This window comes from Callospermophilus lateralis, unplaced genomic scaffold (assembly GCF_048772815.1).
Source record: "Callospermophilus lateralis isolate mCalLat2 unplaced genomic scaffold, mCalLat2.hap1 Scaffold_103, whole genome shotgun sequence".
NCBI classification, from domain to species: domain Eukaryota; kingdom Metazoa; phylum Chordata; class Mammalia; order Rodentia; family Sciuridae; genus Callospermophilus; species Callospermophilus lateralis.
In genome coordinates, this window is record NW_027510486.1 from 10743 (window position 1) to 154921 (window position 144179).

General features: G+C 45.1%; 3 pseudogenes; 1 reads left to right on the top strand and 2 right to left on the bottom strand.

Moving 5' to 3' along the window:
* Positions 1-15527: 15527 nt before the first annotated feature.
* LOC143637795 (chromodomain-helicase-DNA-binding protein 1-like) lies at positions 15528-60844 on the bottom strand (annotated as a pseudogene).
* A 23879-nt stretch (positions 60845-84723) lies between these two features.
* On the top strand, positions 84724-98127 carry LOC143389311 (lysophosphatidic acid phosphatase type 6-like; annotated as a pseudogene).
* A 6418-nt stretch (positions 98128-104545) lies between these two features.
* On the bottom strand, positions 104546-117221 carry LOC143389304 (B-cell CLL/lymphoma 9 protein-like; annotated as a pseudogene).
* Between the last annotated feature and the right edge of the window lie 26958 nt (positions 117222-144179).

The following is a 144179-nucleotide window of genomic DNA, read 5'->3' on the forward strand; positions in this document are numbered from 1 at the left end:
CATAAAGGCATCTACATGTCTCTTCACAAGGGTTTTACTTAATGGGGGAGGTGGTGAGGTCTGGATATAACTGAACTGTCCATTAGTAGGTAGAACAATGTCATGGGAATCAGAGTGCACATTCCGGTTTGACCTCAATCTAGGTAACATGGATTCATCTCTGTGTAATAGGCCTGCTTCTGAAAAACACAATGTAGAGCTCCAAAAGCAGAAAGATACTTTCAGAATACCATGTTATGTTTGTAAATAGACAGACAGATAGATATACAGAAATCAAAAATCTGAAAACGGTCTGGAAGTGTACATTTCTATAACTTACAATGTCAGTAGTGGGGGATTAATAGCAGATCAAGAAGACTGTATCTGCATGAGAAATGGTTCAATGTTTGAAAGAGTTTTTTAAATGAAAATGGACAAAAAATTTAAAGGGTTACAGTAAGTGTTGAGGAGTGACTTGGCAAAAGGAGCACAGAGGTGAGAAAGAATTAAGTAGAGTTCAATAGAACCAGGTATAATTTCTGTACACATGACTCCATGAACAGGAGCAAAGGGGACACTTAAAGAAATCATAGGACTAAGGAGAGATCAGGATTAGGAGGGTTTGTACTAGTCTAGAAATGCTGACCTGAAAACCAACTAAAGTTTCAACTCCTTCTTTTGAGGAACATTAGCTGTGCCGTGCTTTTCAAAAATGACTTGTCATAACTGATTGATGCCCATGTTAGCAACTCTTCTGAAATTACGTTGAAAGTAGACTAATGTGAGAGTTTCCCTTTAGAGAGAATTCAAATTACTTGCATAGGAAGTGGCAGCAGGTCTGGGGATGTTGTAGCTCAGTGGCAGTGACCTTGCCTAGCTTGGGGCTGGCCTGCCATGGACTTTCACCCCAAACACTTGCAAGAAAAGAAAAGGGAGGGAAGGGAGAGAGAAAGTTGGAAGGGAGGAAGGCAAAGTTGGAGGGATGGATGGAGGTACAAAAGAAGGAAGAAGAAAAGGAGAAAAACCAGGAAGGGGGGAAGGAAGCAAGGAAGGTAGGAAATAGGGAGAGCACAAGGGCAGAAAAAGGACTGAGTCACTCAAACAAAAGGCAAGGGACACAAAGACCAATATAGGCCATAAAAGCTGTTTGAACGGTTTAGTCAGCTTTAGAATTTGAGTGACATCACACTGAATGTTATTATGACTGGATGGAATCTTCCTACTAACCCCGCCTTGGCCTGGCCTAAACCAAATCAAGGGGTGGGTGGCATGGAGAGGAATTCTCTCTGGCTGGAGTGGGAGGGACCTAAACACGTGGCACTTGAGGATGCACTGGGTAGGGAAGGGGACAAGACTCCCCTGATGGGCAGTTGAGACAACAAGGCTTCTGGGAGCCCCTGATCATGGCTCCCACCGCCATACGCACACCACCCACCATACGCTCAGCCCCTGAAGGGGCTCACAGTGGTCTGCTCCGTTGCCTGGTGCAGGATGGAGTTCCTGACCAAACACCTGAGTGTCCACAGCCTGTGTTGGCCTGCCTGGGCAGGCTGTGGTTGTGGTGGCAAGAGCCAAAGCTGTCTTGGCGTGATGGAGGAGCCAAGGGCTGCCTCTCAGCCATACTAGTGGATGGTTCAGGAAGAAGCACCCAGGGTTCTGGCAGCATTGTCCGAAGACATGAAGCCAGGCCATCTTCCTTCTGGCTTTCCTTGGGAGTTGATGATGTGTACAGCTCTGGGATTTTTTGCTGTTCTCTCACTTTTCTGGAGAGCTTTTCAGTCGGTTAGTAGCAGGCTTTACGTGGGAAGAGAAAAAAGGCTGGCTCTAAATCTTGCTGGACTTATTGAGGCAAAATGTGGACTTCTTGATAAAGTGAGCCTTGTTGAAAAAGAACATAAAGGCTTAGACTCATCTTTAAAGGATTGCAGGTTTGAGAAGGGTTCAAGGGAAGCACAACAGCTGGAGGCAACCTACGAAAAGCTGCATAGGTCCGAATCCAGCCATGGCGTTGAAATGCTCTTTCTAGAAGAAGAGCTCAAAGCACAGAAGGCTAAACATGGTCAACAGGATGAAACGATGGCGCATCTATCAAGAGGGATACAGTCCCTCCAAGGTGAATCTGAATCCCTCAGATCACAAATAGCTGAAGCCAAAACAAACTGGAGACTCTTTCAAGTGAATGAGGAAGAACTGAAGCTGGCAATCAAAGAGGTTTTGAATGAAGGAGCCCTACTTCCGCAAACGCAGAGACCAACAATACAAGGAGAAGCTGAAGCACAGAGGGAACAAGGAGGTGTCCAATATAAAGCAAAAATCATATTAGAGGACTCTAAAGTAGCTGGAGAACAAGTTCTAAGGGACACCGAAAATCACATGGAGTCTCTGAGTGAATGCTTGCTGAAGACGAAGGATAGATCTTCTCCAAGCCTGGGAGCCCAAAGGGATGATGGTCACCTGGAACTGGGAAAGACGAGTGAACCCGAAATTGGTGCTCACTTGGAGGATGAGTCCAAAGGAGCTTTGAGGAACCTGGTTTATGGTGATAAGCTAAAGGCCTCCTTAGAAATCTTGGAAGGAGGAAGAAATCAAAAATTTACTTTCTCATCTGAAGTGGAGAAAACCACGGAAGACCTTACAGAACACCTTAAAAGTCTGCAGACTGAACAGGCATCCTTGCAGTCAGAAAATGCACAGCTGCAAAGTGAGAATGAGACCCTACAGAAGAACTTGAAAGTCATGATGGAACGCTATCAAGAAAATACGATGAAACTGCACAGGAGATTAAGAGTGGAGGAAAACTACCGTGTGGAGCAAGAGGAGAAACTTTCCAAAGTCAAAGAAAAGATGAGCCATACAATAAAAGAGCTGGAGACCTACAGAAAGAGAGCCCAATATCTTGAAGAACAATTGCAGAGTACCATTCATTCCTGTCTGGGGAAGATTATTTCCTCTGAGAAAGAAGCACATGCCAGTGAGTTGGCAGCTCGGATTGCTGAAAGAAACCTCAGCTATTTCAGGAAACAAAATGCACGCAACAGACAAAAATTAACTGAGAAGGAGCTGAGATTTGAACTTGTAGGAAAAGATCCCTATGATGCACTGGATGTTTCCAACTCAGCAATGGGCAGAAAGCCTTCTCCAAATGGGCCCTCACCAATAGGTCACCCTTCATCTGAAAGGAGACCTCCTCATTTTGAAAAGAGTGGTCCACTCACACTCTCAACTTTCACTCCAGTGGGAGGAGGAAGAGGGTCAAGGGGCCCTGGAGAATCCTCTGGACCATGCGACTAGCAGTAAAAAAAAGAGAATCCAGCTGTCATAAGTTCACCGATTTTCAGAGAGCACCTTCTCAGACTGGGCCCCTCTCTCCTCCAGGGGAACAGGCCAGCAGGCTGATGATCCCTCCGCCAGGCCAACCATATTCTTCTGATGCACGTCTTCCTCTACAAAGGCAAGATAGGTTTTACTCAAATTGTGGTAGAGCATCGGGACCAGCAGAACACAGAATTCCTAATATGCCTCCTTTGGACTCTGATGTGCCTGATTCACCTCTCCATGCTGAAAACCAAGCAACTGGCTCTGGCTCTGTGTTGGCACCTTTCCCTCCAGTCAGAGGTGCCTTGTTTCCAGTTGACCCAAGGAGTCAGTTCCTGAGAAGTGGACCTTTTTTTTTCTTCCACCTCTCCCAGGAAACTTGTCTGGGAACCTGGAGATTATTTTCCACCTGACCCGCCACCCACTCCATTTCCAATGTGATGTGTCTATGCAGGGAGGGGGTTTTCCTCACAATCTTCCCCCAACAGCTGGAATTCAGCCCTCTACACCCCCATTCTGAAAGTACAAGTGAGTTCCCTGAAGGGTTCCTTCCACCTGCAAATGAGCCTGTTACTCAACATCCAGAACCAAACAAGAAACCTCATGCTGTTGCTCTCTCTTCAAATGTAATTTGACTTATCTCTCATTTTAATTTTTAAGTAACTGCTTTTACTTCAGTAATTGACTATACTTTGGCTCCAATTGAAGCTCAATGAAACAATAATTCTTAAGATAGTATTTTGTAAATAAAGATGGTTTACGTAGGAATCTTCTGAGTAAATTATTCCTATTTTATTTTATTCCAGAGAACAGCATTTAATCTGATGAAGCCACTCTTACATCAACAAGAATGGGAGTTCTAGGTACTTGTAATCTAGCTGATGGAAATATCTTTTAAACTCCCAAAAAAGAAGTGCATTTAGTATGACTGTAGCAAATGTAAAGTGACTTTAGGCTTAATGAAGAATTGTCACTGATTTACAGACTGGTTGGGCATTTCAGCCAGTTTTTCCATATCAGAATAACTAGAGCATGGGAGGACTAAAGGAGAGAACACAACTAAACATGTCAGGGAAACAGGAGATCTCAACTACAAAGAAAAATGAAGACCTCTTGTTTATATTGGTTGATTAAAACATTACATAGCTCTTGAGATACCATATTTCCTACATTAGATTCAAGTGAGTTATGAACTCCCATTTTCACCCCATATACAGATTGCACAATCACATTGTTTACACATCCACATTTTTACAAAATGCCATATTAGTAACTGTTGTATTCTGCTACCTTTTCTAGCCTCTACTATCCCCCCTCTCCTGCCCTCCCATCTTCTCTCTCTATCCCATCTGCTGTAATTTAACGCTTGGGAATTGGAAACCACACTTTAAACTCACTCTCCTCCCCTTTTTCCCTTCTGTCAAATTACTCATCATCTTCTTCTATTTCTCCTCCTCCTTATACCTTTAATTCATTCATCATACACTCATGCATTGGTTCATTCATTCCTTTCACATATGGTGTTGGGGATCCAACTCAGGACCTTTGAAAGTGTGAAGCCAGCACTCTAGTGCTGAGCCAAAACCCCAGCACCTGTCTTTTGGATTTTATGACTGTTTGTATGAAATTCAGAATCGCATTCTGCTATGGTTTACTGATATGTGGATTCACCTAGTCCTTGTTTTCTGGGAGACTTTTGGAAAATATACATGAATTATTAGGAGATTGAAATGAAGAAACAAAGAGGAAATTCCCCAATTTCTTATTCTTAGAGTCCATACTCTGACTCTGCCTACCTACTGAAAAAACTTTTAAACCCTTACTCCCCATTTCTATATCATTGCCAACAAGTGAACATTCACTGCCCAACAACAAACCAGAGAACTCACATTGAACAATGTTTCCCCAGTAGAGACCAAGACACAATACTTATTAAAAAAAATACCCTAGTTATGAGTTAGTAGGTAAAGCTTTATTTGAGTGTTAAATGTGCTCTAATTATGTGTTTGTGTGTTTGTTGATGTGTGTGGTGTGTGGGTGTGTGTGCTTGTGTGTGAAACAAGCACTGAGGTGTAAAATAAATGCAGGATTGCAACGGCCTTCTTAAAAATAAGAAGCAACTTTATCACATTTGAAGCCCAGTGAAGAATCTGCCTGATACTTAACCTACAATTAATAGAAATGTGAAAAATTCAGGCCTCAACAAACAAAGCCAACATACATACTGAATCTAATCAGTCTGTCTCACCTGTTTTCTAATCACTCCTTTCAATAAACCTAAATTGCCCGCAGAAAACATCAGTTGTTCTAAACGAGTGGACGGAAGTCCCCTGTCATGGGCTGTGTAAAACACATGGACGATCCGGCACTGATTGTTATCTAGAATGACTTCTGCCTGAACTACTATTGGAGAATTGTTGCTGATATACTGCGGTTCTTATACCAGTAAACTGGAATGAAGGTAATTTCAGGCTGCAAAGGAATAAATTGATTTTACTAACTGGTTTTTGGAAAACACTGCCATGAAAAATTATCAATATGTTCATAAAGGCATCTACATGTCTCTTCACAAGGGTTTTACTTAATGGGGGAGGTGGTGAGGTCTGGATATAACTGAACTGTCCATTAGTAGGTAGAACAATGTCATGGGAATCAGAGTGCACATTCCGGTTTGACCTCAATCTAGGTAACATGGATTCATCTCTGTGTAATAGGCCTGCTTCTGAAAAACACAATGTAGAGCTCCAAAAGCAGAAAGATACTTTCAGAATACCATGTTATGTTTGTAAATAGACAGACAGATAGATATACAGAAATCAAAAATCTGAAAACGGTCTGGAAGTGTACATTTCTATAACTTACAATGTCAGTAGTGGGGGATTAATAGCAGATCAAGAAGACTGTATCTGCATGAGAAATGGTTCAATGTTTGAAAGAGTTTTTTAAATGAAAATGGACAAAAAATTTAAAGGGTTACAGTAAGTGTTGAGGAGTGACTTGGCAAAAGGAGCACAGAGGTGAGAAAGAATTAAGTAGAGTTCAATAGAACCAGGTATAATTTCTGTACACATGACTCCATGAACAGGAGCAAAGGGGACACTTAAAGAAATCATAGGACTAAGGAGAGATCAGGATTAGGAGGGTTTGTACTAGTCTAGAAATGCTGACCTGAAAACCAACTAAAGTTTCAACTCCTTCTTTTGAGGAACATTAGCTGTGCCGTGCTTTTCAAAAATGACTTGTCATAACTGATTGATGCCCATGTTAGCAACTCTTCTGAAATTACGTTGAAAGTAGACTAATGTGAGAGTTTCCCTTTAGAGAGAATTCAAATTACTTGCATAGGAAGTGGCAGCAGGTCTGGGGATGTTGTAGCTCAGTGGCAGTGACCTTGCCTAGCTTGGGGCTGGCCTGCCATGGACTTTCACCCCAAACACTTGCAAGAAAAGAAAAGGGAGGGAAGGGAGAGAGAAAGTTGGAAGGGAGGAAGGCAAAGTTGGAGGGATGGATGGAGGTACAAAAGAAGGAAGAAGAAAAGGAGAAAAACCAGGAAGGGGGGAAGGAAGCAAGGAAGGTAGGAAATAGGGAGAGCACAAGGGCAGAAAAAGGACTGAGTCACTCAAACAAAAGGCAAGGGACACAAAGACCAATATAGGCCATAAAAGCTGTTTGAACGGTTTAGTCAGCTTTAGAATTTGAGTGACATCACACTGAATGTTATTATGACTGGATGGAATCTTCCTACTAACCCCGCCTTGGCCTGGCCTAAACCAAATCAAGGGGTGGGTGGCATGGAGAGGAATTCTCTCTGGCTGGAGTGGGAGGGACCTAAACACGTGGCACTTGAGGATGCACTGGGTAGGGAAGGGGACAAGACTCCCCTGATGGGCAGTTGAGACAACAAGGCTTCTGGGAGCCCCTGATCATGGCTCCCACCGCCATACGCACACCACCCACCATACGCTCAGCCCCTGAAGGGGCTCACAGTGGTCTGCTCCGTTGCCTGGTGCAGGATGGAGTTCCTGACCAAACACCTGAGTGTCCACAGCCTGTGTTGGCCTGCCTGGGCAGGCTGTGGTTGTGGTGGCAAGAGCCAAAGCTGTCTTGGCGTGATGGAGGAGCCAAGGGCTGCCTCTCAGCCATACTAGTGGATGGTTCAGGAAGAAGCACCCAGGGTTCTGGCAGCATTGTCCGAAGACATGAAGCCAGGCCATCTTCCTTCTGGCTTTCCTTGGGAGTTGATGATGTGTACAGCTCTGGGATTTTTTGCTGTTCTCTCACTTTTCTGGAGAGCTTTTCAGTCGGTTAGTAGCAGGCTTTACGTGGGAAGAGAAAAAAGGCTGGCTCTAAATCTTGCTGGACTTATTGAGGCAAAATGTGGACTTCTTGATAAAGTGAGCCTTGTTGAAAAAGAACATAAAGGCTTAGACTCATCTTTAAAGGATTGCAGGTTTGAGAAGGGTTCAAGGGAAGCACAACAGCTGGAGGCAACCTACGAAAAGCTGCATAGGTCCGAATCCAGCCATGGCGTTGAAATGCTCTTTCTAGAAGAAGAGCTCAAAGCACAGAAGGCTAAACATGGTCAACAGGATGAAACGATGGCGCATCTATCAAGAGGGATACAGTCCCTCCAAGGTGAATCTGAATCCCTCAGATCACAAATAGCTGAAGCCAAAACAAACTGGAGACTCTTTCAAGTGAATGAGGAAGAACTGAAGCTGGCAATCAAAGAGGTTTTGAATGAAGGAGCCCTACTTCCGCAAACGCAGAGACCAACAATACAAGGAGAAGCTGAAGCACAGAGGGAACAAGGAGGTGTCCAATATAAAGCAAAAATCATATTAGAGGACTCTAAAGTAGCTGGAGAACAAGTTCTAAGGGACACCGAAAATCACATGGAGTCTCTGAGTGAATGCTTGCTGAAGACGAAGGATAGATCTTCTCCAAGCCTGGGAGCCCAAAGGGATGATGGTCACCTGGAACTGGGAAAGACGAGTGAACCCGAAATTGGTGCTCACTTGGAGGATGAGTCCAAAGGAGCTTTGAGGAACCTGGTTTATGGTGATAAGCTAAAGGCCTCCTTAGAAATCTTGGAAGGAGGAAGAAATCAAAAATTTACTTTCTCATCTGAAGTGGAGAAAACCACGGAAGACCTTACAGAACACCTTAAAAGTCTGCAGACTGAACAGGCATCCTTGCAGTCAGAAAATGCACAGCTGCAAAGTGAGAATGAGACCCTACAGAAGAACTTGAAAGTCATGATGGAACGCTATCAAGAAAATACGATGAAACTGCACAGGAGATTAAGAGTGGAGGAAAACTACCGTGTGGAGCAAGAGGAGAAACTTTCCAAAGTCAAAGAAAAGATGAGCCATACAATAAAAGAGCTGGAGACCTACAGAAAGAGAGCCCAATATCTTGAAGAACAATTGCAGAGTACCATTCATTCCTGTCTGGGGAAGATTATTTCCTCTGAGAAAGAAGCACATGCCAGTGAGTTGGCAGCTCGGATTGCTGAAAGAAACCTCAGCTATTTCAGGAAACAAAATGCACGCAACAGACAAAAATTAACTGAGAAGGAGCTGAGATTTGAACTTGTAGGAAAAGATCCCTATGATGCACTGGATGTTTCCAACTCAGCAATGGGCAGAAAGCCTTCTCCAAATGGGCCCTCACCAATAGGTCACCCTTCATCTGAAAGGAGACCTCCTCATTTTGAAAAGAGTGGTCCACTCACACTCTCAACTTTCACTCCAGTGGGAGCAGGAAGAGGGTCAAGGGTCCCTGGAGAATCCTCTGGTCCATGCGACTATAAAGCCCCAACTCTGGTTACTTCTTTAAATTGAAGAATGAATTATTGAACTAGAACTAACTTCAATGAAGTTGCTTTTGGGTGATTATGAGGGTTACCTGGGGTAGGATTTTTGTTGTTGTTTGTTTGTTTGTTTGTTTTCCCCAGTGCTGAGTATCAAATCCTGGGCCTCACACATGCCAAGCAAGATCTCTACCACTGAGCCACATCCCCAAGCTCTTGCTTTTTTGTTGTTGTTGTTGTTGTTATAATAAAAAGACTTAAGACAGATTTAGAAACTATTGTTGGATATATAACCTTACTGAATCCAAGAGTCAGATTATTTGTTAACAAATCTTTGAAAAGACCATTTTAGAAAGCAATTCAGGGCTTTCCTGTAGCAGGGCAGACACTAGATAAAGAAAACTGCTGAACAAAACAAGTAAAAAAAAAAAGCTGGATTAGAAACATAAAATTGTCTATTTAAGTGCTTCACTGGACTGGGAGGGAAAGAAGGATTCCCCAGAGGCCAAGAACAGAAAAGCAAAGTTCCTGGGAAACATTCTTCTGAGACAAGAGTCCTTGAACTTGGGCACACAGCTGTTCAGAGTGCGCTCCTGAGCTGTAGGGGTGCAGAGGGTGCTCATTGGTCATCCCCACACAAAGTTGAGACTCTCTGTGCAAGAAGCAAGGAGAAATAAATCTAGAGTATTGACAGAAAGCAAACGAAAAGAGCTCTGGGCAAAGATAGGGAGTAAAAAACCTTCCCCTGAGCATTCGTAACAAGGCAACCTTCACCTTCCTGGGTGTGCAGTCTGCATTCTACCTGTAGGATCTTAAAATACTTTCAAAATAAGATTTAATATAAAGTAGGATGAGAGAGTTTAAGGTTGTGCCTTTTTACAAATTGAAATGCAATTCTTTAAAATCCTTTCTTTTCTTTATTATACTGGTACATTTAATTAAAAAATACATGAAAAAAAACAGAAAATGTAGAAAAGAAAAAAAAAACAGGAGATTTCAACAAACTCTACATATTCTGAATTAATAAGAAATTGAAGAGGAACTGCAGGCAAGGAGTGCCATGGTAGCAAAATGCTTAAAGTTCACACAATTTAAAGAGTGACTTGTTTTAATTATTGGCCTGTTTTTATTTTAAATATTTTTGGGGGGCTTTCATATGAGAAAAAGGAAATGAAGCTATAGGGGGATACTTGGGACCAGGTGATGGTATTAACCTCATTAGTTTACTAAATTAATAACAATCAATAGTTTTTTTAAACTGATATCAATATTCAAGCTCAGCGGGACTGATACTAGACTTTCCCTGGACTTAAGTCAAACACTGAACACTGGGGCCTGGCGCAGTGGCACACACTGGTAATCCCAGTGGCTCAGGAGGCTGAGGCAGGGGAAAATCAAGTTAAAAGCCAATCACAGCATAAGTGTGGTGGTAAGCAACTCAGTGAGACCCTGTCTCTAAATAAAATACAAAAAAGGGTTTGGGATATGGCTCTGTGGTTGAATGCCCCTGAGACCAATCCCTGGTACCCTGCCAGAAAAAACAAACTAAAAAAAAAAACACATTTGACATGGAAGATCTAAAAAGCTACTAGATAAATAGGCTAACGCATCAGATCCTGGTACACACTGAGGTCACTAGGGGAGAAGTAACATAAAGGGAACAATTATCTTGACATATCAGTGTTTTCCTCTGACAGTCAACCTCAGTCTTCCAGATGTTCAAATTTGCTTTATTTGTCCAAAGGGAACCAAGGAAGTCCACAAAGCACATTGTTTAAATAGGCTCCATATTTTATCCAAATTGATTTGTCCCCTATCCCATTCTTTGCCTGATCTATATTTCTTCTTGGAAACATCCCTCCTATATAGTATATCAAGTGATTCAAGCACTGCCATAAATTTAGCTATTGAGAGACAAGTAGATGAGACTGACACTTACCAATGCCTAAATAATTAGTATCTGGATGATGGGAACAGGGCTTGGTAGTGAGACTGGAACTATTTTAAGTCTCTAATAAAGATATCTCAGCATGACTCCTTTCAAACTATGAAAATAGGTCTCTATAGTATTTTATTAACCATAAAGGCACTTCTTCCACACGTCAAAATTAATCTTATTTTTTCTGAAGAATGACTTCAATAGAAAGAGTCAGAGCTCATCTTCTTATTTCTAAGCCAGCCTGTAATAAGTGGGAGGATGATTTTTCCTCTAACTCAAGGTACACTCACCAAAAACTGGTAAAAAATATATACTGCATTGAAATTTAAGAAATAACATAAAAAGGAGTATATCTTAAATTATAAACATTTTTGAGAGAATAGTTATTGGCTGCCTCCCCTGAATAAGTTCTCAACCTTGTTCCTTTTTAACAGGAACCCAAATTTCTAAGTCAAAAGGTCTGGCTGGAATTGAACTCTCCCAAGAATCCAAGGGTAGGATTATTATCAAGGATTATTAATCAACACTTATTGACATAAGCCTTGACTGGTTTATGTCAATACATCCTTCTCCCAGCCAGTGTGAATGGCCTTTTGGAGGAATTCTGGGGAAAAATGTATCTTATCTTTTCTGTGGAAGCTGCCAAAAGAATACAAAAGAATACATTCTCCAATCTCCAGCCTTTTTAAGTCATGAAGAATTCCAACCTTTAAATGGAAGATAAGATGGAGAAAAGCAAAAAGCACCCTAGTGACATGGGTAAACCACTAGATCAATCTATGCCTGAAGTCTTAACCTATCATGGAACTTCTTGGTTAAATAAACTGATGAGCTCCTCTTATTGTTGTAGTTAGTCTGAGCTGGGTTCTCTGTTATCTTGCAAACAAATGAATCCAGTCAATTATTAATGGAGGTTGAAACCTCCAAGGTAGGTAGGTTTCAAAAGTCCAGACTTGAATATAATTATCCAAGTATCTTAGAGATTCACAACTTAGACAGTGTAGGGCATCTTACTCAACTGTAGCTTGGTGTTTTGTAAAGTTGAATCTATTATGAAGAAAAGATTTCTAACAATAACATGTAGAAAAATCTATTACTGATTCCAGAGTGCCAGATTTTGTTAAAAAGAATTCACTGTGGGAAGAGTGAAGGCTCATACCTCTCCATCCATGATAATGAATAGGCAATGAAAAAAGAAAGAAAAAAGACCAAGTATATTATTTCCTTCATTATCTTCATGGTAGCTTTCAAAGTCTGTATCACAAAATGTTAAATCCAAGAGCACAGTTGGCTGGTTGACAGAAAGATTGGTTGGTTGATTGGAAGATTTGAAAAAGAAAGATAGGGATTCACAGAAATAGTTTTTGCACATCCAAGTTAAAGCAAAGAATTCTTTCCCACTTTTCCTTCTGAACGCCAGCAAAAAAGCAGCACATGTAGAGATTTCCTCCATGTACTATCCACTTCTCCATTGGTCCATGTAGTGTCTACCCCCTGGCTCAGTTCCCCTTTCTTTCATGCAGGTGGTAACACTGGATTCCCAACAGCCATGATTATTTCCAACTAGTCTGTACTTACTGGCTTCTATTTATTGCACAAGGAAAAAACTCCTAGTCCAATGAGTCAACCAATATATTTTCTAGAAATTTGGATTTGAAACGAAGAGGTTGTCAAATTACTATGCCTACTGAAGCTGAACTGGAACATACAAAATCTATAGGACTGAGCAGGTAGGCTAGGAAATTAAGAAGTCAAGTATTCAGTGGTATATTATAATAAGAAGAATTCAAAGAGCTATCAGTCACTCTGATAAGGCCTTTTTACATATGTAACCTGCTTAACACTCAGAATTACCAGTGAGGAGACTACTGTTATGTCTCCTTTACAGATAAGCAGATGGAGTGGTTAAGCAAATTATCTAAGGCCAGAGGGCTAATGTCAGAGGAAAGGTTTAAATTTGAACCATGTGACTTTAGACCATTTGTTTTGAATTTCTAAGTCCCATCCCTGGTGTCATTTTGTGTCTGAGTTTCAGATATAGCTCAGTCTTTCAATCCTAAAAAACCAACTAGGTTTTGCTTTTTGTTTTGTAGACCTGGGGATTGAACCCAGAGGTGCTTTACCAATGAGCTACATCTCCAACCCTTTTTATTTTTATTTTGAGACAGGATCTCAGTAGATGGCTGAGGCTGATCTAGAACTTCCGATCTTTCTTCCTCAGCCTCCCAAATTGCTGGGATTACAGGAGTAATAAAATTTCTCTTTTCGCATGAGTTGGTTTCTGCATGGGAAAAAAAAAGGTCTTAAGGAGAACATTACTAACAATCAGGGATCCACATTTATAGTTCCCAGGAACTCAATAAGCAGTGAGTATGGGTAATCGAACATCACAGAGCTCCCTCTGCAGTGGGCTTCTGGGCATCTTAATTCACGAGGAATCTGGACTCTGTGTTGCTGAGCAATGCATCCTGTTTGTGCTCTGTATGCAGCAGATGCTCCGACCCTGGGCATTTTGATGGTAGGTGGATAATTTCCTGGAACTGAAAGCACAGACAATACCCTCCTCTGTAGGCTTGGCATTTTGAACTACAGATGTAGGGCTCAGTCAATAGTTAGAATCCAGGGGGAAATTACATTGAGATTGAATTTTTGAAAAACAAAGCCATACTACTTATGGCAAGATTAAGTCAAGTCTGAGAATTGCGCTTTGATATCAAGCAAATCTGAATTCCAGCCCCGGCTAGTTCCACTCTGAACAGTTTTGTGACATTGCCCAAGCTTCTGAATATTTCTCTAAGTTTTAAGCATTTTTAAAATATTACCTTGGGAATTGAAAAAGTAACCCAAGAAAATTAAAACAAAACAAAACAAAAAAACTATATTTCCCCCAGAACTAATTGTCATTACATCTCAGCATATTTACCCCTCTGTGCCACTTTATTATTAGTATTAGTATTAGTATTGCTTATTAGACTACTTGGTTAAAAAAATCACACAAAGCTGTTTATAAAAATGATACATGTTCATTACAAGGAATTCAAACAATGCAAAAATTAAAAGGAAGACTTATTTTTATCACCAGAATTCTGCCATCCATAAATTACTATTATTTATATTAGAAAATTACAGAAAATTTTCTAGGTAGATATGCACTGATAGAGGGGTGACCACATACATAATTCATGTTTGATAAATAGATTTAGATAGATGGATAGAAATATTTTGCTAAAATCTGATCTGCTTTAGATGGTTTTAAAAATAAAGGGTTAAATTTAAAAATTTGGCTTTCATTTAAAAAGAATAATATATTTTAAACAGTTAACTGCAAGGATACTAAAAGCACTAGTACTTTTAACTTCTAATTTTCCTGTTTTTTTTTCTATTTTAAGTGCCCATATCCTGGCTGATGCTTATGCAAAATTTCTCACACTCCCCCTACAACTGGGTTGCTTCAATTTCAGAAAGAAGATCCAGAGATCATGCATGTTCTTAAAACTAATCAAATATGTAGAAAATAAAATTTTGTCATTTTAACCATTTTGAAGGATACAATTCAGTGGCACTTAGTATATTTATATATTGTGCAAACACCTTTATCTGAGTCCAAAACATTTCACTACCGCAAAAGAAGATTCTCTATAAGAATAATAAATTCCCTCCTCACTCTCTCCTTCCTCCTTTCTGACAACCATTAGTCGGCTTTCTAGATTTGTCTATTATGAGCATTTTCTATAAATTGAATTATGCAATATGTGAGTTTTTTGACTGTCTTTTACTTAGCATTCTTTCAAAGTTCATCCATACTGGAGCTCATATCATTATTTCATCTATTTTATGGATGCATAATATTCCACTGGCATTTGCAAAAAAAGATCATGATGTCTTCACTCATCAAAAATGGGTTGATGGGTATACGATAAACAGAGAAGAAAATGACTGTCCACACAAAATACACAAATACATTGTGAAAAATATGCTGATGAGGGGATTATAATAGGGAAAAATTAAGTTGTTCTGCTAAACATCAAGATCCACAGGCTCTTGAAAATAAGCAGGCACAATGGAAGTAGAATATGATTAATGGTGAAATCAAAGATTCCCCAATAATCCATGAAATTCAACAAACACCAAGACACACTAGGTTTAGAAACAAAATTAAATTTCTTTGGCAGAGAGTCATGGCATACTGTGACTCTCTAAGGGGAAGTATAATAAACGGCTTTTCCCAATTGCGTATGACCAAATTTCTTCATCTCTAATCTTCTGCTTCCCCACTGTAAAATCATGATAAAAATGAGATAACAAATATAAAACCAACCTGAAAAGGAAACGGGTCACACACAGACAAGATGAAGTGGTCAGCACTCTGTGCTCTACCTTTGCCATGCAAACCGAGTGTGGTCTGGACATTCCTCATCTCCCCCTCAAAACATGTCTGGAAAAGAAGGTCCTCTCCTGATATCAGATGGAAGAGCTTACTTTTTTTTTTCTTTGCTGCTAAAAATATCTTCTTGAGGCCCTCTTCTAGGGCTGCCATCTTAATGCCAGACAGGATATCAGAGCAATCATGGTGCTGAGCCACTACCAAGGCTAACTAGAAAGAACAACCATTAGATGGATGACATGAGACAGTTCCACTGTCAACTCAGTGACCTGCCATAGCCTTTTATGGACCACTTAGGCTTTGGCTCCATCCCCCCGGCCCCTTTTTTGGTTACAGAGATTGAACCCAGGGGTGCTTAACCACTAAGCCACATCTCCAGTCTTTATTTTTCATTTTGAGACAGGGTCTTGTTAAGTTGCTTAGGGCCTTACTAAATTGCCGAGGTTAGCTTTGAACTTGTGATCCTCCTGCCTCAGCCTCCTGAGCTGCTGGGATTACAGGTGTGTGTCACTGCACCGGGTGGCTCCATCTCTTTTGTATGCTCTGCTTGCACAGCAATGTGTGATTATGTACTCATCATAACTTGTATTTGTGGTAACGAGAATTTCTTCCTCTTTTCATGATATGTTAAAAACTGGAATCTAAAACTTGTACTTTCTAAATGTTCTCATAGGTAAAGAAAAATTACTCTTAGGAGTAGATAGGATTTTAGAGGTTCTCACGATCCAGTCCTCTGACACTAGAGTTAGGCTGCCTGCTTGTCCTGAGAACCATTTCTGTCTAGACAATCTCTATGAAAACAGATGCCAAAGATCCCCCACCTCCAACTAATGGGGGAAGCTGGAGAGTTCAGGGAGCTTCTGGAGCCAATGTGAGACACAACGTTCCACACCGTGAACAGTTTCCTGAGTAACTATATTCTGAAATTCTCATGCATGGACATTGTGTTGTACACCCTCTGCCTTTTGTTCTTATTTTAGAAATTCCTGAATGAACCAATAAACCGGAAACCACTTTGTTGCTAGTCACACACACCACCAATATGAAGAGAATGAACCTCTTTCAGCCTGGTTTCTAAATTTCTTAAGTGTAAGTTTTGGTTCAAAATTTGGATGTGGAGGGGCTGGGGATGTGGCTCAAGCGGTAGCGCGCTCGCCTGGCATGCGTGCAGCCCGGGTTTGATCCTCAGCACCACATAAAAACAAAGATGTTGTGTCCGCCGAAAACTAAAAAAATAAATATTAAAAAAATTCTCTCTCTTAAAAAAAAAAAAATTTGGATGTGGACTCAGGTCTTGGAGAAAACTATCGGTGTGGTAAATAAATTCACTACAGGTATTCCAAATGACAGACAAGCAAGCAAGAGATACTTAAGGTGCAAAAGGAGGATTCTGATGTAAGCAGAGAAGTGTTGTACTGGTTCCTTTCCTCTGCCTGTGGCTGGCCAGCAAACACAATCTTTTACAGAAACTTTCATGTAATAAATGATGAAACCCCCAGAGTTTTGAGACATATTTTCTTACTCTTCAGTAAATGTTTACTGAGCATTTCCTAGGAGCCGATACTATGTGGGATACTAAGGATAAAAAAGTCCCTACACACGAAGGGGCCTGGAGTCTAGGCCAGGGGATGATAAGGAAACAGGGGACAGCGCTTAGGGGCTGTGATACTCAGAAGGCTGGGGGATGGTGAAGTGGTGTGGGGGCCAACCTGCTTGTTATGGGATGGACCCTGCTCCCCCAAATCCATGTTTTGAATTTAGGGTACTCCCAGTACCCCAGAATGTAACTACACATGGACAAAAGCCTTAAAAAGATTTATACTGACAGTAGAATGAATTGCAGATAACTTTCCTATGTTCATACATGAACACATAACCAGTGTAACTCCACACCATGAACAACCACAAGAATGGGCAGTTACAGGGCTGGGGATGTGGCTCAAGCCGTAGCGTGCTCACCTGGCATGCGTGTGGCCCAGGTTCGATCCTCAGCACCACATACAAACAAAGATGTTGTGTCTGCCGAAAAACTAAAAAATAAACATTAAAATTCTCTCTCTCTCTCTCTCTCTCTCTCTCTCTCTCTCTCCCTCTTAAAAAAAAAGAGTGGGCAGTTACACTCCATGTATGTATGACATGTCAAAATACATTCTGTCACGTAAAATAAAAAGAAAGAATGGAGATTATTAAGTTAAAATGAGGTTATTATGGTGGGCCCTAATCGAAACTGGCTTGTGTCCTCTGAAGAACACAGTGAGAAGGTGGTCATCTGCAAGTCAAGGAGAGAAGCCTCAGGAGAAACCCACCTACCGACACTCTAATCCTGGACTGGTGGCACCCAGAGCTCTGAAAACATACGTATCTAGGGTTAAGCTGAGTGCCAATCTGAGGCACTGTTATGGCAGCCGTAGCAAACCACTCGCATACTAGAGATCTTGGCCAGCAGGGGCAGGAAAGGCTTTAAGAGAAATTATTGGGAGCCAAATGTTAGTTCTGATTAAAAGATGTGTTTTTGTTTTTAAACTTACCAGATCTTGCCCTGTGTTTCTTGACTCTTTATCATCAATAGGGAATAAAAGGACACCTCCCAAACTCAAGTTTGAGATTAAAAAAAGAAAAAAGAACAAGAGAAAGAACACTCAGTCTCACATGGACCACTGAAGGAGAATTACTCCGAACCCTACTGTGCCTGCTCTTCCAAATCCAGTTAGGTCTAGGACCTTACCTCTGCCAGTCATTCGTAGCCTTTTCTCACTCCCCTGTTCTCCTGACCTCGGTCACCGCCTTAGCCAGGTTCTCATCTGCTTCCCTCCTGAATTTTTCATGTTCTGCTAACTCAGTATTCCCCAAACGTCACCAGCCAAGTGCCCTACAGGCAACGGAGAGGGAAAGCAAGTGCTAGAGGCATCTCTGGGTAGGGAGGTGTGGAGGACTTCTATGAGCCTGAAATGCCTTTGGAAGTCTTAGTGTTTGTCTCACATCATTCAAATTCTGCATTCTACTACGGCTACCTATTTGCATGTTTTCCTACCCCATACAAATCAAATCAAACTGACATTCTAGGCAGATGTGCTCCTTTAATTCTGGGCTCTACATAACCCAGTTTAAACTATTTGTTTAAACTAAAAAGGTAGATATCTTGCACACCCAAATCTTTTAATTCTAAAATATTGGCTCTGCTACATCATTTTCTTTTTAATTTTTTTTTTCTAGGTGACAATGGACCTTTATTTATTTATATGCAGTGCTGAGAATCGAACCCAGTGCCTCACATATGCTAGACAAGTGCTCCACCACTGAGCCCCAGCCCCAGCCCTGCTATGCCATTCTTCTGATCAGGCTTCCTGTATGTCTAGCCGTGATCCACTGGATGTTGTCCTACTTAGAACGTATCCCCTAGACAAGCCATGTATGGTCTTCAATGATGTGGCCAACCTTCCCTTTACAAGTGAACTCTGCTGTTCCTTGGCCTATGCCTGGCCCATGCGTGGGGACTGTGCAATGATTTGGGAACAGTAAATACTATAGGGATACCAAAAAGAATGTGAAACTGTTAGGCATCTCTTGCCATTCTATCTACCTATTCAAATTCAACCCATCTTCCCAGACTCCAGATAACTCTTACCATTCCAGGAAGCCTTGTTCCAGTTCCACCTACTCTGATCTAGGCTATTTAAATCCTTCTTCATGGGGCTGGAGCTATAGCTCAGTGGTAGAGCTTGCCTAGCATGCATGAGGCACTGGGTTCAATCTTCAGCACCACATAAAAATAAAAAAAATAAAGTAAAGGCATTCTGTCCATCTACAACTACAAAAAAAGATTAAAAAATATAAATCCTTCTTCAGAAAAGAGTGTACACCTTCCAACTCCATTTTCTTACTGACCACTTTTACCTTAAATCTATACAACCAGGTGACAGTCCTCACATTCCTCAAAGTGCTCCAAGGTCATGTGACTGATCATGGGTTGAATCCAGTGGCCTTTTCCCAATTCTTTTTTTTTTTATTGGTTGTTCAAAACATTACAAATCTCTTGACATATCATACTTCACACATTAGATTAAAGTAAGTTATGAACTCCCATTTTTACCCTGTATACTAATTCAGAGTCTGACACTGTAAACCACTTTGCCTTCTTAATATTCTCTCTTCCCTTACAAAGGTTGAGCAGCATCCCTAATCCAGAAATCCCAAATCCTCCCAAATCCCAAATTTTTAACAGTGTTATGATGCCACAAGTGGAAAATTCCACATTAGACCTCATGTGATGCACAGTGCACTAAAAATAATGTATGAAACTACCTTCAGGCTATGTCCATTAGTTTTATGTGAAATATAAGTGAATTTTGTGTTTAGACCTGATCCCATTCCCAAGGTATCTCATTAAGGTATACAAAATATCCAGTTTTAAAAAAATCTGAAATACTTCAATTTAAATAAGCAAAACCTTTACTTCAAAATACTACATTCTCAAGGTTCTCTTATTTTTCTGAAAATTCTTACTGTCTTCTCTTCGCTCCAAAAGTTTTCCACATACTGTTCTCTGCCCTCTCATTTCTCCAACACGATTTCCAACAGGGACCTCAGTCGGCACCTCTGGCTCTGACTGCTCCTGGGTTCTCTGCACATTTCTGCTTTTGTTTTGAATCCTGCCAAGTCAAGATCTAGATCTGGGTTGGCTGTTTCAACACACACCAAACCCTTCTTTCAGCAATGTGTTTTACATCCTTATTTTTCTCTTTACTTTAGAGAACTGGGCAAAAGAATTAGGAAAACCAGTCTCTAAGATATCTGGAGGGCCCTTCTTTGTTGGACAAGGTCCCGAGACTGCTCAACCGCAGAAAATGACCTCAGTGATCATCTTACTCTTGCTGACATGTGGCAACCTTGCCACGTAAAGGTGGTGGCTTTTTCCCTTCTGTGTGACAAAGGACAATACTTCTTAGTCTTCTAAGTTCTCCTAGTCCCAAACAGCCTTATTTCTGTCTCCAAGGAGTGTTGTACCCAGGCTCTGCTGACCTCATAATCCGCCTAGCACAAACCTGACCCACCACCCACCAGTTTTAATAGTGTGTTGCATTTCTCTCCTATAGCTCTCTGACATTTTTATGGGATATTCCCTTATGAAGATGACATGAGTTGGATGAAACAATCTTTATTCTAATACTTGAAGATGCAGCAATTGACATTTTTCAAAATACCTACATTATCTTCACTGTAGTCCCACAGGGTAGGAGTGACAAAGTATGTACCTTACAGATGAGAAAACAGGCAGAGAGATGACAGAATTCCGATCCCAATTGGCTCTCCTAAGTCTTCTTGAGGGCTAGCTAACACCAATACCATCCTGAGTGTCTTTTCCTGTCTTATTCCATTGTTCTGTTTCTTACCTTTCATTTTTCCTGCCAGCTCATATTTTTTTCTTGGCTCAGCTGATCGTGCTTCCAGAGCCGTGACTAAGCCACCTCTGCCCCAGCGGCCAGAGTCATCTGGCGGAAGAAAGAAAATTTTCATCTGTAAGAGGCAAAGTCAAGCCCACAATTTAGAAAAACAAAATCACACAAGATAGGCTTGTAGAAGAATGATTTTTTCAAAGGGAAGGAACGATATATCTGATCTCCTAAGAGAATCATAGTTGGATTCCCAAATATGTTCAGGTTTTCTGAAAGATACACCTGGTCATCATAACAGAAAGGCAGCTCAAAAATGAGTGTTAAGAAGAAGCAGAAATCTCTGGTGGGTCTATAACTCTGGAGAGTGGAGAGTGGATGGAACACGGCAGTGACAAGCACTGTTAATACCACAGCATACAACTCCCGTTTTACAAGCAAGGAAGAGAAAATGTTGAATGACTCATTCAAGCTCACACTAATGGAGCTGGGTGGCACCTGATATTTATACTCATTCACACCACAACTACTCATGTACCTGTACCACACGTCAGACGACATTCTAGGTATGGGGTGATACAGTGAGCACACATGCACACACACAGTCCTCTTCCATTAAGCTTATATTCTAATGCAACGAAACGGTCAAAGACACACGTTAATACACCAGGAGGGAATAAAGGTTAAGTAGTGTAGAAATAGGACAGGGTAACAGAGGCAACATACAGACTGTTTTAAAAGCAGACATTTGAACAATGCTTGATGGAATTATTTGGGAAAGTAGGGTTCCTGGCAGAGGATACAGAACATGCAAACGTTGTCAGGGGAACACACAGGGAGTTTCTCAGAGAATACAGTTTTCTTCTAAAATGCAGCCTTATTTCACCCTCTTAAAAAATTTGTGCAGAGGATGAGACAGATATTGTCCCATTAACATAGATTAGGAGGCTGACACTCAGGGAGAGTGGGTAACTTAACCAGGTAAACCAAAGAGCTGATTCTATAAGCCATGCATTTCTGGCCACATGACAGTGCACTGGGACCAGCCCTTAAGCCATGACTGTGCCTCATCCTCTCCCTTTCTTGGCACCATGAAGACGAGGCACCCTCCCTGTCCCACACCACTTCTCGTACCTACACAATGCACAATGAAGGCGTCCTCAGCCTGGGCCTGAGGGTGTGTGATGTCACCGATGACGTACTTGATGGAGGCTGGGTCTGGGTCTTCGCAGCCTAGCTTGGCAGCACCCCTGTCTTCCTCATCCTCCAGGTCTTCAGGCTCACTCTCCTCAGAGGGCAGGCAGAAGGACTGGTAGTTGTTGGACTTCCACCAAGCCACCCTTCAATAGGCCAGAGAGAAGAGAAAAGTGACCTCTCCTTTGAGCACATTCTGCACTGCTATTCCAAATAGTAACTGCCAAGTGAGATGCAATCACAAACTCACCGACTGAAGTTTTCTGCTCAACTGTGAATAAACAAGTTTTAGTGATCAGCCCAACTGTCTCTTTATTACACTTCAATACTGAGCAGCCACCAAATGTCCCTGTTTTTAAGTACATGACTAAAAGGGACTGTTCAAATAAACAATTCCTTGTCAACTATAATAAAATTTTTAGAATTTCTTGTTTCTCTGCTTTAGGTACTCAAGACTTCTCACTAAAGTGGACTCAACGTTAAAGCTGAATCTTTGAAAAAGTGTTCTGTGGAGTCAGGCGTGGTGGTGCACACCTGCGATCCTAGCTACTCCGGAAGCTGAGGCAAGAGGATCACAAGTTAGAGGCCAGCTGGATAACTCAGTGAGAGCTGGCTCAAAATGAAAAATAAAAAGAACTGGGGAAGTAGATCGTGGTAGAGTGTCCCAGGTTCAATCCCTAATCCAAAAAAAAAAAAGTATTCTGTTACCAACAAGAACTACCAGGTTGATACTTTTTTGAATTTTTAAGTGATGTTCAATTGTGGAATCCTTTGCCAACTGTGATCCTCAGCTTGGTTAGTAACACAGACATACTTTTTTTCCATCAAAAATATATTAAGGGCTTGGGGATATGGCTCAAGCAGTAGCGCGCTTGCCTGGCATGCACAAGGCACTGGGCTCGATCCTCAGCACCACATAAAAATAAAGATGTTGTATCCACCAAAAACTAAAAAATAAATATTTAAAAATTCTCTCTCTCTCTTAAAAAAATATTAAATTTCCCATATGAATATCCTTCCCTTCTCCACAATCCAGCAGAGGAGACGAGACCTACGTAACTGGAAACCACAGTACTTTATGGACATACTTTTTCTTATGTTCAGCCTCTTCCTTTGCCCTCTTCTTTTCCTCTATTATCCCTTTCTCTTGGCTGCTGCTTCTTGTCTTCTTTTCTGTCTTTCCTCCAGTTCTTCTGGGCTCAGAATCTGCTTCCTTTTGGTGGAACCCTCCACTAGGCCTGGGATAAGAACCTGTGGGAAAGACAGGACCACAGCCCAGAAGGTCAGAGACGTCCTATCCTCTCACGTCTCCTTCACCCTGAAGCACACTCTACAGAGGTGACTCGCGTGGGATCTCACAGAGCACAGCATCCCTGTGTGGTGGGCACTGGCCGCCAGGTAATACAATTTAACATTCATATTTTGCATTGCACTGGCACGGCGCGCAAAGCACTAGCATGGCTGCTAGTCATTTTGATTCATCTCATTAGTAATAAGGTGCTTACTTTTTTCTTTGATTGAAAGCATACACCGTAGGATGGCATTTAAAGTTTAAATAATTTTAACACGAATCTTTCTACAAATGTACAATTCCTTTTAATACAGTATTTTAGCATGATTATCTTAATGATAGCTAACATTTAGAAAATACATTTTAAGCACAAAATACTGTGAACATTACATGTATCGGTTATGATTGCCATCATCTCTTAATGAAACAGGGTCATGATTATCAACAGCAGGATATGGTATTTTGATGTAACATGGTGATCCCTTTAGGGTGGCTAGAAGAGGGACAGGCCTACTTTTACCTGTATTAAATGGTATAATATACTCAGCTTGTTAATGTTTTTTATACTATATTTTTATGTAGGGTTCAGTTAATTTGCTATATTTTAACAGACACTTATTTCTTAACAAATCATCCTAAGATATAATTTTTTGGAATTATGATTTCACAAAAATTAACAGCTCTTACAATGCCTTTATTTCGGAGTAACCGGCCTTCTTGACTTGTTTTCTCCAAAAGGGTTTTCTGAAGATTCACCAGTTGTTCAAATGATTTTCTGTCTTCCTTACTGGCCTCTTTAGAATAATCTTTACCTTTGAATAAGTACATATGGCTTTCTAAGAACATAAAACACAAAGTGAGAAATGTTAAGACATTGAAAGACAGGTTAATGCTATTCAAAGCAATAACTAGGTGAATAAGAGAATAGCCCTTACTCTGAAGGGCAAAGACCAGCTTGTGATGAAGGCATTCCATTTCCTGTTGCACTACACTGATAAGTTTGGGTTCTACACATGTTCACTTTTCAAAGGACAGAGCATTGGCTTAAAACCCTTTCGGGTCTATCCAAGATGATATGGGAATCTCTGCTGGATCCCTCTACCCTGCTGAGTCTCAAATCACTCATTCATTCCACAACTATTCCCAGTGTAAATCTCACTGACTTTTAAGAACCGCTAATAAAATCTCTACTTTTTAATCCCAAACACACTTTTAATAATCTTTTTTCCCTTTTTCTATAATATTAAAAGGAACAAGTGGCAATTCTATGAAAAAATGAAAAAAAAAATCACAAAAAAATAATCCCTTGGATTTATAATATTCTTTACAGATCTCACAAAGCATCTTCATGTTTTTACATCAATCATGTTATAGCTAACCCCACTTATGAAAGGGGAAACTGAGACTCACACAGGGATTAAATGGTTCCAACTCTTTCTGCTACAAAATGAACATGGCAGGTTTTTCTAATTCTAAGATCAATATGTTCTTTTCAGTAGATTAGTGTGTATGGAAAAGTAGAAAAAAGCTTGCAAATAATCATGGCAAAAACAATAAGAACAGTAGTATAATCTTTTTTCTTTCTTTAATTTTTGCAGTGCTGGGGATCAAACCCAGGGACTCACAAATGCTAGGCAAGAGCTCTGACACTGAGCGGCACCCCCAGCCAATAGAATATTCTTAAGTAGCACTTTATGCTATCAGAGCAATTTCACATCTAGTATCACATTTGATTTTTGCAGCTGTGTAAAAGAGTAAAGCAGACATTAATAGCACCATTTTACAGATGAAGACACTAAGGCCCAATGAGGCTAGGTGGTCTGCCAAGATCATGAATCAAGTGATAACCAGGCAAGACTAGTAAACACAGACAGGTAGAATAATAAGTCAAAAGTAAAATGTATGTAATAGCACATGTTACCAAGTAATGTATTTTCACAGCATTATGAAATCAGCTACAAGTATGTTTTCCCCAGAGAGTATGAAAGCAAAACATTTTCATTCTCAAGAGATCAACTGCTTCACACTTGTACCCAAATCTAACCAGCCATAATTCTAATTGGCATTTGCTAATTAAATCAGCAAGGGGCTCTCAAAGAGGCACTCTATCAACAAGTAGAAAAAACATAAACGGCTGAGAAGTTTCAATTATGATCAACATTATGTAGTATCATACTGCATGAAATTCTCAGCTTACCATATAACTGTGCTTTTTAAAAAACTTGGCATTAAAGATAAAGCTACCTTACTTTATACTTAATTGTGAATGGGCTGCTCTAACTACTCCTCTTTCATATTCCTTTGTTATTTTTAACCATGCTTTATGTCTTCACTCTGTTTTGAAGAGGCAGCTGGAGCCCACAGGTCTAGACCCTCATGTGGGTCCTGCCAGAGGAACCATCTACCACAAAGAGAATCAAGACAGTCATCGAAGACAACATTCCAAATTTTAATCCAACTAGAGAATCCAACAGTTAAACTGTCTGCAAAAATGTAATTTTTTGTAGGTAGACTGAGATATATAATTATCTTTCTGAAAACACTGTAATTTTATTTTGTTCTAGTAAATAAAGTCAATCTAGATGAGTATAGAAAAGGGTGGAAACTTGGTACTAAGGTAATCAAATACAACTTAAAAATATGACCACACACATATCTATTTTTTCTCTCACCTGAAACAGCTAAAGGACAATACACAGATTTCTAAAAAGATATGAGGCAATGGTAGATGAAACAGTGCATGAATTCTTTGGAAGATAAAAAGTGGATAAGAAGAGAACAACAGATTCAGAAGAGCTGTGGAACCAAAACACTGGTATCTAGCTGGGGCTGACTGCAGGAACCCTTTCAGTCCTCCAAAAACTCAGACGCACAAGCACAGGCACCACAGTATGGAGGAACAGAGAGGATCCGCACACTAAACACCAGGAGCACCAGGAGCCCTCAGCTCCCTGTCTTTCCAATTTAAACCAACAATTTCACTGTAATGGTATAGGACTCGTCTTAGGATATGATGAGTTGTCCAGTGAAATCTTCAAATCTGGCTGTCTGAAAAGCTCCCCCAGTGCAAAAGCTGGCTTGCTAACCAGTGCTGTTGGCATGAGGCCCAAAGGCCACCCACCTGTTCACAACAGAGCTGCCTGTCAGCTTTGGGGCATTTCACCAGCACCCTGATCAGACAGGACACCAGATGTTTCAGGTAAACTGCTAACAAGAACAAGAGACTCCAAAACAAAATTTTTAAAAAGAAGAGGAAGAAGGAAAAGCAAATGGAGCTTTTATTTAGCTTTTAGAGATAATACAGTGGGCAGGGTAACACTTTTTGAAAAGATATAATAAATATCCTCCCTGAGATATATTTTAAAAAGCTACAATAAATGTCCTCGGGGAGGATATTATATCCTTGAAATGGGAATAGGATACGACTAAAACAACAAGCGGAAAACAAGAAAGAGTTCTTGAAGAATATAAATGTGATACTATCATAACAAATTTTTAAGATAAAACACAAGAAAAGTCCAAGAACTATGTTCTGTAAAATAATGCCAGTTGCCTAGATTTTTAATTCTCCATATATTCCATAAAAACCACACCAGTCAACAAGGATAATCAAACCTCCCCTAATCTAAGCCTACCAAAAAATTAGGAGTCGGGAACTACTATAAACTTCCACTTGAAGGTAAACAGAGAATGAACATCCCAAACCAGCTGAGCTCTGAAGCCCTCACTGGTCTGGGGAGGCAGACGGAATCTGCACAGGAGCAGGACAGTGGAGCTCTAGCAGTGCCAGACAGATAAAGTTCATCCTCCAGAATGAGGTCACCCCAGGAAGGGAGAGCAATGAGGACATCTGAGATTGGTAGTTCAGAGCAGTGGCTGCTTAGGAATTCAAAGGAAGGGCTGGAAGGAGATGCAGTCAGACATCTGGGGGCGCTCTGCTCTCGGGTGATAAAGAGGTAATGCAGACAGCCTTCGACAGTCTATGGCAGGGAGAAAGAGAGAAGCAATGGGAGAAAATTCAGAAGGACAAAACCAAAAGCCTCGCCCAGCCCCTTCCCTACCAGTAAAGGAAGCACCCTACTGAAGCCATTGTGCTTCTCTGTATTGATGGGAGAAAGAACTCTTTTTCTTGGGCGGGGTGGGGTGGGGTGGGGAGGGAGGTACTGGGGATTGAACTCAGGGGCATGAGCCACCGAGCCACACCCCAGCCCTATTTTGTATTTAATAGAGACAGGTTCCCACTGAGTGCCTCACTTTTGCTGAGGCTGGATTTGAACTCATGATCCTCAGCTTCTGGAGTCACCGGGATTACAGGTGTGCACCACTGTGCCAGGCTAGAAGGAACTCTTGAATTAAGAAGGTCAGTAAGGGTGAAAAATCTATATAATGAAAATTACAGAACCCTAAAGAAAGAAATCAAAAAAGACCTTAGAAGATAGAAAGATCTACCTTGCTCTTGGATAGGCAGAATTAATATTATCAAAATGACCATACTTCCAAAAGTGCTATACAGATTTAATACAATTCCAACCAAAATCCCAATGATATTCCTCATAGAAATAGAAAAAACAATCACAAAATTCATCTGGAAAAATAAGAGACCCAGAATAGCTAAAGCAATCCTTAGCAGGAAGAGTGAAGCAGGTGGCATCACTATACCAGACCTTAAACTATACTACAGAGCAATAGTAACAAAAACAGCATTGTATTGGCACCAAAACAGACTGGTAGACCAATGGTACAGAACAGAGGACACAGAGACTAACCCACAAAACTACAATTATCTTATATTAGAAAAAGGTACCAAAAACATGCACTAGAGAAAAGATAGCATCTTCAACAAATGGTGCTGGGAGAACTGGAAATCCATATGCAACAAAATGAAATTAAACCCCTATCTCTCACCATGCACAAAACTCAACTCAAAATGGATCAAGGACCTAGGAATAAAACCAGAGACTCTGCGTTTAATAGAAGAAAAAGTAGACCCTAATCTCCATCATGTGGGCTTAGGCTCCAACTTCCTTAATAAGACTCTTTTGGTGCCAGAATTAAAATCAAGAATCAATAAATGGGATGGACTCAAACTAAAAAGTTTCTTCTCAGCAAAAGAAACAAATCTGTGAGGTGAATAGAGAGCCTACATCTTGGGAGCAAATCTTTACCCCTCACACATCAGATAGAGCACTAATCTCTAGGGTATATAAAGAACCTCAAAAGCTAAACACCAAAAAAACAAATAACCCAATCAATAAATGGGCCAAGGACCTGAATAGACACTTCTCAGAAGATAATATACAATCAGTCAACAAATACATGAAAAAATGTTCATCATTACTAGCAATTAGAGAGATGCAAATCAAAACCACTCTAAGTGTTGCAGTCTGATAGGACTGCAAATTGGTGCAGCCAATATTGAAAGCAGTATGGAGATTACTTGGAAAATTGGGAATGGAACCACCATCTGACCCAGCTGTCCCTCTCCTCCATCTATACCCAAAGGACTTAAAAACAGCATACTACAGGACACAGCTGCATCAATATTTATAGCAGCACAATTCACAATAGCTAAACTGTGGAACCAACTTAGATGCCCTTCAATAGATGAATGGATTAAAAACTGTGGTGTATGTGTGCGTGTGTGTGTGTATGTATACACACACACACACACATAATGGAATATTACTCAGCAATAAAAGAAAATAAAATCATGGCATTTTCAGGTAAATGAATGGAGTTAGAAAAGATAATGCTAAGTTAGCCAATCCCCCAAAACCAAATGCCGAATATTTTCTTTGATATAAGGAGGTTGATTCATAGTGGGATAGAGAGTGGGAGATGGGAGTAACAACAAGCTCTAGATAGGGCAGAGGGGTTGGAGGGGAAGGGAGGAGGCATGAGATTATTAATGATGGTGGAATGTGATAATTATTATCCAAATTAAAGGTATTAATACACGAACTGGGTGTGAATATACTGTGTATACAATCAGAGATATGAAAAATTGTGCTCTATATGTATAATAAGAATTATAATGCATTCTGCTGTCATATATGAATAAAAAAATTTTAAAAAAGATCAGTAAAAACCCTCTCACACCATCCCATATTGACTCCCTGTTGCTGATACAGGAGAACAGACATTTTAAAAATGATCATGAGAAAAAGAAAAAACAAAACAAAACCCCTTTCAAGTCTGAAATTCAAATATTTCAGAACAAAAAATGGACAAAAAGATAAATATTGGGGCTAAGGCTGTAGTTCAGTGGCAGAGTGCTTGCTCAGCATGTGTGAGGCACTGGGCTCGATCCTTAACCACCACATTAAAAAAATAAAATAAGGGCATGCTATCTATCTACAACTTAAAAAAAAAATTCGGGAAAAAAGAAAAAGGAAGACAAAATGATCTCCTACACCTCATGGGTCTTTTTTTTTAATATTTATTTTTTTAGTTGAAGTTGGACACAATGCCTTTATTTTACTTCTGTTTTTATGTGGTGCTGAGGATCGAACCCAGGCCCTTGCACATGCGAGGTGAGTGCTCTACCGCTGAGCCACGACCCCAGCCCCCACCTCATGGGTCTTAAAAGACCTAAAGCACATGACATAGTAAGTACTGTTGATGAACACAATAAATGTCCATAAATATTAGTTGCAATTTAAAAAACATTCTACTATTGAGAAAAGGAATCACTGTGCAAAGCACCATCATAAAGATAGCAGGTTTCACCAAATAAACTCCAAAGAAGATGTCTGCGTCAAGGGAGAAAAGGTTCAAATTTAATCCTTGAGACTGACAGGACCATAAACATTAATATCATTCCTTGGATTCAAAGTCCAGCTTCAAGGGAACAACGATTACTCTGGCAGTTCTTGGACCAGGAAGCCTTAAGAATGTCACAGATGACTACAGGGCTGGGTAGGAAGAGAGGTCCCCGGGGCAGGACACAGGACTTCCCATGGGGACGCATCTCACTCACACCCTAGCTTGAGGTGACGGAGTCATTGGCTCACCTAAGCCCAACTCACTTCCTTCCTCCTGCTCTCTGATCCCTCCTCCAGCTGCAGGCAGGGCACCAGAGGCCCACTGGCCATTTTCTGTCTCTCCCAGGATGGACTCCAGGTCTACCTCCTCCAGGGTGCTCCCCTCAGAAGAGAGCAGTTTATCCAAGCCGAATTTCAGTATTTCACTCAACTTGAATGAAGAAAACGAGAGATCCAGTTAGTTCTCATAACACAGGTGAGGATGTGTGACTCGCTAAGTGTCTAAATGACCCCCTGACGGACTTTCTTCTCTTCCATCACAAATGACACCTGCCAGGCTGTTCTGGAGTTGGATGAGGAATAAGCAGAGAGGTGATGAATGATGATCAGAGATGTTGACTTTGACAATTATTTACGATACCAAAAAAACTTTTTGGCCTCCAATTTTTTTGAGGAGTCGGGGCAGATAAGATGATCCCCAGCATCTTCTCTAGCACTCTCACCAGCATTTTCTACAGGCACTTCCAGTAGTCGAGAGAAGTCAGAGACCCTGCTGGATACCTTCTTACCTCTCCCACTGCCAAACTAACCCTAAAGAGAAGGTGCCACTGAACACCTCATCTCACCATGAGCTGCCACCTGTCCTTGCCAAGCCACTTTGCTACTACAGTGCTTTACGGTACCCACTTTGGCAAAACCATGACCACCCTGATCACCAGACCCCAAGCCTTTCTCAATTTCAATCTCCCTGGACAGTCCTGGGGCACTCCCCATCCTGCCCTCTTGCTCCCCCTAGGGGACAGACTCAGCCTACTTCCTACGGCTGCAGGAACCAGACTCTTAGATATGTTACCTGGCTTCACTTGCTACCTGCAACTCTCCACCTCCCTAAGTACTCTCTCTTAGGAATTCTGAACCAATTGGGATCCACATCATGGGACTTCATTTTCATTCTGCCCTTTTAGATTTGGTTAGTTATCTCTAGATTGCCTATTCTGTAATTTGGAAACTTCAGCTTGAAAATACCTGAGATGAAAACTATGACAAAAACTAAGCAAAACCACACCTGATATATTTATATTTAACCTTGGTGTACCTATATTTATAACCAAGCCAAATGGCTTTGGCATTTAGTACCCAAAACAGAAGAAAGCCAAGTATTTATGATGAGGCTCAGTCCATACTGGGACCCTTCCCCCTTCCACTCCTTGGACTAAGTCTCCTGGCTTCCCTCGCTACTGCTCACTCACAAAGTGTCTTTAAGGAACTACCCATTTTTTAAATGAAAACCACTTTATTACAGCAACTAAGAGCATGTAGTTGGAAGTTAAAGAGTGCTCGGATTAGAGTCATGAACCTGATGTTTGGAAAATTTCTTAAGATGGAGATAAAGATGTCTATCTCATTTTTTTGTTATTCTTCTTCTGAAACAACTGGAAAAAGTGTGCGTCACACATGCTTAGCACACAGTAAGCATTCAATAAGTGCTCACCGCATCTTTATCTGCTCTCTGTTTCTGCTGTGTTCTCCTGGTAAGACAAGGAACCTGCTTTCCTTTTTCAGGCCTTCACTGCTCTATACTGCTTAGATCTATCAAACCAGAACCACGTCTTTTACTATTAGATTCTTTTAATAACTTAAAAAATGTCCTGCTGTATTTTGAGACAAGGCAGTGAGTTATCACCCTTGTTCTTGGCAACCATAAATAACTCACAGTCTGGTGGCGAGGAAAGAATCAAGACAGAACCAGAATGTGATTTCTTGCCATGGCCTGGGCAGGAAGTCCCACCAAGGTCCTCTCCCACAGCCAATAGTTTGTACCGGCCCAAGGATCTGGTCCCATGGCAAAGTTTGTGCCTGTGCATTTCACAATGATGTGCTAGCAGCCAATGTCACAGGGAAACCCCTGATTGAATGCCTGGAGCTCCCTTCACTGGGGAAGCGTCGAGCATCTGAGAATTCATCTCCTCTAACTCCTGATGCCTGTGCCTTCACAACAGCCCATGATGAGCTCCTCCCCCAAGGTCCTGTGAAGAAGTGTATTTAGACACCTACAGTGTACACGTACCTCTCTCTCAAGCCTTCACCTTCCATTTGAAATTGCCTCTTCAATAGTGTGAAAATAAAATGCACAGCCTGCCCGGCCACCATGACAGATGAGCATGCAGAAGACTCAAAACAGAAAAGGCCAAAGACTCCACAGTTACTCTCTAAGATAAACAAAAATCAAGCAAACAAACAAAACCTAGGGTTCTTCTTTCAGGTTCTAGTACCCCCAAATCTGTGACCCTTTCCTGCAGGTCAATGACTCCCTAACAAAAACAGCACCATCCCTGTCTCCAATGCTGATGTGTAAAGATACATATGTGAGAAAATTGACATTTTTAACTCATGCATGGGCTAGTTGTGAATTTGATAATTCTGCTTGTGATACTGTGTAATTTTTCCCCTTTCACATACCTCTTGAATTTTTTGTTTGATAAGCTGATCCTTTTAAGGCCTGGTTTTTCTTGCAAACTTTTCTAATTCCTTTCTCTTCTGAGTCTCCCTCTAACAATAATTTATATTGATTTTTAATGCAAACTCTGTTGACTAAAGCCTACATTATTTTCATCTTTCTAATTTCTATCCCTATCTTCCTACTTTCTACTCTCATCTTTCAGGCTTAAAGGCTTAAAGCCATCTTTGAACTTGCTCTCTCTCACTGCCTGCCTCAAAACAAGAGCCAACTCCTGTCATTTCTCTGCAGTTTCCTACAGCAGACCTTCCCACAGCTACTACCTTTTGTCAGACATTTATTACTCTCTTCATGCCTGAATCATGCTAGATACTAGGGGTTGATCTCTCTGCATCTAATCCCTCAAAAGGACCTGGGGTATATTATAATATAGGTTCAATTTTATCTCAAAGGCCTCCTACCAAAAGAGAGCTCTCTAGAATATTCTAAGCCAGCATTTGACTCCCATCTAATTTTTCCATCTTCAAGCAAATTAACTCTAGTGCTTTCACCCCTATGTCCTATGGCATAATTTTGAATTCCTAATCTTGTTCACTCATCTCTGAGTATGGAATGAGTACTGTAAGTCACTACTCAAAGGGTCTGGGATTAAGGAGGAGGTATGGAACTAATCATCACGGATTTAAAAAAAAAGGAAGAAGAAAAAAGAACTTAAAACAAATTCTCTCTGAGGTAACTCGTGGCACACTCATCTTTAGAAGCCATGAAAAGATTAAGCCATGATGTTCAGTTTCATGCTCAAAGTCATATATCCAATAAGGGATAAGATGTGAATTTCAATCAAAGTTAGATGGTTCAAAGCTCATTCTCTTTATTCTATTTTCTCTGCCTTTAAATGCCACCCTCAGTTTTAGCTAGTATGGCACCTTGCATGTAGTTAGGTACTAAGAAGGTGAGAATTAGGCCAATGAAAAAATGTGTAATTTGCAACAATGAGTGGTTAATGCTGGTCCTTTTTATTTGCATTCTCATCCACAGAGAGTGCTGGTTATAAATCATGAGACTCTAAAAAGAACACATTTTACCTGGAGGTCAGTATCAGCCAAAGGTTTCTGGGCTCCCAGAGTAAAATGGCCTCTTTCTATGTTCGTGTTGGTGAGCTGCAGTTTGGAGGCTGCTTTCCTATAAACTATTTCTTCCACGGTGTCTCGGCCAATCAGCCGGATCACTTCCACAGCCCTGTACGGGAGTCAAATGAGAGCAGTGTTATGAGTCTGCAAAGCTGGGGAAAAAAGCATGGCAGGAAGATACACCTAAAAGGAAGCAGAACCAAATGCCACACTCAGGGAACAATGAAAAGGACACTGCTCATTGGGACCTGAGCATTTGTTAGAGAAATCTGGCCTCAACTTCTTTCTGAACTTTTCCCCAAAAGAGTAAGAGGAAGGAAGATGAAGTGACCACTATTGGGCCTACATCTGTAGCCAGGATAACCCCTGGCAGGCATGTTACCTCAAGTCAAAGGGTAGCTGAACACAACTTTGTTTCCTCTTTGTGGTACTGGGAACCCAACCCAGGGGAGCTTTACCATGAAGTTATATCCTAGCCTTAAAAAAAAGTTTTGAGACAGGGTTTAGGTAAGTTGCAAGGTTGGCTTTAAACTTGATCTTCCAGCTTGAGTCTCCCATGCTGATAATGATTACAGGCATGTGCACCCACTGGCTTTAACTTCATTTTTAAACTGAATTAGGATCTATCATGAGAAACATGAACTAAATAAATTCTAAGTTTTTTCTAATCATTTTGGAATTTAACTGTGCAACAAAGTGAGTCTGAACTGATCATGTGACCACTGATCCCCCAACATGACTCTACAAGCCAGCAGCACAATGGGGTTCAAACCCAGTGGTCTCTCAACTCCAACGTGGCACTGTTGTCAGGACTACCCTGTCCACCTTTCTCCCCAATGCACAGCTGCAAGCCAACAGAGCAGAAAGGTGCCAATGTCTAACTCACTCACTTGTTCTGGCCAATTCAGTGAGCTCTGGCAGCTGCCTGCAAGTCATTTTGAGGATTAATATCACTGTCAAAAAAAATAATAGTATCTGCTACTGTTAAGTTCATGCCAACTCCACCTAAAAACCATACAAAAAAGGAGCATGATCAGCAACACACAAATAAGGAACTAGAAACACACAAGGGAGGACTGGGTCATCCTGAAAATCTGAAATCAGTCCAACTGACTGGCTTCATCCTTCAAACTGACATTTCTGCCCCCAAATTCAGGTTTTGACCACCCTACAGTGGTCAAAGTGCTACCTCACCTTTCATTGTGTGAACTGGGAAAATTTAATTATCAACTATAACAGAAAGAGAGGTAAGCAAAAGAAAAGAATGCTTAAGTTAATTGCGTGAAGCCATTTAATATTTGTTTGAAAACCTTGATTGGATTTTGCTTCAGTCTGTGAATAAGGACACAAGTTCTTTCAGAAAACAGCTCCAAAAATAAGAGGTCTGGGGGCTGCAGTTATAGCTCAGTGACAGAACACAAGTGATAGAACACGTGAGGCACTGGGTTCCTTCCTCATCACCACATAAAAATAAATGAAATAAAGGTATCATCTGTTATGGTTTAGATGTGGTGTCCTCCAAAAGCTCACATGTGAGACAATGCAAGAAGGTTTGGAGGAGAAATGACTGGAAAATTGCTTTAACCTAATCAGTGAATGAATGCCTAATGGGATTAACTGAGTGGTAACTGGGGCAGGTGGGTGTGGCTGGAGGAAGGGGTTCACCAGGCACATGGCTAAGGGGTATATATTTTGTATCTGGACAGTGGAGTCTCTCTCTCTGCTTTCTGATCACGATGTGAGCTGCTGCCCTCAGTCACACTCTCCTGCCATGATGCTGCCTCCCCTGGAGCTCCAAGGAATGGAGTCGGCCTTCTATGGACTAAGGCCTCTGAAACCATGAGCCCTCCAATAAACTTTCCTCCTCCACAGTTGGTTCTGGTCACAGAGGTGAAAAAGCTGACTAAAACAGTGCCCAAATGAGAGGTCTGCAGTGGGCAGTACGAAATGCACATGACCACACTTGCAGCTTCAACAAGGTAGGAGGACCTGACGCTAGCTATGAGAAGAGCAGATGATACCTGACTCTGACTGGAGAAAACCTGATAGTGTCTTCCTGTACTGGTTTCCACACTGATCAAAGAAGATGTCGTAAAATCAGTTCAAGACAAGAACACTCAATGCAACAACTCTCTGGTCTTTCTCCAATGGTGCAGGAAAAGGCCAAAAGAGCACTTTGGGTTCAGGAATTTTAAGAAGCAAACCAAAGGCTTCTCTTTGATTAATGTGGAAACTGTACAGAACACACTCCAGCTAGGGTCATTGGAGCTCATTGCTAAAACAAGCCTAAAAGGGCTTGTTCCAAGAACTGAATGAAGGGTTCCTTTCCACAAGGACTACTAACTCCCATCTGGATGTAAGACAAGCCAGGCAGGAACATTCTCATTGAAGTCTTCCTATAAAATCAAAGTTGGAATAAAGAAATACTAATGATTGAATACGGAGACAGGCTAAGTTATACCCAATAATAAGAGGTACACTTCTACTTTACTACTGCCAAGCACTGCTCACAGCACTTTACATGTGTTGACTCTTTTAACCCTCACAACAACCCTGTGCCCTTGCTAGCACTATTCTCATTTTGCAGATGCTGAAATGGAAACAGCTAGATTCAGGGATTTATTTGAAGTTGCACCACTAGAAGATGAAACAGTCAGGATTCCATCCCGTATTCCAGAATCTGAGGTCATTACTCCTGGGACACAGACAGGGTCTCACAGTGTTGCCCAGGCCAGCCTTGAATTCCTGGGCTCAAGTCATCCTCCTGCCTCAGCCTCCTGAGTAGCTGGGACTATAGGCATGCACTACTGTGCCAGGCTCCAGAACCTTTTTATCCACTGTATGCTAACTATCGAGGCAGTCATCTCATTCGAAAATCTATTTGTGTTCCATAAGAATTATCTTTCTCTTGAGTTAATAGTGGCTAGTGCAGCCCTTGTTCACCAAAGATGATATTTTAAGCTGCATTTAGTTGTTTGGGACATATTCCTAAGCTATCGCTGGCATCTGCCGGCAATATGTGGTAACAACCTCGTGGAAAGCTGGAAGGAAACACTGAATGAAAATGCGGCACATCTATAGCTGCAACATGACGGCACGTATGACAGTCAGTGTGTGGAAAAGGCTAATGTCCAGGATGGCTTCAGCTCCTAGATAATCTACTCTAAGGCCTCCAAGGAGATTAACTAATTTTAGATGTTTCCAACATTTGCTTTCTAAATATGAAAAATGAAATCTTAAACGCATAAATGGAATTCCTCTCCCAACACTGACCATGCCTTTGACCAGATCCTTTGAGCTTCCCCTAAGACTAATCATGAGACAATGGGACTGAATGACAGGGTGTGGTATATGACCTGGGAAGAGACTGGACCAAAGGAATCTGATTGTATCTTATTATTGGCTTTAAGAGAGAGGTAAGACACACACTGGAGAAATGATCTCCTGATACTCAAGGATCATATCTAACACTTCTTTTATAGACCCATATAGTACAAAGCACTTACTAAGTGCTTTCTACATAAGGGTGACCTTTTGTTCCATAAGGACATTAATCTTTCATCAAGGACACCATTCCTGTTTGTGTTCCTATATCTATTCCATCAGTATTACCATCAAAAAAATAAGATCATGAACTTAGATTATGAATTCAAAATTAATTTAGGGCTTTTTGATTCAGAATGTAAGAAAAATTCCAATTCCCCAAACTAATTTCAAATTATTTAATACTATATGAAAGCAACTGGCAAAACACCACAAGTGTCATTTATTTATGATTAAGTCATATGGACAATACCATAATAATCATAAATAGCTGTCAGTTTCACTCTAGTCACATTTTAAACAACAAATCTTTATTAAACTTTATAACACTCTTCCAGAGGTACTCCTGGAGGAAGGGGAAACTAGAAAAGAGATTATCTTATTTTCCAAATTCATGGTTGGGAAGGAGAATAAATGAATGTGAATAAAACTTTCCCTAAAATTAAAAACAAAACAAAACAGGACATTCCCGGTCAGTGGTCTAAGTGGATTAGAATTACTTTCCAACAGGCCCAGGTTTCAGCCTCACTTCTCATGATGACAGCTTTACAGGTTGAACAGAAAAGAGCTCCACACGAGAAGTCCAGTACTAGGCCACGTAAGTGCCTCGATTCTCTCCTTTTCAATACTCCTTGGTAAGAACCTCACCTTTCAGAGAATGAGGGGAAAACGTACCAGTGGTGGGATGCCTGTCTGCTTCCTCAACACCCCTGGGCTTACCTGCCCTGGTGCTCAGGAGAAAAATAAAGATGGGCTGCTGTCAAAAGTTCTTGATGGCCAGGTGTCTCTCTTCGCTTCTCACAGAACCGTCCACATGCTCATAGCTGTAGCCTTTACACAGAGAAGACAACAACCACACACAGGTCCTTACTCTTTGCAAGGACTCTTAGGAAATAAAATAATTGAGTCATTCCTAAGCCAATGCCTATTTGTCCTTTCCAACCCAAGCCTGCCCTACTTTCAATAAAGCCCAAGGGAAAGATCTCAACTGTTTGATAACTTGATCTTGTTTCTTATTTTATGTGGTACTGAGGATTCAAACCAGTGCCTCTCACATGCCAGGTAAGGGCTCTACCACTGAGCCACAACCCCAGTCTGAAAGATCTAAATTTAGGGAAACAATTCATCACTTCCCAAAAAAAAAAAAAAAATCACCATAACACACTAGCCTGGGTTTTAAAAACACAGGCAGCCAAAGTCTTTGGCATTTGCAGAGTTAATATTTGGTTTTGACTCTTCCCAGGCCACCCTAAATATCCACATGCTGGCAGTTGGTGCCTGCTGAGACACAATCCTGACTTAGGCAAGCAGTAAGACAAGCACTTGGGAGCCTGCCTGATGACCCAGCACCTGCTTTTCAGTGAAGCTCTAGGGCTCTCCACTTGTCACCACGCATCAGGTCAGGAAGGGAAATTGCAATCTCAAGTCATGTTTTGGCACTCGAGATTCCTCAATGTGCCAGTAGCTGAAGTGTCCAGTTACTGCAGTACTTGGGGGGCATCAAGTAGATCTGAGAGACCACTCTCAACTAAACTTTAAAACAGTTATTTCTGAGGCTGATAATCTCCCACAGGCTCAAAAATCAACCTCTGTTCAAGCTTTGTCCCATTATCCCACATCAATTTTATTATATATTAAGCAGAGTTCTCAAGTAACTGCCTACATTCCCTACTGTCACAGAAATAATTGCTCTTACCCTCCCCCTGCTTGATTTGTGGGATCTCCATACTATCAATCTTCATTTTCTTACTAATCCTGAATAAGTACATAACTGCTGAACTGTCGAGAGACGCTGCAAGTGTTTGTCACTGAAACTCGACTCACACATTTTTGAAGCCACTCAACATTTTCACGTCTGCTCCATACCCATCACCTGTATCACCTGGTGAGAATGTGGGTGTTACTTCTGCCCATGCGTCTCTACCCTGCTGTTGATCCTTGCTTCACACACCACTGTCCAGTCTCCTCAGCCTTTTCACCTTCTTGTCTTTAACCTTTTCCTCGGTAACCTTCCCACACCCCTTATGATTCTCAGATGATGTAGTGGCCAAGGGGAGTCACCTTTGTAGTCCATATAGTCCTGGAGAATATCCAACATCTGGGTCATCTGAGAGAAGAGTAAGATGCGATGGCCCCTGGCAAGAAGAAGAAAAGGAGAAACTGCCAACTCTAGTAGTGTTTAGGGGGAGTGACCCTCAGGCAAAATCTACCAAAGAGGACAACTTTACACATAAGGGAAATGCTAAAGTAAAAATATCAATGTCCTGTAACTTTCTCAGAAACTCTGAATACTTTATACAAGAAAACAAAGTGCCTCCACATGTAGCGGCATCCCTCAGAGCAGTCCCAGGGCACCTGTCAATTCACCAGGGAGTGTGGAAGCCCTGGCGTAACCAAGGAGCCTCTTTCTGGAATATTACACTTCGCTCAATGAAAACAGAAGTTTCATTTCAATAGAAAAATAAATACACATGTGAAGAGTAAAGGCAAAGTTCAAATATGTGTGCACCCGTTCCCCAAGATCCTGAAGAGCTACGGAAGGCTATCTACTGCTATTCCCACTTGGTGGTACAAGTCATTACCATCTAGAAAAAGTCGAGAAGCATGTTAGAGAAGCAATCCCCCATGGTACACAAGAAACTTACATATAGAGAGTGAAGAAAGGAAAGGAAAATTCAAAATAATGTAAAAGGAACAAAGTCAAGGTGACTGCCCTTCTTATCAGACATTGTTTTAAATTTGCCTGAACAAATAAGGACAATGCTGTTGAAACAACATTCTTTTTAAGAAACTAAACTTACCTTAAGGCTGCCAGGAGAGTAAGACCAAGAGTTGGGGAGAACATTGGCCAGACTCTAGCCCCAAATTGTTGGGAAAAGCACTGAGTTTGAAGGTGAGTACCTCAATTCTTATCTCTCTCTGCCACTTATTACCTATATGACATTGGGCATGACCTTTCGAGGCCATTAAAAACTTGGACGAAAGGTATCTATAGGTTCTTCTCCATCTCTAACACACACACTTATGGTAGATACGTCAAAGGCCATAAAATACAGTAAGACGTGTAATTATAATTTTTAACAATTTTTTATATTTACGTGTTAGTCATAGTTGAACACAATACCTTTATTTTATTTTTTCAATTTCTTTAGTTGTAGATGGACACAATAACTTTGTTTTATTTATTTATATTCTTGTATGTGGTGCTGAAGATCTAATCTTCTGCCTCACCGTGAGGCGAGTGCTTAGTCACTGAGCTATTTATTTATTTTTGTGTGGTGCTGAGGATTGGACCCAGGGCCTCGCATGTGCTAGCTAGGCAAGCATTCGACCACTGAGCCACAATGCCAGCCCCAAGACATGCAATTATTTAATTTGCAAAAGACTGGGCAATTTTGAAAAATCTGAAGTTTTAGATTAGTTCAGGCCACACCTGGGGCATTCATCCTAAAGGCACAATTCTGAAATTCTTGAGTCTCTGGTCTTTTCCTAGACTCCCCCTTTCCTGTGGTGATGAAGATGTACATGCTGGATACCAGGCTGTCTAACACTAACCAAATGTCATCTTCTGATACCCAACTTGCATTTCTGGGAAAGAGTATTCCCCAACTACGCCTTGAGTTTAAATCAAATCCCAAAGATTAACAAGACCCAATGTTTACTCAACCTTTATTATGTGTCAGTTCAACTCAAGGAAGCAGCAGGCAATTTTAATAGAAATGCTCCAGGAGTGCTCTCTACCACTGAGCTATGTCTAAACCTACTTATTATTATTTTGAGACAGGGACTGGCTAAATTGCTGAGGCTGGCCTCACACTTGGTGATCATTTTGCCTCATCCTTCAGAGTCAACTGGGACTACAGGTGTGAGTCACCTTGCTGTCTTACTTTTAGATGGAACCAGGGCCTCCTTAGTGTGTCTGTTCCACCACACAGCTATATCTCTAGACAGCCTGATTATGTTAACTTTTTTTCATTTAATTGAGATGTTTTCTGCCAGATTTCTCTGCTCTGTTTTTCTATATAATCGACATTCTATGGAAAGACACATTAAAACTATCTTATTCTTCAAAAAAGAAATGCTCAATGTTGACTCGTCCTTGTGGATGCAACCAACATAGTTGGACCGATGAGGTGAACACACACTGATCAACAAGGTAGCAGAGTAAGGCAGGGCTTGCCAAGTCCTGGACTGGGATCCTAAATGCTGTAGGAATTCAGGAAAGAAAGGATAAAGGTGGAGGAGTAGGGTTGGATGAGATGGAATGGGGGGTGGGTGTACAGTTGCAGAGAAAGTAGGCCTTGAATTCCAGGCTTCTAAAAAAAAGGGAACTTGAATCAGTCTCAAGAATCAGTAAGTTCCTCATTATTCAGGTTTGAACCAGTCACTCCCTAGAGCAGTACATGTCAACCTATTCCAACCTGGAATGCAGGAATGCCAGCAGCTTATCCAGCAGGTGAAATTTCCCTGCTAGCCTCAATCAGGTGGTCTCCACCTTCAAAAGGCTCTGGCTCCACACCTGGAAAGCAGAGAGCCCAATCCTAATTGTGTGCCCTGAGTCAGGGCAAAGTTCTTGAGTAGAAAACCCAATAGGTAGCCCACAGCAAGAGAGCCCAAGCTCTTTCTAATGCAGTAGGCCCTTCAGTCTCACCTATTCAAGGCATTTTGTAATTATTTGCTTAATACCACCTGCAGAGCCTGGCACATCCAAAAAGTCTAATAAATATTTATCTAAGAAACAAACTCACTCTTTAGGAAACTGAGGGAAAGGAAGATGCCAGAGATCAAGAAGATCCACAAAGGAAATTCTAAGGCTCTCACTCTAGATAAGGAATCAAGAAATAGGCTTAGGTGTGTATAAAAGCGATTCTCAAGATACAGGCAGCAGTCAGAATATTATGGAAGATGTCCTTCAAAATCTATGTTCCTAATGCCCCTCCTCCCTTAAAAAAAAGTTCTAATGTGCACTTGATTAAAGTTCTGTTAAACTTTAAAACAGCTCATAATGGTACTTGGCAAAGACTCCTTAAAACAAGTACAGCATGTAAGTGACATCGCGTTGTATTACATGAGTATTCACTAGGGTTACTAAATGCAATCTATCTGAGGAGTCAAAAATGTTATGACCTACATGGGGGAATTAACAGGAGTATCTCGGTAAACACATTCATTCAAAGAGTTAGAGAAGCCAGAGTTATTTATAGTATCAGGCCTCAATGCTACAAGCAAGCAGCAAGATTTACACTGACACAATGTCTGTTCATAAACTTTGCAATATATCTGAGTCAAGATATCAAAATTTCTAGATGTTTCTGGATAGTAAGCCATGGACAGTCCAATATAAAAAGGGATTCTGTAAATTTTTGAGAAACAGGGCTGGGAATGTGGGTCACCAGCAGAACGTTTGCCTAGCATGCATGAAGCCCTGGGTCAATCCCCAGCATTTCCAAAAGAAAAAGGAAAAACACTGAGAAACAGATAAGAACACGGAGGAGAAGAGACTAATGAAGGAAGAAAAACAGCGACAACAGATATCAGGCCAAGCAAGGTCAACCTCTGAGCTGACATTAACAAGAACTTACACCAGCAGAATTAAGTAATGTGGAAAAGTCACATCCTATGCATGTGTATTATTTTAAATATAGAGTACCAACTCTTGGGAAGGACTCATAATCAAGGGTCCCTAAAAAGAAGGCAAAGAGGACAGCAGAGATAGAGGATGCCCTACCAGGCAGGGGATAACAATATTTGAAACTAATAAAAATGATTATATCTTCAGTAAAAACTCTAAACACTGCAACTTTTAGGCCAATAAATATTAAATACATAATCCATGTCTAAGATTTTCCTCTAAATTTAAGTGATTTATTATAGGATGAGGACCAAATTTTGATTATCTCAGAAATTAACAAGTGTGGTCTCATGAATGAGCAAACTTTCAGGTCAACAAGGAGAAGGTACTTCACATTTCATTGGCTTCTCAGAACAAGGGCAGCTCCAGGCCACAATGATCTTTCTCATCTACTTTGCCAAATGATACAAGAGATCAAGAGAAGGGAATGCAATCAAGTGTATAATACTAAAAATACAACAGATGAGAGACTGAAGGCAATATGCTGTAAGAAATTGGTCTCTTCATGACTCCATGTGAACGGTAAGTTTCTAAATAGGTAAATTGGGGGAGGCGTAAGGTATATCCAATGCATCTGCAACTGCAGACAGGAGTATAAGATCTTTATTTGTAAAAAAAAAAAAGAGAGAAAAATTAAAAGCACTCAAAAGAGAGTTGAAACATCTCCAAAAATAAAATGCATTTTATTGGGGTAGGGTCTGACTCATTTGATAACAAGAGAAAGGAATAGTAATTAGCCATATTAAATACTACTTTTGTCATTGCCCTCCAAAACAGGTTTATTTGAAGTCTGACTACAAAAGTTTTAATTTATGAGATGGACATCATTATCCGAAGTACTCGTATGATGACACGAATGGTGTGACTCTACTTTGTGTACAACCAGAGATAGGAACAATTGTGCTCTATATGGGTAATGTGAATTGTAATGCATTCTGCTGTAATATATTACAAATTAGAACAAATAATAATAATCATAATGTTTCCATTTAGTTGGCTCTGTATAGACTAGTCTAAGTGGTTTTAAAGGGGAGTTAGAGGGGAGAAGGAATGGTGGACAGATGGGTATAGGATTTCTGAGCCAGGAAACCCGCTCTGCATGATACTATAGGGTGGAAACATGCCATCGCCTGTTGTTCCAACTCACAGGACACGCAACAGCGAGTGAATCCAGCATTACGGACTCTGGTGACACTGAGGTGCCAACGTAGGTTCATTAGTTTTAACATCTCTCTTCAGGGAGAGGCTGAGAATGGGGGAAGCTAGGCTTGTAAAGGGGCAGGGGATATATGGGAACTCTCTGTACCTTCTATTCAATTTTGTTGTAAACCTAACTTACTCTAAAAAATAAAGTCTATTAAAAAAGGAAGGGGTGTGTGTAAAAATGAAGACTATCCTTTGAGTTTACCTCTGAGAGTGTCTTATGCAGCAAAGAGCTTTGGCTTTTCAATATGTGGGCTTCATCCACAACAAGAAAACTCCAGGAGAAGCTATGAGAGAAAATACAAACTTTCAGTTTCGTGTAGCTCAAACATATTTCACAACCACATCTTACTATACAATTATGACGTGTTAGAAAGACTAACAGCCCACTCTGTTAGAAGCATACCTGGCATCGTGACCTTCCTATCTTGAAAGGTTACTACCATGTGCTTTGTTTTCCCCTCAGATGAGAAAGATCTATGCAGAAAGTAAGGAGCCAGAGACAGAAATGAAAGGATACATTTATCATATTGTACTATGTACCAGACATTGCACTTGTGGCTTTATGTGCAATTTAATCCAAAGAATAAGACAAGTAACCATAATTGTGCCAACAAGGACACTAAAACTCTGAAAGGCTAGGTAACTACGTCAAGATCATAAGGGCAGAGCAGATATTCAAACCCATAAGAAAAATCAAGAGACAGTGATGTCACAGCTAAAGGAGTAGGACTTTAAAATGGGAGAGTGGTGAACAGGATCACGGAGATGTCCACGATGATGTAGCCACTGGACTTGTTAACGTGGAGGTCACTGGAGGCTGCTGCCACAGCATGTTTATAGTATAATATGTCATGAGAGCAATTTCTCAAGAAGTTTCAGTCCTAGAATCATATTTTTAACAGATGCTACTGGTGGAAAGCTGTTAAAAAATCCAAAATATGGAAAAAGATTGGATGATATTCTAGATGCATTAACTTAAAATAGCAAAAAATGAAAATAAACTATCTAATAATAGGTGATAAAATGATAAATAGTAGCTGCAAAATACAATAATGAAAAAGGTATAAATATTGAATATCCTTTTAAAAATGTGAAAATCATGCAAAAGATAATAAAGTGGGTGTTTTAAGACTTTTAAGTTTTTAATTTTATTGGTAAACATTATGGAATCCCACTGCATTATTTTTGCACTTGTAAAACTAAGTGTGTCAAACAAAAAAGTGGGTAAGGAAGGATAATACTTGAAAAATTAAAACAAACGTCTGTGTAAAGGCTGGCCTACAAAAAGGAAGCCTTCTTTCCAATACCATGACAGACACTACAGACATACAGGAAGATAATCAGAAATGATGTTGAAAACTTGTACTCCAATAAAATAGAAAACCTCAAAGGCATCAACAAATTTCTAGAGTCATATGATTTGCCTAAATTGAGTCAGGATGAAATACACAATTTAAACAGATCAATTTCAAATGATGATGGGCTGGAGATGTGGCTCAAGTGGTATCGCGCTCGCCTGGCTTGCATGTGGCCCGGGTTCGATCCTCAGCACCATATACAAACAAAGATGTTGTGTCTGCCGAGAACTGAAAAATATTAAAATTCTCTCCCTCTCTCTTTAAAAAAAAAATTTCAAATGACGAAATAGAAGATACTATCAGAAGTCTACCAACCAAGAAAAGCCAAGGACTGGATGGATACACAGCCAAGTTCTACAAGACCTTTAAAGAAGAACTAATACCAATACTCTTAATTTATTTCAGGAAACAGAAAAAGAGGGAGCACTTCCAAACTCATTTTATGAGGCCAATATCACCCTGATTCCAAAACCAGGCAAAGACATATCAAAAAAAGAAAACTTCAGACGAGTATCTCTAATGAACAAGATACAAAAATTCTCATAAAATTCTGGCAAATGGAATACAAAAACATCAAAAAGATTGTGCACCATGATCAAGTGGGATTCATCCCAGGGATGCAAGGTTGGTTCAACATAACAGAAATCAATAAATGTAAGTCATCACATCAATAGACTTAAAGATAAGAATCATATGATCATCTCAATAGGTGCAGAAAAAGCATATGACAAAATACAGCACTCCTTCATGTTCAAAACACTAGAAAAACTAAAGATAACAGGAACATATCTCAAAATCATAAAGGCTCTCTACGCTAAGCCCCAGGCCAACATCATTCTAAATGAAGAAAAATTGAAGGCATTCCCTCTAAAAGCTGGAACAAGACAGGGATGCCCCCTTTTACCACTTCTATTTAACACAGTACATGAAACACTGGCCAGAGCAATTAGACGAAAAAAAAACAAAAGGGATACATATAGGAGAACAACTCAAATTGGCATTATTTGATGATGATACGATTCAACACCTAGAAGACCCTAAAAGTTCCACCAAAAAACTTCCAGAACTAGTAAATAAATGAATGTAGCAGGATACGAAATCAACACCCATAAGTCAAAAGCATTTCTGTATATCAGTGACAAAGCCTCTGGAAAGAAATGAGAAAAACTATCTCATTCACAATAACCTCAAAACCTGAACAACAAAAATAAAACAAAAGCAAAACAAAACAAAAACCCCAGAACACACACAAAAACAACTTGGGAATCCACTTAAGGAAAGAGGTAAAAGATCTGTATAAAGAAAATTATAGAACCCTAAAGAAAGAAATCAAAGAAAGCCTTAGAAGATGGAAAGATCTACCTTACTCTAGGATAGGCAGAATTAATATTTTATCAAAATGACCATACTACCAAAATCAGTATACAGATTTAATGCAATTCCAATCAAAATCCCAATGGCATTCCTCAAAGAAACAAAAAAGCAATCATGAAATTCATCTGCTAAGATAAGAGACCCAGAATAGCTAAAGCAATCCTTAGCAGGAAGAGTGAAGCAGGGGGCATCACTATACCAGACCTTAAACTATACTACAGAGCAATAGTAACAAAAACAACATGGTATTGGCACCAAAACAGACTGGTAGACCAGAATAGAGGGCACAGAGACTAAGCCACAAAATTGCAATTATCTGATATTAGACAAAGGTGCCAAAAACACACACTGGAGAAAAGATAAACTCTTCAACAAATGGTGCTGGTAAAACTGAAAATCCACGTGCAAAATGAAATAAACCCCTATCTCTCACCGTGCACAAAACTCGAGTCAAAATGGATCAAGGACCTGGGAATAAAACCAGAGACCCTGATCTAATAGAAGAAAAAGTAGGCCCTAACTTCCTTAATAAGACTCCTTTGGTGCCAGAATTAAAATCAAGAATCAATAAATGGGGCAGATTCAAACTAAAAAGTTTCTTCTCAGCAAAAGAAACAATTTGTGAGAGTGTACATCTTGGGGGCAAATCTTTACCCCTCACATATTAGACAGAGCACTAATCCTTAGGGTATATAAAGAACTCAAAAAGCTAAACACTAAAATAAATAAATAGATAACCAACCCAATCAATAAATAGGCCAAGGAACTGAACAGACACTTCTCAGAAGATGATATACAATCAGTCAACAAATATATGAAAAAAATGTTCATCATCGCTAGCAATTAGAGACATAAAAACCAAAAGTACTCTAAGATTTCATCTCACTCCAATCAGAATGGCAGCTATTATGGATACAAACAACAATAAGTGCTGGCGAGGATGTGGGGGAAAAGGTACACTGCTGGTGGGACTGCAATTGGTGTAGCCAATATGGAAAGCAGTATGGAGATTCCTTGGAAAGCTGGGAATGGAACTACCATCCGACCCAGCTATCCCACACTTCAGTCTATACTCAAAGGACTTAAAAACAGCATACTACAGGAACACAGCCACATCAATGTTTATAGCAGCACAATTCACAATAAACTGTGGAGCCAACCTAGATGTCCTTCAGTAGATGAATGGATTAAAAAATATGGCAAACATACACAATGAAATATTACTCAGCAATAAAAGAGAATAAAATCATGGCATTTGCAGATAAATGGATGGAGCTGGAGAATAATGCTAAGTGAAGTTAGCCAATCCCAAAAATCCAAATGCTGAATGTTTTCTTTGATATAAGGAGGCTGATTCTTAATGGGGTAGGAAGGGAAAGCATTGGAGGAATAGACGAACTCTAGATAGGGCAGAGGGATGGGAGGGGAAGGGAGGGGGCATGGGGTTAGAAATGATGATAGAATGTGATGAACACTATTATCCAAAGTACACATATGAAGACATGAATGGTGTGAATATACTGTGTAAACAACCAGAGATATGAAAAAAAAACATGCTCTATATATGTTATATAAATTGCAATGCATTCTGCTGTCATATATAAATAAAAAAACTAATATAAAGAAAGATAATTAACCCATAATGAATGTGTTGGTCAGCTTTCTGCTACTGTGACAAGTAGCTGAGATAATGAGTTTATAAAGAGAAAAGTTTTACTCTGGCTCACAAATTTGGAGGGTCAGTCCACCATCAGCTGGCCCCCTTGCTGTTAAGCACATCATGGCAGAAGGGCATGGCAGAGGAAGCCAGCTATCTCAAGGCTGGGACATAGAGAGCAAAGAAGAGGAAGAGGCTGGATCCCTGCTACCCATTCCAAGGACACACCCTCAATGAATGACCAGAAGACATCCCATGAGGGCTCACCTTTCAAAGGTTCCACACACTTTCACCAGTTTCATGCTGGGGACCAAGACTTTAACATATGAGCCTTTGGGAGATATATAGGATCCAAACTATAGCAGTGAATCTCAGTAAGTACTAGATGTTAATAATATCATCTTCTTCCTCACTTTTACTCAACTCTTTTTTAAGCATCTCTCATTTTTCCCTCTTATTTAAATCATTTAATAAATAAGTTTGCACAGTTCTTGTATCCCACAAGCAGTGTAAGAGGAATTTTTGATGGAAGGAATTAAATGTGGGAAATATGATCACAGAGGCTCACAGTATAGGCGGTGGGCAGGTTAATAAGCACACTGGCACTCTACCTACTGGTGAGTACATGCCACCCTTTGCCTTTGTTTCTGTTTGTCTGCATCTGCTACAAGACTACACACCCCTGAAAGTCAAGGTCAATGTCTTAATCTTCTCTATCCCTATGGCCTCATCTGGATCAATAACTATTCAATAAATATTTGCAGAAAAACAACAACAAAGGAAGCCTTCCTCCTTAGGCTACAGAGAAAATTGAGAGGGAGAGAGCCAGAGACAGACACTCAGCTAACGAGAGTGGAGTAGGAGAAGACTGAACTGGGGATCCAAAGAGAGGGCAGGAAGTGCAAGGAGAGCACTGGGCAGAATAAGCAGGGAATATATTTAGGATTATAAGGAGACAGGGTCCCCATGAGGTTGGACGGTGGTTATGACATAGGTGGTGAGCGTCCATAATATAGTTCCACTCAAAACAGACTAGGTCTGATTCCTTTGGAAGGACTAGACACAGATATGTATATACACAAACATCTAAAAATGCTTATTTAACGCAAAAGACTAAGTGAAGTGGATTTTGGTTCAATGAGTGAAAGTGGATGGAATCACTCATCAAAGGAAATTAAAGACTGTTTCCCAGAAACGAAAGTAGAGGGAATTCCAACACAAGAATGGAGAGTCCAACAAGGGAACTCCTGATCATCTCGATCCAAGATTTCACAAGCCTACTGCCTGTTGTCCAAAAGATTTCAATATTTCATGGTGATAACATACAACTTAAAAATGGCCTTCATAAACCTCTTGAGTGCAGATTTTATCACATTGCCTATTTTCAGAATGTAAAATATAGCAATGGAGAAATATAACATTAACAAACATACTAAAAGAAACAACTATGTTGTTGGGATTCTTGCTATGAGTCAATATTATAAATGTCCCTTTATTACTAAGGCTCTTAAATCCACCCAGAAATGCATTCAGACCAGACTGAAATATAAAAATGTGTTTCTGCTGAATAAGGTGACATTTCAGTGCTTCTACATACTTAGAGAAGCTTCTCTTAAAAACACGGTCCAGGGACTGGGGCTGTGGCTCATCAGTAGAGCACTCGCCTAGCATGTGCGAGGCCCTGGGTTTGATCCTCAACACTACATAAAACTAAATAAATAAAATAAAGGTATTGTGTCCAACTACAACTAAAAAAAATAAACATAAAAAAAAGAGGCCCAAAGCACCAAGTGCTGGGTTTGAATGTCTGCTCTGCCTTACTTGGATTCTTAATCTCTTAATATCCTTTTTTGTAAAATGCGAATAATAATCCCTGCCTACTAGGATTTTCATGAAACCAAAATGGGACAATTTACATAAAGTACCCAAGAACATTTATGTCCCAATCTTATTACCTTCTGAGACCAGCCAGATAGTACCGTGTTTCATGAATATCTTTGTACTCCTCATCCCTCTACTGTACAGACCATGGGGCAGCTCTATGATTTACTTTCCTGGTTATTACCAGTAACTCCCTTTCCATGGAGAGACTTCAAAACAAGACAAGTTGGATATTAAGAAGACAAAAAGAGCTGGGGTAAGGACTGAGTGGTAGAGCAGTTGGGAGGCCCTCAGCTCAATGCCCAGAACCATAAAATGAAATGACATGAAATAACGTGACACGACATAAAAATAATAAAGTAAAAAGAAAGAAAAAGAGGGAACACATCATATGCTCATTTAAATGTAAATTAAGTAAAACAAAATACTGGATGGAATCATAAAATCTTGGGCCCAGTCTTCAAAATAAGAGTAAAACAGAAACTCATTTACAACAATCTGGATGAGGAAAAAGTATTTAAAATATTGATAAGGCCCTTTGAGAACAAAACCTTCTGAGTATGAAAGATGCACACAGGGCACGATGGGGCACACCTACAATGACAACTACTTGGAAAGCTGGAGGATTGCAAATTTGAGTCCCATCCCAACGACCTGGTGAGACTATCTCAAAATAAACAATGAAAAGGGCTGGGCATGCAGCTCAGTGGTAAATGACCCTGAGTTCAATCCCCAGTACCAAGACATAGTTAAATGGACAAATTACAAGTATACTTCAAACTTCTTTTCCAAATAGTCAGTTCTATAGCACTGACTGCTACCTGGTAATTGCCAGGAAAAGGCTCCTATACTACAGTAAGATCTCAAGCAACAGTCCTCACAGGTGTCTGTGCAGTTACAGTGTAAAGAATCCAGTGTCCAGGCTGGATGCAGTGCCCCACCTGTGATCCTGGAGACTCTGGGAGCTGAGGCGGGAGGATCACAAATTCAAGGCCTTCCTTGGAAACTTAGAAAGACCCTGTCTCAAAATTCAAAAAAAATAATAAATAAAAAGGACTGGAGATGTTGCTCAGTGGTAGAGTACTCCTGGGTTCAATCCCCAGTACCAAAATAAAACCAAAAAACAACAATAAAAATCTGCTAGTAATAAAAATCTCTAGTAATCTGCTAAACACCAAACATGTAGATTTAATATCAGTTGTCACAATAGTCATCCAAAGTAAGAAAGGTAACTACCCCCAGTTTACAGATGAGGACACTGAAGTTGATGGAAATTAAGAAACCAACCCAATAACACATAGCTAAAGAGTAGAGGTTAGATCACAGAATTCCCACCATGCCTGCCTATACATCAACAGGACCCAAAGACGACAGACCAGACATATCAGGAAAGAGGCCAAGTATCAAAAAGTGTAAGACAAGACAAGACTTCCACAAATTCAGCACAGTTTCTGACAGGGTACAGTATATTCACGATTTTAGGAACGGTGCATCTTTCAAGCAAATCTGAAAAATTAAGGAAGACACATTAAAAAGACTGGTATTGCTGGGCATGGTGGCCCACACCTGAATCCCAGCAGCTTCTGGAGACTCAGGCAGGAAGGCGGCAGGCGCAAAGCCAGCCTCAGCAACTTACTGAGACTCTGTCTTCAAAAATAAAAAAGGCTGAGGATTGGTTCAGTGGTTAAGTACCCTTAGGTTCAATCCTTGGTAACAAAAGAAAAAAAAGTTAGAATTAAAAAAATAAAGACTGGTATTGATAAATTCTGATTATTAATAATCTAGTTTCTTATTTCTTGTTAACTCTCTTAAACCAGAGGATCTAAGCCTTTAACTTGTTTACTAAGTTAAAAACTAAGCACAATTTCTAAGTAGCACTATCACACAAACAGACAGAAGTTATGGTTAAGTAGAAGGCCTTACAGTTGCCCAGTCTTACTCAGATAAGGATTTAAAACAAGACTGAAACTAGGCATCCTGCATTCCTATGCCCTGGTTATCAGACATGATGCCTCTGTACATGAAACCCTCTGCCCTGCTGCCTGCCTCCTCCTGTTCATCAACAAAGAGGCAGCTAAAGTGCCACTTTCTGGGAAGCTTTCCCCTTAATCCACAAGTAGATAGGGAAATATGTCTAGCTACCTTGAAGCACAGTGATTCTGCACTTCGTTTGGTCACAGTCCCTCTTTGACAATGTGATGAAGGTGGATGTCCTCCTAGAAAAATGTGTGCTCTCAAAAAAAAGTCAATATAATTCAGTGGGTTCTACAACTTCTAAGAACCCAGGTTAGGAAAAACGAATGAATACCTCACAGGTGGTCAGCAGCACATGAAAACGTGACTTCTGTTTTAGGTCTTGCTGAAGATGGGCTCTTTCCTCCTTGTCCCCTGCATATGTTACACAAGAAAGACCTGGAGCAAATCTAAATCCAAGAAAAGAAGCAGATGACCCAAATGCCACAACTATGAGATGGTGTGTGCATGTCATGGACGGACTGCAGTGTGCAGATGCCATTCATTAGGTGCTGGTCACAGAACCGTACCTAGAATAATGGTTAGACCTCAGGGTAAGGTCTGTGTTAAGCAGGGAGAAGGATCAGGTCTAAGAGGGTCTCATGCTAACTAAAAATGCAATAATGTTTCTCACTTTAGTTACTTCCTATGTTACTATGAGAAGGACAGTTTCTCCTTTACATCAGCAAAATTTACTGAGAATAAGTACTAGCCTTTAAATTGTAGAAGGGTAACAGTAACACCCACTGGATCCTCCCCCATCAGACCTTGTGTCTTGCCTACACTGTTTCAGTTCAACCTTTCTGGAATAAAATCATTGAATATGACAAGATTTTGCTTCATGATCTTTTATCCATCATCTAGAAAAATATCTTCACATAAACAATACAAGTTCAGCTACATCTACTCTGTACCTTTCCATTTCTTCTTTCCAGTTGTTCAAAACAGACAGAGGACTGAGAATCAGAAATGGTCCTTCATCATTTAACCTTCCCGTCAAGTAAATGAGGAGAGCAATCCTCTGAAACAAAGCAGGCAGTTTTGATCACCTTTCCAGGAGACACAACCATAAAGTTCCTACAACCATAGGCAGAGAACACTAACTGTTATACAAGATTTGCTTTATAAAGAAATTCCGTACAATCTTCCTCATATTAGGAAACTAGTACGTTCTTAGAAGTTCTTAGAACGACATCAGGTAAGCTCAGTGACTTTGCTAAGGAAATTGATGGTGTTCAATTACCTTAGGAGTTAACGAGCAATGAGGCTCAATATTTATGTAACTGAACCAAAAGGAAAAACGTCAGGAAAGAACAGAAATCAATGAAACCAATACACCTGTTGGAAAACAGCAGTAGTACTTTGAAAATATTAAGCCAGAAGTGCTAAGATCTGACAGCAAAGAGTACATGCACATCACGGCCTTGGCCCTTGGCTCGGCTGTTCTGATGAGAGTGCTTTGCTTCCTCCCCAACTTTCTCCCTCCTTCTATAATTATTTAGAGGGTGCCTTCTACTGGCTCAAGTTCTAAGCTCAAGTTATATGTGAACAAAACAGATACAACCTTTGGTCTTTCATAATGGGTGCATTATAATCATACTGTATAGCGGGATCCATATGCCATAGATGTACATGCATATATCTACAACACGCATTCAAATGCACAAAACAGACAATAATTCATTCTCACAAGAAGTATGAGTATGAAATGAAACTTTGCAAAGCCAAATGTGCATACTTCGGGACATGTTTGAGTACACTTATGTCTCTAAAGTTGCTCTCAACAAACAAAAACACGTGAAGAGCTTGCATCCCCAAATACTGTGTTATTTCTGAGGAAAAATATGCCCTAAGGATCAAATTCAAAATCCTGAGAAAACTATAGGCTCAAAAGTGTTCACATCAAAATTAATTTAAGTAACCCAAAAAAGGGGGAATTCATGATTCCTCATCAATAGGACGTTAAGCAAATTATAAATTCTCGATGGCATACTATGCAGCCAGTTGAATGATTTTGAATATAATAAAATGCAAAACTATAGTGCCAATGTTACATTAATGAATAGAAATCATATGGGCTAGATGTGCACTGTAACTTCAATGATGTAAAACATACCTTGCTGCTTATGGCTGTGGTTAGAATGCTGTGATGACAGAGTGGCAGTTCATTTTTTTTGACACAATCATATTAATCTTAAAAAAGAAATGATTTTCTCATTTAACTATCCCAGCCCAAAGTGTGCCCAGAGCATCCCTCTAATAAGTGGCTTAACTGGATTAAAACCATTCTGTTGAATGCTCCCTGGGGATGCAATTTAGAGAAAGTTTGTCTTTACTACCACAAATCAGAAGTGTCTACCAAATAAATTCAGAGTCACTAGTGAATTTTATCAAACATCTAAAATGGAAATGAGAACAATTTTACATAAGCTCTTGCTGAAAATTGAAGAGGAACACTTTTCAATATATTCTATGAGGCCAGCTTTACCCAAATACTAAAACCAGACAAAATTAGTATAAAAAAGAATATCACAAAACAATATCCTTCATAATGTAGATGCAAAATTTCTAAACATACTTTTACCAAAACAGACTTGGAGTTGGTACATTTTTAGAGAATTTAAAGTAGAGGTGGAAAGGCAAAGGACAAGTGGAATTTGCTGGCTCTCTGTGAAGTCAGTAGGACAATTTCAATGACTGAGACAAAGGAGATTATAGGGAGGATACCTCCAGGAAACTGATTTTTAGTTTCATAGTTCTCATACAGGAATATACCAGGAACATATTTGTTTGCCCAAGAGAGAGAAGTGATGAATCTCAGGGGACCTTATATAAGTGGTCGCATTGTTTCTGAATAATGCCAAGATCGATGAGGTACATCTACCTAAGTAAAGGACGCTTCAACATATGATCAGAGTAGCCTATGTGCACCGCTGCTCCAGCTTAAAGTTTATATATATATATATATATATATATATATATATATATACACATATATATGGTTAGAGTTGGACGGGACAGTTGAACTTCTAAAAGGATTATGAGACCCTTGCTCATTCTCTCCAGTGACCACTGGTGAAACTTTCCTGGAATTGAAAAATTTTTATCTTCCTGATTTCTGATCAAGCTGCCTCTGACATATATCACGATTGTACCCGGATATCTTTTATATCCTTCAGATAAGTAAGTGATTAACCCAAGAGGTGTTATGACTGAATTTTCCATTAATTCAAGGCCATGTGTCAACCCAGGGCAGTATTTCTTATTATCCTGGCAGAAGCATCAATTTCAACACTCCACCATTGATCACTAGATCAATGACCGAGGGGGCCACATCTGATTCTCCCCTTTTAAGGTCAGAGAGTCTAAGTTTTATTTTGGAAAACATACAGTACTTCCTCCATATTTCTCTATCACTGTAGAAAAATGGGCAGCAGCCTGACCCCAACCCACCCCCACTGAGAAAGAGAGAGTAATATTAGAAGCAATACAGTTAACTTCATATAGTGTTACTAAGGAGCACAGTCAATTTAGTCCTTGGGCAAGTATACATGCTTTACACAGAGAAAAACCCTAAACCTGGGCCCATTAACTGCACTTGTAACTCAAGTAACTTTTCTCACAGACACATGTCAATGCTCATATAAAGGTAATGACATAATTAATAACTACCCCCACAACTAGAAAAATCAATCCCAAGGTTGTGATCTCTTAAAAGTTAAGCATTTCACATTCTAGTATATACATACATACACACACACATACACCCTCACACACACACATATATAACAGCACTTAAAGATGGTATTAAGCCAGGTGTGGTGGCACATGCCTATAATCCCATTGGCTCCGGAGGCTAAGGCAGGAGGATCATGAGTTCAAAGCCAACCTCAGCAATTTAGGGAGGCACTAAGCAACTAAGTGAGACACTGTCTTCAAATAAAATACAAAAAAGGGCTGGATGTATGGTAAAGTTTTTAAGTACACCTGAGTTCAATCTGGGGTACCCCCCCAAAAAAAAAGATGGAAATGAGTTGTGGGGAGGTGTTTCAGTGTAGGTAAACAGTGCTTCTTCCACAGTAACATACCTGGCAATTCTTACCAAGGCCCATCTCATCTCCCAGGATGCAGCCATTTTGACAGTGGAATCGCTGGGCTAGCCAGTTGACTCCCTCCAGTTGATAAGGGCGTAAATAAATTCCTAGAAATAAAAAATATAGCAAAACCAGAGAGCAGACATTTCAGCACATATGTGGGCTAAGCTCTAAGGCTTTGAATGAAGAACATGGCTTACATTCCCTTAATGTCAAACTTTATTGGCTATATCTTTTATTGGGACGTTCTATGTATACAAACATTAGCGGATTTCCAAATTTCTTTTTGGGCAGAATTGGGTTACCATTCAAAGCCCTGAAATAGCCTGTCACTGTTATATAATCTTCTTGATCGATGAGAAACTCAGCCTGGGATCTGTTCTGTAATACCCAGTCTCAAGCCACTGTCCTTTCCTGGAAATAAGTATTCCTGGAAGTGATGCGACAAACAACACATGGACTGTTCATATGCTTGCTTAATGGCACTCATCTAAATCTGCCATTCCTGCTATATTGTCCCTTAAAGAAAAGGGGGACAGTAAAACACCATGATCCTGAATGCTCCCTTTCTGTTTATAAAAACCTAGCAAAATTAAGGGACCAATGAGATCAAGCCTAGGCTGGAAAGTCCAGATAAATATCATCTTGGAGGACACTGGCTTCTCTCTGCACACTGGGCACTAGGGCAAGTTAGTGTTATCTGTAAAAAGCTACTTTCTTGCATGTATGCTGGTCATACACACAAACTAAAGTTGACGTCACTGCTTCCTCAGTCTAACATGTAAGCCTCCTCCCTGAATGGGGCTGGGCAGAGAACTGAGGGTTCTGTGGAAAAGATACATGTCACTTGTTTGGCCAGAGCCACCAGGCAAAACACCAGGAGCAAGAGAGGTACTGCTTGGAGAAGCACCTTCAGGGACACAGGTGCTATCTGTTCAGTCTGTTGCCACAGAACTCTTCCTGGAGCCGTCATTGATCTGTTAGAAGCTTTCCCCGATAAACCATGTCTCCCATGCTGTCTCCAGCACCTTCTTTGGCCTCCCCACAACCTAGTACAACTGGGCTGTGGACTGCCCCTGCTAAAGGACAAAATGAAAACAGGACTACACTGTGCACCAACAGAGAAGCAGGGTTAAGAATGGAGACGCTGCTACATAAAGGGTGTTTAAAACTGAACAAGGATGGCAAGAGACTATCAATATTTACATTATATATATTTATATCTATAAAATAGTCAAAAGTAAAAGGTTGATGGGATGGGGTTGTAGCTCAGTGGAAGAGCACTTGCGTCACACATATGAGGTCCTGGGTTCGATCCTCATAAAATAATAAGTAAAAATAAAGATATATATTTTAAAAAGTAAAAGGTTGAAGTGGTGGATAAAGAGTGACCCTCAAAGAGTTCATGCACAGACCTCAGAATCAGTGAATGTTACCTTACTTGGCAAAAAGGAGTCCACAGCCATGACTAAGGTTGAGGGTCTGGAGATGGGGAGACCATACTGAGTTATCCTGGATTACCCAATCTAATCACTCACACCTTTAGAAAGTAGACCCTTCACCAGATGTGATTAGGAGGAGGTGACTATCATGAGGCAGTCCAGGTACCCCCACCCAAAAGACCCTGCCATGATTAACCTTCTCCTCTTGTGAGATCAGGATGCCTTGCAGTTTGAACCTTCCTCTTGTTCTAAATGATCTGTTGGCTCTCCAGAGTCAGGCCTCTGTCTAAAACTCCAGTCAATATCTGGGCTATGATATTCTACAGAAGCTTTGCAAGATATTATCATTGGGGAAACTGAGGAAGGTTCCATGGGATCTCTTTTTTTTTAAACTGCAGGTGAACCTATAATTAGTTTAAAATAACATGTTTAATTAAAATGATATGAAACTATACAAAGATAACAGTATTTAATACTTAGAAGATGACTGCAAAAGGAAAAAAAATCATCCAAAAAGAAGTCAGAAAGAAAAGGATTTAATATAGGGAATCAGCTCACCATAAAATTTTTTGTTGGAAGGGCTGGAAAAGCAGCCCCTGGTTTAGCTTCCTGGTACAACTGCTAGATAACTATCAGAACTGGCTCATTCAGGTGATATCTACCTCCAGGACCAGGAATCCAGGAACCTACGAAAAGCGTACGCTATTTCCCCAAATGTTTCACAAAGAACACACACTGCTGCTGGAATCAGGAAAGGAAGAATCTTGACCCACCCACAGTTTCCCTACATATCCATCTACTTTAACGAACAGGAGGGCCAGTCGCCCACCCGCCCCCCGCCCCCCGCGCTACCGTTCCCCTTCTTCCCACACCGCCTGGTGGTGGACACCCGACTACTCCCCCCAAGGCTCCCTGCGACCCCCGCCTCCGCCCGCCCTCCTCACCCACCTCCTCACCCACCTCCGCGTCCCCCGTCACTGCTGCAGACCAGCCTGCCCACAGGCCCCTCTCCACCCGCCCTCCACTCTGAGGGAAGCGGCACTGCGCCTCGTTTCCCGAGAGCCACGGAGCCCTAGAGGCAGGAGCGGGCCAAGCGCTCTCCACGGAGAAGCGCCGCACTCCGGGCGGGAACCTCGGGCACCGCGCCCCCCCCCCACCCCGCGCCCCTCCTGCTGTGCCCTCGCCCGCTCCACCGCTCCACCGACTGACGGCGGGGAAGGGGAGGCCGGCGAAGGTCGCTGCGGCTGCTTCCCGAGGGCAGGACAGGACCCGACTGACCGCTCAGAGCGGCGCGCGGCCCGAACGCCGCGGGAAGGACCAACCGTAGGCCAGCCACCTGCGGCGCGCACAGGCTCCCAGAGTCAAGGGGGCGGTGCGTCTTCCCAGTCCAACTGCAGCGCCACCCGCACAGCCGGACCGCCTGGACCCGGGCTTCGCGCCCCACCGGGCAAGTTTCCTCGCCCACCGCCCGGCTACCCGGAAGTACCCCGCGCCGAGCTGCGCCCACCGCACGAGCGCCCACCCACTACCGGCGGAGGGGAAGCCCCGGCTCCCGGAAAGCTGGTGTGCACGAGGTGGCGCATCTGGGCGGCCCTTCTCCTGCAGCCCACTTACCTGTCAGGCCCCACTGCCGTAAGTCCAGCTCCTGCACCCACGTCCTCACCGCCTCGGGTCTGCCCTTCGCCTGGAAGGCTACGAGGAAACCCGGCACGCTACCCTCCAAGTGGCTGCGAGAGGCTCCGCCCCGCACGCCGTGCGTGCGCTGCCTTTCCGGTGAGCCCCCCCCCCCCCCCCCCGCGCTACCATTCCCCGTCTTCCCACACCGCCTGGTGGTGGACACCCGACTACTCCCCCCAAGGCTCCCTGCGACCCCCGCCTCCGCCCGCCCTCCTCACCCACCTCCTCACCCACCTCCGCGTCCCCCCCGTCACTGGTGCAGACCAGCCTGCCCACAGGCCCCTCTCCACCCGCCCTCCACTCTGAGGGAAGCGGCACTGCCCCTCGTTTCCCCGAGAGCCACGGAGCCCTAGAGGCAGGAGCCGGCCGAGCGCTCTCCACTGAGAAGTGCCGCACTCCGGGCAGGAACCTCGGGCGCCCCGCCCCCCCCCCCCCCCCCCGCGCCCGTCCTGCCATGCCCTCGCCCGCTCCACCGACTGAGGGCGGGGAAGGGGAGGCCTGCGAAGGTCGCTGCGGCTGCTTCCCGAAGGCAGGACAGGACCCGACTGACCGCTCAGAGCGGCGCGTGGCCCGAACGCCGCGGGAAGGACCAACCGTAGGCCAGCCACCTGCGGCGCGCACAGGCTCCCAGAGTCAAGGGGGCGGTGCGTATTCCCAGTCCAACTGCAGCGCCACCCGCACAGCCAGACCGCCTGGACCCGGGCTTCGCGCCCCACCGAGCAAGTTTCCTCGCCCACCGCCCGGCTACCCGGAAGTACCCCGCGCCGAGCTGCGCCCACCGCACGAGCGCCCACCCACTACCGGCGGAGGGGAAGCCCCGGCTCCCGGAAAGCTGGTGTGCACGAGGTGGCGCATCTGGGCGGCCCTTCTCCTGCAGCCCACTTACCTGTCAGGCCCCACTGCCGTAAGTCCAGCTCCTGCACCCACGTCCTCACCGCCTCGGGTCTGCCCTTCGCCTGGAAGGCTATGAGGAAACCCGGCACGCTACCCTCCAAGTGGCTGCGAGAGGCTCCGCCCCGCACGCCGTGCGTGCGCTGCCTTTCCGGTGAGCCCCCCCCCTCCCCCCCCCCCCCCCCCCCGCGCTACCATTCCCCGTCTTCCCACACCGCCTGGTGGTGGACGCCCGACTACTCCCCCCAAGGCTCCCTGCGACCCCCGCCTCCACCCGCCCTCCTCACCCACCTCCTCACCCACCTCCGCGTCCCCCTGTCACTGCTGCAGACCAGCCTGCCCACAGGCCCCTCTCCACCCGCCCTCCACTCTGAGGGAAGCGGCACTGCGCCTCGTTTCCCGAGAGCCACGGAGCCCTAGAGGCAGGAGCGGGCCGAGCGCTCTCCACTGAGAAGCGCCGCACTCCGGGCGGGAACCTCGGGCGCACCGCCCCCCACCCCCCCCCCCCCCCGCGCCCGTCCTGCCGTGCCCTCGCCCGCTCCACCGACTGATGGCGGGGAAGGGGAGGCCTGCGAAGGTCGCTGCGGCTGCTTCCCGAAGGCAGGACAGGACCCGACTGACCGCTCAGAGCGGCGCGTGGCCCGAACGCCGCGGGAAGGACCAACCGTCGGCCAGCCACCTGCGGCGCGCGCAGGCTCCCAGAGTCAAGGGGGCGGTGCGTCTTCCCAGTCCAACTGCAGCGCCACCCGCACAGCCGGACCGCCTGGACCCGGGCTTCGCGCCCCACCGAGCAAGTTTCCTCGCCCACCTCCCGGCTACCCGGAAGTACCCCGCGCCGAGCTGCGCCCACCGCACGAGCGCCTACCCACTACCGGCGGAGGGGAAGCCCTGGCTCTCGGAAAGCTGGTGTGCACGACGTGGCGCATCTGGGCGGCCCTTCTCCTGCAGCCCACTTACCTGTCAGGCCGCACTGCCGTAAGTCCAGCTCCTGCACCCACGTCCTCACCGGAAGGCTACGAGGAAACCCTGCACGCTACCCTCCAAGTGGCTGGGAGAGGCTCCGCCCCTCACGCCGTGCGCGCGCCGCCTTTCCTGTGAGCACACACCCCCCCCCACCCCCCCCCCACCCCCGCGCTACCGTTCCCCGTCTTCCCACACCGCCTGGTGGTGGACGCCCGACTACTCCCCCCAAGGCTCCCTGCGACCCCCGCCTCCGCCCGCCCTCCTCACCCACCTCCTCACCCACCTCCGCGTCCCCCGTCACTGCTGCAGACCAGCCTGCCCACAGGCCCCTCTCCACCCGCCCTCCACTCTGAGGGAAGCGGCATTGCGCCTCGTTTCCCGAGAGCCACGGAGTCCTAGAGGCAGGAGCGGGCCGAGCGCTCTCCACGGAGAAGCGCCGCACTCCGGGCGGGAACCTCGGGCGCCCCGCCCCCCCCCCCCCCCCCCCGCCTGTCCTGCCGTGCCCTCGCCCACTCCACCGCTCCACCGACTGACGGCGGGGAAGGGGAGGCCGGCGAAGGTCGCTGCGGCTGCTTCCCGAGGGCAGGACAGGACCCGACTGACCGCTCAGAGCGGCGCGTGGCCCGAACGCCGCGGGAAGGACCAACCGTCGGCCAGCCACCTGCGGCGCGCACAGGCTCCCAGAGTCAAGGGGGCGGTGCGTCTTCCCAGTCCAACCGCAGTGCCACCCGCACAGCCGGACCGCCTGGACCCGGGCTTCGCGCCCCACCGGGCAAGTTTCCTCTCCCATCCCGGCTACCCGGAAGTACCCCGCGCCGAGCTGCGCCCACCGCACGAGCGCCCACCCACTACCGGCGGAGGGGAAGCCCCGGCTCGCGGAAAGCTGGTGTGCACGAGGTGGCGCATCTGGGCGGCCCTTCTCCTGCAGCCCACTTACCTGTCAGGCCGCACTGCCGTAAGTCCAGCTCCTGCACCCACGTCCTCACCGCCTCGGGTCTGCCCTCCGCCTGGAAGGCTACGACGAAACCCGGCACGCTACCCTCCATCTGGCTGCGAGAGGCTCCGCCCCACACGCCGTGCGTGCGCCGCCTTTCCTGTGAGCCGCGGAGGACCCTGGGAGCGCCGCTCAGGGCTGTGGGAGCGCGGCGCAGCCGCCAGCGGACGCCCGCTGAGGGCGTCTATTGCAAGCTGCTGGAAGTCCGCATGCAGGTCAGTGTTGGAATTCTTGGCTGGAGCCCTGGGTGGCTACTCTGCTCTCAGGAGTCAGCTCAATTCTGTTGACTCTAGCGGTAAGTTGGGCGAGACTCTGAAGCCCCCTGAGCTGTTCCCTGTTAGCTGTAAGCGAAAGCCTCCAAATGTTGCTGCCGCCAAGGGCATTTCAAGGACGCTATGAGAGTAGGTAGATTGCCCACTGGGTTAGCTTCAGGGTGACCAGCCTCAGTTCTGGGTGATCCCGTGATGTAGTTTACCACTAGCACAAATATTATCATAACCTCAAAGTCACTGCATTTACCCCCATACCTCCTAGGTGCTGCCCTAGGAGCTGATACATTGAGTCGCCTTTTCTGGACCTTTAGGAAACTCACGAGCGTTCCACTGTAGGTATGGCTCTTGGACCGAGGAGTATCAGGAATACAGCAAAGACCTGACCAGCAGAAATACCGCCTGCTGGGTCCCAAGGTCATCCATCAGCAGCAAGGGGCATGGCTGGCTGGCGGTCCACGTTAACAGCACCAGCAGGACAGCTGCCATCAGACCCTTTGATCAGCTGTTTGGGGTGCAAGGCATCGGTAAGACAGACTCTGCCCAGAGTGGCCCACATCACTGCATGGCAGGGTCTCAGCGCTGCAGGGGTGGGACTATGTTTGTGCTGCTGACAGTGGCAGGTGGCTCAGTGGGAACACTGCTGCAGATTTGGGTTGCATGACTTTTGTGCTATGGGGACTGGCCCTGGATGTTGCAGGATGTCTGACCACATTCCCAGACACTGCTCAGGAGATGCTGTCAATACCCCTGTTGGAGATGAGGATCAGGCCCTAGTTTTCCTGGTGTTAAAGAGGAAACACCCCCAAGCTTAGAAAATGAGTTTTATTTAAGAAAGAGACAGGCACAGCTGAAGAGAAGGGACCCCAGAGCTGGGAGTCCAGGGAACTGGGCGTGTCTTGCTCTTTGACAGACCCCAGAACCCCCACTACCATCTCGGGCTCCTCCATGTAGGTGCCCAAGGGCAGGCGGGGACAGGAGCACAGGAGGAGTCCTGAGCTATCTATCCACTGAGCAGCAGTAGTGGGAGCCCAGAGTTTAGCTATTAGCAACCCATCATTGTCTTTCTTTTTAGAACCCGGAATTGAACCCAGGGGTGCTTAATCACTGAGCCACCTCCCCAGCCCTTTTTATTTTTTATTGTGAGACAGGGTCTTGGTAAGTGGCTTAGGACCACCTCACCAGGTTGCTGAGGCTGGGTTTGAACTTGAGATCCTCCTGCCTCACCCTCCCCAGCTGCTGGGATGACAGGCGTGCACCACACTGCTCACTTTCTGGGTAGAAAAATGGCCCCCAATTATAGGAGGAATTCATGCGTATGTAGGTGACACTGGGAGATGACTTAAGCATGAGAGACTGTAACAGAACGTATCAGTTTGGGCATTCAGGAGACAGGTTGTGAGAAGAGAAGGTCTGGGGATGGCGTTCTACTATAGTGTCACTGGGAAAGGATTTATTTGGGGGAGAAGGATTCATGTTTTGGCTCCTTCCCAAAGAATGTCATTTTTTAGGCTTGATGGATGGTTCCTTCCCAGGGACTCTCCTGTCACTAGGAAAGGATGTGTTGGGAAAGGATCAATGATATCAATGGGTCACCTTCTTCCTCCTTCCCTCTCCCCAGGCCACACTGTGTGGGGATTGTCATTTCCATATCTTTCATTTGGAACTCTACCTGGCATAAATGTTCCATAAAGACACAGACTTGTTATTCACAGGGCAGGATTTGGTTGTGAGACACCTGCCATCAAACGGGAGCCTAAATCCGGCCCCAGAATCGGACCCTTTGCTATTCCCTTCAATGGTACATTTCTTGTGCAACCCCCCAAACGTCCCTTTTATGAAAATAGGCAATAAAAGATTCCGACAGAGACCTAAAAAGCAAACGATAATGGGAAAATGGTTCTGAGCTGGTGCAGGCGGCAGGAATTTATTTTATGACCAAGTCCTGGGATTGCTAAAAGAATGAAGCAGTTTCTTGGTTGAGAACGTTCTGCTTTAGGGAAGGGCTGACTTTGAGGCCATCAGATCCCATTCTGAGTGTGTCTCTATGATCTGTTCATTGTGAGATCTCAGTCCTAGAATCTAGGACAAGGACGTGCATGTGGAAGTACTTTATTTCCAGGGACCTTACAATGGAGTCATGCCCTGAGCCAGGGCATTGGTGGGGGGAATTCATCCATGTAATTCTTTTTTTTTTTTTTGGTACTGGGGACTGAACTGAGGTGCACTTGACCACTGAGTCTCATCCCCAGCCCTTTGTTGTATTTTATTTAGAGATGGTTCTTGCTGAGTTGCTTAGGGCCTCGCTTTTGCTGAAGCTACCTTTGAACTTGTGATCCTCCTGTCTCAGCCTCCCAAGCTGTTGGGATCACAGGCATCCAGCCATCCAAGCAATTCTGTCAGTCGCAATCTCTTCAGTTTACAAGAAGGGTCTCTTTTTCACACCACTACAATGCAGGAGTCCTAAGGAAGTCACAATCTTCCTGTGGCTTGAGATGAGCTGATTCAGATCTAATGATAAAGCCGGGTGCAGTGGTACATGCCTGTCATCCTAGCAGCTCGGGAGGCTGAGGCAGGAGGATCACAAGTTCAAAGCCAGCCTCAGCAAAAGCAAGGCGCTAAGTAACTCAGTGAGACCCTGTCTCTAAATAAAACACAAAATAGGGCTGGGGAGGTGGCTCAGGGCTCAGTGGTCGAGTGCCCCTGAGTTCAGTCCCCACAAAAAAAGAAAGATCTACTGGTAAATCTTGAATGCCTGGAAAGGTGTGGGTGGATTGGAGTCAATTGGCCCTGATCACCAACTCATGTCACTGACCTCTCCTTCTCTAACCAGCTCGAGAGAATCCGCCAACCAATGTCACAGCCCAGATCCAGGTCTCTCCATCCGATGGGACAAACCCATTTCCGCCTTTCCACAGCACTGCTTTGATTACGAAGTGAAGATACACAACACAAAGAAGAATTATTTGCAGGTAATTCCTCAGAGGGTCCCAGAAGTCCATGACAAATATTCATTGTATAAACATTGAACAATTTTTTTTTCTCCATTGGCTGCTCTGGTTATAGCTGGATATGAACAAGGTCAAATACATCTACCCAGGTGTTATGGAAATCAACCAAACCTTACAAGCCTTTTGTTCTTCTTATGGATGAAAATAATCCCCGGGGTCAGATGAAACCTCGTGGGTACTGGTGTAGGGAAAATGTAAAATGTCAAGGCTCGGTTGAAAGCAGAAACGTCAGTGTTCCAAGACCTAGAGCCATGGTTTTGGCTGTGTTAGATCCCATCTCAGCCCAAAGCTACAGGCAGCCCAGGTGCCATCGATGGATGACAACACACCCAAGATGTGGTGTGTACATACAGTGGAAGGTGTCACTCAGCCTGGGTTTATTTACTTGTTAATTTTTATTTTTGGGGGGGCACTAGGGATTGAACCCAGGGTGCTTAACCACTGAGCCATATCCCCAGCCCTTTTTCATATTTTATTTAGAGGCAAAGTCTCACCAAGTTGCTTAGGGTCTTGCTAAGTTGCTGAGGCTGGTCTTGAACTTGGTATCCTCCGGCCTCAGCATCCTGAGCACTCAAGTTCTCAGAACAAACCAGAGCTATTGCTCATGATTCAACCTGAGCTTGTGCACGTAGCTACATCCCAGCCCAGAGGGCCAGTTTTGCAAGATGAGAAGCATGGGAAGATGGACTGCATTTAAAACCGCTGATCTGTACACTTAAAAATGCAGCAGATGGTCAATTTTATATTGAATGTATCTTACCGCAGTTTTAAAAAACACATACGGGGTACAATGGCATGTGCCTGTCATTCTGGCGACTTGGGAGGCTGAGGCAGGAGGATCGCAACTTCGAGGCCAGCCTAGGCAATGTAAGTTGATCCCATCTCAGAAAAATAATAAAACAAAAATGAAAACCTCCCACCTCATTAAACTGCCAACATTTCTTGAGGATAGATTACGTGTCAAGCTTTGTAATTTTATCTTATCCTCACAATAACTCTTGGGTAATTACCATTCTTTTTGGAGTGGCAAGACCTGGAAAAAGACAGTCTTGCTCACAGTCACCGAGCTAGAGCAAAACACAGGGGTGGCAGGCTTCCAACACGTGTCTCACTGATAACAGAAAAAGTAAATGCAGAGCAATGAGATTTCATCAATATATTTTTTGTGGGGTACCAGGGATTGAACTGAGGCGCACTCGACCACTGAGGCACCTCCCCAGTCCTATTTTGCATTTTATTTAGAGACAGGGTCTCACTGAGTTGCTTAGCACCTCGCTTTTGCTGAGCCTGTCCTGCCTTTTTTTGGTAAATGGTGAGAGGCTTTGCAGGCCATTCATTTTTCTATCAAAATTACTCAGAATTAAAGTGGCCACAGTGTCAACAAATGGGTAAGACTACTTCCCATACGGCTTTATCTGTGGACACGAAAATTTCCATTTCACATGGTTTTCATGTATCATGAAACAAGACTCTTCTTTGGAGATTTTCCAGCCACTGAAAAATACCTAAGCCGCTGAGTGAGGTGGTGCACACCTGTAAGCCCAGGGGTTTGGGAGCCCGAAGCTAGAGAATGGAAAGTTCAATTCTCTGCAAATTAGCAAGACCCTAAAGCAACTTAGGAAGACCCTGTCTCAACATTAAAAATTTTGAAAAATGCTGGGATATGGCTTGGTTGTCTATCACCTCTGGGATCCATCCACTGTACTAAACCCCCTCTCCATAGAAACCTCCAAAACGTAGCAGGTCATAGTTTGTAGGTCATTCAAAATCAGGTGGCAGATGAGTTTGCAGACACCAGAATGGGCAGCCCTTGTGACGTTGTTTAGGATTCAGGATGCAGAGGGAGAAGGCCAGGGAGCCTATTCACACTGGTAGAGGCTCCTCTGGTCTTTGCATCTGAAACATCAATTGGGCCCCTACGGGAGCTCCTGGACTTAGCATGGATGGCCAGATGTCTTTGAGTGACTTCCTGAACACTGGGTCACTTTATTTCTACAGGACCCCTCAAGCTGGTCATCGACATACCTTATGGGTTTTGAGATTCTTACAAGACTTTTTTCCCCCATTTAGATCGAAAGGATCACAACCAATGCATTTGTCTCCGTCATTGACCATCTCTCCAAGTACTCCATTCAAGTGAGGGCGGCCGTGAGTCCCGCCTGCAGGACAGCCGGGCTCTGGAGTGAGTGGACTCCACCTATCTTTGTGGGTGAGTCTCTGAGAACTTGGGGTGGGGTGTCTTGGAACGGTTTTGCGTCTCTGCTGGGTCACATCTCCTATGACTCCACCGATAGTTCCATCAGAGGTGGCTTTTCCAGGAAGCCAGCCAAGCCTGGGTGTCCACCCGGTCCCCAGAGCAAGCCCTTCTCGTGAGTCCTACCTGTTGTCTTGCTTGGAAGCCTCTGTTCCTCCTTCTCTCCAAAGGCTTGAACTTTTTCAGCTAAGTGTACATCTACAAGCTGCTCAAAGAAAAAAGAGCTCAACTGCCTTACCCCAAGTACAGTGTCCTGCAAAAAAACTTAGTACCATATGATGGTCAGATTATCAGGGATGACACTGCACCTATCTTACTCAGATTCCCTTGGCTTTATATGCATTCATGTGTTCAGTTCTATGCAATTTCAGCACATGTTGAACTGCAAGTGTCAATATGTATCTTTACAGAGATCCAAAGTGTATCATTAGTCAGGATACAGGACAGCGCATTTCTAGGATTCCTGATGCTGTTCCCCCATCTCCATTTTTCTTTGGTACTGAGGATGAAACTCAGGGGTGTTTAATCACTGAGCCACATTCCCAGCACTTTTTTATATTTTATCTGGGTGCACAGTTTCACCAAGTTGCTAAGTGCATCATTAAGTTGCTGAGGCTGGCCTCCAACTTTCCATCCTCCTGCCTCAGCCTCCAGACTCACTGTGATTAAGGTGCATGCCCCTGGGAGAGGCTCCTCTTGCCAATTTTATAACCGCACCCAATCTCTCTGTCTCCCTCCACCTTTCCCAGCAACCACTCATCTGTTCTCCAGCTCTGTGATGTTCCCATACCTAATTCTGAATTTATAATGCAGTTCTTTTTCTTCAAAAATGACTCTGAAATTGAGTGATCTTCAGAAAATCTAGATCCCTCCCTGAGCCTTCTCTCTCATGGACAGAAGATCTGAATTTCTGGGTATTTCTTGAGCACCTGTGTTGCTCTGGTCAAATTGGCTAGTTTTTGTGGCAAGTAAAAATGACCATCTTTTCTGTAGTGGGGTCTTTGAAAGGTCACAGACATTAGATGGTGGCTGTGCATGAAGTGCACATTCCCAGGCCCTCCCAGTTAAGAAGCAGCTGTAATGTCTCACAGGACAGCCGGGTTCTGGAGTGAGTGGACTCCACCTATCTATGTGATGAACCTGGTCGAGGGTCTACGGGAGCAGGGAGGGTGGGAATAACCCAGGAGTGCCCCACTGAATGCCGGGGTTGAACACCCAACCTCTGCACACACGTATCCTTGAACACACTGGTCTCTCTGCGGGACAACAGGAAGCAACTCCAACCTGTCTGCCTCTTGGGGTTTTGTGAAATACAGCGACCAGAGCAGGCCACAGGTATGGGAGGTTATTTGCCAGACACAGTGCTAAATGACTCTCTTGCATTATCTCAATTAATTCCCTGCACCAACCTGTTTTGCAAGAAAATTTAGGTCACTTGCAAGTGGCAGGAAGAAATGGGGCTCATCCCTAGGCTGGTGCAAGCACCCCATCTCTTAGACCCCTGGTGTGGGGTGTCAATATCCTACAAGGCGCCAGGTGCCGTGGAAGTGAAAGACCCGTGTAAGAGATCTTGGTGGCTAACTCCGTGGTCATGGCTGGTCATGGTGTGTCATGGCTGTTGGAAGAGTGGATTTAAGATTTCTTTTGGGGATGGCAAAAAAAAAATACTATGTAGATTTTTACAGATGGTGGTACATGTCTGTCATCCCTCTGGTTCAAGAGGCTGAGGCAGGAGGATCACAAGTTCAAGGCCAGCTTCAGCAATTTAGCAGCCCTAAGCAACTTAGTGAGACATTGTCTCAAATTAAGAAAAAAAATGGTGGGGGTTGCGGCTGGGGATGTGGCTCAGTGGTTAAGCACCTCGGAGTTCAATTCCTGGTTACCCCTCCACCCTGCCCCCCCAAAATCTGCTCTGTATTCCATACACTTCACTACAGAGTGCCCTTGAGGCAGTGACCCATTAGACCCTGAGAATGGGAGTCAGACCTGAGGCCTATCAGGTAGACTTCCACGGAAGACCAGGGAAGGGGAACACTGTTTAGAGTCAGAGGAGCCTGGATCCCATAAAAATTGTGCAGTGCGCAACACACATGGCCTTACGTGGTGGCCCTGACATCACTAGAGGGCTCGGAGAGCAAGCAGGAGCCTTCCAGAGGAGAGGGAACTGAAAGTGGGGTAAGAGGAACTGAGAACACACCACATCACCTGCTGCAGGGTTCTGCTGAGCCTCAGCACCCCCCTCTCCGTGCCCCCAGGTTGACCTACCTACACTGACCCCAGTGCAAAAGGGACTTCCCTCCACCCTGCTTCGTGTCCCCAGATAAAAAACTCACTGTGGGGCCTGAAAAAGAAACACACAGAAGAACCACGCCTCAGCAAGGCTTTTGAACAAGATGATTCATTTTGTCAGATGCCTGGGGTGGGGGCTTCATTTTTATTCCTCGAATTCACAAGGTTTCCATTTTTAAAGTGTTTTCTGCGACTTCCCACGGGCACCAAGCTCGGTGGCCCCGTTGATATTTCTAAGCACCTTCCTAACACCACCACGTAGGCTGTTGCAGACAGACAGACAGATGTGAGCTCCTTCCCCAGCCCTCTTAGATTTTATTTTGAATGCTGCCCAAGGAATTTCAAAGCACCATGCTAGAGACCAAGAGCAACGTGGTGGCTAAGAATCCACTTAGGATTTGGGAAGGGGTGCGATGTGAAGCTGTCATCCCAGTTGACCAGAGCGTGGGCCATCTAGGTGTTAGCCAGGGCTCTGACCATGTCCAGATCTCCCACCCAAGTTAGAAGGGACCAAAGATAATACGGTGAAGCAGGTACTCAGAGGCTGCCTAGGTACAGTGTTCAGGAGGATTCTGAGGATGAATGTTGATCCGAGGGCATGGAGATCATTAGAGAGGACCGAGTGGGGACTCAGCCCGTCCAACCTAACCCCTCTTGGCCTGTGTCCTCAGCTGTGACTCAGAGTCCCTTCCCCCTCTCACCAATCCTGTTTCTCCGCCCCCGCATCACCCCTCCTTGAATCTGCTGAGCGGCGAAGGGGATCCGGACGGAGGGTTCATTTTAAGCTGGTTTTGAATTTGTCCCTCACTGGCCACTTTAGGGCCCTCTTGCCATTACGTCCTGGTCCTAGGCAACGGCTGGCTAGTGCAGATCTCAGCTCATTACGAGTCCCTGCCCCCTGCATCCCACCCCCAGGTGTCCCTCTTGGATGGGTAGCATCTCACCCATTTCACCGACAGCCACCCCTTTCATGAAGACAAGGTGAGACCGTCTCAGCCCCAGGGGCGTTTTCACGTTGTCCTGGGGTCACCTGCTTTCACTTTTCCAGCAGTGTCTTGTCACTGTGTCGATTCAGAGGTCCCCAGGTCTTATGGCAGATGTTGAGTTTGTAGAATTTGGGGGGAAAGGCCAGGAGGAGGCCAAGAGGGGCCCTCCTGCCCTGGGTCCCTTCGGCTTCCCCTCTCCTGTTGGCACCACAGTGTGACAACTGCAGAGGCAAGGGCTGGTGCAGATCAGCAGGCGGGGGGTTGAGGACGGCAGCTCCAGGACCTGGGTGCCAGGCACAGTAAAGCCGAGGAGATGTATTTCATGGCCTCAAGGGGGACTCTGAGTTCTGCAAGTGGGGGATGTTGGCTGGGCTGGGTCTGGTGAGGCCACTTCCTTTCCCCAGGCTCCTGTGGTTTCCAGGCTGGGTAGACCCCCGCATGGCAGCCCCACCATTTGTTCACTACAGTGTGTGTGGGGGGCTACCTGTGATTTTTTTCTTTTTTATTTTTTGGTACTAAGGATGGAACCCAGGGGTGCTTAACCACGGAGCCCCCTCCCCAGCCCTTTATTATATTTTATTTAGATACAGGGATCTTGCTGAGTTGCTTGGGGCCTCACTAAGTTGCTGAGGCTGGCTCTGAACTCGGGATCCTCCCAGCTCTTGATCTGCTCAGCCTCCGTCCTGCCAAGCAGCAGGGCCAAGTTCCTGGACCTCTTCTGGCTCCTCTGACCCACCTGTTCCTCTCCAGTTCTCCTCCACGTTCACTTGAATGCAGATCCCTGCAGGATAAGACCATCCTCGCCTCCCGTCCGCTGTGCATTTTTGTTGAGGATTCTGACAACACTCCGATTTAGGTCATGCTCCAAGGATTTGCCTTGAGGCTTGAATGCTGCCTGGGCATTGAGCATCTACTACGTGGGTTCCGTGCCAAGCCCTTTACACACATCCACCCCCCATCTCTATTTTGCAAAGTGAGAGATAGACTGATACCCTGCTTGGCCACCTCCAAAGCAAAAGGTGAAACCTGGATGGAACCCCTGCACCCTTGCTGTCACTTTGGTTTGATGACCGCACCCCTGCAGCTGCCTTTGGGGATTGGCAGAGGCGATACATCAGATGATCCCACAGGGAAGGGAGCTGCAGGTTCAGGACCTGCAGAAGGTGTGATGCCCTCGCTGCCGCAAGGCCTTTGCCTACAGAGAAAGAAATGGCCCCAAGCCTAGCCTTCCTGGGGGGTAACTCATACAGGGGCTCTCCAGCCCTTTGTAAAGGCCCCAGGCTCCAGTCGCCATCACTTCTCCAGATTTCACTTCACCTGAGCCATTTCTCCAGGTGAACAGGACTGTGTGCCTTTTGGGGGTGGTGACCTCCACCCTCTGCTCACTCCTGTTGTCTTTTTGGGGGGCTCCAGCTGGGGCCCATGCTGCACTGGAGAGCCCAGGCACCTCGGGGTCACCTTGCGCCTTGCACTGGGAACCCAGGATCTCCTGAGAGCCACCACAGCTTCGCCCTTCCACCAAGGAAAGCTGGTTGAACCCAGCATCCCGGATGAGCACATTGAATTCTGTCCATGACTCAGCCCTCTTGGGGCCTACTGAACGTCTCTAGAACCAAGTGAGCAAGAGGGACTTGCAGGGCAAGAGGGGCTGCAGCGTCCAGTCACAAGTGGCTTCACCAGGTCCCGCACCAGCCAGGAGCAGAGCTGGCACTCACTAGTCCAACCCTTGGGACTTCCTGGCCCCTGGATGCCATCCCACCCCACATCCACCTCCAGGCCACAGTACAATAGAATTTCCACCCTTTGGATCATCTGCAAAGTTGAGATGTCAAAAATACAGGAGATCGAGGTCCCCAGAAACCAGACAGCTGGGTTCCCCAAATGCTCCAAGTTGGGGTTCCCAAATGCTCTAAGTTGGCCACGTGTGCAGAGTGTCCAGGAACCAAATGGTCAATCCCGAGGGCTGATGCCCCTCAGGACAGGCTGTGCAACTCCCTCTTTCTGGAACTCATCTTGACATCAACACAAGGCACTGCCCAGCGACTTTTTAAAAAGAAGCATCTGTGGCTGCGATTTCAGGGGAGGGAAGAGTAAAGATTCTTTAGAGAAAAGATTCAAGTTACCTGGAAATTGTGAACAGTTCTGGGACTGAACCCAGGAACGTGTGCATGAAATAGTTCTTTAAAGAAAAAAGATCTACAAGGCCAAAGACTCCAAAATTCCAAGTAAGGATGTGAGATGTAGGATAAAGAGAAACACTGGATCCTCAAGGAAACACTCAAAAGCCACTGAGATGAAGAAAACTTAGCTGCCTGTCAATCTGGGCCTGGGCCCTTGTAAATGGAGGTAAATAGGCAAATGCAGGGAAAATGGGTATGAAATTGTGCAGCTCCGTCCTGAACCCACCTCCTGTCCTGCCCTGATAGAGCCCTTTGATAAATATGGAGTGCCCAGCCCAAACCAGGGCCTCTCGTTCTTGAGACAGTGCATATTCTCCCCTCCATGTGCATCAACCTTCCTAAATGAACCTTTCTGTGCCTTTGTGTGGCTTGCACAGAAATTCTCTCCTGTCACTTATGTCGGGAACCCTGCTGGTATTGAGTTGAGCTCCTGTCTCCTCTGGGAACTTCCTGGAACCTTCTCTGCAGACATCTATTCTCTCGTGACATGTTCGAAGGGCTCTCCCAACTCTTAGGCTGCTGAAATCCTTCATCCTCATGACCAGCATAGCTATACCATTGGTGGGGCCTGCTCTCCTTATTCTCCCTCAGCAACACCATAAGACATGCCCAGTTCATTTATTTATAGTTAACTCACTTATTTATAGCCCCTGACTCTCAATTCTTTGTGCATTAGGAAATAACTGGAAATAGCAGGTGATTGACAAGTCAGATGGTGAGTGCTCTTCCTGCACTAACTGTACCTGCCAACATATTTGGTCTTTGCAAGGAAGCTGACCTGGTTGTGTTCTTGGTTATGTCCTTTCCCGGCTGCATGTGAGTAGACCCTGCTGGAATCAGGCCAGCGGCCATAACCCCCTTGCCAAACTCCCCCCAAGCACTCACGCATGGTACCTTAACGTACATGGATAACATTGTTCTTTTCTGATGGAATGAAATGAAATCAGGGGCCTCGATCTCTTTGCAAATAAGGGGAGAATCTTTGCTTATCAAAGGGATAGCTGAACTCAATAACCCGAGAGTGGTTTAACTGAAAAGATCTTTGTAATCATGCTCACAAAACAACAGTGCTATTATCAGGACTTGGCTAGTGGGTGTTACACAATGTGAGCCACATATGTGGCCGTGTGTGTGTGTGTGTGAGCCTGATAATATTTACAACACTGCTTCTTCTTTCTATAGGACCCCCAACTTTCTCTCTCTGCTGAACCTAGTTGTAAACAGCCTACCTTTCTTCTGGATTGACAGACTCGGTACAGAACTCGCATCCGCGCTGACGAGTCCAGCATCTCTGGATAGACTCATTAGGGTTCTTGCCTAATGAGCAAGAGAGGGGGATGGTTTATGTTGAGGGAACAAGGTGGAAGCCGAATTCCTTTTTTCAGACAAGAAGAGTGGGACAAGGAGTGAGACAGTATTGGAGGTGATGCTGTGAATTCACCCCAGTTGCTCTTTAGCTATGAGCAAGTGTGGTCAAGCTTGGGGTCACTGGGGCGCTTCATCTGCAGAACTGAATCCTACCACTGATGAGCATGGGTGAGATTTGGAAAAATAAAAGGTCGAGCCTCTCCGAGGGTGTTCTCCCTAATTTTAAAAACCAAGGCTAATGCACACAGAACATTTCAAAATGAAAGCTTTTTTTTTCCCCAACAGGATGGCTATCTTTTTTTATTTGTTCTAAGTAGTTACACTTGACAGTAGAATGCATTTTGACACATTGTATACAAATGGAGCATAACTTCTCATTCCTCTGGCTGTACATGGTGCAGAGTTCTACAAGTCTGTGATCATGTGTATGTAGGGTAATGATGTCTGTCTCATCCCACCATCCTTCCCATCCCCACCGCCCGACCCCTCCCCTGACTCCCCTCTACAAAATCCAATCTTCCTTTACTCTTTCTTACCCTATTTTATTTTATTTTTTTTGATGCAAACTTGGGTTGGGCTGTTCTCAGCTTTGCAAAAACACTCAAGTGCATTTCATCTATGGGAGGTTTTATTTTATTTATTTATTTTTTGGGAGGTATCAGGGATTGAACTTGGGGGCACTCGACTACCGAGCCACATCCCCAGCCCTATGTCATATTTTATTTAGAGACAGGGTCTCACTGAGTGTTGTTTAGCACCTCGTTTTTGCTGAGGCTGGCTTTGAACTCACGATTCTCCTGCCTCAGCCTCCTGAGCCACTGGGATGAGAGGCATGTGCCACCAAACCTGGTTTATAGGCACTTTTTGATCTACACATGGAACTGTGCATCCTGCAGGGTCAGGAGGAAAGGCCTGGGAGAAGACTTAAATTAAAAGATAAGATAAAAGATAAGGTAATAGTTGCAAATATCCAGGGGTCACGGGATGAGCAGAGAGGGCCAGCTGAAATTACAAAGAGGGAGAAGGAACATTTGGGTAGCAGAACCCACAGTTGTGTTTCAAGGAGGACTCGACCTTTGACAGACTGAAATCCAGAAAGGAGGTTACGAAGACTTGACTTGGCAGGAAAATATTCAAGAATCCTTTGGCTTTGGCTTTGAAGACATCACCAGGGATTGGTTTGGGCAAATGAGGCAGCCCAAATCCTTTAGTCTAGGAACTCGGGCTGGAAGAGGAAGGAAGAGGCATGATAGGTTTGAGGAGGTGGCCAAGCCAAACCACGGCTTCTTCAAGACAGGACCTCTGTGAATATCCGAAAGCAGAAGGTAAGAGATCGGCGCTTTGGGGAAGTACAAGAGGAACCTCAATCGGAGTCCCCAGAAACCCTCAAAGCAAGAGATGAGGTGGCGAGGAGTCACGGGCGCCCAATCTAAAGACACTTCTCTCTCTTGGTCCTTGATTTTTTTTTCTTTTTTGTTTTTCTTTCTGGTTTTAAGTCATCTGGGGTTTTGGGAAGTCTTAGTCTATTTACACAGCCTGGAACTCTCCGCCTGTATATGCATTTCACATTTTATAGACCAAGTCAAGGGCAAACTGAGGATTGGAGGCTTCTTCTCCCCGGGCACTCAGAACCCCACCACACCTGGGCTCAGGTGTCCCAATATCCTGTGTTGTTATTGACCTCCTGCAGTTTTTTCCACCTTTTCTCTTCACCACTGTGTCCCAGGACCTTGGACAGTGCCCCAGACATCTAAGGAGGCTCCTAAATCCTTGTTAAATGGATGGATGATGAAGGAGAGGTCGTTACCACAGAAAGGAACCTGCTGTGTTCAGGGACCTAACTCAGGGTTCATAGAGGCATTTTAGCAACCATGCACACCCCTCTGCTGCCTTTGTTGTTTGTACTGGAAATTGAACTTGGGGTGCTCCCTGCCATGTTATGATGCAGCCAGAAGGCCCACGCCAGATGCCATACCGGTGGGTTCTGGACTGTACTAGTCAACTTTCTGTTATTATAACAACATACCTGAGGCAATTAACTTAATTAACTTATAAAGAGAGAATGTAGCTCAGTTGGTAGAGTGCTTGCTTTGCATGTACAAGGCCCTGGGTTCAGTCCCCAGCACCAAAAAAAGAAAAAGAAAAGAGAGAGAGAGAGGGAAAAAAAAGGTTTATCTTGACTGATGGTTCTGGAGGTTCTGTAATGCCAGATTCGCGGGACCCCACTCCAGGAGCCGAACCTGATGCAATCACACAAGAGTCTTTATTGCAAGCTCTAAAGCCTGGACTCACAACCGTTTCTGACGCAGCGGTCCCAGGGAGAGAGTCCTGGTCCTTTGTTCAGTGAGATTTTATAGGTTTTGGGGGGATCCTCTATGTGTCACAACATCACACAGCAAACCATTTCACACCGAGGGAAAGTCAAACAACAACTCTTAACATTGATTAGCACATTCACTGGTGGAAACAAGTTGGGTGGGGATGATTGATTAGTACAAGAAAGGGATTCCTTTAACTGATTGGTTTAGGCACGAGGGGTGTATGTGCTAAACTACATGGTTTCTCAATATGTTATCAACCACCATAAACTACTGGGGGGTCATCTGGCATCCCAGGTATTTTTCCCGTCTCATGCTGATTGGTGGTTGCTAGCAGGTTGCTATGGGCCCTCACCTAGCCTGACTGAGTCAGGGACACCTGGCGCTGCAGACAAACAACTCAGCAGGTGGGAATGTGCCTAGGAGTGCTCTGTGGGTTTTTCCTAGGGCAAGGGTCATGCCCCCTTCCTTGGACAGGCTTTGCTCTGAGGTACAGGCTGGTTTCTCAAAAATGGAGTCACATTAGTTTCTCAGTTCCAGTCCAAAATTAGTTAGCCCGTGACTTTGGACCTCTGGTGAGGGCAGACATCATGGCAGGAGTGCACTGTGAGCAAACCGCTCACCTCCCGAGCCCGGGAAGATACCGGAGTCTGCTCATCCCCTATGAGGGCATGACTCTAGTGATTTTAGGACCTCCTGTAAGGTTCCACCTCTCAAAGGCTCTAACATTCCCAACAGCACCACTCTGGGGACCAAACCTTTAACATTTGGACCTCTAAGGACATTCACTCACAACCGCAGTGCAGAGAGACTTTGTTTTCAAAAGCTGCATCTATACAGAGCAAGTTCAGACTATTTTCTTGTCATCGATCTCCAAACAATAAGGTGTGTAACAACTATTTACACTGTGTTAGGTTTTATGCGTGATCTGGGGTGCTTTAAAGTGTATGGCAAGATGCACGTTGGTCATATGCAAAGACTAGGCCGTTTATACGAGGACTTGGTTGTACAGGAGTCTGGCATCCCCAGGCCAGGGACATCGGGACCCTGGGGCCAATCCCCTGCAGATACTGAGGGATGACCAGTTGACTGTCCATCAGTCATCCTCAGAGTGCCATCTGAAGAGGTGTTATGTCTGAATTAACTGACACCTGTCAGTGCCCGGTCCTGGGCTCTCGCCTCAGATCTAGTAAGACATTCTGGCGCTCATTCCTGTATTCCAACAAATACCCCCTGGTGATGTTGTCACCAAAATGCTGGAGAACACTCTTCTGCTGGGCTCTCTGTGGTCTCTGTCAAGTCTCTGGTCATACTGCAGTTAATTCAACCTCGATTCTCCTCCAATTGTCCAGTTCACCACTCACCACCCCATTTTGCACAAATAGTCATTCTCTCATTTTACAGAAAGGAAAGAGACCATCTAAGAACAAAGGCCCAGCTTCCTGTACTACAGCACCTCCACTCAAGTCCCCTCCTCTCTCCGTGGGAAGCCACGCGCTGCTCCTCTGACTTGGCCTCTCACCTCTCCTGCTCTTTCCACCTCCGTCTGCAGCCTGCTGTCAACATTTAAACACATACACAGTTTTCTCTTATCTTCAAAAGATAGTTCTCCCTTAGTTTCGTGAACCACGAGCCTCCAACGACTACACCTAACGCACCTCCTCTCAGTCTTCCTTCCTGGACACGTCTACACTGACTTCCCATAGACTTCTCACTTGTATGTGATTCCTCTGATGTTAAACCCGGTGGATCCTGGGCCTGGTATTACCTGATTCCTCAGTGTCACTGACGCCGTTGTCCATTTCTTAAAACCTTCTTCTGGGCTGGGGCTGGGGCTCAGTGTAGGGCGCTCACCTACATGTGCAGGCACCAGGTTCGATCCTCAGCACCACACAACAATAAAGTAAAGGCATATGTCCAACTACAACTAAAAAATACTATAAAAAAAAGCAAGACGTTCTCCTTTTGGCCTCCTGCGTGCCCACGTCTTGACTTTCTTTCTATCACCCTGTTCTTCCTCCGTCTTTCTCTGCCCTTACCATAAATGGTGGTTTCCCGGAGTCCCGCCCTAGGACCTGCTTGTTTCTCCTCCCATCTCTCCCTCGCTCTGAGACTTCACTTCTGTTATTCCAGTTATCAGCTATGTGCAGAGGAGTCCCACATGCATGCTCCTCACCCAAACTTACTCTGCACTCCACCCCACGGCCAGCTGTCACAGGTCACTTACCTGCCTACAAGGATCTCATTCAAGATTAACTTCTAACTTCTGCCTAACCTTTCCAGGTGAATGGCACCGCCTGAGAAGTCAGACTAAAGTCACCCTTGACCCCCGAACCACGTCATGAACGACCCCTAGGTTTCCTAGGTTGCAACAGCCTCTTAACCCGCCTAGTTCCCTTCTAATTCAGAATGATACCACGGAGGAATCACCATTAGGATGACCACTAGGTTCTAGATATTTGCTGTAGTTAACTTGAAATCAGACTCCATGCCTCTTGACAACCGTAAGAAATGAAGGAAAATTAACCTTCGTACTTCTTAATGCTTATGATAAAGTAAATACTTTTCTGTAAACCAAATTCCTCAGAAAGAGATTTATATAGGAAGCAAAAGAGATGTAATTCCACTTGGCAAGTATTTATGGAGTACTTAATAAGAGCCTGGTACTGTGGTCCTCACTGGAAACTGACCAGTCGACATGTTTGTTTCTTATCTAATCTTGTGATTGAGATTTGCAACGTACTACAGTGGCACAGCCGCATCAATGTTTATAGCAGCTCAACTCAAAATAGCCAAGCTATGGAAACAACCTAGGTGCCCTTCAATGGATGAATAGATAACGAAAATGTGGCGTATGTATACACAATGGAATATTACTGTGCCATAAAGAAGAATGACATTATGGCACTTGCCCATAAACGAATGGAACTGGAGAATATCATGCTAAAGGAAATGAGCTAATCCCAAAAAACCAAAGGCCAAATGTTCCCTCTAATTTGTGGATGTTAATCCTAAACAAGGGAGGTTGGGGAGGGAATAATAGAATCCACTGGATTAGACAAAGGGAAATGCGGGGGTGGGAGGGTGGAGGGTGTTCATTGCAGGCTCCCCTTCCCCCTCCCCTTACAGGGCGGCTGCAGGTGGGACTTTCCACTGGCTGAGGAGACGGAAAATGGCCAATCAGAAGATGTGACCCTGTCATCTCCCATCAGCCCTAGTCAGCAGGCCGACTTGCTGTGGGGTGGCCTCCCTACTGCCAGCCTCCCTCTTGGCCCCACCCTTTGCAGACCCATGAGCCTGGCCCGAACAGTTGAGTTCGCTCTGTTCAGTGAGCCTGCTGAACAGAGGGGAGGAGGAAGACAGAGCTACCTGGCCATGACTTTCCTGGCCTGAACTTGAGTATGTGACCAGGGTGAGTCCACCTCAGGACGGCCACAGAGGTGGATCCTGAACAGAGTGAGTCACACTCTGAACCTATGATCTGCCAAAATACACCCTACCATCCTGTGTGACCAAAGGGACGACTTTTAAAAACCTGAGTTTTGCGTGATATTAAATGCATAATATGATCTCTGAAGACAATTTGGTGGAAGGAGGGCTTGTTTCTCAAGCCACCCATCCCTGTCTGGTGGTAAAATCATGGTCAGAATAACAGTTGCTCAGTTTCTTTCCCCTCCTCAGTCTGTCCCCAGACCGTGATTTCAGGATTCTCTCCTTCCTTTTAAATGGCAGCTCACCAACTACTACACCAGGATCCAGGATGCACACACACAGTATTTACGAACTCCACAGGGCTGGCTCAGGGCTGACAAATGGTACTTTCCAGGGCTAGGGATGTGGCTCAAGCGGTAGCGCACTCACCTGGCATGCGTGTGGCCTGGTTCCATCTTCAGCACCACATAGAGACAAAGATGTTGTGTCTGCCGAGAACTAAAAAATAAATATTAAAAATGCTCTCTCTCTCTTAAAAAAAATGGTACTTTCGATCACCACATGGGATCTGTCATTTCCAACCCCTCCTGCTCTGGCCTCCTACACACATCTCCCTCCCCTGCTGCTCTGCAGGACGGTCCCTGCCACTGCTTCCGCAGGAGAAGACCTGCCCACAATGCCGCCAAGTCCCTGCGGGTTCCGGACAGTCCTGCTCTCCCTCGAGCTGGAGTAGGAGTTAGAGCAGCAGACGGAGGCAAGCATACAAAGCAGGTCTATTTAAGAAGGGGTACACAGGCTTCTCCTGGGAGGGAGGGAGGGCATAGCTGGTGTCCTGGTGTCCCAAGAGGTGAGGGCGTCCTGACTTGCTGTCATTGTCTTAGGCTTCCTCTCTTCTCCTGCTCTCTTCTCTCTCCTTCCTGCCTGTGTGATTCGGCCCAGGAGATGCTTGGTGGGATGGCCACAAGGTGGGGAGCAGGTGGGCTGAGGCCAGGGAGGACCTAATGAGCAGGTCCCCGTCTGCTCGGGAGTTTTTAACGATTCCTTAGAATGGGCAGAACAGGCGGCTTTGGAGACCTTAGCCTGTCTGTCTCCCACTTGCCCAGTTTCCAACCTTTGGACCCAGACCCGTTTGGCCTGTTTTCTCACTCTGGCCTAGAGTGCAAGGTGTGTGTTAGGTGCCTGGCCTATTACTGCAGAAGATACTGCCAACACACCTTGCCTTCAAGGCGTTCTCATGTGCTGAAATGGAAGTGCTCCAATACCAGGCTGTTCTGCACTGAAGTTGAACCATCTTGGCCCGCTGTTGAGAAAAGCCTGAACTGTTGAGGTTACATCTCACTACACAAGTGTCAAAGCAGTGCCGTCTGATCTCCTGGATGCCTTACTGAGATCAGAATAAGTCATTGTCTTAGTCTGCCATAAAAAAAAACACCATAACCTGAGTGGCATAAAACAAATGGATTTACTCATAGCTCTAAAGGCTGGCATCTGAGATCAGGGTTCCAGCATGGTCAAGGTTCTCTGGTGAGGGTTCTCCTCCTCATTACGAGCTCCGGCTCACATAATCAACTATTTGAGACCATTTCTACTAGCTACTAGAGACCATTTCTACTAGCTACTTCCTGGCTTGGCTTCTCCCTGGGTGCACACATGCCCTTTCTTTGGTACATGGGCATGAAGGGAGAATTCTCTCTCTCTTCTTATTAGGGCACTGATATGGTTTAGATCTAGAACGTCCCCCAAAAGTTCATGTTGAAGGCTAGGTCCCCAAATCAGTGAGGTGGGGCATTGGGTAAATGATTGGATCATGGGGCTCTAAACCCATCATTGGATTAATCCACTTGGTGGATGAGCAGTTTGGGAGGTGGTGGAAAGTGTAGGCAGGTGGGACCCAGATCCTGGGCTGTGACCTTGAAGAGTACATCTGTACCTGGCCCCCTCCTCCTGGTATTTCTCTTCCTCTACACCTCATCTCAGGCCCAGAGCAACGAGGTCACTCCACCTGGACTGAAAACTGAAACTGTAAGCCAAACTCATGGTGATGAAAAGCCAACACCTGTGTAGCTCACTTAACTTTAATCACCTCCTAAAAGCTTATTTCCAAATACAATCACACTGGGGTTTAGGGGTTTTTCCTTTTCTTTTTAAAGACTTTTTATTCTTTATTGGCCTGCCAGGCTGCCCTCTCCCTGTGCCCTCCTTCGGCTCACCTGCAAAGCTGCAATGTCTCTCAAATGATTTCTTACATTCAGTTCTAACCTTCTGACCTTCTATGTCTCTTTGTGCGTGTGTGTGGTGCTGGGGATTGAACCCAGGGCCTTGTGCGTGCGAGCCAAGCACTCTACCAACCGAGCTATGTCCCCAGCCTAGGGTTTAGGGTTTTAATATAGGACTTTTGTGGGAACACAACTCAGTTGGTAGCAAACAGAATTTTTTTAACACACAACTCAGAAAAGTGAGCCCATGGGTTGGGCAGCAGGAAAGCTATGAGGATGTGCAGGGTTACAAGATGACACCCTGCCCCCAGACTACTCAGAGCCTTCCAGGGGCATCAGGTCAGGGGCAAGCTCCAGGCGCAAGTTGTCTTTGCATTGAGTCCAGTTTGACTCAAAGGCAGAATTCAGAATGATCAAAGACTGGCTTGGAAGGTTTCTATTCCAACTCCTCACAACGCCTTTCCTCTCAACTTGGGCTTTTTCCTTGAGCCAGACACGTGTGGTCTTGGCTGTGTGTTGGTCAAAAACCCAAGACTCAGGTGGGGCTGCCTGAGTATTCACAGAGACCAACAAGCCAGCGTCAGGGCAGATCAAGGTCTGGGTTGCCCACAGGCAAGGCCTGGATTTTCCCACAGGAAATATTCTGGATGTAAGTGTAAGGTAAGGCAATAGTGGTGACCAAAGGAGGCAGATTAAGAGGCCACTGAACAAGGCTTTATTGAGATGTCACTCTCCCGTGGAACTTGATCAGACCAACAGAGTGGACAGGAGGAGGGTCTGAGGAGAGACTGCGTGGGGGCTCGACAGGACTGGAATTTTATGGGGGCTTACAGCAGGAAGGGAAGGGCTTGGGACAGAAAAGGTGTTTTAGAGTCCCTTGTCCCGCAGGAGTTGGGGGGGGCGGAGCTGGCTGAACTCCAGGATTGCGCAGGGGATCCTGCTGATTGACAGGCCTTAGCCAGGAGATCCCACTGATTGACAGGCATTCACACCCAATTGGTGTTTCTTTCCCGCCAGCAGGCTGCTTGGTGCTTTGTTCCCAAATCACCGACAATGACCCAACAGTAAGTAAATACATCCCTGAGCACCAATGTCCCATGTGAGATTGCGAGGACTCATGCCCTAGAAGTGTGTGAGCCAAGGCTGGATGGTAAGCGTGGGCAGTACAACCCTGAGCCCACCTCTGCAAGGGTCGCCACTCACCGGTGACCTGGGCTCTGCCTCAGCAACAGCCCCCCACAACTTACTTGGAATAAGTTTCCCAAGTTCAAAGCCAGATTCAAAGTCCCACTCCCTGTCCTTCAGTTCTACCTGGAGCTGGCCTCCTCCTGGCAGATTCCCGGGTTCCTGCCCCCATGCCCAGGCCTGCCCAAGCGGATTCCCGCCGCCCCAGCGCCCAGGCCTGCCCACGCGGGTTCCCGCCGCCCCAGCGCCCAGGCCTGCCCAGGAGGGTTCCCGCAGCCCCGCCTGGCGGAGTCCCGGCGCACGGCCTTGTGGGAGTTGTAGTTCCCGCTGGCGGAGGGCGCCAGCCAAGCGGGCCTGGGGACTCCACTTCCCGTGCTCCTCTGCGGGGCCGGCAGAGATGGTTCCGGGCGGGGGAGGGCTGGGAGCTGTGGCCAGTGGAGCCGGCCATCTGTGGGGTGTCCGCCTTTCGTGCCGGGGCCTGTTCCTTCAGGAGCGCAGGGACCCGACTGGAAAGCGGGCTTGAGGACTCGAGGGCGAGGGCAAGGGCGAGGCGTGGCCCGTCGGGTGGGCTGGAGTGTTCATCCGCGGTCCCCGCGCGCTCGCGGCGGCCCCATGGCGGCTCGCGCCCTGAGCGCGCGGCTGTGGGCCCCGGCTGGAGCGCTGGCCGCGCTGGCCTGCTGTCTGCGCGCGCGGCGGGCGGCCCCAGGCGAGCTGCGCCCGGAGGCACGCGGCCACCTGGAGCTGAAGCAGGTGCAGGTGGTGTTCCCACATGTCGCGCGGAGCCCGCTGTGGCCGCTGCCCTGCGCAGACCAGGTGAGCCGCTCCCCGGCTCCCCGGCTTTCCGCTCCCCGGCTCCCTGCTCCCTGGCTCCCCGCTCCTTGGCTTCCCCGGCTTCCCCAGCTCCCTGGCTCCCCGGCTTCCCACTCCCCCTCTCCCCGGCTCCCCAGCTCCCCGCTCCCCCTCTCCCCGGCTCCCCAGCTCCCCGCTCCCCCTCTCCCCGGCTCCCCGCTCCCCGGCTCCCAGTTTCCCCGACTCCCCGCTCCCCCCGGCTCCCCCGGCTCCCCCGGCTCCCCCGGCTCCCCCGGCTCCCCGGCTTCCCGCTCCCTGGTTCCCGCTTCCCGGCTCCCCGGCTTCCCGCTCCCCGGCTTTCCGCTCCCCGGCTCCCCGACGGGCCCTTCTGGCCGTGAGTGCCCCAGACCTCCAGGGTCGCCCCCAGCTGTGCCGCCGCTGCTCCTCCAGAGGAGCCCGGGACTCGCCTGGGGGCCCTTTGGCCAGTGGTCAGCGGAGCGCCAGGGCCGAAAAGTGGCGTGTCGCGAGCCGGGGACGGCCGCCTTGGTGCTGTCGGGACCGTCGCGCTGTGTCAGGGACCTGCCTAAGGGGACCTCGGGCTGCCTTGGGACAGGTTCCAGGACTCCCTCTTCAGGGTTAGCTGGAGGCGGTTAGAAGTCTCAGGAAGACGTGGCGACAGTCGCTGTATCCTGGCTGTCTGCGTTTCAGGCTTCTAGACCTATAGTTAGTGGAAGGGCTTGTGGTCGGTTTGTGGGTATGATGCTTTCAACTCTGCAGGGTTAAAGATGACTAAATAGCCTTAGAGCACAAATAATTCCATGTTTTTTGTGGTTAGCCTCTCTGTACACAGGTCCCCAAGTCCCACAAGTAATTGTGGAATGCCTAGTGTGTGACGCTTAGGTTGAAGTTGGAACAAATCAATAGGTTGTCCATCTTCCTGGTCATAGTTGCTTTCTAGAGAAAACCGAGAGAGTTGGACTCTTCACACTATACACTAAAACCCAGTTTTCAAAGCAGGCCTTATCATTTCCTTATCATTTTTTAAACACATGACCCATCTCTTGGGCAACCTCTACCCCCACTTTTCCCCATTTATTCTTGTTACAGAGGGCTGGGAAGTAATTGATAGGAATGCACACACACACTTTTTTTTTCATGTTAAAGACAGGTTATCAGTGGTAGCAAAGAATAAAGCTTGACTGTCTAGACCTGGGCCTCGAATGTACAGTGCATGTATTCCCCGAAGCCCTGTAAAAAGATTTAGTTTCTTTTAGAGATTTCTCCTGAGCCAGTGGGTGTGTGATGGGTGTCTTATGCCTTTCTGGAAGAGGGGGTCCTTATTGCTTAGCACACCAGCTTCATCCATCATCTCTAACTACAAAATGCAGAACATCATAGTCCATGGGCTCGTTTTGCAATAAGAGAAGACACAGTACCTCTCCTACCAGATCATACCTGCAGACTGTAGGTAGATGCTTTAAAACTGTTTGGTAATCTAGAATAAAATATGTGCATAAAAGCCAGGGGTGGAAACCACCCTCTTTCAAGTGAATGTCATCAGTGAATGTCCACAAGTGAATGTCGTCAGCCCTTTTTAACTTGCTTGTGGAAGGCCTTGCCCAGGTTTTCTTTTCAATACCCCATTTAATAGACAGGTGATTGGGATTTTCTATCTTCCTAGTTCTGATATTAATTATATTCAGGTGGGACCATGTAGCAGCCATTCAAAAACTAAAATTTCTTTTGGTACATGTTTACTGATTTCTCATTGGTTTATAGATAAACACATGTGACAGGTCATTTCAGTTATTTTACAAATCCTTAGAAAGTAGTCTTGTTTAAAATATGAGTGGTTTTTTTAGGGCTTAAATAACTATTTGTTTAGCCTATCTTGATAAAAGTATGTGCCTTGGAAATAAAATTATGGAACATAATTAGCTGTTTTCCTGATCATTACAGTAGATCCTAGTATACTTTCAAAAGAATAGATTTGACTCTCATTTTAGGTTTCCCTAGTTCCCCTGCAGACAGTGGCAGGATGACCACCAGGCAGGTTCTTCTGTTTTCATTAAAGACAGTTCACCCTCCCCTAGCTTCATTGTTAAGGTATTTTGGGTTTTATTTGACAAGATAGATTAGCTGGGAAGCATAATGTCTTGTTACTTAATACCTAGCCAGAGCTCGGCTGAGAAAGGTGGCGTTCAGGATGCAGCACCTGAAGAATGTGCCAGGCCAGTACATCCATCTTTCTATAGTGATGGTTCTTTACCTTGGTAGGATATTGAACTCAAGTGGGGATATTTTAAAAATACTGATGCCTGGGTCTTCCTCCCAGAATCCTGGTTTAATTGGCCCAAGTGCCCAGACATTGTAAGATCTTCTCTGGTGAAACTTTAGATATGTCTGGACTCTTCATCATTAAGAAGTAAAGGGCCTGCCCCCCAGGGAGGTTCAGAATAGGGCTCAGGCATCAGTAACTTTTTAGAAAATGTCCTGCTGATGCCAGTGTATAACCCAGGTTTAAAATTATGGTTTTATTTAAAAATCTACACCTGGAAGTTTTTTGTTTGCAAAATTTTTTCTCTTACTTGGAATTTAGCATATCCTCCCAGTATAGAATTGGCTTCACTGAAATGTGCTTTGGTGAGATGTTCTCTTTCTGTGTTGAGGGAATTGGGAGAAACAACCCCACAGAACTCATTGCTGTGACTACTGAAAAGATGTTCATTATATTACTCTCTCCTCTTTATGAGGACCCTTGGGAGGAATTTGTCTGTTAGCATTAGATATGGTGTACTTCTCCTGAACAGTTTGCTTGCTTTTATCTTTAAACTTGTCTAGCTGATCAAATTTCTCCTTTTATATAAAAGCCAGAAAGTTGGTGCCAAACTTGTGGTCCATCTATGATAGGTGTATGGATTTTTGATAGATGCATTTTTGGTAACCTTATTACTGCATCTGTTTTTGCCCCTATGCTTATTTGGTTTTGTCTCTTACCTACTTTGACTTGGTTGTCTTACCAGATTTTAGATATTGCTGTCGTCTGTTTCTTTTTGGAAATGGGGTATAAATATAAGGAGATTTATCAAGTCAGTCTTTATCATTAAGTTAAGAAGAGGAAAGAGGATGAGAGTGTGTATGTAGGATGGACACCATATATGAAACTATGTTGATCCTCTGAAAACGTGGGCTCTAGACTTGGTGTGACCTGCACTGCAGGACTTGTCTCTTGGGAACCAGAAAGGCGGCTAAGCAGAGAGCCTTCTCAGTGAAGCTGAATGGCCCTGTGGACTTAGGTCTCTGACCTGGAGAAGGGTGATTTCATGTCAGTTTTCAGTGTAGTGATGGAGAGAGACAGAACATTTCAATGACGGGGTTATGCCAAGAGTACTGGGAGCACAGAGGACTTCACTCAAACTTTTAAGTGACCAAAAGTGAATGCAGTTTCCCTGCTTTCTTCTGTCTCAGTGTTAGTCAGGAAGCACCTCCTCTACCCTTTCCACATTAGGTACACAGGCTCAAAATCAAAGTAGTAGTTTTCCTTTCTTTTTCCTTAGTTACTGCCAACCCAGCCACAAAATAAAACTTTTACCTACTAATTCAGATGTCTCACATTTACCTCCTCTGTTCTTGCTGCCTTAGGTGAAATCTTGGATCCTTTTATTGTTTGGACTGAGGTATCTCCTGAAATCTCATGGGTGAGACAAGGCAGGAATATTCAGAGGTAAAATGATTGTATTATGAGCATGGTGACATGATCAGTGGATCAGTCCATTGCATGGATTGGTGATTCGGGGTGGGGACTGCTGTGCTGGGTGCTGACTGGCAGGTGAGGCAGTAGGTCACTAGCAGCATGCTTTGGGGTTTGCATTCTGTCTCTGGTGCCTTGTCTTCTCTGCTTCTTGGCTTCCAGCATTGAGCAGCTTTGCTCCACCACACCCTTCCACCACCCTGGTCTGCCTCACCTTGGCCTGAGGAATGGAGCCAACCGATCATGGACTGAACCTCTGCACCTGTGAGTCCCACATAGACCTTTCCTTCTCTAGATTGTTCTCTTTAGGCCTTTTGGTCATAGCAGTGAAGAGGTGACCAACAGTACTCATGTAGACTATGGCAGACATCATAAACTTGGCTTTCCTGCATTGGTCTTCCCAGTCCAATACTATTATACCTGTGACTTTTGAACTACTGTGGAGCTGTGGGCCAGGGGCTGGCTGCCTGGGGCTCTGGGTTCTTATTCCTACTGCAGCTGGAGAAACTCCAGTTTTTGCATTTACATGTACAAATTGAATGTTCAGCTTTTCTTGGCATTTGCTAATTAAAAGGCTTGAAAACCATTCCCAGTTTGAGACAAACTAGACTACTTCTTTGTATACACATTCTTTAGTATCTCTACTTTGCTCCAATTTTCTAGCTGTTTTTGGAATCCTGAATGCCACCATTTCTTCTTACCTGCTTCTTACTCCCAAGTCCCAGTTGTTGCTTGTCTAAATTCTGTTCATTTCACATATGATCCGTTCTGTGAAATATTCCCTGAATCCTCAAGCAGAAGAGAATGTCTGTTTTACCTTGAACTACAATGGACTTCATCTGGTTTCTTATAGCACATATTCCCTTTTATTATGTCATTTAGATTCAGAGTTTGCTTCCTCTATTAATCTGAAAATCAGGGAAAGGCAGGGCCAAATTATCTCAAGCTTGATATCTTCCACAGGATCTGGCAGATGGTCAGAGTTATTAATTGCATGTATGGTGTGCTACGCCCTTCTTAGGATTTCAGAATACAAAGGTCAATAAATGACGGAGTCTCTGTTCTCAGGAAGCTGAATCTACTGAACAGGACAGACCAGTAAAGGAACTCTCCTAGAACAGTATGTAAAGGATTCCAGAGAGAGCCACCAGTATTGCTATAGAAGTTCAGAGCCATGGTCAGGCTTGTTGAGTCTTACGGAACGAAGGAGTCTTCTCAGATGACAGGAAAGAAAATTCTAGGAACATACATTGAAAAACTAGGAGGTATGAATATGGCGCTGAAGGAAACAGTTGTGGGGCTGGAGAGGTAGTGTGTAGGGCAGGGGAGAAGTCCTGAGGGGGTGCTGAGAAGAGGTTGGGCCATGCTATGCAAGCCAGGCTCAGAACTGAGGAGAAGGAGTGATGATCAACTGTGAAAAAGGAAGGAGGAGGTAGTAAGGTCTACTCTGATGTGCGGTCACAGCAGGAGCATTCAGAGTGACTTTGTTCTTGCCAGCAGGGCTGCAGGGATGGTGTGTGGCAGGGAGTCACAAGTTGGAGTCCTGGGCCTGGGAGGGTGTGGTTGCACTGGAAAGGACAGCTGAGGTTGCGAGGTTGTGTGGAGGTGCACTCCTGGCTGCGAGAGTCACCAACAGCTGGAGCTGGGGATTGTGGCCACTTGGGATGTCTGGGAGCCATTGCAGGACAGCGGGAGCAAGTGCCAGACTGCAGGGAATAAAGGGAGGTGGGGAGCAGCCAAGGCTTCCTGTTGGCAGCTGTTTATTTCAGAAATTGGATAGCAGGAACTGATAACAAGGGACACAGCATGTGTGGTGTGCTACGTGGGGGTCCAGGTTCCCTGGAGATTTCCCAGGCATGGACACTAAGGCCATGCTCATGCATGCCAAGCACCTGCCGCCAGCACTGGCCATCTCTCCCCTTCAGCCTGGGCTCAGGGCCAGAGTAGCTCCTGACAGTATTAGTGCAGCACTCATAGGACCTGGGCCAAGAACACCTGGAATCCTAAATCGGTCGTTTCTCCCTTTTCCTCCCACGGGAAGGTCTGTAGCCTAATGTCCGAGTGATTCTGCTTAATGTTCCATGCGACCACCAGATGTTAACGCTGTGAGTTTCAAGAAACTTTTAAAAAAACATATCTTGTTTTTTATGATCACAACAGGTAGAGTGGAATCTCCAGCTATTAGAGGTCCCACCCCAAACTCAGTTTGATCGCACAGTCACCGAGCTGGTGGCCCGAAACCACATTCTCCTTATGACTCTCAGTACAGCAGGACTACCTTGAAGGTGAGCATGTGTCCTGCTCTGGGCCACTGCGAGTTTCAGTAGGTCTCTGGGTGAGATCAGCTGGCAGGTGTCTGATTCTCTTTCTTCCCCACCTCAGGGGGGCATGCTGGCTGGGCAGCTGACCACGGTGGGCATGCAGCAGATGTTTGCCCTGGGGGAGAGGCTGAGGAAGAACTATGTCAAAGACGTCCCCTTCCTTTCGCTGACTTTCCACCCGCAGGAGGTCTTGTGAGTCATTAAAAGAGGAGATGTGGCACTGAGTGAGGTCTTGAGTGTGAGGGGTCAGACACCCCAGGGGCTCCTGTCTTCTCCCAGAGAAGTTTGGGGGAGAGTTGTCTGATGCAGTGGTCCTGAGAGCAGTAGTGACTGGAGGTCGCGTTCATTGGCCTGTGCGTCCTCTGGGGGCAGCCATCCCACCAAGAAGCAGCGAAGCGTCTTCCTGAGCTCAGGGCCCTGGGTGTCTGGAGACTGCAGCTGCTCGTGGTGCAGTGTATGACTCAGCCTTCCTTCCCGCGCGTCTCTGCCTTTCTGTTTTTTCCAGTGTTCGCTCCACCAACATGCATCGGAATCTGGAGTCCACTCGATGTTTGCTGGCTGGGCTTTTCCAACGTCAGAAAGAAGGTCTGTCTGTGGGGTCTACAAGCCAGCCCCTGGCCCTTGAGGAGCGGCCTCCCAGAGTCCCTCTCTGTGTCCGTTTCCCCATCTCTCTTCTGCACATGTGGCCTCGGGTGTGCCTGTCCTCAGGGTCCTTGCTGCCTGCCGTGTGCTGCAGCTTCAGCCTGACCTGTCAGGAGTGTCTCCAGTGTGCCTCCTGCTCTGGCCTCTCCTCCCAGACATCTGCACAGGCTGCCCAGGGCCGTGCTGGCTGCATCCCGGGGACAGTAGTGACCTGCTAAGGGAGAGGAGGGCAGAAGAGTGCTGATTCACAGTAGGACCCAAGCATTAGCTGCGTTTCCTAGTTGAGTTTTGACGATAAACCTGTGTATGTCTGCGGTCAGAAATTCCCCAACTTTTTACTCCCAAGGACTGCATTTTTTCCCCTCATGGATCCCATATATCTAGGGTCCTTGGCCATCAAAGGAGGCTGCATTTTTGGCTGGGCACGGTGGCACAGTCCTGTAATCCCAGTATCTGGGGGAGGGGGGTTGAAGCAGGAGGATCACAAGTTCAAAGCCAGCCTCAGCAATTTAGCAAAGCCCTAAGCAACCCAGTGAGACCTGTCTCTAAACGAAATACAGAGTAGGGCTGGGTGGTGGCTCAGTAGTCGAGTACCCCTGAACCCCCACCCCCCAGAAAAGGTGGCTGCATTTTATCATTTGTTATTGATTCAGACTTACTTGAATCCCTGGTCTGCAGAGCGTCTGCAGAGCATCATTACCTCATCAGAATTAAAATAGTAAAGGGTGCCATAAGGCAAAGGTTATTGTTCTTTTCTTTAGCTTCTTTAGCAGTATCTCAAATAGAAACAAAACATTCATCGAACTTTTAAAAATGTGTAACAGAATAGGAACTTCAGGCCAGAGGAGCCTGCCTTATCCCTAGCTGGGTTGGGTGCTGCGGCCGGTTTCTTGCTGCAGTTGGCTGCTAAGCACAGACGTGTATAGCCAACAGAAAGCAAACAGAGCAGCTCTCCCTCCCTCCTGGAGAGCCCAGAGCTTAAGAATCACCCACAGGGCCTGATCTGAAGTCCTCACTTGCTCAGCTTCAGAAGGGCAAATTCCCTCTTCCTGGAAACACCAGAGGCGTGACAAAGGAGGAAAGATGTCTTTAGGTGACCCCTTCTCTTCAGGCAGGTCACAAATTGGGGATGCCCCAGGGTTCCAGCAGGGAATTCTGTGGGTCCTTACATGTCTCTTGTGTGGCTTCCTGGGTAGAGGTTGTATGCATGGGACTCAGAGAGATGGGGACTTCAGTTTGACTCCTGTTAGAGCTACTTCTGTGCTCTCCCCAGCATCAAGGGAGTTGAATGAGCCAAAGAACCTCAGAAGGTGCCACCATGAATGGAAGTGGTGCGACACTGGGTTTTGCTTTAGGAAGGAAATCTTCGAGAAGCCCCAGGGGGCTCCATGAGAACTGTGGAGACGCAGGCTGGGAGGAAGCTAGAGACTGCTGGATGGCCCCATTTGGCCAGTCCTTGGCTCAGTTCATATTTGAGTATCTATTTAGAGTGTCTTTTTACTGAAAACTGTAGTTCCAAGGTGCCAATACAGCAGCAGACTCCAGATGGTATAATACTCTGTAGTGCCATTCGTGTTATACTAGATTATTATCAGTTTTTAAAATCCCAGCACTAAAGACTTGGTATATACCAAACGGTATTCTAAGGACTTCGCATATATTGTTTAAGTCTTTTTATAACCCTATGAGGAAGGTACCATTTTCCATTTTACAAATAAGAGAACTAAGAGGGGCTAAATAACCTGCCCAGGCACACTAAATGGTAAATGGTGGAATTCAAACAGTCTGGTATCGAAAACCATGCTGTCACCTATAGGTTCAACTACTTATCCAAGGATATGTGCATGTAGATCATTTTTTGAGTTTTTGTACATGCAGAAGCCCATGATTCTTCAGAGGTCAAGGGACTATAGGAAAGGAGGGGGCATGGGACATGCAGATAGACTCTGCTTTGAACCACCACCTTGCAGGTATCAGCACTGTTACTGTTGGACATAGTGGTGGGCGAGGTTCCCGAGATCACTGATAGGGTTCCACCCCTGGGATTGCACATGAGCCCTAGAGAAAGAAAGTGGCTTCCCAAGGCAGCCCTGTGGGTTAGTTACGGACTCAACACCTAACTGACAGGCCTTCAGTGGGGTTTCCTTCTGTGGAGACCAACGAAGTGTGTTTGGATTCTCATGTTCTAGTAAAGCTACCATGGCTGTTTTTAAAAACCTGGGGTTCCGGTCATCGGTAATCGGAGAATAAAGAGCTCCTTGGGACTCGGGCTCACCTACTTGCCGTGTGGACTGACCGCAGTGAATTCCAGATTGCTGCTGATGGGAGATGTTCCTTTTGACCTTGGGCCTGGGCTGTGGGAAAAAAAAGAGCCGCCACAGGACTCTGCTGCTTCTGGCAGGGTGTTAGGATACCTCCAGGCGTTGCCAGAGGGAAAAAGAGCTAGTGATCTCTGAGCAGCAGCTAGGTATAGGAACACTGTGGTCTGATCTTTGGTTCCTAGCAATTCTTCTAGAAGGCTGGCTTTTATTTTGTGCAGGACTCCAGCCTGAGGAGATTTATGGCTTTGTGGCCACCTTTCTCAGATTGTTATGTGATAAGTTGCCATATTAGCCTATGAGATTGAACTTTGGGAAGAAAATAACCTAGTTCTTATCAAATTAGGGATAGCCCATTCTTCATTAGGATGCTTAGTTCCTGGCAGGGCTTGAAGGCAAGGAGTGTTGGGGATGAGACAGGGGAGTGTGGGATAAGAAAATCAAGGAGAATGCTTCACTCAGACCTTCACTCAACTCTAGACCTTGAAGGGTGTTCCTCAGAATGCCTGAGGTGGGACAGGGTGGGGGCGGTCCATTCCCCTCTGGTCTGTTCATGGCCCCGTAGGAGGGCATGTGCTGGGCAGAACAAGGCTGCTGCCTGCTTTGTGCGATGCTTGGGCCGTGGGAACACTCAGCAGGGCCGGTGTGTGCTGGGGCCTTTGCTCTCCTTAAGGAGACCTTGTGCTCCATCTCTGTGGTGGACAAAGAGGAGGAGGAGGAAGTGGGGCTTGGGAAGAACCCAGTGAAGCCTCTTCCTGCCTGTGCACCCCATTCCTCCCAGGACCTGTCATCATCCACACTGCTGAGGCAGACTCGGAAGTGTTGTACCCCAACTACCAAAGCTGCCAGAATCTGAGGCAGAGGATCAGGTAACTGCCTAGTGGAGGGTGCCCCTCCCCACCTTGGCTGGCAGACCTGCCTGCCCTGAGGCTTTGCCCAGACCCACCCTCGTGGCTGCCTCCTGCTGCCACTGCCGAGGGAGTGCAGGAGCTCTTACTCTTGGCCGCAGGCTCACAGCGGAGGTGCAGGGAGTCTGGAGGTGGTGTAACGTCGTGAACAGGCCTTTTCCCCATTCGGACTTTACACTCGGTCTCTGGAGTGGGTGGATAAGGTAGTGAGTGAGCCGGTCATCAGCCTGCGAATCCAGGTGTACTGGCCCAAGAAGACAGACTGCCCTCCTTGTCCCTGCTGGTGTGCTGCCACGCAGGTCCGTTGGTTTGGGCGGATGACCCTTTTAGTCCTCAGCCATTCTGAGCTGCACCAAAGTGATATGAGATGTGTTCATAGAAGAGAGAGAGAGTGCCGTCTCCAGACAGACCTGGGCTGTGCATTGTGGTGGGCACGATAGGAATCTAGAGTAGGACTTGGAAAGTTTGACCTTAATTTTTCTCCTTATCCTTGCTAACTTTTATAAATCACTTGACCTCGTGGAATCTTAATTTTCTCATCTATAAAATGGGAATAATGCAGCTAGCTCCACTGGCTATTTGTGAGGATTGAAGGAGATCTCAAAAGGTTGAGCAACACACATTTAGTAAACTCTTGATTGCTATACAACATAAAGATGATGTAAAAAAATATTTTTAAAATTGCTTTGGCAGAGGCTGGAAGGAGACTGCTACTTCGCAGCCATAGATCTCAGAGGATTTGAAAGAGGTGAAGGAAGGGATGGGCCTCAACAGTAGCATCGAAGTGGACTTCTTCATTCTCTTAGACAATATGGCTGCTAACAGGTGGGATGACAGTTTTCCCTGAACCTTGGGGTTTGGTGACCATGGGGCAGGCACTTGGATGAACAGGCTCCTGACTTGGAACTAGGTGGGGAGAAGTGGGTGGAGGCCCTCTGGTGTGTAGGCCACTGTGGTGAGGCTTACGGGTGGAGTGGATGTGGGGGCTGAGGGAGAGGGAGCAATGAGGAGGGGACGGGAAGAGTCATGGACTCCTCACCCAGGTAGGAGTGCAGACATCCAGCTCTAGATCAGTCTGGAATATAGACATCCAGCTCTAGGTCAGCCAGGAGTGCAGACATCCTGCTCTAGATCAGCCAGGAGTGCAGACATCCTGCTCTGGATCAGCCAGGAGTGCAGCCATCCAGCTCTAGGTCAGCCAGGAGTGCAGACATCCAGCTCTAGATCAGTCAGGAATATAGACATCAAGCTCTAGATCAGCCAGGAGTGCAGACATCCTGCTCTAGATCAGTCAGGAATGTAGACATCCAACCCTAGATCAGTCAGGAGTATGGACATCCAGCTCTTGATCAGTCAGGAATATAGACATCAAGCTCTAGATCAGCCAGGAGTGCAGACATCCTGCTCTAGATCAGTCAGGAATATAGACATCCAACCCTAGATCAGTCAGGAGTATGGACATCCAGCTCTAGATCAGTCAGGAATATAGACATCAAGCTCTAGATCAGCCAGGAATATAGACATCCAACCCTGGATCAGTCAGGAGTATGGACATCCAGCTCTTGATCAGTCAGGAGTACAGACGGGATGTCCAGCCCTAGATCAGTCAGGAGTACGGGCATCCAACCCTAGATCAGTTAGGAGTATAGACATCCAGCTCTAGATAAGTCAGGAATATAGACATCCAGCTCTAGATTATTCAGGGGTACAGATATCCGACTCTAGATCAGTTAAGAGTGCAGACATCCAGCTCTAGATCAGTTAGGAGTTTGGACGTCCAGCCCTAGATCAGTCAGGAGTACGGACATCCAGCTCTAGATCAGTCAGGAGTACAGATATCCAGCTTTAGATCAGTTTCTTGAAATTTGTTTAGAATACCTGGTGTGTGTGTGTGTGTGTGTGTGTGTGTGTGTGTGTGTGTGTGTGTTTGATAGAGTAGGGGTTGAGTGGGTGATGACTAGGGAGGATTGTGGGTAGGGAGGGGTGCTCAATTTTTTTTAATAACACATTTATTTTATTTAATTATTTTTATGTGGGGCTGAAGATTGAACCCACATCCCTGCGCATGCTAGACACGCTGAGCCACAACCCCAGCCCAGGGTGCTCAATTTTTACATGTGAATTTTACATTCAGTCAGTATCTGCTAGGATCTAAAACTTTTGGGTCCTTATTTATTCTACATTTTTTAAAGAGTATATGCATATCATCATATTAAAAATCTGAGAAACCCATAGTAAAGAACTCTGGGGCTGGAGGTAGAGCTCCTTTGGTAGAGTGCTTGCCTCTCATGCACAAGGCCCTGCTGTCCTGGGTTCAGTCCCTAGCAACACACACACACACACACACACACACACACACACACACAAGAACTCTGGTTCATCTTTTGTTTTTTCAGGGTGGGGGGATTACTGGGGATTGAACTAAGCCACATCCCCAGCCCTATTTTCTATATTTTATTTAGAAACACAGTTTCACTGAGTTGCTTAGTGCCTCCCATTGCTGAGGCTGGCTTTGAACTCACGATCCTCCTGTCTCAGCCTCCTGAGACGCTGGGATTATAGGAGTGCACCACCGGGGTCCGGCCTCCAGCTAATCTTTTTTTCCAGTTAATCTTTAAGTCTGTTTTCCTCAAACTAATCTAGCCATAGGACCTCTTTTGTGTAATGAATACATAAAGAAGATCACACATGGGAAATATCTCTCTAGATTCAGAAGTTGGACACTGTGGCAGCGTAGGAGCCTCCTTCCTTCTCTTGTGAAAATGACCTCATGCCGTAGAGGCACAAACGCACCTGTGCTTAAGTGCAGTGGTCTGAGGTCATGGGCGAGAGATCACGTAGAGCATTTGTATGGCAGATCTTCAGAAAGCATTTTAGGGAAAATGAAAGTCAAGTGGAAATTTGTGAATCCCTTGCCTTGGTGTTTTATTCTTTTTTTAACTTAAATAAAATTTTTAAAAAATGTGGAGTGGTTGGGAGCCATCAGAAATGGAGGAAATCTTTTCGATTCTGGCTCTTCAACCCACCAGGAGTGCATGGCTTTGGAAGGACCTGGGGCCATGGTGTTTTGAGCTATTTAGCCCCTTCCCAGAAGACAGGTCCTTGCAGCCTGGGTGGGAGCCGAGCAGCTGCCAGGTTGGGGGCAGAAGCTGTGATCTGAAGTCCTGCCTGTGGTCTTCCAGGTACACAGCCTCTCGAGCTGCCCCACCCTGCAGAGATTCACCCAGGTGGTTGAGCAGAGGGCCATGGACACGGCCTTGTACGTCCTACAGCGGGAAGACAGGTGAGTGGCCTGTGCAGCTGCTGGCCCAGAGTCATGCTTGGTCAGACCTCCGAGTGTGTGGGAAGGAGGCCCTTCAGGCCTGCTCACACTGTCTGCTGGCACCACCGTGGCCTGGGAGACAGAGCCCCTGCTCTGCGGCCTTCCCAGGTCCTTACGCTTCTGATCCGGGCTGGTGACCCGGTGCCTCCACCCTGTGTTGCAAAGAATATAGAGCACCACATGCTGAGTGTCTCAGCATTCCCTTTTTCCTTGTGTTCCAAGGTTCAAAAGATTTAATGGGAGGTGTGGAAGCTGATGGAAGAATGTATTTCTCACTTTCTTCATCATGTTACACTTTACACATGAGTGTTATCTTCTCACCGTCAGGTGGGTGAGAAGCTGGGGCTGAGAGTCGGCAGCCCTGCCTGAGCTGAGCTAGTGCGTGCCAGAGCCAGGACTCGGACCAGCCCTCTGACGGACAGGCCTGTGTTTGCTCTTTCTCTTCCTGCTAGTGGGGATGCTGTTGGTAGAAGGTCTGCTTCTTGGCCACCAAAAGGAAAGGCTTCCCTCTTACAAATGTCAGAAGCCTCTTTTTTCTGTTAGAATAAGAGCATTCGGCTTATCCTCAGAATTAGTGGCTTAATGTGGGAGTGGGCAGTAGAGGAGGGTCCTGAGGAAGACGGGGCGGCTGACATTCCAAGGGTTTGCCCAGCGTGCGGCCTCAGAGGCCCTGACTGCACTGACTTTCTAAAAACCAAAAATCTTATTTGCTATTTCTTGTGTTACATGACAGTAGAGTATATTTTGATATATTTATACAAACATGGAGTGTAACTGCATGCAGTGGGTTGACATTTCAAAACTGTCATTTAATTATTTTCACATTTTACTCAATTAAATGTTCATATATACTTGTATAAATAAATCTGTGTGTGTATGAAACTTTTTAATAGCTCAAAGACTAGGAGACTTTGTAATTTGGAGAACAAAATAAATCACAGCAATCCTCCATCCCCTGTAACCAATACATTTTGACTGAATGTAATGGTGATGACCCCGTCCTAGAAGGTGCCGGGCCCAGCCCCCGATCACACTTGACACTGAGAACTGAGCAGCCAAATCAGAGCCGGTGAAGCACATTCTCAGGTCACAGACGGACTCCTGGGGACAGGCAGAGTCTTCAGGAGAGGTCCTCACAGGGTGGCTGCGGAGTCCCTAAACGGGAAGTGAGGAAATGAAAGCCCTGGAAGCTTGGTGAAGATCAGAAGTAGACACATGGTCCCAGAAGATTTTACAGAAAGACCTTTTCTATAGTAATCAAATACATAAAATCTTGAAACTGAAACTCACCCTTAACATGAATTAATTGGAGCCAGACACCACTGGGACTTGTGAGCCATTCTGCCTTCTACCCTGCTCTGGCCACTGGAGAAACGAAGATGGCAGCCTGCACACAGCTGTGCGCTGGGGGCTGCTTCCCATGTTAAAAAAAAATTAAATTCTTGGACTTCACCTCTTGCAAGGTATGAGGAGTCCAACCCCCCAGGACCACACTGAACACAGAGGTAAGCCAGCCCAGCTGCCTCCCACCTGTGGCTGCAAGCAAAGACTGACTTTCCTATGACTGGTTTCTTGAACCAGTTCTTTGGAATCCTAGGGCCCTCAAAATTGGTTGGACTCTGAGTGGGGTATTTTGCAAGGGAAGCCCGAGTTCTTTTGCATTTGGTGAAATAAATGAATTCATCATTTAACTTTGTGTGAGGAAGCATGTGTGAGACAACCCCCGTGAAGGTTCTCTTTGCCATCTTTGTGTGATCGCATGCCCACTCCCCTTCCTCCTCTAGCAGGGTTGGTTGCCAAGTGCAATTAAGCACTGAGCCAGGAGCTGACATTGGAGTGTGGTCACCTACAGGCAGAAAACAGATTCATACCCAGATAAGAAGCCAGGTTAAACAAAAGAGGGAGGGAGAGAGGGAGGGGGAGACAAAGTTTATTACAATCCTCATAATATACTTTTCTTTAAACATTATTATTTAACTCCCTCCATGAAATGTTTGGCCATAAAATGGTTTTTGTGCTTTTTAGACTATTTGCTTTACATGTGTTATTAAAAATTTAACCGCCAAATTAAGATTATATGATTTTCCTTAATTGTAAGAGTTTGTGACTTCCAAAAAAATTACAGATCTGAGCTAGAGAACAGAAAGTGGCATTAAGATTCAAATTGTCTAAACAGTATGGGAAATGTGATACAATTTGATGTTTTTTTCTTTTTTCTTTTTTTAAAGCAAAAGGGATGAGTCTTGAGTTTAAGGATTTTGTAAAATAAGCAAGTTTTTACTAGTGATCTTCCTGTGGTTCCCTCCCCCAGCCCCCAGCTGTCTTCCACACATTCCAGTTTGTAAATTTTATGAAAAATAATCTGATTGAGCTGGGGCTGCAGCTCTATGGTACAGCGCTTGCCTAGCATGTGCAAGGCCCTGGGTTTGATCCTCAGCACCACATAAAAATAAATAAAATAAAGGTGCTGTGTCCAACTACAACTAAAAAAAAAAATCGGATCACTTCATTCCATTGCTTAAAACTGATTTACAAATTTTGTGGTTCAGGGATCAAACTCGGGGCCTCACACATGCTAAGCCCGACCGCTACCACTAAGTGACACCCTAAGCCTTCTTGCTCAGAACCTTGAAGTGGGCCGCTCCAGGGTTTCAGGATCGCCCCTTCCTCTGGGCTCATGGTGTACTCTGCCCCCTTAAAGAGACCACCCTGCTGTTTCCCTTTCCTTCACCAACAGGAAACTCCCTCCTTCAAGAGTCACACAACATCCCCTTGGCTTGAGGCTCTATGGAGATGGCCTGTTGGCCTGCTGGACCAGGGTCAGCACTTTCACACCAGTGGGGACCTGTCTGTTAGTGGTTGATCAAACATCAACTGTTTCATCCCAGCCTTAGCCCAGTTCTTACATACAGTGGCTCCTCTACCAGTTTTGTTGAATACATGTGTCCTTGGATTAAAGACTATTTCCTTCTCCTTTCACGACTTTGAAAGTGCTCAGAGAAAGAAAAGGAAATGACAGAGGGGTACACAGTTTAATTGGAACACGACTGTCTAGCTGGGGTGCTCCCAGCTGCTGGTTAAGCAGATAGTAAGAATAAATGCAGTGCCAGGCACGTGGTGCCCACCGGTGACCCCAGCTACCTAGGAGACTCAGGCAGGAGAAGCACAAGTTTGAGGCTAGCTTTAGCAACTTAGCAAGACCCCATCTCAAAATAAAAGGGCTGGAGCCGTTGGTCAGTAATAGAGTGCTCTTCCAATCCCAGTACCAAAAAATGGAAATGTGCGGCACAATATCAAGAAGTTAAGAATTCCAAACAGTGACAGCAGGTCATTAAACCAGTTGGGGTCTAACAGCCCCAGTGATGCAGCTGAACAGCAATCACAATATTGAGAAGTTGTGAGAGAGCAGGAAAACTGGGAAAGAGGTTGGATCAATTTTTTGAAGAGTGACTTAAATTTTATTGGGGGTCGAGAATGTAGCAGAGAGCTTGCCTAGCAAGTGTGGGGCCTTGGATTTGATCCCCAACACCACAAAATGAATGAATTTTATTTTCTCATGCCACATCCTTCATAAGATCACTACAGTATGTGTTCATTTACAACTGCAGAATTACTTTATTTCAGATTGTGTTAGTAAAAATGCTCTTAAGAAATAATGTCATGACCCATGCCCCACCCCTTACCCCTGAATTGAAGCAGCAGGCCATGACTGACTGCATTTCCTCCATCCAATCCCAAACTCAGGGAGAACGGGTAAGAGAAGACTGGCCGAGCCTTTACAGGATTGTATATGGATGAGAAATTTTTATCACTTATTGATTTTTTGTAAAAAAAAATCTTGCATCATTAGTTCCCTATGTAATCACATGAAGTCTCTCAAAATTTGATTTTATTTCATAATAAGTAGAAAAAGTTGTAATAGCTCCAAATAAACTTGGCTTATCAGACACATCATGATGAAATGTTGGCATATGTTGATAGAGTAAATAAATGAAAGATTTGACGTGTTTAAAAGTCTCAACTAGTTGGAAATGGGAAAGTTGATTTGTACTGCAGCAATTCTCCAGAAGGGGGCAGCACTCCCTGAGCCAACTGTAACTGCCTCCTCAGAGGCCGCCCAACTCTTGCCTGCCCTCCAAGGTGGTACCTGCTCTGCAACCCTTTCCTGACTTGGCTCCCCACTGCCTGGCAGGAGCAAGGGGACAACACACCACCAGTGACTGTGACACTATTCCATGGTTATGTGCAAGGAGCGCAGCTAAGAAACGAGCCCATGGACAAATGCCAGTCCCCAGCCTTCCTCAAGGCTCTCATCTCATGCTCCACATGCTTGGCTGTTACCCTGTCCTCTAAGAAAGAAACCTAGCAAGAAACCTAGCGAGATGGCTGAATTTGCAAAATGAAAACCTCTTACTATCCTAATTTCTCTAGAACATAAAAAGTCACACCACCCAATACCAACAGAATAGATCTGATTGAGTTGGGTTTCTTAAACTCCTAAGCTCAATTTTCTCAAGTGCAGAAGAAATCATAACCACCTCCTTCATAGGGCCCCTCAAAAATCAGCAGGACAACACATGGAGGTGACTGGGAGAGTAGGCGCTCTGACACTTTCCTCCACATGTTTGCTGTCTGGGTCTCTTGTGTTGCTCAGGCTAGAAAACTGCTGAAGGTGAGAGAAAATGGCTCTTAAATGCACTTGTCAGAAAGAGCAACATTCACAGACCAAACTCTGCAGGTGTAGTACCGTTTTATCTTGGCAGGAGGCAGGGACACCTCTCAGCTTGTTCAAATGGCTGAACATATCTTTGCCTTCTTAATTATTTTATACCATTAAACTGTCACCAAAAACTCCTAATAAATAGGATGATCAAACGCCTGAGAGGTCAAGGTCAGCAAGGACTCTAGGGTTGCTCTTCTGCTCATAACCAGGACTTTGGGGCTGAGACAGTACAGGATGAACTTCCTGAGTAATGACTCCTCCGTAGCAAGGAACAGGCTTCATCCGAGAAGGCACTCTTGAGACTTTCCCCTGTCGCCCCAGTGACCAACTCTAACACATGGATTCTCCGGTGCTGGGCACGTGGCAACCAGTACACCAACATGAAACACACAGGACCCAAGTGAGCAGAAAGGCAGTTCCGTTTTGTAAGAAACAATATAGTTTATTTTTCTGACACCACAGCTCTGGAGAGTGGTTTTGTATCAAATTTAATGGAGGTCACACAGAACGTTTTATGCATGGGAGGGGAGGAAGGGGAACGAACCACAAAATCTAAAACAAAAACAAAATCCTTGATAGCTTTTAGCATCTGTTCCACTCCCACAATAATAAAATTCACTTGGGAATTCCTAATAAAAAGAGAACAGAAAATGAGGTGGGCAGGGGGAGTGGGCTGGGGGTGGAAAGGCCCAGGGAGAAGGCCAAGGGCCCTCCCAAGACAGAGCTTCCCTGCAGGACCAGGAGGACACTCGGCAGGAACAGGGCTTCTCTGGAGCAGTCCCCAGCAGAACACCAGGTATTGCAGCTGCCACAGGGGAGGGGAGAGGAGGGGGCCGAGGGTCACCAGGGGGGCCCGAGGGAGGAGAACACACTTAGCTAAGACGGGAAGTGTGGGGGAAACAGAGAAGACCTGATGGTGGGTTTGTGTACTGAGAGAGACAGACAGTGCTGGTGAGCACTCAACTGAAACAAATGTCCTAAGCTTCATTATTGTTAAAAAGAAAAATTTCCCCCCTCCCCCCACCCCTCGCTGAACTTAGTTCCTTTTTTGTGCTTTTCATTAATACTCTGCTCTGAGGTCGTAGTTTGGTTTTTCTATACACTGGAGTTGAGAGAAAATAGTCCAAAGTCTGAAGATGGATTCTCCACCTAAAGTAAACAGCCCAGCATTCCTGTTCTCCTCTTGCCCCAAAGACTAACGTCTCTGCTAAAATCCCTTTTACAATATAGTACAGTACACACAAAAAAATAAAGCCCAAATTTAAAAAACAAAAACAAAACCAAAAAAAACCATAGAAGAATCCTGGGAGAAGCCAGTCCAAATGACGTAAACATACAGAGAATGGTGCAACATGTGACCGATGGCGATTCTCAAAGCACGGCTACAGATTCCCAAAAGTAGGTGCCATCATGGGATACCCAAGTACACAAAAATAATTTTTAAAAAATAAATCTTAAAAAAAACACACCTGTTGATTAAATGAAGAATTTGTTTTCAGACAGATCCATACATTCTCGAGTTCCCCTCCCCCAAAGCAGCCCTCAGGTCTCTGTCCCCCTATTGCATGACCAACAGTAAGCACTCCTGGCGCTCCCTCCGAGCAGTGCTCAGGACCTGGAACCCATCTCGACAAGCATCGGCACATCCAATCTTAGCAGCTTAAAACATCATGTTTCCTGGGTTGCCAGGTCCTTGGCTGAATCCACCCATGCCCACGTCAGCAGCCATGCCCCAGGGCCTCATCTGGGGGGGGATCATGATGTTCTGTTGGGGTCCCATCATGCCCTGCATGGACATCATCATTCCTGGGGAGCCCACAGGCCTGGGGTGTGTGTACAGCCCAGCAGGCCCCCGATCCTTGCCAGGAATCATGCCCACGGCAGCAGCTGGATTGCTCATCAGGGTGGGCTGGCCGGGAAATGTAGATTGTGCTGGTGACATCATCCGATGGTGAGGTCCCATCATGCCTTGCTGGAGAAAGGCTGGTGGTCTCACTGGGTTGTGGCCTGGCAAGGATGGAGCCGTACCAAGAGGGATGTCCGGAGTTCCTACTGGCCCTGGACCTCCCATGCCAGGTAATGCTAGTCCCATTCTGGGGGCTTGATCACCCATCATCCCCTGCATGTGCGAAAAACCAGGTCCAGGACCCTGGGGCTGTTTACGGCCTGGGACTTCCCCTTGAGGGAAATATTTCAGAGTCTGGCTAGGTTTCTCAGATGGAATAATGTGGGACAGATCAAACTCGGGAATCCCGGTGGCTCCAGGACGGATGACCTCCTGCAGATCTGGGTCTGTAAACACTGAAGGCATGCTGTTCCCCAGGACAGTGAAGGAGTCGGGACCCCCTGGGCCTCCAGGTTTGCAGAGTGCTGCATCTGCTGAAATTGGCGGCAGGTTGCTGGGGCGGCCGAGGGGGCCATCTCCTGGGAAACCCATCCCTCCTGGAAAACTGCCTTATCCTCCACTGGGGCCATTGTGAGGGAATGGGACTTGCTGCGGAGGAGACTGCACTGAAGGGAAGCCCTGGGGGAAACCCATCCATCCTTGAGGTACCATCGGAGGCTCCTGGGACCCATGCCCCATGACAGGGTTGTGTGACATCAAGCCAGGCCCCATTGGGACCCCATGAGGAGGTATGTTGGGTCCCATAGCATTTGGTGAGGGCATCTGACTGGAGTGAGAAAGTGGCTGGGTCATTCCCATTGGGCTGAGGGTTGGCATCGGAACCACGGGGTTTGGACCTGAAATTCGAGGATTCTGTGTATTAATGCCCATTCCTAGAAAAATAAAGATATCAAAGGAATCAACTCAATTAAAAGCAACTCAGAAAAACTAATAAATCAAATTAACAAAAAAAGTTATCTGGTGGGAAAACAAAATCTCTGCCATCAAAGACTGAAACATATTTGGGGGGCGTCTGACCCACGCATATGACATGACTGTGCAGAAGACAGCAAGGGAAAAATTCTATGTTAATAAGCAAACAGTGTTGTCGTCTTCACTGGAGACAATTTAACACAGGAAGAAAATAATCTGCCTGAACGACTGAAGTACGGCCCTTTGTGGAGATGGAGGATTATTGATTCCACAAGTCCAATGGTCAGGAATTATAACAAAGAACCCAAACGAGTCTTTTTTTCCAACTGACACCTGGCATTATTTTATGTTGCCTTCCCAAGAGACCATTTAACTCCAGGTTAAAAGACACATCAAGGCAATGACAGTGATGACGTTTAATGGAAAAGGGGAAGTGTCCTGTCTGCCAGTGTCTGGGATGTCTAAACTTCTGGCCTCCCTCTGGACAGTCACTGAGGGCGGCAGGGATGGCGTCTGTCCCTCTCACACAGCGCAGCCTAACCTGGTTAAATGGGATTGCCATCACCTTCACCACTGAAGATCACGCCTGTTTTCTGAGATTAGTGGGGGCAGAGGTGGGAGTGGGTGAAGGAATGAAGGCAGACAGAGCAAACAGTGAAAGGAAGACTTTTATTATGGCCCTAGTTCTAAGAAAGGACTCGTCTAGGAAACAGGGGCTTCCCACTCTCTGGAACCCTGTGGTGGCTGGTGGCTCGAGGGTGCGTTTCCAGGAAACCATGTGAGAGCTAACAACATTCCCATCAGCATGTGAGAAAGAAATGACCTCAGCATGACTGCAGGATGACCCCAAAGGAAAAAGTCCAGAACCCGCCAGGTACACAGAGCAGGGAAGCCCTCTCTCAGCCTCAGAGGAGCTGATGAAGAAGGCCATCCTCCTCTAGTCAGGCACCTCCACTCCACTGAGACTGACTCTGATGGCACATGGCTAACTGTTCAATGTCCACCTGTCTCTAAGAAAACAATTCAGGAAGTCTCTCCCTGGTCAGCACCAGCTCCACACCCGTCTTTTTGGCTTCTTACCTGGCATGTTGTTCATTGACGGCAGGTTGGGAGAACGGGCTGAAGGGGAGTCATCATAAGAGCTGGCCAGTCTTGATGGCATCATGGTACAATGGGGTCGAACTGGGCATTGCGAACTTGGACATTCAAGACATCATAATCCAGAGAGGGTTCTGGGAGAGGGTTGGCTCTGGAGGCATAGTGTAAGGTGTGCTCGAGGGAAGACTTCCAGGGATATTCACAGAGGCAGGCTGGCTGGCTGGCTGTAGGCGGTGGAGGGCCACCTAGGAGAACAAAGCAAAACAAAACAAAGATGGGCAGGGAGTCCACTGGTTCTGAGAGCTACTGAGCCCTATGATAATGAACTGGCAAGGCCAGGAAGGAGACAGATGAGCAGGACAGTGTTATTAGACCAAGGACACGAGTCATCAATCTTCTAGTCAAGCTCTCTGTGTGTGCAGAAGGAAACTGTGGCGTGACATGGAGATGACAGATCAGCAGATGTGAAGACAAAACGCAGCAGGAATACATTAGAAAAATGAGATTACAAACAACCATTTCATTGAAAAGAATGTGAAATATAAATAGAACTCTTTCCCTTCCAGTCACAATTTAGAACTTGATCCAGGTATTAGAACCCCATGAAGCCAGACTAGTGCCCAACCCCAGGACCAGCCATATCACCCTACACAAACTCTTCGTTTCCATGACTGCTACGGGTTAGAAGCTCACATGTAAGACAATGCAAGGAGGTTTGGAGAAACAGTTGGGTCACAGCCTTAACCTAATCAATGAATTAATCCCTGCTGGGACCAACTGAGTAGTAGCTGGAGGCCGGTGGGCTGTGGCTGGAGGAAGTGGTTCGTGAGGAAGTGGCTATGGGGTATGTATTTTTTATCTGGAGTGGGCAGTCTCTCTCTCTCTCTCTCTCTGCTACTGTCTGCCACACTCTTCTGCCATGATGTTCTGCCTCACCTTGAGTCCCTAGGAATGGAGCCAGCCTTCTATGGACAGAGACCTCTGAAACCATGAGCCCTCAAATAAACTTTCCCTCCTAAAGTTGTTGTGGTCAGATCTTTTAGTCACAGAAGCAAAAAAGCTAACTAAAACAATGGCCATGATGCTTGACCTAAGAAGGTCCGAAGCAGCTAGCTATTCCACTGTTTTAATGACCCGCTTACCCCAGAGGAAGACCCTTGGCTTGGCAGGACAGGCCTCCCATCTTGTTCTGGTTCTAGTTTTCTCAGGTGGAGACTGTACCAAAACTAGTACACACCTCAGAGCTCTGGTTCCACCCACAAAGCTACTATCATCAGTGAGGGTCTCTCCCAAGAAGAAAATATGAACAAACTGCAGCTGATCTTAGAAAATGGAGTTTTCTGTGGGCAACTAGTTACAAGAACCAAACAAGTCTTAGAATAGCTTCCCTCTATGTGTGGGACAAGACTCAGTCATAGCCCCTTGAAGTGGGTGGGCCCAGGATTTGAGGAAGTCACATTTCCCCACTGTTAGGACGTTCTATCTCACCAGCCTTGTTCACTGTGCTAAGGTAAGTCACTGTGACAACTGACACACAGCGTCCCACTCCCTTCCTCCTTCCACAGCACCCACCACACACAGACACTTTGTAGGGCTGGGTACTTGTGCAAACGCCTAACGCAGTACTCAGAATGATGCACCTTGCCACGAGTTTTGGCAAAGGCCACTTCCTCTGGTTACACTCAAAGACACCAATTTTCTTAAGCAAAATCAGGGTCTGGCAATCTCCAGGTATGAGTGCGACTGTGAGGATGCTGACATACTGACCTGATTCTACACTTCCCAGCATGGCTGGGGAGGCCATGGTGAAGGGAGCTTTATGGTTTGGAGGAATCCCAGGACTCTGAAGGGGAGGTTTGGGAGAGGAGGTCCTTCCAGGTAATGGGGCAGGAAGTGATGGAGACTTGAGGTGAACAGGCGAAGCAGCAGCAGACCCAAAAACAGGGGGGCACTTAATGGAAGCAGCAGCAGCTGGGCCTGCCAGCATGCCTTCCAGCTGTGACGGAGTCTGGGGGAACTTGAGGTTCCCCGAGGGTAAGCCCAGCATTGGGGACTGGACTAGGTGCATCGTGGGAGACTTCAGAGGGTTGATGCCTGGGGAATGCACCTGGCTGGCTGCCACAGATATATCCAGGGGCTTGCGTCCCAGGCCACGCTGGACGGGGGGAGCTGGGTTGAGGCTGGTGGGGTTACTCGAGGGGTTGAGAGGTAGTGGTGGCATATGACTGAGCCGGCTGTGAGTCCTTTGGTTGGGCCCAATTGATTCTCTGAGATTCCGCAAGCCACTGCCGCTGCCTGGACCCTGAGAAATGGGAAGGAATGGCCTGGGGCCCATGCCATACTCCTGCTGAGGGTGCTCACCAAATGGCAGGGGAACCATCTTCTGCTGGGCAGGCAGCATGTCTGAGCCACCTGGGCGGGACTTCATCCACTCCTCAGGGCCTGCGCCAGCCTCTCTCATCTCCTGAGGTATCATCTGAGTGCTGGGCCCCATGCTGACATTCAGATGCACATCTCCCTTCATCCCACCAGGAACCATCCCAAACTCAAGTTCCCAACCAGGGCCTATCTGTGGAGGCATTCCTTTTGGAAAGTCACCCCTGGAAGGACTCAGCGGGCCCTCGACTGGTATCCGTGGGAAGATGGGATTGTTCCCGGGCTCCATGTGGCGCTGGGAGCTTGGGATCACCCTGTTCACTTCCATGCTGGGCCTGATGCCTTCCATGCCCATCCCTGGGGGGAGACCCAGCTGCTTCTCTGCCAGCTGCTGCTGAAACATCTCTTCAGACAATCCTTGGGGATTTGGGAAGTGCTCCCCTTGGCCAGGACCACTGAAGACACCTTGACCGGGAGGGAAGTTTCGACCATCTGGGATTTTTGGCACATCGTCTGGCCAACTGACTCCAGAGAGGCCTGGTTTAGACGCAGGGTTGGGCACATTTGGCCCTTCCATTTTAGAGTTTATCATTCCTGCAAATCCCGGGAGGCGCATCTGGCTCCCTGGCATGTTGGAATGGGGAGCCATGCCCTGGGGGGCAGAGAATGTGAAATGCTGATTCCATCAGAGAACGTCTCTGCAGCCCCGGGTGCCCAGCCTTCACCAGGAGTCACCTGGTAGGGAGGGGGCGGCCCTCGGCCCACAGCCCTCGGCCCGTGCAGGTGGACCAGCACGTCCTGCAGGGAGCACTGCTGCACCACCACTTGCTCCTGCTTCCTCCGATTCTCCTCGTAGAACTCCTGCTGCAGCTTCAGCCACGCCATCTGCTCAAGGGTCATGTGCTCCAGGTGGTCAGGTCCGATGGGCTCAGACTGGGAGTTCATAGAAGGTGGAACCATTTCATCTGGAGAAAAGGGCACATCTCTATGTCCTTGAGGGCCAAAGGGAGCTCCCACATCTGTCCGGGGCCCAGGACACTTACCCAGGCTTTGGGACTGAGCTATCATGGCCTGGATTGGCCCTTCTGTTTTTTTCTGAGGTCCATCTAATACCCCAGGATTCTGCTGGGGCCCCCCACTCTGTCCTGAAAATTCTTTCTCATCAGGGAAGAGCATATGCTGGATGTCTCTGAGGGTCTGCAAGGAGCGCTCACGGTGCTCCAGCTGCTCCTGAGACAGGCCGTCAGGGTTTTCTCCCAGTGTGGGGGGCTTGCCACTGGACACTGATGGGGGTGGAGGGGCTTTGGGATCTGCCGAAGAGCTACTGCTCCCCTGGGAGACAGGGGTCACTGCTCGATTGTTGGGCGTTGAGTTTGGCCCGGTGCCGTCCGGAGGCAACGGAGTGGAGCTGGCAGGACTGCCTACAGGAGCAATCCGTTTATTCTCCACCCCAGGACTGTCGTGGTCCAGGGGACGTGGGGGTGCCACAGGCTTGGGTGCTGGTGCCGGAATGGGTGGAGTTGGCTGCAGCCTGGTGTTCTGGGAAGAATTCTGGTCCTGGTTGGCTGGATCTGGGGGTTGTTGTGGGAGAGATTTCGGATCATTGTGAAGGGCAGATATCTGTGTATTCTGAAGATAAATGAGATTGTTTATATCATTGGTAAACTGAACGGAGGGGCAATTAAAAGAGCAAGATATGTTATAAAGGATTTGTCCCAGTGACATAACTCTATACTGACACTTGATTCTGAAATTATTTACGTACAACCCTTCTTTGGACATAGAGATGTTTCGATTTTTTTTTAAACCTTACTGTCCAATGGCATCCTCTTTCCCTTCTTGAAGATCGGGTTCCAATAACTGTATAAGCATGCCAGGGGAGAGCCACTCTGCCAAAGAGAATACATCTGAGTGTCTATTTCGAGGAACAGGTTTGATATCACATGTCTACTATGTGTTTTTGATTCAGGTAAAAGATTAGTTCCTTGGTATGTGGGAGGCTACACCTAACACCTTTTTCTTTTTCCTGGAAGTACAATAGGGTATGCAGACTTATCGTCATCAATCAAAAGGTCTGATGCTTCACTTGTAGCTCTGTGCTCTGCCAGCTGGATACAGCGGGAGGCCACTCCATGTCACATCCCCTCCGGTAGGGTGATGACTGAAGTGTTCCCCTCCTTGAGTTTCCAGGGGCCTCACATCTATGGTTTCTGTTTTTAGTTTGTGATCACTGATTCCATATCTGATAAGAATTTGTACATTAACTGTAGTAGGATAATCTGCAGGAAGGAAGCGTTTGCACACAAGTCTGAGGTGATCTAGCTCGTGGTGTCCCTTGATCTGTTCCTTCCAATGGACAGCAGGCTGCCCTTTTTAACTTATTAAGTACTACTGCTAAACTGAGTCCTGGATAAAAGCTCCCTTACCTACAATTGGTGACACAGACACTACGACTGTCTGGAAGAAGGATGTACATGTTCTAGGTCTCAACTTTAGCACAGCTGAGACTTCAGAGGGTTAAGAAGGGCCTAGTCTACAAACTTTCTCAGTTATTTTTCACCAGCCGTCAGTGACCCTCCTAATCCCTTTCTGGTGTTCATTTGTTCCTACTTGTTCATTTAATCCATTCTGTATTCCTAAACCCACAAGGCTCTTAACTTACCTCCCCACTTACTCTCTGGAATGTTTACCTTTGGGTAAATCTGCACATGAATTATTATGTGTATCTACGTATATGAAGAATTTATATTTCATATAAGCAAAAACATCTTTGAGTATTTATACTCTGTAAAAAAATATATACACAAATGTTTCATTTGGAAGTACTGATGCACATTTTTCTGTAGATAGATTTGTATGGGTAAAATCAGCTCAATCTGTTTGACTCTGCACAATTCCACTTTTGCAACTCCTCAACCGAAGCATGGAGGTCACCCGAATTTTCCTTGTCGTGCCGTTTCAGGTTTGGTTTGGTTGGCCAGGTTAGAGGTGGGGTCAGTTTTAATAAAGCAATTACAGTCAAGGAAACTGTTTCTCACTACCCCTTTCGTTTCAGATTTGGAGCAATGGATCATTACTAATTCCCTCCTTAACTCCAATTCTGATTACATTTTAGCACCAGAGAAGGTGGAGGTGACAACTGTATTAAGAACTACCATTAAGTCAATAAAGCTCGACTGGGTTGCAAGGTACCCAGTGGTCCCCCAGACAACAAGCATTTTAAATATAACGATATTCACTCTCCATCTGAGTAGTGCAGATAACCTGGGAAATATAAAATCCCTCAGTTGAGGAAAGCTCAAGCTCTGCTATGTCCACAGAGATGGAGATTTCTTTGATACACAAAGTAGACAAGATGGCACCGATTTTATCTGGAATTATAACTTTGCTTACTGTCATTTAACTTTCCCATGATTAAGACTCATACCAGTATTAGAGTTCATGCTCTCTGAACACAGGGACTGTATCTTGAGCTTCTTAGCACTCCCCACAGCATCTGGTGCAATGCCTGGACAGTGCCAGACACCAGAAATGTCATTTGGTTCAATTTAATCAACCATATGCATTAAAATAAACACTGCATATTTTTTCTTCAACTAATTCAAGAATGTTATTTTTTAAAAAATCTGCTCTACATATAGATTGAATTTAGATTTTCCTAGAGATGGTGACCCTGAGATATCTGTGTAACTCCTCTTTTGTTTAGCACCTTCTTCCCCTCACTCGTCATCAGTTTACCAGCATCTGATAGAAAGGCACAGTGTGACATGCCTAAGGTCCCACAATACCAGGGTCACACTAGATATCCAGAATACAGCTCCTTGTCAATCACCACCCGATCCTGGGCAGTCACTGTGGACCCACTTCTCAACCACATACCAGAGGGGCTGTGCTTCTGTCTGCCTTGCTGCTGGAGATGTTCTGGATGTGGAAAGAGACGATGGTCTCAACCTGGCCCTTCAACACGGCTTCAGCAGCTCTGCAGAGACAATATGGAAAACATGCTAGGCCATGACTCTGTCTCTCTCACTGTGACCCCAACTGGACCCCACTCTGGACCTCTAAGGGAGTGGAAGGAGAAGCACCAAGAACCACCAGAGATATTGGATAAGAAGAAACCAAGGGGCCAGGGGAGGCTCAGTGGTGGAGCGCAGCCTGCCATGTGTGAGGCTCTGGGCTCAAGTCTCAGCACCATATGTAAGTAAGTAAATCAACGACTAAAAAATAAATTTAAGAACAGAAGAAGAAACTAAGGGAAACATTTTATTATCATCAAACACCTGAAACTAAAAGACAGCCATGAATGTACCCCAAAAGAGGCACCAAAAAAACCAAAAAACAAAACCCCAAACTTTCTTCTTCTTAATGAACCTACTATTAAGGTATTTTATAGAAGATCCTAGTTCAAAATCCCAAACTGAGAAGTGTGAACACTAAAATCTCAAAAACACCCAGGGATAGGGAAAGTTTAAGTTTGTTAAGATTCACTTTTTATCTTAAGTGAAAAAGAAAAGAAAAAAAAGTGCACACAGGGTATTTTTGACGAATAAATGAATAAAAATCGATTCAGCCATTCACTCAGAACATATATAGCAAGACGTTCATGGTAGCTATGTTTAAATTCCAGAGGTTTTTCTTTTTAGTGTTTTTTTTTTAATTTTAATTATTTGACTATAGATATTTACTACTTGGGGCATTTAAAAATAATAATAAGCAAATTGTAGAAAAAGTGTTTATTATACAATCATTCTTCTATGTTTAAAAAAGGTAGATGTGTATATTTGTATTAGCACAAAAAAATTCTGAAAGAAAAGTCAAGGAAGTATTATCAGTGGTTGCCTCTGGGGAGTAAGATGGGGAAGGATTTACATTTTATTTTATCTCTTTTTGTACTGTCAACTTTACATGATACAAGAGGGAAAAAATCAATCTGCAAGGGGAAGGGGAATAAGAATTAAGGTCCCCTCTCCCCACACACATAAGTGACGTTTAACAGCAAGACAGTGCCATCTACTTACTTATTGGCCATCTCAGTAGAAAACACATACACCACTTTGGCTGGAGTCTTCTGAGCAGGTGTGGGCTCTGGGGCAGTAGCTTGGCCATGGGAAGGGGTGGAAGACCTGGGGACTGTGGCAGTTGATGGGGTCATGGAGTGTGGTGTGTGCTGGGAATCCTGGGACTTTATATGGTCAGCAGAATTACATTCTAAAAGAATAAAAGACTCATTATCATGGAAAGACTGAGACTCTTTTTTTTTCTGCCAGCATTTACAGCATCACAACACAAACCCACCTTGAGAATTTCAAGAAGAAATTATCTTGTTAAGAGGAAACCTTCTTTCTGCTTATAAAATTTCAAACACTCTTCTCCCTATATGACTCATTACAAAGCACCCTCCCTCCTCATTTCTGTAAATAGAATACATCCTTCAGATATCAGTATAACTGTCCCTCCCTCCTGGTAACAGTTTTCAAACTTCTTGGACTTGCCTAGATGCCCCAGCTAATGGAACTCATAGTCCCCTAACTTCTTTTACTTCAGCATTCATGAAATTTCATTGTTTATTTAACGATCAGCTTCTAGATACACTCAAATCCTTAAGGACGGCTACTCCGTCTATCTTATTGACCATGGTACCCCTAGCATCCGCATAGTGCTGGCCCTCATAGTAGGCCTCCAAAACTTAAGGAGGCCTTCCAACACCTGAGGAAGGAAGGAAAGGAACGAAAAGAAAAGAAAGGAATAGAGGTAGGGAGGAAAGAAAGGGGGAACAATCACCCAGGTTTTCTTTTTTTTTCTCACAATTTTGGGACTTGAACCTAGGGCCTCTGAATGCTAGGCAAACGCTCTACCCTGAACTAAAACCCCAGGCCTTTTATTTTTCATTTTGAGTCTCCAGGCCAAAGACATGCATAAAAATGTGGGCAGCCCTGTGAGGTATCCCGTCAAACTATGTGCATCCCCCCGGGCAGCACTCAACAAGGTGGTTCCAGACTAGGCTCCAGTGAGTAGAAAAGTGAGAAGGAACAGTTCCATTACACATCACTAAATGGCCCAGGCTGGCCTTGAACTGATAATCCTCCTGCCTCAGGCTCCAGGATAGCTGGGATAACCATGAGGCCAGCTTTTGCTGCACCTGGCAAGGTTTTCCATTTTTCTTATGGGTTCCAGTTCTTGAAAACTAACTTCACATTCTGGCCTACAGTTAGATTTTTGTTCTTACACTAGGAGGAAAAAAACCTAAAATCACATATCATACCCCTTTCTGGCTGACTCCACTTTGGTACCTGCCAAATCTCTACCACATCTGGTAGTCCCTCATTCCTGCCACAGTGAAATCAGCTGTGACAAGTCTAGAGTACTGTCAGGGCCACCAAGGCTTCCCCTTGTGTCTGCAAGCCTAGCAAAGTGGCAACCAGAGAGTACAAACCCAAGCCCAGGGAGACTACTCGGATGGAGAACAGGAGGGGATGCCACTTGCAGAGAGGCTGGAGCTACTGACTGGAAACTGAAGGAGAATCAGCACAGAGGCCAAAGACATGCATTAAAATGTGGCCAGCCCTGTGAGGTACCCTGTCAAACTATGTGCAACCCCCCGGGCAGCACTCAACAAGGTGGTTCCAGACTAGGCTCCAGTGAGTAGAAAAGTGAGAAAGAACAGTTCCATTACACCCTGGGAGAACTCCTGAATCTGACTCCTGTTCTCCCCACTTGACCGAGCTGGCCTTTCTGGCCTCCAGCCCATGTCAGAGGCTTTCCCTCAGGATACCGACTTCCCTCTGAGTCTCAGGGATCTTACAGACATACCTTTCATGTCAGAGTCATCGTTTGGAGTCCCAGGATCTCTCTGATCAAAGGAGTCGGGGGAAACACTTCGCTCCCTTTTCCCCTTGCCCTTGGCACCATTTCCACCCCCATTCTTCAGCCCCATGCTCCCACCTGGGCCAGGGAGTGCTTTAGGGGTATGGCCCCCACTCTTGGAGTCACAGGGGGATGGCTGGGATTGGCTGGCTGAGGCCCCCTGTTTACCCTGATTTGAGAATTTGGAATCCAGCTGGGGGTTTCCAGATGGGGACATCACTGTAGGGGGACGGACCATCACCTCCTGCTTTGACTTAGGGCTACTAGAAGAAACAAATAACAAAAGGAAATAAGACACCAGGCACAGGAGCAGCAATTTCTTCAGTGGGTCCAGGAAACCCTAAGGACTAAATAACCACCCCATGTTGCACCTCAGCCACTTGCTCGTTCCCATTTCAGAGCCATCCACAGAGGAGGACTGAACACAGTGGACTGCCAGGTCTCAGGAACCCTGGTCACATGGGGACCCATCTCTAGGCCTTCTGTCAATAAAGGACAAAGGTTTCTATGTATATAGGGAAGTGACTCTCACACGGAGACTAGTTTAGAGTCAACAAACATGCACCCCCAGCCTGGTGACAGACAGCTGTGAGGACAGGCCAGCTTCCCTGCTGGGAAATGTGGACAGTCCCAGAGAGCAAGAGGGAAACCCACTGGTGCCTGGAAGCTTAGGGAGATCCTCCAGGACGCGAATCCCTCCCAACAGTGCATTTTACCAAAACAGGGTAGACCAACCACTGCCCCAGTGTGGGAAGGAAAGGCTCCTTTCAAAATGAAACTCAAGAACTGGGTAGCAGAGGGAAAGCTGGCATGGGACTGGGGCAACCTCAGGCCCTCACCTTGCCAAGTTTAGCAACTGTCCTGTTGGTCTTTGTATGCGAGTTTTGGCAAGGTGTGCAGTGGTAAAGAGGAGAGGTCCGAGAACGATGAGTAAAGAATACTACAGGGAAACTACATAAGCTTTGTCATTAGCCCGGTGACTCTTCTGTTCCTATTTACTATTCCATTTCCCTTTCTTTCCCATTTGGGTGTCATCTCTTTCTAACCCAACACACCGTATCATCAGTAAGTGTCTGTGGTGCACCAGGAATCCCCAAGGGGCCGTGGGGAGTGGCCCTTGTCCTCACCTCTGTGTGTTTCCTGATGGAGAGTTCCTCACTTTAGGGTTACTGGAATGCATTGATTGAAATCCTGAGCTTGCAGTCACAAACAGGGACGGGCTCACCGAGTTCCTCTCAGGCTATCGCAGAAGCAGCTGCTGGGAGCAGCAGCAGTTGCCCACTGCTTGCTTGGCGTGTCCCTTAGCACTGACCACTTGTACACCTTTTTCCTCTTTGTTTTTCTCTGCTGGGGAAGTGGGTCCTTTCTCCTTGCAGCTCCCGCATTCTCTGGGTGTGTGCCTCCTGCTGCCAAAGGAAAATCTCGCATCTCCAGGGCACTCTACAAGAAAAGAACACCCCAAAATGGTGAGACATAACATAACACGGAAACATAAAACCACATCACAACAGGATCAAGAGGAAAGCACCAGCCAACAAAGAGCCAGCAAGATCATCCCTCAGCTTCCAGCAGAGTTAAAAGAAAGGGCAACACTCCTATCCTGGCCACAGGCTCTGGTGCTGAAGTAGCTGAAGAGTGACTAAGACCTTATCCCAGCACACAACCTCCCACCCAAGCAGCAAGAACTAGGCATCTGTAAGCAGAGGAGAAATGAAGTTTAATCTTTAGCCATTTAGTTTCCTTCACATTTCTCTACTTCTGAATACAAAATCCTCAAAAACATTTTATTCTTTTTTTCCTTCTAAAACAATGCTTTGAAACCACTGGGAAGTGCAGATCCATTGACTCTCTGCTATTTTAGCTCTGGTGGCGAAACAATGGCACCAAAATGTAACAAACCCACCCCAATTTCAAACCACAAATCCAATGAATCTATGCTTATTTTCTTAGGGCCTCAAGGGCGAGGAGACATGAAAGGAGGTACTTCTGAAAACAAATATTGAGCCAATACTAAATACAATCAGTTCTGTTCCTGATTTCCATGATCTTTCTATTAAATTATGCCAAATATGTGTCTTGTGTTCTCACTGCTTAATGACAGGGACTTTAGGCATGGGTAAGCAAGGGAATTATCCATAATTCTGAAGGTAAAAGAACATCTTTGAAGTCTAATATATTTTTTCAGCCAATCTGCAAGGCTAATGTGCAGCATAAAGGTCAAGTAAATATTCCCAAACCTAGCTAGAGAATAAATGAGAAAGCCCTTTATTTAGGGAAGCCCAGACTGGCTAAGGGAAAATCCAGGTATACCCTGAGTCAGTCCCTCCCCTCCCTCCCCTTCTGCTACTGGTGTCTTACTTCAGAAAACAAGACTGAAGGGGGAGGTTATTAAGTGCAGGATTAGTAGCTGAAGAATCAAAACGTGTCACAAACAGCTCAGGTGTTGCAGCTTACATGTGTTTCCAGAGTTGAAAACTGGACTAATACTGGGAGGGTCAGTTATTTTCTAGGTTTTGGCAGTATGATCAATGCCAAGTGTCTATTTTGTCATTTAGAAATTTTTACAGTTCCAACCACTTTACCTGGGACACAGAAGGAATTCATGGAAGTTCTGAATATACACACTTTTTAAATAGAGAAGACAGGAAAAAGAACTATAACAAAACATAGGGAATGTTGCTAGGCTAAACATTTTGTTTTTAATTTAAGGTTATATTTCATCCCTATCACATTTCAGCCTTTTTGCTTTTCCAGTTTAAACTATAAAATGGATTGTGTTTGTCCAATCTGACAGAGAATCATAAAGCATTCTGTAACTCCCCAACAAACATCAGCAACCTCTGGTAGGGAGGAAGCAGCAAATGCATCCGCACAGACAAGGCTATTCCAAACCCTATACCTCAGGAAAGAAAAGCATTACCCCTGTACAGGGCCTGTAGCTCCTGTTCCCTCCCATCTGTGTCACACACTGACCACTCCATGTGCGTATTTTACCCCTGTGTGAACGCTGTGTCTCTGAAGACAACCCCCTGTTTCAAGGTCTTTGGTTTTTCTATAACACTCAGCACAACACACTAAGAGGGTTGGGTCTTCTGTGACTTACTTGGCTTCTCACTGATTGGAAACACCCAGGATTTGTGTTGCAATCTCTTTCCAAAGCAATGCAAAACATATTACAAATATCAAATCTCTATTAATCTGCCACGAATTTATGAGCTGGTAGCACAGACTCTTTCTAGTAATAATGCTGTGACCACAAAACACTTTTATTTTCAAAGTACTTCTACATATAGTTCCTTATTCTCTTATCACCCCAAGCTCTAGGCCTTCTGACAGTAAGAACAAATGAGCAAAATTCTCATCTTTTTGTGTGGGATGGCAGGGGGTGCCAGGAATTGAACCTAGGGACACTAAACCACTGAGCCAAATCTCCAACCCTTTTTATATTTATTTTGAGTTGCTTAGGGGGCCTCACTAAATTGCTGAGGCTGACTTTGAACTTGTGATCCTCCTGCCTCAGCCTCCCGAGTGATGGGACTACAGGCGTGCACCATGACGCCCAGCTCATCTAGATTCTGCCAGGGATCCCTTCCTTCTTGAAAATGACCTCATTTGGTTTCCCTCGTTTTCTCCTAGTGCTCCAGTCATTCTATGCCTGCTTCCCTGAGGCCTCTTCTCCACTCAGGCTCTAAAGCCCCAAGCTCCTCAGGAGTCTCTGTGGGCCCTGGCTGTGCTCATCCTGAAGTCCTCTCCATGCCGTCAGCTCCCAGATCCCCATGGCTCAGCCTCCAGCTGCAACTGCACCCACCCATACACTGCACACTTCCCCAGACAGTTCCAACCTGACAGGATCAAACATGAGTTCTTGTCTCTGTGTAGTCTTCCTCCCAAACGACTTTCCTTCGGTTTCCCACACTTTAGTAAATGTCTCCTTTATCCACTCAGTTGCTCATGTCAGAAATCTGGGAGTCACTCTTGACACTTGACACTCTGCTAACCCCGACGTCAAGTTTGCACATTTTTGTTTAAAGAATGAAGTCCCAGCTTGTTTCTTCTTCAGAGAAGGAAGGTTCCTTAAAACCAGGAATCTACACGGGAGTCTGCATCACATTCTTCTCACAGCACCCTGCGTTTTTCCGTGTTTATGATCACATGTTTGATCATGTGATCATCTGTGTGACATTCATCTCTAACAGCACCAGAAGCTCCCTGAAGGTGGGGACGGAGACCGACCTGTTCATCCCTCTACTTCCAGAACTTACTACAATGGCATGAAAATACTGGTTTCATCCACCCAGAAAATGATACCAACATGGAGAAGAAATATCTGCATTCTCACACTCACTATAGCATTTACAATAGCCACGATGTGGAATCAACTCAAGTATCTGTCAGCGGATGAACAGTTAAAGAAAGTACGTTACATTCATGCACACCCTCTGGAATACTATTTGACCTTAAAAAAAGATTGAAATCCTGTCATCTACAACATAGATGAAACCAGAGAACATTACTTTAAGTGAAATAAGCCAAGCACAGAAAGACAAATACTGCATGACCTCACACACAGAACTGGAAAAAGTTGAACTCAAAGAAGTAAATAGTAGGATGGTGCTTACTGAGGGACAGGAGGTGAAGAGGGGAGTTGGGTGATACAGAGGGGAAAAGGTCCGTGAAGCAAAGCCCAAACTTCCTCAAGACCACCTCTCAAAGCCAGGCCTGTGCCCCAGTGCTCTCTCCACCAGTGTACTCACCGAAACCCCCGGTCACGACACTGCACTGCTCATCCTGGAGGTGGGGAGTCCGGGAACCCCTTTCTTAAAGGTGATCTCACCTGGAAGACAGTAAATAGTGGGAAAAAATTCCTAAATAAATTTTAAAAAATGAACCACATCAATTTGGGATTAACTACCTTAAGAGAAAAACAGGTTTCCCACTTATTCTAAAATATTAATTGACAAGAAAATTGTCATCTCTATGTAACAGAACCTACTTCCAATTATTAAAGGGTAGATACAAAATCTGTAGATAATTCAAGACCCTGTGGCTTTTCCTCCTTCCCAACTGCATATTTTACTTTCAGACACTAGAGAAATACTGGGTGAAATCAAAATTTATTTTTCTACTTTTGAAGTTTCTGGGCATTTGGTTAGGGTACTTTTGCTTCTGCCCATTTCTTATGAGTATAGAGAATTGAGCACTGACTCTAAAAGGTGAAAAGACAAAATTCCAGACGCGCTTTTGAACTGACAAAGTGAAGACTATTCATGGTTCCTCCCTCCTCTCAACTGTATCTCTACAAGGCAAGCATCCAGCAAGAAAATGTATTTTCATAGACTTTGGAAGGAACTTAGGGCTGAGCAACCTGGCCATGTGATCTCCTTTTATTCAACCCCTACTATGTGCAAAACGCTTAAGATTAAGCCAGCAGAACAAATACTGGTCAAGGAGAACTATTTTCAATATTAGTCCTCATATACTAGAGTCATGACACTGAGCCCCGCCTTTGCCCAGAATTTATAGTTCTGAAACTGCAAGGAAGAAGAGTTCCAGATTATTCATAATTTATGGCCAGATTATTAATAATTTTTAAAAGGAGACTCTGTAGGGTTGGTGTAAAGTTTTAGGTAAATTCACAAATAAATCTGACCAAGCTCAGAATCACCTCTAAAATTCCAATTTCAGCTCTGACAACAATGCTTTCCTACTTTCCTATTCCAAGTTTATTAGAACTATGTCATGTTTAACAAATTTCATTTCTATGCTATGACCACTACTCCATAAAAGGCATAGAATCAAACTTAGAATGTGGAACTAAAAGGTCTCAGGATTCCATTCCGAGCTCATTCTTAACTTGTGGCATGCCAACTAATAAAAGGCTTCTTCTCAGCAACAGTACACAATAGGAAAAAAAAATCTCTCCCCACCAGCAGGAAGACTGCGGAGGAAAGTAAACTCTACCTAGGGTATGTCTAGACCTTGGTCCACATAAAATATCAATGTGCTTATGAGGTAAAATGTATCTACTGACCTTCAATAACTAGCAAACTTTCAAAGAAAGAAAAATTCATATTAAACTAGAATCGACAACATTCAAGCACTTAAAAGTGAATTCCAACTATTGATTTGAATCATTTAGAATAATGGCTACCCAAAGAAGTATTTAGAATAAATTTCCCTTCTCTGCGAAATTCTCTTAGATTGCCAACTGTCCCCCATATGTCCTCTATGGCCACATAGCATTGTATTAACACTACTATAACACCTATAAAACTGTGGCACTGTTATATATAGACAGGGGACTCCCTGAGGACCATGTCTTTCATCACCTCAGCACCTGACACCCAGGAGAAACTCAATAAAAGCGGGTTGACTCATGCATCATAATGGGATTGAGCACTGCCAACTTCACCTTGCATTTCTAGAAACCAAAGGTGATGGGGCAAATGCCTGTTCCACCCCCTATCACCTGTCTTACTCCTCAGTCTTCTGAAGTGACTTACGCTCAGTCCCTGCTCTCAGAAAAGTATAAGGTAACTGCACTTGTAGTTTTGACTTGCTTTTATTTGATGACTTTTACCTTAGGAACTGCTAGAATAATGAGCCAATACAATTTAGCTTAGAAGCAACCCTATGGATACAAAAACAAAAACCCCCCAAATGCAGACCGAATCTCAGAAGTTATGGGCTTATTATCAAGTTCTTTACCTTTCAAGGTGTCCAATCTGACCGCTTCTTCTACATCAGGACCCAAGAGCTTTCTGAGAATGATCTCTGAACCCAAACAGAAGGAAATTTTTAAATCAAAGTGGAAGGACACTAGCTAGTCCCACATTCAGTCCTACAAGGACAAGATGAAAGTTAAAGTTTATACCCAAGTTCATACTGATTCCAAAGAAAACCACCCATTCCACAATTTTCTGTGGTCAAAGCACTATCTGGAAAAGGCAATAAAAAAAGCACCGTGGTCTAAAATGGGAAAGGAAAGCAAAACCCACTAGAACTCAAAATACAAGTTGGAGATACATACCCTGGAGCCCAGATTTAGCCCACTGAGCAACAGTTATGATTAACAGGTAACTGAGAGCTTATAGAGCAAAATCCACCAGACACAAAAATTTCATATGAATTATTGTTTTTAACTTTTTCCACAGTCAAGAATAGCCACCATAGGTTGTAAAATGGACTTTTATTTCATATGTCCCTGTTTTTCAAGTGGTAGAGATACTGAAAGATATCACAAAGCCTAAAAGGCAAGTTTCCATAAGAAATGATAATTTAACTTCCCCAAATTGCTTTGTCTAGGAAAAAAACAAAATCCACTGGTCTGCAGCAGGCATTCCCCAACCTGGGAATCACTGACTCCCAAGGCTTCTGTTGAGAGACTTCAGGGAGGAGGTGTGTCTATGGACTCTTTGGGAAAAACTTCTTCAACTGTAGTTATAGTTATAATAATTCATAAAAGTATTAGCAATCCTGTGACTATGCTACCAAAATAACCACAAGACATTTTCATGTCAACATTATAGTTGTTGTAGATACCCTAACATAACTTAGTTCAGTCATTGCTACTTCAAAATTATAGTATCATTAGACCTGAGGCTACATTTTATTATTCAGTGTGTTATAAAAAAGAACATACATCACTATACCACAATTAACATTTTGATAACTGTTTACATTTCATAAGCAATTCTATGCATTTTATTTTGTGCATTTAAAAAATATTTTCAGAAGGGGTCCTTTGTTAAATTGCTAAAGGGGTACATGGAATATAACAGTTAAGAACCCCCAATCTAAAGCAAATAAAGTTTCTACAGACTCAACCATCATATTCCCCAAGGCCGACAGAAGCTAAGTCATCCCACCACACTATTTCATAGATGGAGAAAACTAAACTGCCAGGAAGGAGAGAAACAAATTCAAGGCTACATGTACACAGAGTTAGCAAAGCCTAGGTGAGAACTCACAGCATCTATCTTTCCATTCTCTCTGGGTGACCTTTGCTTACATTTCTGCAATTTTCATCAGTATTCCTATCTTGCCACTAAATGGACAGAGGTAGTACCTTTCAAAATTAATATAAAACCAAAACTCAAACAGAACAAGACAGCTTGATAAGCTTGTTGCTATAATTGTTATTACAACAGCTGAATTTAGTATGCTAGTGAGATGGTAATTTTGTAGAGGTGAGAAAAAGTTAAGACTACATAACCTCATTCTCAGAGGTGTTCAAAGTACTTTGCAGATAAGCATTAACTTGATAGGCTGAAATGCAGCTATGTGTGGTTAGAGCAGGTAGCATTACCACTTCATAGATGGGAGAATAACAAGAGATTTGTTCAAAGTCACCATAAGGCAATTGGAGAGCTAAGGATTCCACGTTCAGGCTTTAACCACTGATCCAAGTCACCAGGATCAAATATTTAGTTGATTACATGCTTGTGAAATCTTTTTTTCTCCCACAAACCCAGAGTATTTTTCTTTTGATTTACAAAAGCAGACACTTCTGAAGGCTAAGGGGGAAACATCTCATACAATAAATTTCAACGTATACAAGTACTTTTTGCTTCTGCTAGTCATCTAAACATCCAAGTTAAGAATGGTTTGCACAAGGGCCAGTTATGTACTACTTGCCTTATAAAAAGAGAAGTACATGAAAACTGTAATTTCATCTTTTAGCCAATGACCTCCATGTCTGTCTATCCTATTATCACCTTAAATTCAGTACAGTTATTACAAAAGAACATGCTAATGGTTCAATACCAAATCTCTAGGTCATAAAACTACCAAATGTCACATACACCCCCCACTCTCTGAACTTTTCTAAAACTTTAGATTTTCTCTTCTTACCCAATTATCAAATAATTAATGGAACCACCAGTTAACTAACAGCTCCTTTTATTAACCCCTCTAATAGTCTGGGTCTTTTTCAGCAGTAAATAAAGAGGACTGTCTTAAATTTTTACTTAGGAGCATTACGTTTATATACACAAATATTTCTTCCTTGCTAAACTTCCCAGGCACTGGGAATCAAACAATCATGTTGCACCGTCTCCACAATCACAGGTTCTAAACACACTAAGTCTTACTATCTAACATTCTTTTGTCCCCTCCTTCCACCTTTCAACTATTTTACAACTTATACTTTCTGTCTGCTAATTCTGATTCATCACTTTGTGCTCAGTGCACAAGAACCCAAATCTCTGCCTCAAGAACAAACATTTAGCCCGGCATGGTGGTGGGTGCCTGTAAATCCCAGAAGCTCAGGACGCTGAGGCAGGAGGATCTAAAGTTCAAAGCCAGCCTCAGCAACTTATTGAGGCCCTAAGCAACTTATTGAGACCGTGTCTTAAAATAAAAAATAAAAAAGGGCTGGGGATGTGACTCAGTAGTTGAGTCTGCATTCAATTCCTGGTACAACAAACATTTAATTCCTCAATAAATCAAATACTAACAACTGCTTCATCACATAACACTGACCAAAATGTGGCTTCTGAGCCCCTCATTCCTTTTCCCACGGAAGCACCTGGGTACACCTGACACAGGTGACTGGCGTCGCTGCCGGCTAACTTTGGAGACTCTCCCTAAGGCTCTGGTCCCCTAGTCCCCTGGTCCCCCGTCCCCCCGGCCACTGGTTGGGTAACTTCCCTGGCCCCGGGGCTGCCCCTCGGGCTCGCCCCCTTACAGCCGTTCCTTCCCGGCTCCCCAAGCCCAGGCTCCAGGAGGGCAGGTTCAGGCCTCCTCCTCGAGGCTTGGTGGCCTCCTCAGAAGGCCCCCAGCTATACTGTCACAGGCCTTGGCCCTCCCCTGGGGACTGGATGGCCGGCCGGCCCTGCCGTGCTTTCCTTGGGACATCTCCATTTCGCCAGTCCCACCGACACTCACCGGTGACATCTCAATAGTCGTGGCAACTTTGGAAGGCGGCCGCTCCACGGCAGGCGCCAGGGGCGCCGCGACCTCACCTGCCGGTCCGCCCCTCGGCACCCCCCCGCCGCCCCGCTGCCGCGGCCCGCGAACTCTCCTGCGCAGCAGGCTCCCGGGTCCCCGCCTTGGCCATGGCTGCGCTCCGCCCCACGTCCCCGGCCCGGGGAGCGCTCCCGTGGCCTCCCCGGCCCCGCGGCCAGCTCGGCCTGGCGCACCCCGCGGGCACCCGCCCGGCCCCCTGGCCGCAGCCCGCCTCCCTCCCCGGGGCCACTCACCCTGAGGCGGGTGGGGGCCGCGGGCGGCGGCGGGCGGGGCGCGGGGCTCTCAGCCCCAGGGGGCCAGGGCCGCGGCGGCGCAGACGTCTCCCCCCGCGGCTGCGGCACCTTCCCCCTCCCGCGGGCACACGTAGGCTCCATAGTCCGCCGGTGCCTCCCCCTTTCCAGCTCCCCCGCCCAGGACCACCTCTTCCCTCCCCTGGGCCCTCCCCCAGCCGCGCCACGCTGCCGAAGGGACGGCCGGCCCCGCCTCGGACAAGGGCGCAGCAGCCCCTCCCCGGCCCGACATCCCGCCCAGCGGGGTAAGGGGCCGCCCCGCCTCGCTCCGCGAAGGGCCACCCCCTCCGGAGAATGTCCCGGCGCCCCTCCCAGAGCGCGCGCGATGGAACCAACCATCCGCTCAATCCTCCCCCCGCCCTCCCGCGGAGGCCCCGCCCACCAGCCGCCTCGCCGCCTCCACCCCTCCCGCCCTCCCGTGGAGGCCCCGCTCCTGCCCCGCCCACCAGCAGCCTCGCCGCCGCCACCCCTCTCCGCCCCCGACGTTTTACTACGGGACCGCCCTATGTGCACCGCCTCCTGTTTGGCATAGACCCGCCTGCCAGGTCCCTTCCCAGCCCATCACCCGGCCAGAGGCGACGCCCACTCCTCACCTTAAAGTGGCAGAACCCTCTTTCTCAACTAAGAGCGCCTCCCGTGGGCGGTGGGGTGGGCGGTCCTCTCCGGCACCCTGCTCCCGCATGCTCTCCTGGAGCCCTGGCGCTGCCTGCAGCCCTGGGAGCAGCTGGAGGAGACGGGAAAGGCGACGAGGGGGAAGGGCAACCGGGAACTGGGCCATCTTTGGCCGAAACCGGTCACCAGCTGCTCAAGGTCTGGCCCGAGCTAGAGGCCGCCTCCCCGCACCTGATGCGCGCTCTGCCCAGCCCTTCCCGGCCCTCGCGTCACCTCGGGGCTGACCCGGCGGCTGCAGCGCACCGTCCCCTCCCTGGGACGGCCCGGGTCGCACCCCCGCCACCCGCGCCAGAGCGGATTCTCGCCGGGGTCCTGCAGCCGGGGGTGGGGCGGGGTGTCCTTCCCTGTTGGCCTGGCCCCACCCCGCTCGGGCAGTGCTACCTAGAGCCACACAGGGGACCCTCTGTTCTGGTCTTGGAATCACTTCACGACCGCAGTATGCTCCCCCCAAACCTCCGGAGTGGAGGCTCAGAGCCAGCGGACCCCGGTACTGTGCACAGTGAAGTGAGAGGTGGCTGCTGAGATGGCACTTTTTCTCAGAAGGAAAAGCGAAGGCATCATGGTTAACGCATGTTGTTGAATCAAAGCTCAGATTTGGGCGACTCCTTGTATCTGCGTGGCCCTGTGGCTGCCTAGACCGATAGTTATTGCACACCTGCTGCTCTGCAGCCTCCCCCAGATACACTGCCGTTCATCTCTGCAATTGGGCTTTGTGGGGTCTTGACCTCAGGTGCTTCTGCAACTCAGTGCACTGGCCCAACAGCTCTGAGAACTCAGTTAAGTGAAGTCTTCCCAGATTAGAATGTGCCCTGTGTCTCCCCAAAGACAGACAGGCAACACACCAAAAGACCTAGATAAATTTTCTTTTGCTCTTGCTTCTGTTACCCATGATTTTAACCGGGATACCTATTTCTGTGTCAATTTCCCTGTCTATAAAATAGGAAACCTTCCTTGGGGCACCCTTTTAAGGAATGGTTCTGTGGTAAAGAATTGTACAAGAGAACCCTAAATGTTAAAGCTGATTCACTGCTTTCCAAACCACTTAAAACTCCTAACTGGCCATGTAAGTTTCTATGCCATACCTCCCCCACAAAGATCCTATGGAAAATTTTAGCAAGATGTTTTCTCTTTGTCTTCTGTTGTGACTGAGGATATAAATAAAGAAACCAATAGTGGTTGTAAATAATAGAAATCTAAGAGCAAGTGAGGGATTCCAAACAGGGAATAATTAAAATAAAATGCTTTTTGGTCAAGTTTTGTCTATAGAATATGTGATGTAACATAGCTAAGAACGTCTATAAATGTTTGGGGGTGGGGGAGCCAGGTATGGTACAGATCTAAGAGAAAGACAACCAAACCCAGAACATGCAAGACACATTTGGGATTTCCAATGTAGGTGGAAAGAAGGACTCATAGGGTACATAGATCAGATTGTACCTTTCAGTAAAAAACACTGCCAAAATAAGCCTTAAATTGGGGTCTTCCAGACTAGATCACCTCTGCTCAGCAAGCTCACAATACTCATTATGACACAAATTAAATATTCTTAACTGTTTTTGCTAGGCATTAAACCCTCATGCAGTCTTATGTGTCAGAGTTCAAAATTATTTTTGTTATTGGAACAAAAATACAAAGGAGTATTAAGTGTAGAACACTAGAGTAAAAGGTATAATATCAAGAATTGTAGCATGCTCTGTGCAACCAAAATAAATGAATGTTTTGTAAGGGAAAAAGAAGAACTTAAGCATGCTAAAAGTCACAAAATCTAAAGGTCAGAGTCTCAGTAGTAACATTAATTTAGTTATAATACACATGGGATGGAAATGTTTTAAAATATTTATTCTATTAAATAGTTTATTTTACTAGAATATTTGCCTTCTAACTTTTTTAACTTCCATTCCTTTCCATGTCACTTGAGAAAGAATTCTATTTTGGTATACAAGGATCTGACACTGTGTGTGTGTGTGTGTGTGTGTGTGTGTGTGTGTGTGTGTGTTTGTGTGTGAACACTAATGGATAATGGTGAAGTCATTTTTTAAAGCATCCTATAAATAAATGCTTCAAACTGGTTTTGCTACTGTAGAAATTGTAAGATAAGGAATTTTTTAAAAAATCCAAATGGTAAAATTGCTTTTGAAAAAAAGGTTTCTGACACTAAAGAAACCTAGCTTTGACTTTCTTAGCTACTGAAATTTGCTTCTCAGGGATGATAAATAAGCATTTGCTGATTGCAAACATGGGAGGTGGAAGTTTTGCTCCAGCATTTGTGTTATTATTTAGGTTTGCCTCAAGTCTTTCTACTGTGTGCTACACTTTGAATTGAAGGAATAAGTGCTTTTGTTTCCTCAGCTCTTGATAAACATACCTGAATATTAGAATTGGAAGGAACTCCATTCCATTTCTCAGATAAGAATGCTGACCTGGAAGTCCAGTGATTTGCCAAGATCATGCCCTCTGTTAGGGATTAGAGTTTAAGTTCAACCCTCCACAGCACTGTTCTAATTTCCCAGGATTGTTCTTTCCTAACAGTATTTATAATTGTGGAAAGAACATGAAGTTCTACCTTAGGAACAATGAGATTAAGACTGAGCAAGGTTGAGCCCACTCAGCCAGCTGGTGTGAGGGTTACAAGAGGCTCTAATGAATTCTTCCCATGGTCAAAGTCCTCAGCTTGGCCATAGGTCCCTGCTGCTTGTACTACTTATGACCAGTTCATCTACATCACTGTCCAAACCAAAGCTAGAGAATCTCAATGCCAAGGAAGACTACCCAGGAAGTCAAACTGACTCACATTGAAGGGTTAGAATGGAATGGCATCTCCTGCCTTTTGTGCTGCTGGAATAACATAGGCAGGAAATCATTTATTCTTTGAGTTGTCCACGACTAGAGAAACTCATCTCCTTGCCCTGACTTTCACATTGAGGGCCATGGGGGAGTGCCAGTGTTTCATTCCTGCTGGGGAATGTGGGACGAGCTGTCTCTTGTGTAAGGTAGAAATCAATATCCCCCCTTCCTTCCTCCTGTAGCTTCACCTGGAATGATGTGTGAGAGGTAGGGTACTGTTTTGTGTCACGAAGGATGTGCTTTCCCCAACCTGGGAACTGGAGGCACCCTGTTTGTTGTGTTCTGGTGGATTTGTGAGATGACCTTCCATCTCTTGAGAAGTTTTCAACAATATTTCCCTCCTTTATTTTCATGCTTAACCTATACTGTTGTGCCTCTTAACTCTTGTCATTCTGCCTTAGAAGATTCAAGCTTTGTGACATTCAACCTGCCATTTTCCTGGGTCCTAAATGACTGGGATTTCAGTGCTGATGCCCTCCCCACTTTTCAGACTCAATTGTGTGGTCCATTATGGCTTCGCTTGAGACTCAGTAAGCGTCCCATGAGCTCCAACCATTTCTCCCCAGATTGATCGATCTTCATACCAGGTCTTTACATTGGTTCTTCTCCCACTTCCCTCTTCCCCCTCTATTTCTACTGATTTATTATCTCATTTCTTATTCTTTACTGCTTTCCCACAAGCTGGGAAAGTGCCCCTCCTAGTTCATTTGATTTCCTTCTAGATTTACCTAGGAGATAATAAAATGATTTTATTCTTCCAAGTTCTGCATTTGCTGCTGTACTCTCCCCACTTTGCAAGATCAACCTCTTCCAAGTTTCTCCTGAATTGCTTCTCAACCATTTCAACGTTGACTTCACGTTTCTGGTTTGTATCCAGGTCGCTCTCATAGCCACAGTAGCTAGATAGGCAGGACTAAGTTATACACAGGACCGACCACCATTGCAGCAATGGAACACCTAACGCTGAGATGAACCCACATTTTCCCTCCTGGGCTGCCAGACAAGAAACCAAGAAAGAGATCCCAACCAAGGCAAGGAAACAAACTGAACTCCATTTCTTATCACTTGGCATTCGCTTTATGGAGTCTTATTGTTGCCTGTGACATATTCCAGAGAAATTATTTCAAATTTTATCCATACTCTTCTGTATTGCAGGACCAACCTTGTTTTCTCTTTCCCCTTCTGAAGGGCCTGGCTCAGTTTCTCCCTTCCAGTGCCTACCTACCCTTTTCTTCAGTATCTTCAGTAAAATCCTTCCTACAGCAAACTTCATTTCCCCATTTTTTACGCCAAACTTATTTAAATAGAAGCTGCCACCACAGTTCTTTCCTTCCTGTCAATAACCTAACCACTCTCAAGTGATCTCTTTAATAAGACCAAACCTAATGGCCAAATCCGACTAATGAAGACCCCCACCATTTTTCCCTTTAACTCTGAATTCTGAGAAGTGATGATATTCATGTTTTGTCTTCTTTATTGATTCAAATCACTTCTTTTATCTCCAAACCGTGGGTGTTCCTTAGAGTCCTCAGTTCTTTGATCAGCCCCTCTCTCCAGTTTCCCCACTTCGGCCATCACCTCTTAGAGTCTAAACAACACATCTACAAGTCTAACTTGGGCCTCATTTGAACTTAACCCTGCATATCTATCTGCTCCTCACCCATCTAGAGGGACTTCACCTGTCAAAACAAATCCACCCTCTTTCCAAAGTCTCCCCCCTGAATTTCCTGTCTTCCACCTAACCCAAAATTTTGGGAGTAATCCTGACTCCAAATCTCCTCTTGTCAATGGATCTTCTCAGTCACCAATATCCACAAATTCCTTCTTAAATCGATTTACTGTTTTCTGTTTCCAGATTGGGATTGTCACAATAGATATTCCTGCTTCTCCCTGACCAGTTGAGTCCACGTGCTTTCTCCAGATAGATCTCCCTAAAGACCTATCCATATATCTTATTCCAGTTCATGCAGTGTCTTTCCCTCTAGAATTATTTAAGCCACACTGATACTTCAGGACCCATCTACTCTAAGATCCTAACAATACGGTGTGATAGAAACAACACTGGCTTTAAAGTCATATGGACCTGGGTTTAAATATTGAGCTACATTTTATTAATCAAGAAACTTTAAGCAAAAACAAAACAAAACAAAAAACATTTTTTTTCTTTCTCATCCATTTTAATGGTAATTGTTTATATTATCAATTTAAACAGCCTAAATATGCAAACATTTAATATCATCCAGTTTTTACTGTAGGTCCCAGAGTTCCCCCATATCCTGTGAGTGGAATCTCATGCCTTCCTTTGAACAGTTTATTTTTGTTATATTTATTGAGCATCTATAAAGTGCATAGCATCTTTGGGAGCCAAAAAATGAATCAGACATGAAATTCTATCATGTGTTTAAGAAGGTTTTAGTAAGCATCCAGTGTGTGGCAGGTGCAAAGGACTGAATGAAATTCAGAAAACACAAGACATGTTCCAGGATGTTGGGATATGGGATCTATCTAGTTAGGAATCCTGACAAGTAAACATTCATAAACAATTATAATAAGTGATGATATGGAGAAATACCAGGGGTTGGTGGTATAGAAGAGAGGTGTCTATCCAATAGGAGTGTAGGGAATGCCAACAAACCTGAGCAGGATCTTAAAGAAGCATAGGAGTCACCAGGCAAAGGACTCAGCACCACACCCAGACTGGGCTGTGGATACAGTGTGACAGTGTGAGTAAATGGCAGAGGCACAAGTGAAACGGCAGTCAGAGAAGGTACGTTATTTGAGGGGGAGGAGAAGAGCAAAAACTGCTCCTTGGAGGTGCACGTGTTGGAGGTGACCTGAAGGTCAGGTTGATGCCAACAGGCAGGGGCCAGAGGCCTCTGTCTTCTCAGCACTGCATGCAGTACCCTGCATGTGACAAGGACAGCCCCCTGTCTACTGTAATGACGACAGGGATGGTAGCTAGGTCTTTCTCATGAAGTTTGTTCCTCTATTTTCCCAGGATGCTTAAAAGGGGAGACTCATAACAGCCATTTCTTAGTAGAGGGGCTCTTGGTTAGACTGCCTGGTTTTGAATCCCAGCTCTGCCATTAGTAAGCTGTGTGACCTTAGAAAAATTACTTAACAATACTAGGATTCATCAAGTGACATTTTCCACCTGCTGCAGTAGGGGAATAAATGAGCGACTATGTAGAAACATGAGCCAGCAGAGCCTGGTACATGGGAAGGATTCGATAAATGCTGGTTATTGTTATTACTGATGTCCTGGTTACTATCATTACCCAAAGTGGACCTGACTGTAGGGGAGATTTTAGGGGCCATCCACCACCTTAACACTTCACTTATTCTCATGCTCCTGACATGCCCCTTTAAATTCTGCCCCTAGAAATTCATACCTTTGGGTTTAGGATGCCACTTCCCCAAGCCCTTGGGCAGACAGCACAATAAAGGGTTAACTCTGTTTTGTTTTAAGAAGTTATCTGGCCATACCTCTATCCTTCTTAATTGCTAACTGCACTGGGGGAATATTGTGGGGAAGAAAGAAAAGGCTGATTCTGAAGCTTGGAGACCTTTCCCCAGAACTCAAGGCAGGAGGCAAGACACTCAGAGGCCTTCTGGGATTGGAGGAAAGGGTGGAAACTGAAGAGAGATGCCAGGAAGAAATGAGGAAAACAGGGTGGTTTGTGCCAGTAAAGACAGGCCTGCTAACTTACACAGTGCGGGCCTTGATCTGGGGACTCTTCATCAACACCCCTTTCTCCACTCTGTGCTGTGTTTTGGAATTAGTGATTTTACTCAGAGTCAGTCTTCTAGTAGAGGATGCTGGACAGGTGATCAAGGAACCCCTGGCTTAAGATTTCACAATGACTCTACCTGTTTGCTTTCTTACCACTTATCATACAAGAGTTGACAAGTACCTACTATGTGTCTGGTGCCAAAGAAGTAGGACGAGAGTTCCAACAGAAGCTGAAGAAATCTTACAGTCCAGTTGAGGAAACAACAAAAAAAAGAATACTGACAAGTAAACAACTACAAAAATAAATAAATAAATGTTAAAATATGTCTATGCAGACACTTGTATGTGGATAGCCCTAGCAGCATTGTTCCTAATTAGCTCCAAAGTGGAAACAACCTAAATGTCCATCAACCGATGACTCAATTAATAAAAGATGGTACAACTATATACAGTGAGATACTATTCGCAATAAGGAATGGACCACTGATACTTACTACAACATGGAAATGCCTCAAAATCACTATACCAAGTGAGATGCAAAGGACCACATGTTGTATGATTTCATTTACATGAACTGTCTAAAAAAGGAAAATCTATATAGACAGAAAGCAAATTAGTTCAGGTAGGAATGAGGATTGGTTGCAAATGGATATAAGGTTCTTTTTCATGTGAAACAAATATTCTAAAACCAGATTTTGGCAATGGTTACAAATTTACAAAAAAAATCATTGAATCATAATGCTTAAAGTGGGTTCAGTTTATGATATATAAATTATACTTCAGTCAAGCTGGTGTTTCAGAAAAGTAAAGCTGATTTGTGAGGGAGAAGAGAGTTAAGTTTTAGGGTTATGATTGACAACCAGACAGGGAAGAGAGACGTCCTTCTAGGGGAGAGAGTAGGCCAGGGTTATAGAGGTGAGAGCCGAAGCCATAAAAATGAATGAGCTCAGCAAAAGAAAATGTTTGCAGGAGAACAGGAAGATGCCAAGGGCAAAACTTTTCCATGTCACGACACTTAGGGGCAGTGATGATAATACAGCTGAGCTGATATGGTACTCACTTGGGTAACAACATATCCAGCCAATCATAAAATTCAGTTGTATTCTCAAAGCTCATATCCACTGAGAGCAGAGGTATGTGCCCCTCAAGAGTAGGGTAAAGCTGTCTAGGGGGAAATTGCCTTTAAGTGATTAAAATACACAAAGATAACTGTGAATGGACTGAATATGTCCCTTGCATTTTGGTGTTAAAAGCAATTTTATCCAAATTAGAAATAGGGAATGTGGACTTTCAAGAGCAATGCAATGATATGTCATTAACTACCAAGATGGATATTATGTTGGACCACCCCTGGAATCAGGCTCTTTGACCCTAACACAAACTTCTGAAATTAGAAGAAGCCTGTCCAGACTCTTGGAGAAACCCTGCAACTTATTTCCCTCTTCTGAATTTGGGGCAAACCCTCCTCCTCCTGCCCCGCCCCAAGCTTAAAGACTTCAGAGAGGAGACCCTCCCAGGCCAGGGGACCAGAGGTCCTCTCTTTCCCCCAAGTCCCGACATCTCAACTCCTCAGCTAGTGGAGGGAAAACCCAGTCATTACTGTCCTTGGTTGTGAAATAAAGAGTAAAAAGGATCTGGGGCAGGGTGGGGGGAGTGCTGGGGAGTGATATTCGCCAAATTACATTGCTATGTTGTGTGCGTGTACAAATATGTAACAAATCCCATCATTATGTACAAGTATAGTGCACCAATAAAAATGTGGAGAAAGAAAGAACCCGGGAGTTTCAGGTACAGAGGCAAAGGAGTGAAGGAAAGAAAGTCTAGGCTGGGAACAGCACTGACTTCGGTCCACCAGGTCTGTCAGCTAAGCAGTGCGGTCTCGGTCTGTGCTGGAGATGGGACCCCAGGCAAGGCTCTACCACTGAGCTAAATCCCAAGCCCTAAACTGGGGATGAAGACTAAAGAAGGGATGGAGGCAAGTTTTCCCAAACTTCTAACTGACGTTGATCATGTTCTTCAATCGTAAATATAGGCAACAGAATAAGATGGTATAAACAGTCTGCAATTCTTTTTTTACCAATACAATCACAGATATTCCAAGTACCAATGATAGTCATCACTATGACAAAATTACAGTAGTTATTAAACCTACCAGTAGACTTTATTAATGTTTTAATAAAGAAGCATAAATAATATTTGTATTTCAATATGTATCACTTGTATTGCAATACAAATATGTATCGCAAATTTGATGCTTTGAATATTTAGATCATCGTAACTATTTTTGTAATCTTCTGTATTTAATTTTATGTTTAAAATCATTATTCTATCAGTAGAATATCCAATCAGTAGGCTTCACCAGATTGCTAAAAGGACCCACAGCAGAGAAAAGTCTAAGAACCCTGGGCTGGTGGAATTTTTCCTAGTCCCCATCTAGCACCATTAAAAAAACAACAACAACAACAACAACAACAACAAAAAACCCAGACAACCTCCCTCCAATGCCTGAAATCCCACCATTAGAGAACATTTCCTTTGGGTTTTTAAGATTCCCATTAAAATGCAAATGCCCCCAAAGGAGGAGAACTTCTCCAGTGTTATGAGTTAACCCCTTAAATGGGGTTGTCTAGCAGCTAGCTGAGCATAGCCTCCTACAATTCAATTAGACAAATGTCTATTGACCTCCTGCCACGGGGAGGGAGCCCGGCCGGTGAGGGCACAGACCCTCCAGATTCCCCCTCTGGGTGTCTGCAATCTAGGAGGGGGGACAGGTCAGGGAGGGCAGCTTCCCGGAGCAGTGCCGAGAGTCAGGGGGCCCGGGCAGGGGTGGCCGAGCGCAGCGCGCTAGGCCCGCGGGGTCCTCGGACACAGCCCCGTCCTCGGACACAGCCCCGGCCCTTGCCACCGGAGCCGAGGAGCAGGTGGACGCCCCTTAGAGCGCCTCCGGCTTTCCCCTGGGTTACAAGGGTTTGGGGATGAGCAGGAGGAAGTGACTGCGTCCTGCGGGGGCGGGGGACTGTGGGTGACGACCCTGTCGCTGAGGAAGTGACCTGCGAGCTGAGTCCAGCAGGGTCAGCCTGGGGGGAGGGGCGGGGGCGTGGGGGAGGGTGCGCCGCAGAGTGCGGGGCAGGGGGCCCAGCTGCACCTGGTCCGGGGGCTGGGTGACAAGGGACATTGATTCTGTCGCTAAGAAGTTTGCCTCCTATCCCTTTGCGACCGTCAGAGGAGCTTCACGGAGCTGGGCCTGAGAGCACTGTCACAGGTGGGGATGGGGCCAGGCACGTCAGGGGCCAGCGTGGACCTCGGGACGTGGTAACCAGTCAGCTCCCCGCCAGAGGGGCCGGTGGTGAGGGCTGGGCCTCGCCCCAGAGTCGCCCCCAAGTCGGACATGCCCTGGGCCATCTTGGTCTGCGGATTCCACGGCGCTTTTAATTTATTTATTTATTTATTTATTTATTTGAGTTTGGGATACTGCAGATTGCGTGCAGGGGCGCCTGACCACCGAGCTACATCCCCAGGCCCTTTCACTGTTATTGCACCCCAGGGTCTCCCCAAGCTGTTGAGGGCCTTGGGGAATCGCTGGGTCTGGCTATGAACTTGGCTTCTCCTGTCCCGCCTCTCGGGATTGCAGGCTGCCCCCGGCCCTGCCCACAGGTGCTCTGGGGGACTCAGTGGAGAGAAGACTAAAAAGGAGGTGGCTTTGAGGGCAGAGTGAAAGCCTGGACTGACGTGGCTCCTGGGAATGGGCCCAGTGGGAGAGTGGTCTCCATCAAGACCGGTTAAGGCAGGCTCAGGGGACAGAAGAATTAGGGTGGAACATGTGGGAACTGATAAAGGCTCTCCCGTGTCCAGAGAGAGCAAGGAAGGCTGATTAGTAGTGGCAAAGGGAAAAGAAGCGAAGAAGGTAAAAGGTCTCTGGGTGGCAGATTGTACGTGGCTCGCAGCGCAACAGAAGTGCGTGGAAAGGCTGAGTCACCCAGGACCTCGTGGGGGAAAGAGCAGGGCCTTTGGGAGAGAGGCAAAGGAATAAGGTGACTTGGTGAGGCAGGTGATGTGCTTAGACATAAAGTGCCCAACACAGAAAAGCCAAATGGAGGGTTTTCATCTTGAGTAAGCATTCCACTGTGGTTAAGTGGGAAACAGGATCAGCCCCGGGGGCACATCAGCTCTAAGTTCAGGCAGGGGAGGGTGCCCAGGCTGAATGTATCACCATTTGGTTGAGGATCCCCTAACAAGGTGGCAGCAGCTCTGAGCTATGAACTCAGGCAATTCCTTCTCTTTTCCGGAGCTCCCTTTTCATTTTCTTGTTGGAAAAGCAGACAGTAATAAAACTTATCACCCACTCCTCTCTTGGGAGTGCTGCAAAGAGCAACCAATATACATACATAAATAAGTCTGAACCTCTGGGCAAGAACACAGTGTGCTAGAAATGCTAAACAATAATAAATCCACCTCCCCTTTCACCATGATAGTAAACAAGGTGTCTTTTTTTTTTTCTTTTTAAGAGCAAATGTAATTAACCAGGTACTAACTTTGAGGTTGTCTGTGTAGTCTCTTAACAACTAGTAATTAAGTCTAAAATCTTGATTTTTCAAGAGTTCTCTCATTAAAAGGTCTTAGAGTCACCCTAATACCTCCATCAAACCAAGGCTCAGACTATATAGCAATTAACTAACATGAAAATCACTTTATCATCCTTTCTGACTTCTTAGTACATAGGTGACTGCCAGCAACATACAAGCTGCAGGCAGTCCCCTCCATCTTCTTAAACTGTGCTCCTTGTCACACCCTGAGGTCCGCCTCTTGGCAGAATGGTGCCATATAAAATATTCAGATCTTGGATTGGATGTGTGCAACCTACACGGCAAGAAGGCTGTCAGACAGAAACACTGAAAGGAAAAGCGCCCCTAGAATGACAGAGAGGGAAAATCCAGCTTTAGAGGAGCACACCCCTAATTACACGTTCCATGCATAGCAAATCTCTTTCAATAAATTCCATCACAGTCCCCACTCCCCTAAAGAGCAGGCCTGATAGGGAGCAACTCCCCTCCTCTGTGGTAAAATCCAATTTTCACACCTGGTAAATGAAATAACTCCGCTGTGAACCAAGGGCAGGTTGGGGTGAGCCATTAACAGAAGGTTAGGGGCTCTGCATTGTGTAACAGCTCTTCTGGGAACCCCTGCTGGAGACTGGCTCTTTCCATGCCAGTTGAGGCTACTTGACCAGAAAACCTCCCACCTCCCAGGCCGAGACGCAGGCCTTCATCATCTGGAGTGGTGAAGAGGAGCACTGTGGCTCAGGTTCACCTCTGTGGAGGCCTGGCCCTGGCCTTTCTCTCCTGACTTGTGGACTTATAGAAGATAGGCTCACACTGCATTCCTGACAAGATGACCAACAGAAGGGACAACTGCAAAGGGATAACACATGGGAAAAAGGAACTGAAAAAAAACAGAATTCCAGCCGGGGTCTGTATCCTGTGAGGACCTAATAAAGGTGGACATCACAGGAAATCAGCAATGAGAGCGTGCACGTGCACACACACACACACCCCTGAAGATCACTGGAATGCGTGCCAAGAACACATCCCAGGATACATACGTTTAGAAAAGGTGATGATCACAAGTAAATGGAGAAAGGAAGGATTACTTAACAAATAATATTGGAGTGATTCTTCTACTTTAGGAGAAAATTTATGATCCTCATTTCATGCCATACAATAAAAAAAAATCCAGAGTGATTAAAGAGATAACTATAAAAAAATGAATCAGGAGAAACAGAAGAAAATATAGGTGAATATTTTTTAAAGTTGGGGACAGGGAAAGATTCTGAGAATGAAATCAAAGGAAAAATAATGAATAGATTTGATTTTCTATACAAATGTAAAATTCTGTTTATAAAATGATCATGAAAATCAGACAACGTAGTGGAAACTAAAATATTCCAAATGTAACTGAAAACAAATTAAAATTTTTAGTATATGAAGAGCTCATACAAAGAGGTATGAAAGATATAAATGTCTTAGTTGAAACTTAACAATTTTTCCTTTCTTTTGCTCTCTCTCTTTCTCCTCTCTCTCTTTTATACACACACAGTATTAATAAAAAAAACTCTCTTGGACCTATGGAAAAAACTTATAACTAGTCATCAAAGAACTACACATAATTTGTATTTTCCATGAGGACTTGGCACATGGAAAATACTTGATAAATATTTGTTGACTTGCTTAAATTAACGAAAAAGAGAATTCCAATGCTCAGTGTTGATGTATGTGTCAAAGGAACACTCTCCTAGCAGCTTGTAGGATTGCACACTAAAGCAAGAATCAGTAAAATTGGTTTGTTTGGTTTTTTTAGTACCAGGGCTTGAACCCAGGGTTGTTTAACCACTGAACCATATCCCCAGCCCATTTTATATTCTTTTTAGAGATAAGGTCTCACTAAGTTACTTAGGGCCTCGCTAAGTTTCTGAGGCTGGCTTTGAACTCTGATCCTCCTGCCTCAGCCTCCAGAGCTGCTGGGATTACAAGTGTGTGCCACTGTAACCAGTTGTAAAGTATTTTTGTAGCAGGCAGATAGTGCATATTTGGGGGTTTCCAGGCCATACAGTATATGTTGATACTACACAGCCCTTACACTGTAGGGTGAAAGCAGCTGCAGACAGTGTGTAAATGAATGATAATGGTGGTGATCCAAAAATACTTTATGGACACTTAAATGTAAATTTCACTTAATTTGCATGTGTAATGAAATATTATTTTTCTTTTGGTTTTGTCCTAAGCATTTAAACATGTAAAAACATTCTGAGCTCATGAGCTGTCCAAAAACAAGCCACAGGACAGATTTGGTCCTGGTGTTTTATTATATACTCTGCCATCTCCTGATCTCCTGAACTAGAGTCACATTTCTGGAAAACAGTTTGACATTAGATTTTTTTAAAAGAGAGAGAGAGAGAGAGAGAGAGAGAGAGAGAGAGAGAGAGTTTTTAATATGTATTTTTTAGTTTTTGGTGGACACAACATCTTTATTTACTTTTATGTGGTGCAGAGGATCAAACCCAGTGCCCCGTGCATGCCAGGTGAGCGCTTTACCACTTAAGCCACATCCCCAGCCCTGGCATAAGATTCTAAGGTTCAAGGTCACATGGTATAACTTTAATAATTAGACTTTAATAAGGCCATACCCAGGCTTGTAAGTATTAAAATAATCAGGAAAAAATCTTTTCAAGTATTAAATTAAAAGTTCATATTTTGTCCTAATTGCTCCAATAATTCCTTTTCAAGGAATAGCTGATAAGGCAAAAGGAAATTTATGCAAAGAGGCATCTAAACATCTGGCAGAATGGGGATGGTACATTAACACTTGGTACGTTCAGACGATGAAATACTATACAGACATAAATCTTTCAACAAACAGTATTTTGTCACATGCAAAAAAAATTGCTCATGAAAAAGGTATGTGGAAAATCAGGATACAAAACATGTACATTATTCTACCCCGGTTTTGCAAAGCACACATGCACATAGGCCTTATGTGGAGAGAAACATATAAGCATAGAGAAGAGATGGAAGGAAATGCGATGAAATGTGGATCGTGCTCTGGAGGCTGTTGGTGAATGACTGGATCTTCCTTTATCCTTTTGTTTGTGATTCTCCACCATGAACAGTCATTACTTTTGTAATTAGGGAAATACACAAATGCTGTATCTTAAATAAACTGGAAAAAAATCCAAAATCAGAAGTTCACATAGAATAGAGAAGAGATAAAGAAAAGGCTTTCAAATTCAACCTAGATATAAAATCCCGACAAAACTGCAATGAAAAACAGACCCAGGCAACTGAAAATGGTCTAAAATCCATGCAACATCACCACAGGAGGAAAACAGTTCTGACCAAAAGCAGCTGAGGCCTGGAGTCTACATCTGACTCCACACTGAACAACTCACCCTCTGCGGATCCCTGTGCACAGAATGGCTGGGCCCCTCGGAAGGCTTCCTTTCTCCTACCCTCCCGTCTCCTGCCTGCTGCCCCCAGAGAAAAATAAACCCAAACCAAAACAAAACAAATATAAACAGACAACCCCGACTCTGCTTTCAAACTTTAGAGTAATGGAATTCTACAACTGACCCTGGCTCTGTGTTACTGTTAAAGATCGCCGTCTCTCATGGTGTCTCTCTTCTGAGTGTTAACAGCTGGTTACACCTTGATGCATCTTTGCCTGGATGTGAGGAATCAGGCAGGACAATTTAAGTAAATGGAGGGCTCCCTTAACCAGTCCAGGATTTCACAGCTTGTTCCAGAACCTGACTGACTGTAGGGGAGCCCACCGTAAGCCAGTTCTAGGCTACACCTGTATACATTTTGCTTTACTTAATTCTGATAAGAAGCCAGTATGAAGGTCTTTCTCAAAGTTACCTACACAACTGTCCTGCCAGACAGACACACCACATAAACCTTAGAAGGGTCAAGTAATTTGCTCTGGGTCATCTTGATAGTTAGCAATATAAACCTGAATTTCAAGTTTGTGACTTGAAACACTTCTAAAATGGCTGAAACACTTCTAAAATCAGGTTTTAAAGAAGCAGGGCAGAGCACCGGTGCTACCTTAAACACACTTGAGTATAAGGTTCAAAGGTCACATGGTGTAACTTATAGGCAATTTTTTTTTTTTTTAAAACTTAGGTTTTCTCACCATAACAATAGGAGTATAATAAGACCTCTCCCTTAGAAATGATACAATGGAAATGCCCAGCACTCAGTGGGCCCTCAGTAAAACGTGGCATTAGGGAACCAGAACTGCTAATCTCCTTGGCCAAGGCAAAACATTCATTGGATTGCCATCTTGAAAACAAAAAATTACAATAAAGTAGGGAGATTGTGGAGATTATGGAAAAAGGACTTTTCCCTCCCTTTTACTTCTCAGAAGTTTAATTTTTTTCCTTTTCTATTCAAGATAAGGAAGCACGTTTGAGACAAGAGGTTTGGAAATGGAGGTACTTCATAGCATGTTTGTGCTTTTGCGATCAACCTAAACCACTGTGCATGGTGCTTTTGTGGATGGCAGGAGTGATGGACTTCCTTTAGGAAGACTCTGTCTCACAGAGCCCATGAGTGAGCCAGAGGAGAATCTTCTACCCACAAAGAGAAAAGTGGTCACATCCTTCCCTTCCTTTGTGGTTTTGACCTAAACCACAACTCCTCCCCTTTAGTTAGAGTGTTTTCTTTACATACATTCAGATGGGATTTGGATTTCTTCCATCTAACATGTCGCTCCCTTCCCTGACTCACAGAAGCACATCCCATGCCCCTTTTTGCTGAGGCAAGCCTGTCCCGTACACAGGAACAGTCTGCGCTGCTCTCACAGCCATCTATTCTATCCACAGATGCCTGCGAGCGTAAGAGTCTGTCCCCGGAGTCTCCCAGAAGATTCCAGGGTCCTTCCATTGCTCAGGCCCATGACTTGGGGCAGGAGGGATGAACTAATGTACTGGGCACTGCTTAGGCAGAAGGGAAGCCAGGGCTGGGGTTGGGGCCCAGTGGTGGGTCACTTGCCTCGCACGCACGACACGAGGCACTGGGTTCTATCCTCAGCACGGCATAAAAATAAAATAAAGATATTGTGTCCACCTAAAGCTAAAAAATAAATATTAAAAAAAGAGAAGAAGCCAGCCGAGCGCCTATAATCCCAGCTGCTCAGGAGGTTGAGACAGGAGGATCGGGGGTTCAAAGCCAGCCTCAGCTATGGCACGGCACTAAGCAACTCAGTGAGACCCTGTCTCTAAATAAAATGCAAAATAGGGCTGGGGATGTGGCTCAGAGGCAGAGTGCCCCTGAGTTCAACCCCCAGTACCAATAAGTAAATAACAAGGACTAGGGCCCTGAAATGAATGAGACGTTGGGCTTTCCAGGTAGGGATGATTGGAGGAAACACCATGTCTTTTGTGTTCTGGAGATAAGAAAGAATGAATGAAAAGGGAGAAATAAACACCATGCTCAAGCCACGAAAAAGAAAAATCAGAAAAGACCCCAAAATTGGTAGGTTCAGGAAGGTGGGCAGACTGCGGTCTCCTGACTGCTGCTTTGGTTCCCAGTTAATATTTGCCAGATTTAGCATTCCTGTGAGTGCAGCTCATGTGAGCTCTTCGTCTCAGGGACAGGATTTCAACCATGTCACACACAGCTCTCATTACTTGCAAGGAAATGATCTTACTGAGGAAAGCCGCACAGACCATACACACACATACTCAGGAAGAGACAGCTGCTAGGTGTGCCCTGTGCATGACTGACACAGCTCCTCAGTCTCCGTTGCCAATGCCCACGTGCAGGAGAGCATTTCCAGGGTGGATCTGAGAGCCCCTTCAGGACACAGGTGGCAAGACAGACAGTCAGTTTAGCTGTCTTGCTAGAAGGGGTGGAATGACAGTCATTTTCTAGTTTATTAAGCACCACCAATGTCAAGAAGGCTTCTACTCCAAATATTGGGAAAAAGAAGACCCTCTGCTGTTGAGGGGTTTATGATCTTGTTAGGAAACTTATAGCACAAAGTCAGAATTCTAAGGCTAGAAAGGACCCTGGGTGTCATCTGATCCAGTTCAATCTCACGCCTCCATCCAGCTTTTTGGTTGAAAGTTTGA